This window comes from Carassius auratus, chromosome 6 (assembly GCF_003368295.1).
Source record: "Carassius auratus strain Wakin chromosome 6, ASM336829v1, whole genome shotgun sequence".
NCBI lineage: Eukaryota > Metazoa > Chordata > Actinopteri > Cypriniformes > Cyprinidae > Carassius > Carassius auratus.
The window spans coordinates 27,540,652-27,666,366 of NC_039248.1; the positions used below are offsets into that span (position 1 = coordinate 27,540,652).

At 35.4% G+C, this 125,715-nt stretch overlaps 8 protein-coding genes across 11 annotated transcripts; 4 read left to right on the forward strand and 4 right to left on the reverse strand.

The window, feature by feature from the left end:
- Positions 1-7,952: 7,952 nt before the first annotated feature.
- Positions 7,953-41,108, forward strand: ngfb (nerve growth factor b (beta polypeptide)). 3 transcript variants are annotated; one of them, XM_026266241.1, is made up of 7 exons: positions 7,953-8,738; positions 9,079-9,175; positions 12,032-12,182; positions 15,236-15,268; positions 15,893-16,123; positions 38,680-38,792; positions 39,821-41,108. In XM_026266241.1, the coding sequence occupies exons 5-7, from the start codon at positions 16,119-16,121 to the stop codon at positions 40,432-40,434; spliced, it is 732 nt and encodes a 243-aa protein (XP_026122026.1). In that variant the 5' UTR covers positions 7,953-8,738; positions 9,079-9,175; positions 12,032-12,182; positions 15,236-15,268; positions 15,893-16,118; the 3' UTR covers positions 40,435-41,108. The 3 variants fall into 3 exon arrangements, with proteins under 3 accessions (XP_026122026.1, XP_026122027.1, XP_026122028.1); XM_026266242.1 differs by lacking the exon at positions 7,953-8,738 and having other exon boundaries at positions 8,774-9,175; XM_026266243.1 differs by lacking the exons at positions 7,953-8,738; positions 9,079-9,175; positions 12,032-12,182; positions 15,236-15,268; positions 15,893-16,123 and adding an exon at positions 22,557-22,746.
- A 3,143-nt stretch (positions 41,109-44,251) lies between these two features.
- Positions 44,252-61,713, forward strand: LOC113105117 (tetraspanin-2-like). Its single transcript, XM_026266245.1, has 8 exons — positions 44,252-44,479; positions 49,391-49,493; positions 55,345-55,442; positions 55,900-55,974; positions 56,074-56,157; positions 56,237-56,284; positions 60,050-60,133; positions 60,297-61,713. Exons 1-8 carry the CDS (start codon positions 44,411-44,413, stop codon positions 60,360-60,362), a joined length of 627 nt encoding a protein of 208 aa, XP_026122030.1. The 5' UTR covers positions 44,252-44,410; the 3' UTR covers positions 60,363-61,713.
- A 13-nt stretch (positions 61,714-61,726) lies between these two features.
- LOC113105116 (mitochondrial glutamate carrier 1-like) lies at positions 61,727-68,330 on the reverse strand. The gene is made up of 10 exons (XM_026266244.1): positions 68,201-68,330; positions 66,893-67,006; positions 66,511-66,636; positions 66,069-66,124; positions 63,991-64,081; positions 63,787-63,905; positions 63,416-63,608; positions 63,167-63,321; positions 62,988-63,063; positions 61,727-62,872 (listed from the first exon to the last, which is right to left on the reverse strand). Exons 2-10 carry the CDS (start codon positions 66,907-66,909, stop codon positions 62,713-62,715), a joined length of 993 nt encoding a protein of 330 aa, XP_026122029.1. The 5' UTR covers positions 66,910-67,006; positions 68,201-68,330; the 3' UTR covers positions 61,727-62,712.
- Positions 68,331-71,865: 3,535 nt separating this feature from the next.
- Positions 71,866-73,346, reverse strand: tshba (thyroid stimulating hormone subunit beta a). The gene is made up of 2 exons (XM_026255864.1): positions 72,808-73,346; positions 71,866-72,508 (listed from the first exon to the last, which is right to left on the reverse strand). Exons 1-2 carry the CDS (start codon positions 72,964-72,966, stop codon positions 72,218-72,220), a joined length of 450 nt encoding a protein of 149 aa, XP_026111649.1. The 5' UTR covers positions 72,967-73,346; the 3' UTR covers positions 71,866-72,217.
- Positions 73,347-75,631: 2,285 nt separating this feature from the next.
- Positions 75,632-83,094, forward strand: slc5a8l (solute carrier family 5 member 8, like). Its single transcript, XM_026266248.1, has 15 exons — positions 75,632-76,151; positions 76,874-76,939; positions 77,150-77,201; positions 77,843-77,910; positions 78,090-78,244; positions 79,248-79,388; positions 79,482-79,611; positions 79,689-79,777; positions 80,593-80,705; positions 80,809-80,876; positions 81,019-81,105; positions 81,748-81,938; positions 82,267-82,376; positions 82,462-82,550; positions 82,720-83,094. The coding sequence occupies exons 1-15, from the start codon at positions 75,798-75,800 to the stop codon at positions 82,837-82,839; spliced, it is 1,833 nt and encodes a 610-aa protein (XP_026122033.1). The 5' UTR covers positions 75,632-75,797; the 3' UTR covers positions 82,840-83,094.
- Positions 83,095-83,190: 96 nt separating this feature from the next.
- LOC113105121 (uncharacterized) lies at positions 83,191-86,040 on the forward strand. Its single transcript, XM_026266249.1, has 4 exons — positions 83,191-83,398; positions 84,085-84,595; positions 84,688-84,849; positions 85,153-86,040. Exons 2-4 carry the CDS (start codon positions 84,106-84,108, stop codon positions 85,389-85,391), a joined length of 891 nt encoding a protein of 296 aa, XP_026122034.1. The 5' UTR covers positions 83,191-83,398; positions 84,085-84,105; the 3' UTR covers positions 85,392-86,040.
- On the reverse strand, positions 85,791-93,126 carry sycp1 (synaptonemal complex protein 1). Of its 2 annotated transcripts, none has more exons than XM_026266247.1 (32): positions 93,018-93,126; positions 92,639-92,765; positions 92,441-92,522; positions 92,295-92,338; positions 91,962-92,126; positions 91,806-91,873; positions 91,661-91,734; positions 91,484-91,542; positions 91,308-91,374; positions 91,115-91,188; positions 90,833-90,941; positions 90,655-90,749; positions 90,365-90,549; positions 90,151-90,218; positions 90,000-90,061; positions 89,787-89,903; positions 89,591-89,695; positions 89,388-89,491; positions 88,557-88,674; positions 88,398-88,468; positions 88,232-88,307; positions 88,078-88,140; positions 87,934-87,996; positions 87,678-87,794; positions 87,483-87,593; positions 87,290-87,382; positions 86,855-86,980; positions 86,645-86,782; positions 86,449-86,517; positions 86,261-86,368; positions 86,060-86,143; positions 85,791-85,978 (listed from the first exon to the last, which is right to left on the reverse strand). In XM_026266247.1, the coding sequence occupies exons 2-32, from the start codon at positions 92,762-92,764 to the stop codon at positions 85,832-85,834; spliced, it is 2,988 nt and encodes a 995-aa protein (XP_026122032.1). In that variant the 5' UTR covers position 92,765; positions 93,018-93,126; the 3' UTR covers positions 85,791-85,831. The 2 variants fall into 2 exon arrangements, with proteins under 2 accessions (XP_026122032.1, XP_026122031.1); XM_026266246.1 differs by having other exon boundaries at positions 88,226-88,307.
- Positions 93,127-93,446: 320 nt separating this feature from the next.
- On the reverse strand, positions 93,447-102,801 carry slc16a1a (solute carrier family 16 member 1a). The gene is made up of 5 exons (XM_026266250.1): positions 102,154-102,801; positions 99,658-99,900; positions 95,709-95,852; positions 94,750-95,544; positions 93,447-94,349 (listed from the first exon to the last, which is right to left on the reverse strand). The coding sequence occupies exons 2-5, from the start codon at positions 99,872-99,874 to the stop codon at positions 94,120-94,122; spliced, it is 1,386 nt and encodes a 461-aa protein (XP_026122035.1). The 5' UTR covers positions 99,875-99,900; positions 102,154-102,801; the 3' UTR covers positions 93,447-94,119.
- Positions 102,802-125,715: the final 22,914 nt, after the last annotated feature.

Sequence of the window (125,715 nt, forward strand, 5' to 3'; positions counted from 1 at the left end):
AGATAGCAAGGCGTAAACAACTGCCTCCTGTTTTTATACAACAATATGGTTATTGCTTAAGCAAGGCATTAATTATTTTCCTGTGACTTTGTCTGAGAAAAGCGTTGATTGGCTCAGCGTTCCTATGAAGAAAACGGAGCTCTCCATGGTACTGAAGCGGTGGCGCGCTTGAGCGAGCGCGGGAGGGAGCAAAACATGAAGAGACTGACCTGTATCTGCTGAACAGAATCACATCTTCGCTTACAAACTTAGCCGTTTGTTCCTGCATCTTCTATCAAATTATGAAAGCTATCAGTCGTGCAGTGATTGAAAATCTTTTCAATTTGTATCTATTTATTTTTTGTAAAGATATCCCTTAACTATTAAAACAGAAACAAAGAAACACAAAATATTTGCGCAATGAAATCACGGTGCACTATGAATAATACAGTATAAACATTAACCAAATTGAAACTTTCTCAAAAGGCTCTTCAACACTGCTCCCTATGGTGTTCAATAGAAGAACCTTCACCACTACAGAAGCAATAAAAGCACATTTATTCAGTTATGAATGAAGCACATTTATTCAGTTATGAATAATGCTATTGCAAGGACACAGATAAATCCTTCAAACACTACTAGAATTGCGTTTTTACCCCCAGATTTGAAAAGACTGATGTAGTGTGAGCCTTGATGTGTCCCTTGCACTCAATCTTTTCTTCAATAAATGAGTGCTTTGACACACTGGGAGGAGGGGGTGAGTACTACAGATACTCTCTTCATATTCAGTCTTCACCATCGTCATCACAAAGCTGTTAAGATGGCAGCACTCTCCTACGCCAATCTCGCCCTCTCTCTTCATCTTAGTCAAGCATGCACCGGTCCTCGACTCAAGAGGGAACTTGTGTCCGTAATTATGTTTGTGTATGTGTGTCCTCATTCCTGAGCTCATGTTAAGCAGTCCCCCTTTCTGATAATGGTATGTGATCTGTTGCTGATGTCTGTCATGATTGTATAAGCGGCGATTGGCTAGCCACAGGTTAAACTGGTTATTTGAACAACAGCAGCCGTAAAGAGAGCACAGGGGTGATTCATCTTTGTAAATGAAGAGCTCAGGGTAATTAAATATTCATGAGCATTTTTGGTCACATCCTCTGTATGAGCCTGCAAATAGTAATCCATTATTTATCAGAATTTAAATTAAGTGAAGCTATTCTTTCGATGGCTGGCTTTGGTGATGAGTTCTTGCATTCTGAGTGCAGCTGAAAATACGATAGACCGCAACTGTGAGGGAAATAAAATACAGATTAAGTACTTTGACACACAGGGTCTGCAGTCCAGCAAATATTAGTTTAGTGACTGCATGGCCTCTGTGCCACTATAATGTACTATTCGCTGGTGAGCAAAAGCAGAAATCAATGGGGTTTGGGGTCACTGATCAGGAAGCCACCGCCAGTGAACGTGTACACTGGAGATCATTACGTGTTTACATTTGTCAAAGAGGTCAGTGCAGGATAGTAGAAATATTTCCTATCCAGGCTGGTCTAGTGCTAACAAAAGAATGGCAGTTCATCTCTGTGTGAAACTGATATCTGTTGAATGCCTGTTTTTGGAAACTTCTGCATTATGATTGTGATGCTCAGTGGCTGGTCAGCTATCATCAGCTGGTCAGCGTTATTTACTTATTAATTTTCTTATTTCTTCTTCTTCTTATTATTATTATTGGCTGAGATTCTCATAAAAAATGTATGATTTCTTACAATACAAAAAAAAAAAAAAAAAAAAAAAAAAAAAAATATATATATATATATATATATATATATATATATATAATTTTTTATTTTTTTTATTTAAGTCAATTACATATTGATGACAGAACAAACACTGCCATAATATTTAGATACTTTAAAATGTATATATTTATATACACACACACATGGATTTTTATGGTTTATGGGGACTCTAGATAGGCATACTAGTTATTATACTCTACAAACAATATTTTCTATTTCACTACACCAACCCTACACCTAAACTTACCCCATCACAGGAAACGTTAAAGCAATTGTAGGTTTGTATATTTTTGCAACTTTAGATCCCCTTCAGTTAAGTGAGTGAAACTTACTATCGTAGAAATACCACTGTTGTAATGAAAGTCGATAGCTGTGCATGTGCATTTGTTGCTGCCATAAAGCAATTTGCCCTTTAATTTTGGAGCTTTGGGAAGCAACACAAGCAATTCGCCTTATTAGAACTAAGTGTATCATCAAAATGATTTTAAAACTAATATTTCAAGATAAAAGCTTAGATACAGTTGCTTGAAGAACGAAGTTAGAGATATAATGATAATGGCCTAATGGTAATGTGACAATGGAAACACAATTTTAATTATTGTAAAAATACACTTTAATTTCCTTAAGCAAATGTACATTTCCTTTTTACCCCCCCCCCTTTTGGTTAAAATGACTTTTCATTTGAGTCTGTTTTTAAAAGCTTCAATACCTCAATTTGAAAACTCATTCCAAACTCATCTTCTCTTTTTATATAGAATAAACCCACTTGTTTTGGCAATATTAAATGCATGGCATCTTGATCATCTTCTTTTCTATCCCCTGCTAATTAGGCAGTGCTACCAATCAGAACAGCTGCTGCCATGGTAATTAGAAAAACAAACACACAGCACTGACTTGGACACCTATCTCCATGGGAGTAATCGCTGACACTTCCTCTACCCTGCCAACCATTTCAACCATGGGGAAAAATGACGTACACACGGGTACAGTAACTCCCACATATCTACATATCAAGCACATACATACAGACAAACAGTTGCTTTAAAAAAGATTGTAACTTCTCATGAAGAAATATTGCAATTAGAAGAGAATGAAGAAACACAAATTAGTGCATTGTCCCGTGTAATTATGGCATTCATTTTTATCCTTGGGAAAAGCAAATCAAAACTTTTATACATCACCAGTCTGGCAGTGATTTGCATAAGCACTTCAATCAATAGCCAAATTGTGGGATTTATTGTCAAGGTGTCACAGTAGGATCATGACAAAATTTCAGTGAAATTTTAGCAAATTTAAACACAACTTTCCCTTGCTTGTGCATTTCTTAAATGCCAAAATATAGTTACTTAAAATAAAATAATATATATAAAACATTTAAAACAAATGTTGTTGTTTTAAACAGTCTGTTGCTTTTAAATATTAAGCAGCATACCTGTTTTCAGCATTGATTATAATAAGAAATGCTACTTGAGCAGCAAATCAGCATATTAGAATGATCTCTGAAAGATTTCTGAAGGATCATGTGACACTGAAGACTGGAGTAATTATGCTGCAAATTCAGCTTGGCTTTAAATATGTTCAAATAAAAAACTATTCTTTTGAATTGTAATATTATTTTACATTTAAAATTAGTTTTGAGCAAATAAATGCAGTCTTTGTGAGCAAAAGATACCCTTTTTGGAGATGAAGGGTGAAGGTCATAGGAAAGAGAAGCACTGGAGAACTTTCTTTATTTCTCTCTCTTCACCTCTCTTCTTTAGGGCTCTGTCAGTGTAATGAATGGACTGAGATTGGTTAATCCCCCTCCTAGTTATTAGGTTATATCCTGACATGCCCTTGAGGGGCCATGTGTGTATGTGACATGAATGCACCTCCCGTAACGTTATCCTGTCAGCGGGGTGCTGTGTGAGACACACTCCACAGTCTGTCTGCATCATCCATTCTTCCATCACTGAGAGTTCTCTACATGCTGCTGCTGCCAGAGGACATCAACTGTTTCAATTCATCAACTGCAGATGGTTTCGAAGAAAGCTTGACGTGGAGTTCACATCAGTTAACATACTGAACACGCAGGGAACATGGGCCTATGCAGATGAGATGCAGTTGAACGTCTGGCATTAGGCATGTCGATGAGATTCATTCTGCGGTTAGTAGTATGAAAACAAACATAAGGATGACATTACCTTTATTCTCTGGCTCCAATAAATATTTATTGGCTGCTGTTTCCCAGAGAGATACTTTGTAGTGACTCATCATGATTGACGCTGAGTTTTTCTTCCAGCAGTAAACGAAAGATTCATTCAATTGTGTAACATTTTGACTGCTGTGTAATAAACAGCAATTATGTGCTAATATACAGTAGTTTCTACAGCAGAACCAAATGATGGTGCTTTCCATGCTTTTTAGCATAACAAATGACAGAATTTGTTTTAACGAATCTTGCATAAACAGTAGATTTTAGTTAGAGTAGATGGTTCATTTGATTATTTAATGTTTTTGAATGAAGCCTCTTATGCTCACCAGGGATGCATTTATTTGATCATACATCAAAAACAGTAATATTGTGAATGGTTGTCATAATATAAAATTGCAAAGTTTTAATTTTCAACATCATTACTCCAGTCTTCAGTGTCACATGACCCTTCAGAAATCATTGTAATATGCTGATTTGATGCTCAAAAAACATTTCTGATCATGATCAATGTTGAAAACAATTGTGCATCTTATCAATTACAAACTTTTGATAGTGTAACGAAGACTAGGGCTGGCAAAATCTAAAAATGTCCAGAAGTCAGAAAAAAATATACCAGGTCTGAGGTCAAATGTCAGTGGTTTTTGAGTGTATCATCATTGACATCAGTTTGTATTAAATACGGAAAATAGCCTTCTCAGAGAAGAAGCACTGTATGGCTTTAGAATGTTTCCAATACAGTGCAGAAGTTGTGTGGTTTACTTTTACTTTTATGTTTTAGGACAATAATAAAAAGAACAAAAAAAAAGCAGAACAAAAGACATTATCAACTTAATAATACAATAGATAGATAAATAAATAAAGTAAAAAAAAAATACATCAAAATAAAAATGAGAAAATCCAAGTGTGGCTTAGGAAAACAATGAAAATGCACAATCAGTATAATATAATATAGTTACTGCATATTATGTATTATTTTTCTATCTCTACAGCTACAGTCACCATCATCAACAAGAGTACCCTGGACATTCTGTGAAATATCATCTACTATGTTCCACCAAAAAAAAAAACAAGGTCATACAGGTTTGGAATGACATGAGGGTGAGTAAATGATGACATAATTACATTTTTTGGGTTGAACTTCCTTTAAAACTATATAACATTTTGAACATATGACATAAACAGCAGTATAAAGTAGATATAAAGCCAACAAGCAAACCTGTTTGCTGGTGTAAAACACCTAAAGTGCTTTAATCAATGTGCTGTATGCTTCAAAACAACTGGATTTCTGCCCCTCCCCCAATACCCCAATGCATTCTATAGAAGCTGTTAAAGACAGGCAAGCCTAGACACACATGCAATCTGCTCCACATGGGGGGGAAAGGATCCCCTACCTTGTGTTTCATTTATCACACCAGGCACCCAATAAACACACACACACAGATGCACAGGTAGACAACTTGCCCTCCAAACAAACAGTGCAAGCCTATGGAAAAACAAACACTCATGGCTATTCGCAGTTGACATACATACTCTAACATCCACTTGAGTGCAAAAAAAGCCATGCACACACACACACATGCACGCTCCTGCATAATACATGCGCGCACGCTCGCACACTTATAACCCATAATCCACCCACACAGAAATCGAGAAGGGTTTTCCCCTGGTGCAGAATTAAAGAGCTCACGCTTCCCAGCCCCCACTTCCTCTTCACCTCGGAGCTGGGAAACACTGGCAGCAGAGCGCCTCGCAGAGCCAGACCACGTGCTTGTATTCATTATGTGGACCGAGATTACCCTGGACACTCTCTACAGGCGTTAAGCCACAAGATAACAAATACATGCATTGTTTATATGCATACTCTATGTGTGAGGTTATTACCTTACCCAATAAACCATTTCCTGCAAAATCCTCCACTTTTAGTTCAACGTCAATACTTGGTTACATAACGTAGGGACTGCCATAAGAAGAACACATGCCCTATACAACAGTTATGGTATATAACAGTGAATTATGCAAAAAGAGCAAGATGGGTTTATAGGAAGCTAAATGATGAGTTAGAGTGAAAAATGCATGAAATATTTCCTTATATCCAGCGAACATTCAGGTTTGTGCATACCAAATGCTACTTTACAGATTCACGATATCATCCTCTACAGATAAACACGCCGCCAAAAGCTTTACATGTCAATCAGACAGTCTCTTCCTGTCTGAGTGGGTGAACTGTGTTCAGAGTAAGCTAAAATAACGACCAATTGTATCCTGGTAGTCAAAAATGGGGTTATGTGCGTCTTTAGCAATACCCTGAACTAATGAAACAAGAGCGCTCACAGCTGGCATCAGTTAGGTAACGTGCTAAAATTGGTAATTGAGGTGAACTGTGTGAAATGTTATCAGAATTGACTTTCTCCATAAAGAAAAGATTGCATGGAGAACATCAGGACTCCCACTGGCTTCGGTTTCTGAACTAAAGCACTTAAAAAACAATCTCTAATCAGTCTTCAGGTTTCTGGTAATATAATGACGCACTTGAGATATGTTGTGCAACTTGGATTGAGCTGTGCATTCTTGCTGTAACATATCGAACTGCATTGACTAACAGAGATTCTATTGCATAATTCGTAGCATCTGTGTGTATATTATATTGATCAAATGTCTCTTCATATCTTCTTCTATGGACGTCTGTGTGTATATGAATTTCAAAGTGATGTTTGAATAAGAGCTTTAAATGTACATGATGTTATCACTGGCTCAAGTTAAGTAGATTCACCTGAATTTCTGATTACATTGAAGTCAATCAGTTTATGATATTAATAGCAGCGGAAATTGCCTTTGAAAGGAAGGTAAGAATTATAATTTAAATGATCCAAGCCTTCACATCCTAACTAGGTCAGGCAGATGACATCAAATATAGACATAGGTTCACTATTTCTATTTGTGCCTGTGGGTGACATGTTTCAATGCTGTGGTGTTTCCTGATTTACTGCATGAAAGCCCATGTTGCAAGACAAACCCTTTATTTATTACTTTATTTTCTAGTTGTGTACACTACTGTGCAAACATATGTGTATTTTTTTTAAGATATTTTTTTTTCTATTCAGCAAGGATGCATTAAATTGATCAAAAGTGACAGTAAAGACATTTTTATTATTAAAATTTGTAAAAATTGCTTTTTAAATAAATGTTGTCTTTTATAACACAATCCTTAAAAACGTACAGTCATCTACAAAAACATCTAGTGCATGTATGTCACTGCAGAAATTCACAGCATTTAATCGCCTTTGTGCCTTCATTACTTCATTTTAAATGGTCCTGTGGTGTAACAAACTATTCCATGCGACCTCAATTATTATTTTTAAGAGCAGTTTTAGTGACTTATAGCATTTCACACCACAGGATACTTCAGAAACTGCATCTGCAGCTTCATATAAAGGAGGCTCTTGGATTTGGTGCTTTAGGGGAATGAAGAATGAGACAATTAGAATGATGTGAGAGATTATGTGTAGTCAGTGTCCAACCCATTAAACCCAAACCAAATTCCTTGAATTGACTGTAGTGAAAAGCATAAACCTTCTCAAAAAGGAATACAAATCCATCTTTTTCATCTTGCAAGAAAGGCACAATTGATACAAGCAGCACAAATGATTTTGATTCCATCTCAATGATTTTAATCCAGTTCACATCAGCGTCTCTTAAGTGGAGGAAAAAGTGGGTTAGATCTCATGAGTCGACTCTATTTTTCTAGAAGCAACATGGATCTTTTTCTGCTGTACGAGTCTTGCGAGATGTTTAACTTCCGGTGGAAATAAAACCATGATTTAATGAAGTTCTGCACTAAAAATGACGAAACCGGCATGAAGCTTTTGAAACTGCATGGCTTTTAAATAATTCCAGCTTTGCTATTTAATTTACAATAGAAATGTGTCTGTATAATGCATCAAGAAATGTTGCTGTGCACTAAAACATAGACAAGACAGCAGCAGAAAATCTATATCCTGTAGAATGATGCATTCCTTCCAATGTAAGGTGCATCATAAATAGTTTGTAACAAATGGGTTTTATAAACCCATAGCTCCAAGAGGATCTATATCACATGTTAATGCATCTGTTTTTAACTTTTATGTGGACTTTGAAGTGCATTTCAAATGCATGCGTTATATCATCAAAATGTAATATAAATATAAAGTATTAGCCTACCAGGAGACATGACTTGTCTTTTCCATTCTAAAGATATAAACACCTTTAAATGATGTTTAATTTCTTAACAGCTTCGGCATTTATTATTGTAGAACAGTCAGACTTGTCAGGCTATGTCCTTAAAGCACCAAATGAATACAGCAATCGCTTCTTAAGTTTAACTAGAAATTCAAAGAGGACAAACACTGAAGAAATTTACTAACAGTAACTGACAGCTTGGGCACAGTGACACAAATACTTAGTTTAGTGCTTTTGAGGTCAGTGCATGTTACCGTAAGCCCAAAACATTGAGGTGAACATGGTTTCATTTGGGAAAAGTTGGGTTTTGCTATCCTAGTCTTCATTCGAGTTACAGAAGCCATAGGCTACTTGGTGACTATTGCAGTCATCTCACTTTCCACCCATGCTTGAGCTAACCAAAGGCCAGTGGGCTTGGGGCTGGATGAGGACAGTTAATTTTTGGGCTGTGTTCCATTTACTGTTTTGTTTCTGCAGCTAATATGCAGCATAAGAAGATTTATTAAATGTAGGAGCAGAGCCATCATCTGACACCTAGAGTCATCAGGCACCCAAAGGTCAGCTCTGTCTGTCTGTTAAATGCCACAGAAATGTCATAAACATAAAAATGGATGGGAAGTAACTGACTGGGATTTAGAATGCCATTCAGAATTTCTGAACAGCTCAAATCCCTCAAGAAAGGAAACATTAAATCATTTAAGAAGTCTGTGTTAATAGATTCTTCTACAGCATTCTTTTCTCATCAAAAACACAATTTTTAGTTGGCAGTCAATTACATGGTCTTATCACTTTGTAATTATGTAGTAAATAGTTTTTTCAAAAGCAGGCAAGCATTTCCTTATTTGTCATTGACCCAGCACGATATTTGCTTGTGAACCTTGCTTCACTTTTTTTCAGGTTACATGTTGACTGCTGTTAAGATGCTAGATTTGAAGGTCTGGAATAGTATTCTTTTAATCGCAAAGGAGCAGAGTGAAGAATTGAGGAGAGGAAGGTAGGAAAGCCCGGTCAGGGAATCCTAATGACTTTATTGATTGTGACACAGACATGTATAAATGCCTGACAACACAGCACGCCATCAGAGTTCATCACCGAAACAGAAGGAAAAACTGCCCACAAATCTCATCTAAACGACTTTGACAAATGACTCTTTACATACAAGCAGGAAGGAGCTCTAGAAGCTCACAGCACGCTGCGAGATGCAGTTATCCAAATTACTGAAGGAGGCATTAACATTGCAGGCATAAATTACTGTCTTTAAAAATGTAGTCTGTTGATCTGTAAAGCAAATCTGCACATTCTGTTGCTGTGAGAAAAGTCTCAAACCTAAATTTCCTTGATTTTTAACATGCTCGTTTTTGAGAAGCAAACGAGCGCTCTCATTTCTGCTCCATCCCCCAATACGATCCCCCTCCCAGCAGTAAAATCCCATTCCAGTCTGCCTGTGTGCAATTGCCTCAACCCAGTGATTTATGAAAAGGAGGAAAAATCTCTGTGCAGATGGGACTGAGAGGTTAGAAAGAGGTATAAATATTCCTAATCATGTATTCAGCTGCCCCCGAGGTCCCTCCGTAATAGACAGTATATCTTCTAGTGCCATTAACCCGTGAGATCAGCCGTGGTTGCGTGTTACGGGGACATGAGAAGCAAATTACGCGGAACCACTCGCGATCACACCTGTGTCCTATTCTCTAGCGTAACCCGAGTGTTGTTATCGTCACCTTCACCGTTAGAATATTGACAGTGGGATTGTTTTCTGAGAGAAAAGCGCAATCTGAAAGCACCGCTTGTCCTTTGTAGTGTGAATTAGGTCTTTGTTAGTGATTCTGTTTGATCATCTCTAATTAAAAAGCACATCCGTAACATATCCCAGTGTTTTTTTAATGGTTTATGAACAGTCCTTGCTGTAAAAAGCAATAAAAAACGTTTTTTGGCAGCAATTAATTACAAATTTCAATCTAAAGTATATTGTCTTTATATTCAGTAATCTAGATAGATGGTTTGATAGTTTGCTGTCTCTATAAATTGTGTGTATATGCATTTAAACTTAACATTCACTGAAGAAAATGGGTGTAGAAACAATTTTCAGTCAGAAATTGCACAGTTAGAAAAACAGGAGCGAAACATTGAATTCACCTTAAACTTTGAGGGTTAAAACACTCTCAAATATTTTGAATTTGGACTGCAATACCTAGTTCAACCACTCGGTGTCAATCCTAAATACAGCAGTTTTGCTCTAGCAATTCTGTAACTTGGAAAAATCTTCAGTGTTTGTGAAATGACTTTTTGCGTTTTAGAAGGTTTCAGTCTAATACATTTAATCGATAGCAACATGTTAATGAAAGCCTATTTTCTCTCGTATAACTGCGACTGTCACAGCATGTTTGCTGAAAAGTGGATATGGGTTTACCATATCACACTATACACTGACCTGTAGAAGGGCTGCAAGTGGAAGTCAAGCTTAATTAACTAATTAACTGAAACTTCCAGCTGCTGGTTGCAGCATCTGTTGTTGGAATCTTCTGCGAGTGTCTCCAGTGAGAATTAATTTAGTCCCTCTGCTAACGAGCCATGGTGGGTCAAATCTGCTCCCTTCAGAGGACTTCAAAAACAAGATATATGCATAATTAATCTTTGCAAAGTATGTTTGGAAATACAGTAGCTAATCTGTTCAAATGAAACGTGCATCAGGGTAGTTGCGTTCACAGCATTATCTAATTTATGCATGTATTGCTGCCCTGGTAAACACTGAAATGGGGACAGTCGTGTGTTTAAAAAGCGCCCTCTTGTGGTTGTACATGGAGCCTGCAGCGGTAATAAATGAAAGGGGAGGATTGGCAGCAGCACAACTATTAGGTTGAAAAAAAAATTTTTAAACACTCCAGCTGGGAGGTTTGAAGAAAAAAAATTGATCTTGTATAAACATCTTTACACCACCCGTTAGTGTATTTCCACATGAACATTTGTTGCTGAGTTTCAGACACAAGAGAATGTTTGATGGACACCACAAGGAGGCAGCAAATGTGTTTCACCAATATGATGCTTCTGTGCAGAGTTTGCCATCCATCAGTGCTCTCTCTGTTGGTTGTAGTTAATTAGAGGGTCTTGCCAAAGCGAGCATCAATAATCACTTGTTTGGGTTTGAATAATCCATTCAACAACTACAGTACCTTGCAATGCCATATCTACATGCTAACAACCGCTTAAATAACTTTGCAACCGAATACCAATTTGGCAACCACATGCAATTTTGAAATAGCTTACTGAATATTTCTCAATAAAGAGCAATCAATGTGTATGTACAAGAAAATCTAAAGTTATGTGTGTGTGTGTGTGTGTGTGTGTGTGTGTTCTGTTTAAATTTTAGTTAAGGTTTTATTTTATTTTTTGAATAATTTTTTTTAATATGTATATTCATTTTTATTTCAGTTTTAGTTATATTAATACATTAAGTTTTGTACATTAACTAAAATAAAATGAGAAATATTGCTTTGGAAACTGGCCGAAATATGTATATTTTATTTGATCATTGATAAAAACAATTTTTAGGTCTTAGTTAACCATAATAATCCTGACACTAAAAAAGCATATATTTGCATTTTTTGAAGCTGCTGTCCATAAATGCGTTTCAATCATATCTGATTTCTAAAGTCAAATGCCAAGACTAACAATGCGTTAGTCTTATAATCTGTAAATCATTTGATCGTATGATTGATAAAGTATTAGAGCAAAAGATAAAAAAAAACATCGCTTCATTTATCCAGCCAAGCGGCCTTAGTTTTACTCCAAAATCCCTGACTCATGTTGTAAGATTAATTACAAAGGAATTTTCCCTTCCTTTTCTCCCCAGTGACGGAGGAGAACAATGAACAGAGAGGGCTGGATGGACAGATGGGAGAGGAGTGTATATGACAGTGGGAGGTAAACCCAAGAGATGACATGGGTCACCACACGTGCAAAAGAAACCTGCTGGATTTCCCATTGTCTATACTCAACCCAAAGTAAATGGACAAACAATTGACTTTGTGAACAAAATAACAATTATGTATTCATTTTTTAGTATTATTTTTGACTCATTTAGTCAGAACATTATCAGCTTAATCAATCGAGGCAGTGCCTGGGGGTCATTGTATTCTTCAGGAGCCATACGTGTTCATTTGGAGAGGGTCTTTGTGCTAATTTCTTAAAAGATGGTAGCTTTTTGGATCGCTTCTTAGATTTCAAAGGTGAGAGGGTCACTTGATCTGCTGGGGCTTATTAGGAGGGGCTTCATGACATGCAATAGCTTAGGATCTCTTCAATAGTGATCTCTGTATAGTGTTTGTGTGTGTACACATATGCCGTGCGTGGGAATAGTACCTTGGCAAACCTAATCCTCTAACTGGCCATTCGTCTTACAACTTGGAATTTCAGCTGGTTTCCAAATGATAAGCTTTAGACAAATCAGCGTGCTTTTAAGTTGCCTAAGAATTCTCGCACACTAGTTGACATTATGCATTAGTCAGTCTGATTGAAAATAATTATAAGCATTACTGTGATGCAAGTTTATTCCATGAACATTCCTATTGATATTTATTGAAGGCCTGACCCATATGAGAGAATATTTTGGATCCAACTATCTTAACAAATTTTAATAGAAATAATGAGGTCAAATGCTTGGTAGTTAAAATCATAAAACAATACATAGAGTCTGCTTTAGAAGTTTAGACTTTTATCTAGTATAAACTATTCAAATCCAAAGTAAACTAGACTGTAAGTTAAATTGTATTTTTTTGTAAAAGTTCAGAGCCAATGATGTACAGCTAGTTTTTTTTTTAATTAATTTTTTATTTAATTTATTTGTCTGTGATATTGTACACAAATATTTTGTTCCTTTTCCTATTCTAAACTGTTACTTCATTGGCAGCGGTGCTTAAACCAGACAGTATTTTTCACCGCTGTTCGAATACAGTTTGTTTTACGCCCTTCAATCATGTTTCACTTATCATGTCGTGTTGACAACTCTTAAGTACTGCGTGATATGAGCATGTGATGCGGACAGACAGGCCTCATCAAAGTGTTTCCTGTAAAAGCTAATGATGTGTGGGCAGATGTTTGTAACGTGGCTGTGTTATGGAGGTCACCGGAAATCTCTAGAACATCTGGAAAAACACAATTATCTAAACTGACAAAGCAGGTGGAGATATTATCTTTTTATTCCCTAGAAACATCTCCCATACAATACTTTCCCCACTTGTTTTCTTTCTCAAGATTCTCTGAGCATCCAGAGGGGAATCATGTTAATTTACCATTTCTGTAACTTTGAGGCTAAATATCAGTGGGTCCATAGGAGATTCTGCACTGTATGAGAAAGTCTTAATTGTTCAGATGATCAGTACAAAAGAGCTGATGCATTCAGGCAGTTGACTGTCTTTTTGAATGAGTCATTGAATCATTTGTTCAACCGATTTGTTCAAAAATCATTCAGGAATGAAACTTCACTATTGAGTGTTCTGCTTTTTCAGTATCTATTTTCCATGATGCATTAAAAACAGAGTATTGTAATATTGTATTTAAAATGTAAGTTACTCAACATTAACCTTTTATTTGTTGATCTGTTGTATAAAGGCAGTATCATGTTAATCCAACGTCTTCTCAGAAGCTTGTTCTTTTGATGTTCAAAGTGTGATATTAATGTTTACAAACAAAACTGTTGACACAGAATGCATTGTACTAGTTTTGTAAACATGCGTTTACCCAAGTGAAAAAAATACTTTTTAAAATACATTTATTTTTTGCTTAGTATACTACAAATACATTTAGATATTTATTTGCTTAATAAAATACCCTGCACTTATACTTTTAGTGTACTAAACTGGTATACTTAGAGTCTGCTAAACTGGAACAGCTAATGTTCTCTAACTAAAGATATGATTATAAATGTTTGATTGTGCTGAAGTGAAACTATTGCAAGCATTCTGATAATATACAGAGATCATACAATCCCGATTAATAGTGATATAAAAAAAACATTTAGGCATAATGTTTAGAAATATAAAAGAAATATAACTTTATCAAATAAAGTTGAATTATAATTTTATATCAGTAGGTTTTAAGTGGTGTGTCAATAATGTTAATCGATTTAAAAGTATACTGAATATGAAATATATTTATTTCAAATACATTATAGCATAGGTTTTTTTTAGTAGGGCAGATGGACATTTATCAGTTGTGCTCGAGTCTAGGCTCTTTTACATTTTCTTTCAAAAGTTGAAAATTTAAACTTTCAAGAAGCGTGTTTTTATGCATTCTGTGTAAAATGCTTCAGGATATGGTGATATGACACTTCGTATGATATGACCTTCCCTTTCAATAAACAGGAACAACAGCTTCAGGGAACAGTTTATTGAGAAATAATAACCCTCATTTAAGTCTGATTTTAGCCTACAGTAGTTAAAAAAATCGGACAAAAGATAAGATAAAACAATCAACACTTAACTAGCACTTGTTCAAATGTTTTTCACATGGTGTATAATAAAGGATATAACATGACCTATGTTATGCCATAAACTGAAATACAACCGATTATATTTAATTCTTTTAAAAACTCTCATGGATTTGTAAGGCGTTCATATGAAAGATGAAGAAATTTTTGTCTGAGAATGTGCACTTGAACTCGACAGGAAATAATGCCTACATTGAAGAAAACGAACAAAGGGGCGCCATGTGCAGACAGCGAGAGTGTGAATTAACCCTTCTATTATTGTGGCATAAAAATACTGTTCCCCCTCAGGATAAAAATGCTAATTTTGTTAAAACCTCAAACTATGCCACTATGCCATTCATATAGAGAAACAGTATAGCTAACGGTTTTGTTCATATTAAAGGCACTATTCATATTAAAGGTCATTGAGCACTTAATGTGGTGGAAAAAAAATGCATTTTAAAGCGCGTATTTGTCATAATAACAAGAACATCCATTTCTAACAGCTTTGAAAAATAGATTTCGGTTGTTCTGTTGAAATATGAAATATGTGCAATATGTTTTCTAAATATTTTCTTTTGTATTCCACAGAAGAAAGAAAGTCGGTTTTGGAGCAACATGAGGGTGAGTAAATGATAACAAATCTTATTTTTTTTTAATGAACTGTCCCTTTGAACTTGAAGTGTGTAAACACTCATCTGTTTTCCATTGCTTGACAAAGTTGGCCTCAAAAACAGCAATGAAAAATTACACACTTCAGCTTTAATACTGTAATGTCATACTGTAAATTCTAAGATTAATTAAAAGATTCCTTTGACTTAATGACTAAAGATAAATTCTTCAACACTCTCCAGAAAAGTATATGGGTATTAAAAAGCTTTTAATAGTGGTTAAGGTAAAATATTGGTAGCATTTGAACAAAAAGAGTTTGATTGGTCAAAGAAGTATGCTCTCTTTTGTGGTCTTTTAATAATATATGTCAGCAAGAAGAGTTTTCTTTCTACCAAGTAGTTCACATGGATTTCCAGTAATTATCACAATCCCTGTGCTAAAGCTCTGTTTCTCATTGACGTAATCAACCGAACACGTTCAAAGTCAATATTTTCAAAGAGGCGGTTGTCTGTTCCAAAGACAACAAAATGGCGGGATTTTGTGAATATCTGTCTATGTTGTCAGGAAACTGAAATCCAGCATGGAAATCGACCTTTACATCTGACACAACACAGATACTGTCTTTCCATGTGTCAGGAGCGAATGATGTCCGTCCTGATGGCTCAAGGAGAAGGTCAAAGGGTCTTTTGGCAGCAGATTCTTGGTCTTCGGAGGCTGAATTCCTTCATTCTGACTGTATGGCAGAGTCTTGAGAATCTGCAGAGCGGAGGAGACTTTCTTCTCATCTAATGAACAACACTTGGCTCATTCTCGCATTAAGAGGAAATGACTTTTCCTAGCCACTCTTCATCTCAAGTGCAGAATGGGGTGAGTGCATAAGTTCAGCTTTCGAGTGCATAACTTCTTTATTGTTCACGCTGCTGTGTTTGAGTCACATAAATGGTATTGTTGAGATCAGGATGCTACTGCAGTACATCTGTGTGATTTTGCAAATGTGGATATATATTACTATTTTTAATGTTTTTGAAAGAAGTTTCTTCTACTCATCAAGCCTGCATTTATTTGATCAAAAATACAGAAAAAAAATAATAATGTGATATATTATTACAATTTAAAATAATTGTTTTTAAATTTATTATACTTTAAATTATCATTTATTTCTGTGATGCAAAGCTGAATTTTTAGGATCATTATCACATGATCCTTTAGAAATCATTCTAATATGATGATTCATTATCAAAGTTGGAAACAGTTCTGCTGCTTAATATTTTTTTCAGAACATGTGATACTTTTTAGGATACTTTGATAAAAAAAAAAAAAAAAAAAGCTATGTTTTAAAAATTTCAATATTTTGTAACAACAATATACACTACTGGCCAGTAATGTGGGGTCAGTAATTTTTTTCTTTCTTTTTTTTAAAAAGTGATAGTAAAGAAAATATATTATTAGAATATATATTATTAGAATTTTTATTTTTATTTTGAATAAATGAAGTTATTTTTAACCTTTTATTCATCAAATATATTAGACAGCAGAACTGTTTCCAACACTCATAATAAATCAGAATATTAGAATGATTTCTAAATGATCATGTGATAGACTGGATGTTACATGTGACACTGAAGGCTGGAGTAATGATGCTGAAAATTCAGCTTTGCATCACAGGAATAAATTATTTATTTTAAGTATATTTAAATAGAAAACTATTATTTTAAGTTGTTATAATATTTCACAATATTACTGTTTTTTTTGTATTTTTGATCAAATAAATGCAGGCTTGATGAGCAGAAGAAACTTCTTTCAAAAACATTAAAAATAGTAATGTTTCCAAACTTTTGGTCTGTACTGTATATATATATATATATATATATATATATATATATATATATATATATATATATATATATACAAAACGTAAAATCTGAGTCAAAATTAGAAAAAAATACATAATATTGACACTGTAGAATTAATATAGAAAGTATGGAAATTATATATGTATATTATAGATAGATAGATGGATCAGAAAAAATATTTATAGCTAAAAAAGTTAAATAAGAATAAATAAAAAGTAAAAAAAAAAATATATATATATATATAATATTGACAATAAAAATATAGAAAAAATATTTAAATCTTCATGATTTTTTTTCTCGATTTTATTCATTTCCATGGATTTTCCATGTTTGGAAAAATAAATCCCTCTTATTTCCAGATTTTCTTGGAGCTTTTACTTGTAGACTGTATTTGTTAAGACTTGAATTTAAATCCCGGTTTTAGTGGTTCTCTTATCCATCTCACAGTCTGCCCTGTTCACGCCAGCGCTTTTACATTATTTTACTCCTTCCTCCTTTTTTCTTTGCACTGTGCTACTGTACTGCCTTTGAAGTCTTTTGAAGATATTAATCCTGCTTTTCATGCTTGATTCAAAATCCTTACTGATTATTTTCATGAAAGAATTTCAAACGACCAAGGAATTTATTTTTCATCCACTCTGGGTGTATTTTTGAGGGGGAAATTAATAGGAAATGATCCTGTAATACTTTTCATCTGACTGCAAGTCAGAGGTGGATGATAAATGCAAACAGATTGTGTCCATGCAAAAGGTCTGTTTGCATTCATTCCTCAAAACTGTGAAAGTTGAGCCACTTCCTACATATCACATAATACATGCACAAGACAGACATGTCGATATGGAGATCGGAGTACACGATGCGATTTGGCTTTGTTAGAGATATGTTCAGTATGTTCCTATCCAATTACTTATTTCACACTCCTCAAAAGACATCTCATGATATTTACAGATCACATGGCAGTAGCTGGAATTAATAGATGGATCTGACAAAAAACCTAAAAATTTCTTAAACATAATAGTGTGTACAACAGTCTTGATCCCTGATACATATAAATACATTTTTACCTCCACCCATATATTTCTCAAGTCTGTTTACATGTGTTTGTAACAGTTCCATTTAATTACGAAGAAATGAATAGTTAGTTCCTGGCCTGAACAGGATATTACAAAAGATGAATACACTTTGTTCAGTGCTTGCCTTGACTCAGGTTTGCCAAGGTTGAACATCCCCACAAAATAAGCAGGGATATTTTATCCAAAAATGAAAATCCTGTCATCATTTACTCACCTTCATATCGTTCCATGTGTATTTTTTATCTCTGCTGAACACAAAAGATGATATTTTAAAGAATATTTCAGCTTTTTTGTCTAAACCAACGCTATCTCACGGCCAATTTGTACGTATTTTACGAGGTGGCTTATTCGTACGAATTTGTACGACCTCACTCGTACGATTTTATACGATTTGTCTAAACCCCAGTGATGGTTAGGTTTAGGGGCGGGGTTTGGTGTAGGTCATTCGTACAAATTCATACGAAATGTGCAACTCGTAAAATATGTACGATTTGGCAACAATCATATGAATTTGTACGAGTGTGGTCGTACGAATTCGTACGTATAAGCCACCTTGTGAAAAATGTACGAATTGCCGTGAGATCGTGTTGTCTAAACCGTAAAAGTCAATAGGATCCAAAAGAAAGTCATATAGAAGACAGAAGGTCACACAGTACATGTTTGGAACAACTAATTTTTCACTTTTCGGTTAACTATTGTTCTAAACCAGCCTTAACTTGTTTGCTGGCCTTAACTGGTCTGACTGGTCTTTTGGTACGTTTTAGAAGGATTCTGCTTCAGCTAAGCCCAGCAAACCAGCTGGAATACATCTAGTTTCATTTTTGTTGCTTGCTTTACTATAAATGTTGGTCAGATCTTGTGGATGGATCTTGGCCAGAATGAGCTTCTAGGTCGACCAGATGTTACCAGAAAGTCTAGCACAGGAGTATTATGATTAGATGTTAAAACCTTCACACAGTTTCCTTAAGAGTGGTCACTTCAGTTTTGTTATTTTAGTCAGCCCTGATTTTTGTACCTGTGTCTGTGCTTATTGAAACTATGCCGATCACTCAAAACCTTCCTCCAGACTCATAGTTTTCTGAGAGTCCTGATCCCATGCCAATACCAACAAGAAACAATACTGTTTGGAATGCCACGGCCTGCAAACCTCAAAATCACATTTACATGGTTACATATGACCTCAAGTCTTTTACTTCATTGTGTGTCTGCAAACATGACAATTTGCTATCATGTATGTGGTTAAATCTTTTTTATGCTGCAAGAAACATCAATCACCCTTGGAGGAAATTTGTATAGATTGCAATGTGCTTTGATTTTGACATCATTATACATCACCTTATTTGACCTTGCACATCTGTGCAGTTGCGAGAATGCATTACTTCGTCTCCAGCACTGAAAAGTGAGACCTTTATAACAGCCTGAGGAAAAAAGGAAGCAGAAGTGTCATGTATTTGTTTGACAGTGACCTCCATCCTGCAGTGTAAAACTGATCCAGAGCTGAATTCAGTATCTGTTGCAGGAAGCTCTGTTCTTTGAGGTTCTCTTATATCTATTATTGTAGTACTTGCCAAGACAAGCATCGTTATTATTTCTGATGAATAATTGTGAAACATTTTGTTAACTGACAAGGTTGTTTAACAGGCAAATTGGTTTCTGTACCTCCATTTCTATTGCTTTGAAATGCAGTGTTTTAGAAAATGTTGCAATTCAGTCATCGGATGGAAAAACACATGTTTATGAGTCTATGATTGGCCCCAAAATGTAAACAAACCGGTGTTGCTGGGAAGCTTCATCGCTGTGCAAATGAGCCTTGACGAATCTGGATGTTGCAAAATGGCACTGAATTAACAAGGTCCGACTTGCACTGGAATGCTTCATTTCATGTGCAATTGTTATAGAAATCCCATTATAATTATGTTTCATTTTTGTAATGACCTCAGGATGTAGAAAAGACTTCGGAAATCCTGAGCAAGTACCTCTCTGAATCTGCACGTCAGAAGAGCAGTTTTAATTTAAGCAATGTTGCAGGAGTTACGTTTGTACAACAGTTCTGTAAACAACCAAATAATATCAACCATATGCTATTTTGTAGGCTACTTTTGCTATTTAGGATTTTTTTGCACTAACAAAAAATAGTTCAGTTGCAATGTGGAAAGCCGTGTAAATGGAATTTTACTTATTGAACTATTTTGTTATTTATTCAGAGACAAGGAACCTCAATGATTCAGATGTGAAGATCTGTTCAGTTATTTGGAAAATGGATTGCGGTTGTATTTATAGATTTTTCTTTCTGTTTTATGCTGTAGTGATGTTGAGGTGACATCTCTGAGGTCATGCGCACTATCACCAGATTTGTGACTGCTGGTGTCAAATGTGAAATTCCAGTGATTACTTGTGTGTCTTTTCGATGTTTTGGTCTTCAGCTTGCTATTTTAAGAGGTTGACATATGCACTCTTAACAATCCTTCAACAAACACAAATCAAAGAGTTACGACTGGTTGAGTCACTTTTAACTCAGCCTGATGCAGACCACATAAGTCCACAGTGTGAGATTGTCTAGAAGTTTTAAGCCTTAGTCACTAGCTGCCGTGTGCTGTGAAGACATAAAAACACTATGAACTTTCATACTTGAAATTGTTTCATGTGTTGAGTTAAATTCTATTTGTTACTGAGACACCTTTCTGTAAAATAATACTAACTTCAAAATGTGGAGACCCTTCATCTGCCAATTCATGATGCATTCATTGCTCGTTCTGATACAGCGTTCCTTTTTAGCTGATATTACCAAACATTTTTCATCAAATGTCAAAGCCCTAAACTTTTTCTCCTTGAATATTTTTTTTTTCATTTAGGAATTGATAATACTTAAAGTGTTCATTGCACTTTTAATGGCTAGAAGAGGCGACTTAAAAAATAGTTTTTTCATAACTTGATTTCCCTTTTTATAATGTTTCAATGATATCCATACTGCTGAAGTCTCTAGGAAAATGTTCTTTTTCCCCTAATATTTAGTCTAACCATAACCTAACTATAGCAATACAACGTTACAGTATAATTGAGAGCCATCAATTTGTACATTTATTAGACTTTAAAAAACCACAATTTATAATTCAATTGAACGTAAAACAGTCTTCACATAAACCCTTTATCATAAATGTCATATTTGCCTGTACTCTTCAGCAAGTAGGAAACATAAAGAAAAAAATTGTTAAAACTTAATTAAATATAGATGAATCCTTAAAGCTACAAAAGTCACTGATTTCCTCTTTCTTCTTTTGTTCTTTGATTAACAGACATCACAACAGCTGGGATATCAGCTTATTTGACTGCTATTAATTTAAGAGCTGCCGCTGCTGAAAGTGACGTGGAATTGATACACATGCCGCACATGCACATATAGTTTCACTCGCATTTTAATATGTTACACGCTACAGAGTGCGTGCAGCTGAAGGGCACACACTACTAGCACAGTATATTGGCAGACAGGACAGGAACATTTATTTTTACTGACATATGACCTGACAACATCTCATCTAACCACAGTTCACTGTTGTTCTACTGAAGCTCCTCGTCACCTGTATCGTTTCAGCGCTCGTTTGACACGCGCCTGGTGCTGAAGTGAAATTGGATCTGAAAAGTCTCCTGTTTAATGTGGTCGTAAAGAAGTTCTGCGTCTGAATTAATGCAATTCTTGCTTAGAAAAAGAGACAGAACTTTATCTCCACCCAAAAATATTTTGAACACCGTTAAACTGGAAAATTAATCGCCTGCATTAACGCGCTAATTTTGACAGCTACAGTTTTTTGAAAATTGCATATTTTAAATGTCAAAAATTTTGATTAAATTGTTTTTATTATTATTATTTTTTTTTTTTTTTGAATTTAAGAAGCTAAAAAACATTGTTTCTTGCAATTCTAAGAAAAAAACAGATTTATGAGATATAAATTTAGAATTATGAAATATAAACTCTTCGATTCTTGGAATTCTAAGTCTACATCTTGCAATTCTGACTTTTTCCTCAGAACTAGCAGTTTAAATCTCAAAGATCTTGTTTTCTCTGAACTCTGTAGTTACATCTTTTTTATTCCTTTTGGGTTTCCACAATATAATAAAAAACATGTGCAAGTTTGTATCTTGCCATTCTGAATGTATATCTCACAATTCAGTGATTCCATTCTCAGAAATGAGAAAAAGTCAGAATTTAGAGATAAAAAGTTTCTTTTACCTTTTTATTTGTTTATTTTGTAGCAGAAATAGACACTCATACCTTTAAGAATCGAAAATGACTTTATTCCCATTGTAAAAAGCTTGAACATGACAGGTTTTAGGACCCGTGGCTTTCCAGTCCACAGAGGAGGCACTAAGACAAGGGACTTCTGGCTCTAACTACCACAGCAATCAATTTCTCAACAACAGGAGCTGCTTCGGACTGGGTGACAAGAGCATTCTGTTTCCCCAATCAGGATTAAGCATCGGAACAAAAGTGGAATATTGAAACATAAACATAAGGAATCATTTGATAAACTTTCTGAAGTGATAGAGAGTGAAGAAGAGGAGGAGAGAGGTAGGACAGTTTGATAACACATGCATGCATTTAATACTTTACAAGAGAAGTTGTGTGCAAAAATGCTGAAGTACTTTGTGCCCATAAAAATGCTAAAACAAACTTGATTTTTAGTTGAACCTTAAGTTTTAGACTTAAACCCTAACCTGGACCGTGTTTTTTTTTTTTTTTTCATTCTTTTGCGTAATCTTCTCTCTCTCTTTTTTATTTTTATAAAATTTTTTATTCCTCTCTATACTTCATACAGAATTTTTTTGATTGTATGCATGTAATTGTATGCAGGAGAGTTTATGACAATACCTATAGGAGTTACTTAATTCACAGTCTTCAGGGGCAACCAACAATCCCATTTGTCCCATCTTTGGGGGGCTTAAAGTGTCTCCCCTCCCTTCAAACATGAGGATCATCAGGTTACCATTGCGATACGGACTAGAGCAGGGCTTTCAGCTGCAGCACACATGCACAAACCTCTACTCACACATGACTCATATTACCTCCAGTCATACACTGCTGAGGATGTAGCATCAGGTCAGACATACCTTCCATATTTTTCATATCATGAAAGTGAACAAACTTTCAGCGCTCTCCTATTTTTTGTTTTATCTTCCTTTTTCTCTGTGTTGTAAGGCAGACATGACTGTAGCCATCTCAGTTACCTACATCACTCATTACTGATTCATGAGTACCAGTCATTACAAGGCATTATATGTGTGGTACAGCATACACATGGAAGCCAAGAAACATTAGCATTCTTGTGAGGCACGCTTTGACGTTTTGTAAGGATGGTGCAGTTGTATATATATATGGCAAAAAATAAAAATGGCATAAAAATGCTAAATTATTTTAAATTGTAAAATTTTAGTTTTCTGTGTTTTTTAAAGACAATATGAAAATGAATATTCTGTCTTCATTTATTCACCCTCACATCATCCCAAGCTCTTTATAACTTTTCCTTCTTCCATAGAACACAAAGGTACTTATAAATGCTATTTTATTCCATGAGAAATGGGGTTTGTGAGCTTCTAAAAGGAAAAGCACCATAAAAGTATCATAAAAATATCATAAAAGTAATGACTTACGTCCTTTTGAAAGCTTTAAGTGAGAAAGACTAAAATTCAAGCCATTATTGACTTATATTTAGATATTAAGTGAATTATTTGAAATTTCTGTCTGTTCTTCACTCATAACTATCATATAACTTCAGAAGGCTTGTTGGTGTAGTGCATTAGTCATATAGTAGGGACTACATGCGTGGTACTTTTTTTTTATAATTTTGGAGCTTGACAGCTCCTCACTTTCATTATATTGAATAGAGTGACCTGGATATTCTTCAGATAATTAATTTTTGTGTTCCAGAGTTTAGAACAACATAAGTATCCTGTTTGAGTGTACTATCCCTTTAAATATTTACTGTTAGTCTCTAAACCAACTTACATTTCTCACTGTTTAGCCAGATGTTTATTCAGGTCAGCTGCCACATAGAAAGCCAGGTTCATGCACCATGATGTTCTCCAGACACCTGACACACTTTCAGCTTCATATTTTGAACACAACAGGTTGTCTTTTGCCCTTTAATGATGATCCAAGTTCTTGTGCCATTTCTCTTTTAGAAAGGACAGTGTTTGGGTAGGAGAAGCTGATCCTCTCATCTGTACTAATGGCCTACTCAACAGGCTTTTTAGCGCTATCAGGCCACGTACACACATGCTTTGGGAGTGAGAACATTATTTAAAAGCAATTAAAAATAAACTATTGTTCTGTGTGTTTACAAAATACAGGTGTTACATCTTAAATTACCATAGAAACGCTTTTGTGTTTCTGAGTTGTAAACAAGAAACATGGATGCCAAATACTTAATATTGCCGTTAACTATGTTTTAAGCAGTATTAGCTATAAGAGACACTACTACAAAAAATTGGGGTAATTTTTTTTTTTTAAAGAAATTCATAATTTTATTCATCAAGTATGCCCTGAATACATCAAAACTAAATAATTTAATTGTAAATAAAGAAAGTAAATAAATTAAATGGTTACAAAAAAAATTCTGTCAAAAAATGCGGTTGTTTTGAACTTTCATTAAAAAAAATCTCAGTTTCCTCAAAAATGTGAAGCAGCACTACTGTTTTTATCATTGGTAATAATAAAAAATGTTTTTGTGAGCAGCAAATTAGCATATTAGAATGATTTCTGAAGGATAGTGTGACACTGAAGCCTGTTGTAATAATGTTAAATATTCAATTTTTTTTTAAATCACAGAATTAACTTAGAAATAGAAAATAATTATTTTCAATTGTAGTAATTACAGTTTTGTGTGTGTGTGTGTGCGCATGTTTTTGTGACATATCAGGACACAACTCTGTATAATGACATGGGTATGACACAGGTATTACAAGGAGAGGGTGACTTATGAGGACATAAGCCATGCCCCCATTTTTCAAAACGCTTATAAATCATACAGAATGAGTTTTTTTGAGAAAGTAAAAATGCACAAAGTTTCCTGTGAGGGTTAGGGTTAGGTGTAGGGTTGGTGAATGGCGATAGAATATACAGTTTCTACATTATAAAAACCATTACGCCTATGGGATGTCCCCATTTTTCACAAAAACAAACATGTGTGTGTGTGTGTGTGCGTGTGTGTGTTTTGACACACACACACACACACATAACATAAACACACACACACACACATAAATGCACATAAATGCAACCTTGGTGAACACATGATAAATCTTACCGACCCTAAACTTTTGAACTTTACGTCCTACATTTTTTTATTTTTTTTTATTTTAGCAAACCTAGTTTATTTATGCATGTTTCATGCATTTGTATTACTCAAGATATCTATATGCTTTGTGTTGTAAAAATATTTTCATAATTTTTCAGAATTTATTGATTTTTTTAAAGGATCAAATTAGGTTGTAAAATGTGGCTGCTGGTTTTGTAAAGGGAACTCTGAGTAATTCAGAATGAAAGTAAATACTCTAAAGACAAGTGACGATTGTAATTAGTTGTGTGTATGAGGACATTGTAAAATCAAAAGCTGCTTCCCAACTTCTGTCCTTATGCTTTGAAATATTTATCGAGGCCCGTCAGGTTCTTTAAAACTGGTCATAACTTTCAAATTTTAACATCTGCCAACACGTTCTCACAAAAGGAAAAAATTTCCATTTGGCCTGAAATTCAAGAACTAAACAAAGGGGGAAAACTTGACTTGCTGTCTTGCCACAAACCCTCACAAGATATCACTCTCTTTGGGATTTTAGTCCACCTGCCCCCTTTCCCACAACCATCCGAGTCTTTTCAGAGGGGTTTATGGTATCAGCCTTGAGGGGCTTATTGGTGATGACCCTGGGCCTTCCTCCTTTGAGCCAGGGATTACCTGAAGAATAACAAGAGAAATGGGTGAGAAAATCTGTGAAAGCAAACACCCAGAGAGCGAGAGGTGAAGGGGGACTGAGAGGTGATTATCAAGGCTCAGGCTAAATAGAAATTAACAGCTGGATTTGCAATGTCAAAATGGTTTCAAGAGGTTTTTGAAAGAAGGACTGAAGGGGCACAGAAGGAAAAAAAACTTTGTTTACCGTATGATAAATTTCAGGCATGTGCTAAATGGGATTTGTGTGTTCTTGGGAGTTTTAAGCGAGTGTAAAAGGCAAGGGTAATTGCTGTCTCGTTTCCCTTTGAAGAACACAGAGACAGAGTTTTAAAGTGTCCTAACATGTGGTTTCAATTCAAAGGCACTCCAATAAATAGCACTCTAAATGTATGCCGTCAGTTCCCATACCATTCTAAATCTGATTTTCGATGTAAACTATCCAGCATATTTACCATTTCTCCTCCAAATAGTTTCCAGAGATGCAGGTGTTTGCTTGTGAAATATTCTCTGACACATCCTTTTATGCCGCGCTCTGTAAACTATAGGGACGTGTTGGAGACCTTTATCTCAGACTTGGATCGCCGCCAGCATCGTTCGCTCTTTCCAACCTGGTGGATTCTGTTGCTTCAGGATGCTGTTTTCAAGGACTTGAACTTCTAATTCCCTTGCAGCTTAGTTCTCAAACCTGACATAACAAGTTGGTACTGTAGTTTCTGTAATTGTGGTGTCATGTCTTGTTCTGTGGTAATGATGTCAGTGGAATGCACCTGTAGGGAAAGAATTAAAAGGATCATTATATCTGAGGAAGACGAACCATTCACTCCCGGTAGTGGTGGGCGGTATGATCAAATGACTACGTTTTTAGAACACAGTAATTATATATATCAACTTACAGTGATTTTTTTTAGTATAGTTTTTTTTTAGTAAAAGTGTTTTAGAAAATAAATAATTTCTTTTATTCAGAAAGGATGAATTAAATTGACTGGAAGTGACAGCAGCACTTTTACATTGTTCTACTTGTCAAAGAATCCTTATAAAATTATGTCAGTGTGTATAAATATATTTAGCAGCACAACTGCTTTCAACATTAATGGTAATAAAAGCAGCAAATCAGCTTATTAGAATGATTTCTGAAAGATCACGTGACTGGAGTAATGATGCTGAAAATTCAGATTTGCATCACATACATACATTTACTTTTTTTTAAATATATTCAAAAAGAAAACAGTTATTTTAAATGTCAAAATATTCACCTTTTAACTGTATTTTTTGATCAATTAAATGCATTCTTGTTAAGCATAAGACTTTTTTTTTTTACTTTAGATTATACATATTTGTATAATCTAATTAACTAAAGCATTTATTTGACTTATTTTCTGTTTTTTTTTTTTTATAGGCAATTAAAAAAAAAATCACATTACATTTTACTCCCTACAGTTAAATCTGATAGAATGAGTAAAATTTGGAAGCATCATAAGATAAACTGTATGAAACAAAGTCATAAGTATTTAAATATTTAAGATTTATTTCTAGCCACTTATTCACTCAGATCAATTTTAATGTAGTCAGCACAATTCTGAGAAAATGATCATATGACCCTTTGTTCATAAATTTAGATGTTATTGCTTCCACTGAGCAAAATATGCTCTAGGGAACATTCTTAAATCATACTAGAGAATATAATTTAACATTTTATTATTTTATGGAGTAAAGGTTTCAACTCGAATTGCTCAATTGTTGTTTGGCACTTATCTACAGTATCTATATCAATATTTTTACAATCAAGTGTATAGAGTCACACCGCCCAGTCATCACACTTCCACTTTAAGAGTAATTTGATCAGACTCTTCTCGGAGAATGTGGTTTAACAACGATACCACTTTATAACAAGATAAGTATGTTGTTTATTGCAGGAAGACAGCGTTTTATAACCTTTTGCACACTTAAAATGCTTTTACATTGAGGTTTTTCAGTTCCTATGAACAGGTCTTACATTTCCTACTTTATCTTTAGATACTGTAAGCGGCTTCCTTGGAACACTAGGAAGAACGTGACCCTTTTATCTGAGAAATCACATTTGTCTTAGCACGTGTTCTTGCCATCAATCAATCAACATTGCCTGCCTTCATTTCCTGTAGCTCCAGAGTGATTAGCCACATGGCATTCAGCCCATGAGCAAAGATGGCAAATTTAAATCACGCATGCAGCAGCCATTTAAATGAATGGGATTGCTAACAAATAGCTTTCTCCAGGTATTACAGACCACCTTTCATTTAGTTTGCTGTCATGTTTGTGGAGAGAGGGAACGTGGTTGAAGTTCGCAAGATGACGGAAGTTAGCAAGACAGCTGAAATCACTTACAGCACCTTTTAAGCCCTGTTTATTTTACTTGTGGAAGAATGATCTTTTCCAATGTGACAAGGATTTATTTTCACCATCCTAACATTGGAACAAATTTCAATATTTAGAGCGGCTGAGGACAGTTGTATACATCCACCATGAAGCCCAGTGTAAATCAGAACATCTGGGAGGAACGGGGCTGTGAAGAAAACGGCTCGAGCAGGGATTGGCCAGAGGAGCACTAACTTCAGCACGCAGCCCCGGGCTCAGGGCAAAGCCGGGCTGTTTGATCATGACAGATTCACAACATGCTCAGCCCTTTTTTTTCAAACTCGTTTTCACTCGTGACTTGTTGATAGATGATTTAACTTCACTCTGTTGTCAGGGGTGAAGAAACTTCACTTAGATGTTAAAGGCAGCATAAGCATGTATTATTTTTCATATTTAATTAATTGTGTGTGTGTTTTCTAAATATATGAGCCTTTACTAGCATTTTTTATGCATCCAGAATAAAAGTAATAATTTATTTTAAAGAAGAAAGAAAAAATATACTGACACCAAACATTTGAATTGTGGTATTGTTACAAAAGGTTTCTATTTTGGATAAATGCTGTTCTTTTTAACTATTTAATCATAAAATAATCCTGAAAAAAGTATCACATGTTCCAAAAAATATTAAGAAGCACACCTGTTAATAAATCAGCATATTAGAATGATTTCTGAAGGACACGTGACACTGCAGACTGGAGTAATAAGGTTAGAAATTCAGCTTTGCATCAAAGGAATACATTTAATTTTAAAGTATATTAAAATAGAAAAACATTATTTTAAATTTGAATAATATTTCACAACTTAATTTTACAATTTTCCCAGTATTTTTTGTATCAAATAACTACATAATTAGGGACAATGATTTTAGTATTTTTGTATTACTTTTACAATTTCTTTTTTTGTTTTTTATTTGTACAATGAAAAAATTATATATAACATTTTTATTGTTATTTTTATTTGTAAAATTCCATTATTTTAGGTAATATTTAAATTAAAAAGTTTAATCAAACTCTCTCAGTGAAAGATGGGCAAAAGGCCAAAATGATGTGTTCTTAAACAGTTTGACAGCTTAGAGATGATACAGAAATGTTATTTAGTTCACGTGCAGTGGAATTGGCTTCCGAGACAGTAACTTTGTCTGTTTCTGAGGTTTATTTCGAGTGTAGCCATAAACAAGTCTGAGGCCAAATCTCACAAATCCCTACGACCAGAGGTATCAAGTCTACATTCCAAAACAGTTGCTGTTCTCCACCCATAATAATTAGTCTAAAGAAGCATCAGTCCGTCTGTACGCTGTCACAGCAGATACCAAACATGGTTTAAAGCCAGTGATGAGACTGTCCAGGTGAAACCCATGTGCTGCAGCAGTTTCTTTAAATACCATTCGTGTCTGTGTTCTCCAGCCATGGAGAGAGATGTTTTCGTGACTGCAAGGGTTAGAATGTTGAAGTGTTTATTTCAGGACCATTAACAATTCATACTTAACTGTTCCTGATGTCATTTAGCTCTTTTACTGGCATCCAGAGCCTTATTCAGACTTGCTTGTAAAGTTGTCCTCACCTGCCAAAAGTGTTGAAACAATGTAAATACAGTATGTCTTTTGTCCTGGCAAAGGTCTTCTGCACTGCTTTCAAAGACGAGACACTGAACTATTTGGGCTAAAACATTCCGATTCAGAAAATGCAATCATTGTTCACGTGTATTTTTGCATTAATTTGCAAGTTGTTTTGGATAAATATGGAACCCTTTTTCCACTATGGAAATAATTTGACAGTTGATTTTTTTAATGTCAAAATCTGTTTTCAAAAGTTTTCATATCAGAATTCTGAGAATTAGTATATTACATCTTGCTATTCTGACTTTTTTTTCTTTCAGAATTGTTTGTTTACATCTTGCAATTCTTACTTTATAACTTCTCGGAAATCTGAATTTACATCATGGAATTCTGGCTTCTTCCCCCCTCAGAATTCTGAGTTTACATCTTGGAATTCTGGCTTTTTTCCCACCTCAGAATTCTGAATTTACGTCTTGGAATTCTGGCTTATTTCGCCCTTCAGAATTCTGAATCTACGTCTTGGAATTCTGTTTTTTTTTCCTCCTCAGAATTCTGAATTTACGTCTTTGAATTCTGGCTTTTTTCGCCCTTCAGAATTCTGAATATACGTCTTGGAATTCTGTTTTTTTTTCCTCCTCAGAATTCTGAATTTACGTCTTTGAATTCTGGCTTTTTTCGCCCTTCAGAATTCTGAATATACGTCTTGGAATTCTGTTTTTTTTTCCTCCTCAGAATTCTGAATTTACGTCTTTGAATTCTGGCTTTTTTCGCCCTTCAGAATTCTGAATTTACGTCTTGGAATTCAGACTTTTTTCTCAGAATCCTGTTCCACCATGGAACAAAAAACAAAGTAACTGTGATTTTATCACACAATTCTGCCTTTTTTGCTCACAGTTGCAACTTACAAGTTGATATTTCACAATTGTGAGATAAAAAGTCACAGTTACTTTAATGTTTATTTCATGGTGGAAACATAAAGAATTGTGAGATGTAAATTCAGATGGTGAACTAGGGTGAACTATTCCTGTAAGTGATTGCATGTTTTTAACAGACAGAAAAAAGCCTGAAATGTATACTAACAAGAACATTGTGCATTTATACATTAACGCTTGGGTTAATTAAGTATAACCTACTTTAGTCACGTATATGTTGACATGTATAAAAAATAAGGTCTTGAAATTATGTGAAGAGCCTTTTTAGTCTCTAGTTCTGCTACTCAAAGGGAAATATTTCAGCTTGTTCTTAAACCTACCAAGACCTCCTGATTCTGGTCAGAAGATCCAGCACATCTGTTTTAGATTGAAATAGCCTGACAGAAGTGGTCAGATTTAGGTATCTTTGCCTTCATGCCTGTGATTTCTCCATAGTTACTCAACAGCAGTAATTCAGTAATTGGCAAGCTTACACCTCTACACAGAGAAACAGGAAGGGTGTCGAGAAAATTGGACCATTGACAGTTGGTTTAAATTGCCTGCTATTATGTTTTTAAAGCATGGCTTCTACAAAATAATGTCCAGAGGCCAAACAAGAGAAAATCTCAGGCTCTGGATTCCAAGCAAGCCGGAGCTAGCCGACAGCATGCAATTCTACAGAAGCATTCACATGGCCAGAAGCATCAATACAATTTTTTTTTCTCAATTAGTTGTCGGTTAGATAGCTGACTCTTAGTTTGTGCAAGCAAATTTACTAAAACAACATAATTTATAAGACTTAAGGCATTGGTGATGTATTTGAATGGATTCCCTCACAAAAGCATTTCCTGTTTAGTTATTTTGCTTTTGAGTTAAAACCTTGTTCTACTCCATGTTTTTGACAGCTCCTACTAACATTATAATTGGCCACGCCCATATGAAGTGACATCACGCATGACAATCAGGTCTCATGTTTAAAATCTGATGGAATTTAAATAATGTAAATTATAATAATGTAAAATAAAAAATATTTTAATAAAACAGTTTTTAATTAATTAATTTTAATTAATTAAATAAAAAATTATGTCTAAATAAAAATATTTAACTTAATTTGTTAAAAATGTCTAAAAAAAATATTTAACGCAGGGTTATCATGGAGTTTTGTAAATCATAAATCGTGAATTTTAAATATTTTATAATTTTTTATGTTTTTTATTCATATAATGGTTCATAATGTTAAATTAAAAATAGTTTTTATAATACTACTACTTCTAATAATAATAATAATAACAGCATAATCTATCTATAAAAATGTCAATTTTATATAATTAAATTTTTTTTTAAATAAGTAATACGTTTTTAAATAAGTAATAAGGTGTAAATATTTTTAGTATTTTGTCATTTTAAATTGTTTCTTATATAGTAAACAATTATAATGATAAAAAAAATTTAAGACCTTTTTCATTAAAGAAAATGTTTTATAAATATATTAATAAACAGGAGTCTCAAAAATGAGAATTTGTCTCTGGTGTAAAAATAGTGTGTGATGTAATGTGTTTCTTATATGTTACAGAAAATTACTGTAAATGAAAAATAGAATAATTAATTAATTATAAAAATAAATAAACAAGATCATCATGTAGTCTTGGGTTAAGTATCTGATAGTAACACACCTGAGTGATTGCTGAATTTCAATGAATGCTGAGATATTGGAAATCCAAACAACAAAAATAATTTTGTGAAAAACAGTTCTTTAACTTCCTTTTTATTTTTGTACTCAAGCTCAGTTCAAAACACATATTACAATTAGACAAATCATGTCAAAGAATCATGTGAGAAGAAAAGAAATATGCTTAATATAAATTACTTACATAACTTAATAATGAACCTTTTTAATGGTCTCAAAGTTTCACAAATGTAGTCCATACTCTTACATGATATGATTTCAGTGCAATTTGGCAGTTTTTAAAAATGCGTTCTCATACTTTTTATGCACTGAAATGTTTTTCAGGTTTTTTTAATTTTGGAAAGTGCAAATCTGGCAAGCTTGACAGGAACATCTTGTCTGCCTGTTGTGCATGTAAATAAACATTAGAGCACAGTTATATATTTTTCTATCCTGCAGTCCTTGTTACTTAGATTTAGCTTCTACACAGAGTAAAAATCAGTAAATTTAGCCAGAAGTCATAACACAGCGAGGGGGGCCCAAACAGGGCTGTCCCAAACGCTAACACTCCCATTGTGGTCCAAGTAACTGATGTAACTTCTGTTTCTCATTGAGAGAATTTGTTGAAATAGTTTAATTACACAGCTGGTGGTTTGGAGAAGTGCAGAGGAGATCTGGCGTTTTACGCCTGGGAGATGTGAGTAATAATATTTTAACATTGATGTCTTCACATTTGAGCGCTCAGACTCTTTCTCTTGTGGGAAAAGTCAACCTGTTTTCTTTACTCTGAAAACAAAAGAGAGTCTCAGTGGTGTTTTTGGAAAGGAAACAGAAGATATTCATTATGAGACCATTGATGCTGTTCACACACATCTTAATTTTATGCACAGAAAACCTCTACCAATCCAGCAGCTGTTAATGAGTGGCCAATATTTTAATTGATGCCATTTACTGAATGTCTGCTTTCATTGTTTTTGACATTATTTATACTATATTTTTCTTTGAGACTGTTCTTAAGTGAACTTAACGGGATCAACAAGATGGATATCTTGAGAGAGTTTCGGGTCAGTAGACACCCTATCACTCCAGGGCTGTGTTCTGCTATTTATCTTCTCAGTCTGTAAAAATAGGGCACAAGGTAGGCCTATTGTATTAATATGAAGGAATGATTTTTCACAGGGTGTTTTGCATATATTTTGAATTATGCACAGCATTATCTGCATTTAGGGTTTAAGGAAATAACTTAACTTGTAGCACCTTTTCTATTTTCATTTTTTTAAACCCCATTGCATTCAAATGCAATCATACACATTTGGTTTTCTGTGATGTATTGAATAGTGTTGTGGTGCATTTACAACATCTCCACAGTAACGTTATCTGGTTTGCTGATTTGGATTAGGTTCTATCTAAATGATTTGTGATAGTGTTGGAAGCATCATATAGCATTGGTCAAAAGTTATAAACAAATGGGTAATGGTTTGGAATGTATGCCCTCATTTTCCAGCATTTAGAAATTTACAGCTGCGATGGAGTTACATTACAGCCAATGTTGCAATAGTTTTCATTATATGTTAATTAAAATGTAAATTCTAATAAATATTTTAATAAATTGTTAGTTGTAAATGGTTTCTGTTAATATTCAATGAAAAATATACATATATTTTTAGAAATATATTTTATATGGAATAATTCATTCATAATTACACCACCATTCAAAAATTTCGATCCGTACAATTTCTATTTTTATTTTCAAAAGTATCCTATGCTCATTAAGGTTGCATAAATATAGTAAAAGCAATAATATTATTAAATAATATTACAGTTTACAATAACCGTTAATGTAATTACAAATTGTAGTTTATTTCTGTAATGCAAAGCTGTATTTTCAGCATCATTACTCCAGTCTTCAGTGTCACACGATCCTTCAGAAATCATTCTCATATGCTGATTTGGTGATCAAGAAACATTTCTTATTATCTTTGATGAACAGAAAGTTTAAAACATAGAAATAGAAATGTCTTCTAACATTATAAATGTCTTTCAATCAACAAATTGCTGAATAAAAGTATTACAAAAATAATAAAAAATAATAATAAATTAATGATAAATAAATTTGAATGATTGTGTATGTAATTAAATAATAATTTTCAAAAATTGTTAAAAAGAATTGTTAGGGCATGCACTGTGTCAGTGAACAAAAAAAAAAAATTCATTGTTGAGCCATACTTCTTTTGATTCTCTCTCTAAATGTGATTCTCTGGAGCTTGTATAAACTTGATAAATAGATTTGGACTTGACTAAACTTTAACTGTCATATCAATTCATCATTGCAAAGAGACAAAATGTAAGCATTTTAGGCGGTTCTGGGAGAGGCCTGAGCACCTGTCTGATACAATAGCCTGAGCATTACACTGTGTACCGCACACATACAGCCTCTGGCTACTCGCTCTGACAGAGGAAGTGATGTGTGTGCATTCCGCTGTGATGACCTGTCCTCACAGGAAGAGCTACTTCATCTTGATCATGTTGACCTGCTGGGTGGCTGTTTGCAGAACACTATGCACTGCTGTGTGCATTCAACTGTACGACTTGTGCTCAGAGTATGTTATTCAGTTTTTACATGACATATTCTTTTTATCCTTTTGACACATATTCAAGGATTCGAGGTTATTTCACTGTTAATTTAGGGTCTTTATACTCGTAGATCTTGTATATCAAGGAATAGTTCACCCAAAAGGAAAATTTGAATGGGTGTCATCAGAATTAGTCCAAACACAAGAAATCTACACCACTCCTGACCATCAGTTAATGTCTTACAAAGTGGAAATCTGCATTTGTTTGTAAGAAACAAAACCATCATTAAGATGTTTTTCTAACTTCAAACCGCCACTTCCGGCTAAAATTAGTTCCCTATCCATAATATTGCTTTCTCCAGTGAAAAAGTCATACTGCTCAAGTACTGCTTGCAAGTGAAAACAGTCCATAACAGTTTTAAATTAATAGACTGGTGGACTTTGATGTGAAGAGACCGTTTAAGATAAAACGTCTTAGTGATGAATTTGTTTCTTACAAACGTTCAGCTTTTCACTTTAAAATACGTTAATTGACAGTGATGTGGATTACTTGTGGATTATTGTGACGTTCTTATCAGTTGTTTGGACTCTTGCTCTGACGGCACCCATTCACTGCAGAGGATACATTGGTGAGCAAGTGATGCTACATTTCACCAAATCTGTTCCCATGAATAAACAAACTTACATATTGGATGTCCTGATGGTGAGTAAATTCAAATCAAATTATTATTTTATGGTGAACTATTCATTTAATTATGTATGTACAATTATGATAAATATTTGTTATAAATTATATATAATATATAATAAATATAATATTAGTTTCTGATAACCCTAACACTAACTTGGGCATGGATTTTAAGCCTGGATTTCTTTCATTAGAAAAGTATTAGCACACCTCGTCAGTGAGCAGCTTGATATCTGATATGTCTGGAGCACAAATTATGTTACTTACAAAAGTTTCAAACATAGGGTCAGGGGTTTGATCATGTTTCACATGTAAGGCATGCATGTATGTTTATGTCTAGTGAGATGAGATATGGAAATCTTTGTATAATTGCTAACAGGGTGTTTATGTGATGGTACAATAATGTCCAGTTCTATATCCAGAGCTGAATATATGGCCCCATCTGGATTCATCATCATCTGTTGTCAATAACACCGGCGATAATTCTTTCACACCATCTCATAACAGACCTCATACAGCCAGCCATCTGGATGTGTGTATGTGAGTGTGCTTGTGTGCATTATGTCCATGGTTGCTTGTATTAACAATCATAAATTTGTCAGGGAAACATTGATAAACTATATTGGTGGCATTGAAATACTTCAGTCATTAATTTTAATTGCTGTCATTGTGGCCAAGCGGTTTAAATAAATGTTCTTTATATCCTATCAAGTTTCCTTCTGTAATTATACAACTCATACTTATCCTGTATATGATTTATGATTTTCTCTTGGCAGATGATTAAACGAGTGGAAATTGTTGTAAACTTAAATTGAAGAAAGAGTTGGGGCCATTAAATAATAGAGACTAGGGCTATTTGTACAAAGCTACTTGGTGTGTGTGTGTGTGTGTGTGTGTGTGTGTGTGTGTGAGAGAGAGAGAAATTGTAAAAAAAGTAAATATAATATATATGAAAAAAAGATCAAATTAATAATTTATACTCATTTTAATTATATATTTAAAACTGTAAGATAAATTATAATACAACTTATTACAATTTATTTTATTCAGACATTCATTTTATATTTTTTAAAGAATATAACATTTGTAGAAAATAATTTGAAATGGTAAAACTAATGTCAGTGTGTGAAAGACACACACACACACACACACACACACACGCACACACACACACACAAATTAGTTTTACCATTTCAAATTATTTTCTACAAATATTATTATATATATGTGTGTGTGTGTGTGTGTGTGTGTGTGTGTGTGTGTGTTTGAGAAAATCGCCTTTAAAGTCGTCCAAATGAAGTCCTTAGCAATGCATATTACTAATCAAAAATTAGGTTTTTATATATGTATAGTAGAACAAAATATTTTTACAAAATATCTTCATGGAACATGAACTTTACTTAATATCAATGATTTTGGCATAAAAGAAAATTCTATAATTTTGACCCATACAGTGTATTGTGTGACTAAAGACCAAGTCCAGGGTCACCCTTATAACTGGTTTTGTGGTCCAGACACACACACACACACACACACACACACACACTATACTGTTTTGTGTAAAATATATATATTGGAATATGAGAAAATAATAATACATCTTTACTGTCATTCGTATACAGTTAGGTTGAGTTCATTTTATTGCCACTGTGAATTGAACCCATGCTTTTTCATATAGGTATTTTTCATCTGATAAGTTTCATCTGACCGGACTCTTTTTGGCAGGAAGGTCCGAATATGCCCATCGTTTCACCTCATCCTCGATGGCGATGATTCTCATTTTATGTAATGCCATGTGACAGCTTCCAGTGAAGCTATGTAGACTGTAGCACAAGTCTTCAGTGTGCACTAAAGGGGATGCTCCCTGTGCATGCACTACCAGTCCACAGGCCCAGGGCCAGCACAAAGCCACGCTTCATCCCTGAGCTCTGCCACACATGAGTGCTTAAAGAAAGCTGCCCTCCAGGAATCCATAGCCCTGTGGAGGCTGCAGATAAGGCCGTGCGTATGTGTGCTTCGAAAGAGCTCACATTACACACTGAAACCCTTGCCACCCAGGAACTGTTACCATATGAAAGCAGACTGTTTTGAAAGGAGAACACCGCCTGGCTCGGCTCTTTGTGTCAGCGCGATAACATCGGCTATGCCAGACGGAATGTGTTAAATTGTCTCTATAACAGCTAATGAGTTTGAGGTCAGTGGCTGAGGATTTCTTAGACCACCTCCGCACACAGAAAGGCTGCGATCCAAAGCTATTTTCTGGAGGTTTGTGTATGTTGTGGCAGTCGGATGGTTTGGGTGTGGGGTGTAAGTTGATGTGTGTCACATTTGGGTTTTGGTCTGTCTTGTTTGTCTGCGCGTGTCACGCTCAAGCAGTAATTTGACAGTGATTACAACATCACTAATGGAAGATGCTATTTATCCGCTGAAACATAGTCTGAAATGTGCATTTTTCTCCCAGCATTTCACCAATGGAAGGAATGTATTTGGGCGGATGAGGTGTTTCTCCCTGTAGGAAAGAAACAGGAGATCTTTTTAATATGACAAATGTTTTTCCTTGACGGCAGCGAGATGTCAATTTGAGATGTTTGTCTTCAGAAAAAAAGGCCTAATCTAACATATCTCCCCTCCTGGGTCTGGTGAATATTTTTTGTAAATCTGTCTGAATGAATTGATTCAATAGAGTCCAATGCTGCATGAGTGATACACATGTGGTAAATGGTAATTATATGAAATTACAGCTTGCTTCATGCTTTTCTGTACCTCTCTGCAGAGGAGCTGGAAGCAGAAGATGCCACGCTGGTCGATACATGTACCATGAGGAGCACAGGAGAGCTACGCTAAAGACAGACGGGAGAAAACAGTTCGCCTGGACACATTTCACAGGTAAACATACTCTTTTTCCTCTTTAGCACAAGATTACCTGTGGAAAGCACAGATATAAACCTATTTTCAGTTTTAAAAAGTCAAAGCTATGCCATGCTATAGTTTGTGGATGTTCAGGTTGTGCTGATACACATGTATGAGGGATTGCTACTGCTTGAATAGCTGTCAGTTAATGCCATATAGTCCTGGCTCCCAGATTCAATAAAAGTACCAAAAAGTCCATCGGACTGTAATTTGGATACGGTTCCATGGTACTACAGTAATTTTGGAGTGTACAGCTAATGCTAAAGAATTACAGTGAAATTTGTACATACCAAATATATTACCAATCTGATATCACTGTACTACAATAATGTCAAAATATCCAGTTGAAGAGACTATAAATCATTCTCTTGTTCAGTATTTTTGTTAAAATATTTATTACATTTGATAATCGATTCACAAAACTGTCTAACTAGGTTTTATATATCCACTAACACAGAAGATAAAAAATAATGTTAACAGAAAGTAGATTAGGTTTGACCATATGACCAATGGTATCTGAAAATATTTGGTATATACATATATAATATTAAATATTTATATTAAAAAGATTTTCAGCTACAGATGTATGTCTATATACGTATGTGTGTGTGTGCGTGTGTAAAATATAAGTATTTTAATATAAATATGATTATTTTAAATATACGAATCAGCTGGTATTACAAGTAGATAATACTCTTCTTTTACAGAATGAAACTGTAAACCTTTGACTATGCAGTAAGAAAAAATACTAACACTTAATCTGTTGTATATTATGTTTTGATGCCTGATTACACTACTTTAAAAGAAAAACATTTTTTTTTTGCAGCTTTATTGAGCTTTTTTAAAATTGTGTAAATCTACAGATTCAGCTATCATGTTGTTTATCTACCATTTTTTCACTGTATACATATCTGTATATATATCAGCCAAAGAAATCTGGCATCATATTTGTTTGCAAGTTATTCTGTGTGATGAAGGCTAACGTTAATCTATGCCGTACTCAGGTCACGTTGAGCCCATGCGGTGGTCCATGCTAGCCCTGCTGCTCTTGTCCTGCAGCCAGATGTTTGCCCAGCACCCAGGTGACATCTGTCCACAAAAAACCGACCACGGACAGCATGATGTCACGACAAACCCTGTGCCGACCGTGGATCCTAAACTCTTCAACAAGAGACGGTACCGCTCACCCCGCGTTCTGTTCAGCGAACAACCCCCCGACTCAGAGCCCGCTGGACACCAGACGAGGAGCAGGACAAAGAGGAAAGCAGGAGCACCTCAACACCGCGGAGTTTACTCTGTCTGCGAGAGCATTAGCACTTGGGAGGGAAATAAAACCAAAGCTACGGACATCTCGGGCAATGAGGTCACCGTCTTGCCTGATGTAATCATCAACAACTCCAAGAAAAAGCAGTACTTTTTTGAGACGACGTGCAACAGCGGGCGGACGGGAGGATCCGGGTGTTTGGGAATCGATGCACGCCATTGGAACTCGTACTGCACCAATTCACACACATTTGTGCGTGCGCTGACTTCATTCAAGAACCTGGTGGCCTGGAGACACATAAGAATCAATGTAGCTTGTGTATGTGTGCTGAGCCGAAAGTCTTGGAGACAATAACAAACTGGCTGCTTTTCAACACTCCAGTGAGTCTGTGATATCAGACTCATATTCCTCTATGTGATGGTGGACATTTTCCTTGTGCAAACCATTAATGACAACTTCTGACATAAAACAGACCATCTAAGGAGGATAAATGTGATGTGTTTTCGTCATAGGACACTACAATGGACTTTTTTCAGTTCTTTTTTAAGTCTTGTTAAGATAATTGTTTTCGATTGTAGCATTACAAGAACATGTACATTGTTGTGTGTGGTAACTGTTATTTATTAAACCGCATCATTATTGTCTAGTTGATTTTGTGCATATGAGGAGGTGAGGTCAATTTAAAGGAACATTTTGAGTTAAATAGATTTTTCGGTTCTGTAGAAGAAATAAAGTTGTATGGGTTTGGAACGACATGAGAGTGAGTAAACGATGACAGAAATTTCACTTTTGGATGAACTTATTGCCAATGTGACTTTAAAAGTAACCTAATTTACTAACTAACACATGTTCTTCCTGGTATTATTGATTGGTGCGCATTATTCCAAAGAAAATGAAAATGACTGAATGACTTTTATTTTTGGCTGATGTCACTAAGCCCCTCCAACCACTTGTCACCCTGTTAGCTCTTAATAGAGCATTTGTGTTGTTGGTTACCACAGAAGATAATTTGACATGAAAAATAAATATGAAGAAAAGAGTTGTTGTTTTTTTCCAGAGTGCACTTAATGAAGTCTTGTAGACAAGCATGAATAAATACTTACAAGGATAGTTCACCCAAAAAATGTATTTAGATACTTTAGATTTATTTTAATGCTGTATGACCTTTTTTTGGAGAGGTAAAAACACCCAAACATTGCATGTTAGCATGAAACACTAAATGGTTTAATAGAATTGTTTATCAACCAACTAAAAAAGTTAAACCCAGTTAACTTCACTTTGTGTTTGCTCAAGAATACCAGTTAAAAACATGGAAGGAAACCAGAATAACCAGAGGTTTACTGAGGTTACTGATTTAGAAAAATAGATCAATTTTACAGGTCAAATAAACTTAAGTTATAAGATAAATGACCTTTTTTTTCTTTTAAATGCTTGCCCACTAGGCGTCCAATGTAACTGCATTGTTATGAATATTTCACATTGTTCAGATTATTTTCTGTGGCCATCAACGGCATGCCATACTGTAGACAGAGCCAAATCAAGAATATTCCTTTAAATATTTTCCATTGTGCTGTAAGCCCAAAAAAGCAGTTGAGCTTTACAGGACAGCCTCAATTTAAGCTTTCGGGAATTAGTTGGGTTTTTTTTTCTGGATTTGATGTTAAAAAAAGCTGTGACTCAGACACGACCTCCAGCCATGTGGTAGAAAAACTAAATGGTCAGGGCAAATTTTGTCAGACACTTTAAGTAAGCCGGAAAGTTTGTTGAAACTGTTGGTGGGACCGACCTCACATCTCAACAGATGTGCCTCACACACATGGAAACGGGACCTACGCTGGAATGCATTAAACGTTCCCCTTCCAGACTAGAGGCTTCTACGCGATGCCTAAAGAAATGGCCTTCACAGTGAAAATCGTTAAAAAGCAATTCTAAAATCCACAAACAGGTGTGTCACTCCAATCAGACTTTGAATACATTTGTTTAGGCAGCATGTGGAAGTCTTAAAAAAACAGATGGAGAGCAGCCTGTGAGACCCACCTCAGGTTTGATTGTGTAAACAGAGGGAGACCACATGCCAAAGGTCAGGTGCACGGCCAAATGATGAGGTCATGTCTGGAAGCCTGAAAGCCACAGGTCTGCAAGGTCAGACGTCAAAGTTTGGGTGGAATAATCAACAGGATTGTTAGGTTTATGTCACATAACCCATGAGGTCCTTCATCAGCACTTGTTTGTTTAGCGATATAGTGCGGGTCAAGTAAAAGGGTCATCATTTCAAACAAAGTCACTTTCACACAACCATTTGCTCTCATTAGAAGAGGATGTTTTGTGATCAAAAGTTATTTTCAAACAGCTCTGTGTACTCTGTGAAGAATGAGAGAGAATTTTCCTCACGCTCATGTTAATGGAACAAACAAGCTTGTCTATAATTGTTTGTAGGACAGCTCCCTATGGAGAATCTGTTGTGACAAATCCAAGAGAGCCCCTTTTGTTTAATTCACAAAGAATATTAACGAGATTAATGAAATGTGGATGGTAGATACTGACACACTGTGGAGATTTCAAACAAGGCTACGGCCACCCCTCCGTGTGCGTACTACACGGATTTATAATCTTCAGAAAGGCTTAAGATTCATTAATTACATTCACATAAAAATATCAAAGTATTAATCGAGAGATAACAGTGAAATAATTTATCTTAAGCAATAAGTTGTACAGTAAACAACGTGGACGGACCAATTAAAAAACAAACAATAGTCGCCCTCTAGTGGTTCATTCCCAAATCTACAATGGATGAGGATATTAGGCCTATTTAATGTTGCTATTCTCTTCTGTTATAGTATGAATGAGTGCCTTTTTTCTTTTTGTGTAAAAATAAGATTCCAGATGTTATGTCACGCAATGTTACTTGCCATTTGGCCCGTTGTTGAACAATATTGACAGAACACGTGTTTTTAGTATACATATTTTTTCACTAGAGGGAGCACTGCTATTACAATCTTACACTATGTTGTTTAAATTAACGTAATATAATTAATCATATACTAAGTACCTATATTAAATATCACATGTCCTGATTTCATTGCAGCTTTATAGAAGGCCGTTTATTCAAGGGTTTACTTGATTCATAGGGAAAAAAACCTGAGATAACATTTGAATTATTTTTTTAAATATATTATTTCCGCTTTGATATTAATCAGAGATGACCACAATAAATCCCTTAATAAAACTAAAACAATTATAAAATAAAGAAATATATAAAACAAAGAAATATAAAACATTACTAATATGTTGGGGTAATTTTAAAATATGTTATTCTTTTTAGATTCATATCAGTGTCATAAAGTCTACACTGTGTCCTGGATGTATTTGAAAACCATACTTAGATTTTGCTGGCTGTATAATCATGAACTCAGATGATGGTCAAAGCCAAGAGTGTTACTCAGACATTATGTTTTATAAACCTAGCTGGCCATTGTACTTTGAGAGATGGGTTGTGTTTTGACATCATGTATTAAAGTATTTTAAAGTTTATACAAAAAAGGTTAAGGTCAAAGACTATCACCAAAGTAAATATAACCTAGTTATATAATTTATGTATAATGTAGAGGCTGGGTTTTACATGTAAAAATACATGAACCCTCATGGGTTTGAATAAATACAGTAAAACGACAGCCTCTCCTGAAAATGTGGGAAAGATTTTAAGATCATCAGCTAAGTGAGTCGAATTTGACCTCGAACTTGCAGACAATGGCATCCTCTCACCAATGAGATGACAGTGATTGTGACTGATGTGTTGTGCAGTGAGACAAACCTTATGAAAGAGACTCAATAATGAATACCCTGAATGTCTGACCACATCATGAAGGCGTTGTAAATTACACCATAGGTTCAACATAATGCCTGAAAGCAATTCTGAAAACAATGTATTTTGTGTGTACATGCAGATCCCATCTTTTAAAAAAAGTTTTTATTGCGATTTATATATAGTCTATGTATCTATCTATCTATCTATCTATCTATCTATCTATCTATCTATCTATCTATCTATCTATCTATCTATCTATCTATCTATCTATCTATCTATCTATCTATCTATCTATCTATAACCATAGCTGGACCACTGGGCGGTGCTGATCCGCGTGCGCGCTCTAGCTCTCTCTCTCTCTCTCTCTCTCTCACACACACACACACACACACACACACAGACGAAGTGCAGCGATAGTGTTGACGGTCTGTGAGTAGATTCTGCTTAAATAATATTCCTGACCTACATATCTTTGCAAACATTTTGGTCCAAACGGCGAGCGCGCGGAACGAAACGGCAGGCAGGATGAGTAAAGTCCAGGGCTGCATGAAATGTGTCAAATACCTGCTGTTCGTCTTCAACTTAATATTCTGGGTGAGTGCTGGTGGTATCTGAGATGATGTCACGCATGCATGCTTTGATTTAGAGTGAAATGCACGAAAGCAAATGTACGTGCATTTGTTGTCACCTGTTTGTCGTGGAGTTGCTCAACATGCGTATGATGCTCTTTCTGTTTTAACGCGAACTTGTGACAGCTCTCTGTGGACTCTGGGATGCAGATGATTTTGTAAAGTACAAGTTGGTGACAGATGTCAGTAGTGTCTCAAATTCAGTGAGCTGCCTACCTGGACAACACGTCTGAGCATCATGGGCACGTGCAGATATGTTGAGCATCGTATGTGCATCAAGCGCCTCAGATGCTCAATATCTACTAGATAGACAGCCACCATTTACCTTTGTTTTAGAGGAAATCTGCATTTTTATTAGTATACTTTCCATTGGTTATGGAAAATGTATTATAGTTGCGTGGATTGGAGACAGTCGCCGGGCACAATTGGAAGTTTAAAATGGAAAAAGATGGAGAAAAAACACCTACAAACAAACACATATACAGTATATATATATATATATATATATATATATATATATATATATATATATATATATGTATGTATGTATGTGTGTGTGTGTGTGTGTGTGTGTGTGTGTGTGTGTGTGTGTGTGTGTGTGTGTGTATATATATATATATATATATATATATATATATATTCTTTCTGCTGTTCTCTTTCTCTCTATAATTTAATGCTGTCAAACGATTAATCGCGATTAATTGAATCCAAAATAAATGTGTTTGTTTACATAATATATGTACGTGTACTGTGTATATTTATTATTTATATCTAAATATACATAATATACATATGTATACATAATAAATATACAGTACACACACATATATTATGTAAACAAAAACTTTTATTTTGGATATATATACACACATACATTATTGGCTTTTTTTTTTCAAAATGCTAGTAAAAAAGTGAAACCTCAATTAATATAAAAACATTATTCATTAGTTTACTCTTGATTGAATGGACTTTAGCGCAGTTTTATTGTGTTCACTAAGGCTGAACTACAGAGCTCTTGCAAACATCCACATCTCTGTAATCAGATGCGTTTTAAACTGCTGCCTTCTCACCTCTGTCAGTTTTTGATGTGTTTATTTTGTTTTTGAGAGGAAAGCGCATAGTATATGTTAACATATATTACGTCGCTAACTTTTGCTGCTTTTGCTCTGAAGCCCTCCCCTGTGTCTTCTTCTCTTGAGTTGCATCTTCTGGAGAGCTTAATTACAGTCTTGCGGTACAGCGCCACACTGGTCAAACTGCGTTATTGCAGGTTCTTACATTAGGTCATATGACATAAAACGACTACTCGACAACAAAAATATTTGTTGACAATTTTTTATTATCGACGTTGTCAATAATTTCGAATAATCGTTTCAGCCATAATATCAACCATGTTCGATATTAACGGGCTGCCTCTGACGTGATATCCGCGGTAGCCAATGAGAGCAACAAGCGCAGAGAACATCCATATTCTTTGTTTTACTTTGTTTTTCACTGTGAAACAGAATGCATGTCAGGAGAGCCAGCTAACAACATTGATTGTCCTCTGTTTGTTTTTCTTCTCAAGTCATGTTTAGGGATGGGTACCGAAACCCGGTATTAAACTGGCCCCGGGGCTACATTATGAAAGACCGTAATATCAGTAAGATCTGGAGGGGAAAAAAAATAATTTACTATGTATTTTTGCTTAATAATGTTATCGTGCACATTTTATCTCAACAAACATTTCTAATTTGCGATCATATTAAGACTTTTGTCTGTGAGATCTGCGCACGCACACATAACAATACGAAAACTCCCGCTTAATAAAAAGAGTGACGATGGCGGAGATAGCAAAACATTCCAAACTGTGGTTATACTTAACTAGAGTTGATGCGGACAACATAAGGGCAAAAAAAGTTTTTTTGCATGTAAGGGTGGAAACACAAGCAATTTGTCAAAGCATCTTTCAAAAGTGCATTATGTGCAGACAGATAAATGCAAAGTTTTCGACTGCCTAGCTAGCTCGTCTCTGGTTGTTGCCACATCTAATGTCACCATTCTGAATCATAGGAAAAACTGTTGCTTGGACCTATTGTTTATTGGCTGTCTGTTCACTAACTTACAGTTAGATACTCTCCCAGTTTGTTTTATTTGGCTCCTAGAGTCCTTTTCTAGTACTCCCCACCAGCTGAGAGTGACAAATGTTTCACAGACTGTCAGTTTGTTGTGATATTTTTTACAAATCTCAGGCAGTGCCAGATACACAGAATTACTCTTATTTACTGAGAAATCATTTGAGATTGGGATGTGATTTCCTTTGGGCAAGTATTAGAAAATTTCTGTAGATCCATATTGTGATTCAAGTGGAAAGCATATGTCTGAAGCTGATTATGTAAGTTTGATAATCATACTTCCACATTAATGTGACAATTTACTAACAGGATTCTTATAGCTTGAGTATGTAATAAGCAAACAACATGCATAATTTAACGTAAGTGTCTTTGAAATTCCTCTGTGGCTTTGTGAATGGTTTTTAAGATTCATGCTGCACACGCTGAATGAGCAAGCCTTCAAAGCTTGTCTTCAGTCAGTAAAGGATCGGCTTTCTGTGGAAAGTTATTGAAAGTGCCACTCTTTTGTGCTGTATTCAGCACTCCTTTATTCACTGAACCACAGTAAATTCTGAAGGGTGCATTGAACTCTGGATAATAGTCTTATCATTTCTTCAAAGACGAGGCCACAGTGGCGGTCACTTTTTTGTCACATGCATGCTAAGCGGAGAGATAACTCATATACTATGATAATAATGTTACAAAATCTCCCGTGAGGTGGAACTAAGGTTGCTTTTTAATATTTTATAGTCTCGGTTTCTTGTAATGCTCACTTTTATCATTTGTTTTATGAAAGTGCAATCCTAGTGCTATAAACATAAATCCACAGTGTCTAAATGAAAGATAACCTATGCTGCTGCTTCTTAAAGTGATCTTCTTATCATGTGACCAGTTGTGATGCCTCATGTTATGAATACACTCAAAGTCTATTATTGAACAATACTTGATGATGACTGTTTTTATCTTTTTCTAGTTTATTTGTTTCTATTTAAAATTTAAAATCTCTTTGTCTTGAATTTTTTTTTTTTACATTTTTATCATAGCTTCATTTCTGTTTTAGTTTACAAAATCACTGTATCAGATAAAGCATAATTTCCTGCATTTATTATTATTATTTTATTAAATTTGAAGCTGATGTGAAATAAGTTCTTTTAAAATCTTTCTCCAGTCTTTAGTCTTGGTTATTTGAATCCATTCAAAAGTCATAGGAACTGTTGAAAGAGCACACGTAACTCCTCCTACTTTTCATCACACTGATTTTTTACCGCGCTAATGGTCACATAAGACTGGCTTAAACTGTTAGTGTAAGATGTAATGTAGGGCAGTGGCGTCAGTCATTGGTCATCTGTAGAGTGTTCTCAGTGTGCTGGACAGCACGGCCTTTGTTTTTGAGAGGGCAGGCAATAAAAGAAGTGGGTCGTTGTCCTGTGCAGTTTTATGTTGTGTCGGGTGGGCATGAGGGGGCAGGGGATGGCATCAGGGCAAGCTTGTCAGACTGGCACAGCCTGTCTGTTGATCATAGAGATGGGCACCACAGTAGACCTACAGTGGCCCTAAAACTATTTAGATGCTCACATTACACTAAAACAACATGCTTGAAGCTAAACCCTTAAAAAACTTTTCTGATTGTCTTTACAATTATCACCTGCTCTATTTAATTCCATTTCCACCAAATAAGAAAAATATGCTTTTTAAATCAGAATTATTACATAAAAAGACAAAACTGAGATACTAAGACATAGTTATGAGATAAAACTCCAAATTCTAATTTAAAAAGTCATTGGATATAAAAGAATTGACATAAAAACACAAAATTATAACAAGATGCAGAATCAACTCTTAAAAAGTCAGTTATGACATTACAAGTAAAAAGTATTAGAAAGTCATAACATAAAAGACATTTTTTAACATTGTGATGCTTTTTTCATTCTAAAAATTTAATGTAAAAATAGATTATAATAAAAGTGTAGTCTTTTTAATGTCATAAATGCGACTTTATCACATAGTTTTAAGTTTTTGTCATAATTTCAACTTATCATAATTATAACTTTGTATTTTTTTATATGTTTACATATTATTAAACGCCATTTCACAAAACAAGACAAGAAATGATGAGATACAAGTCAGTTTTGGTATTAAAAACCAAAATTATGAGACTTTTTATGCTTTTTATTGATTTTGACTTTTAATAGGCTATAAATTTCTATCTCATAATTTTTACATCAAAAGTTAAAACTATGAGATCAAGACAATTATGTCATAAAATTCAGATGTTTCTCTGAATATTATTTTCAGTTTTTGTCATGAATTCAACTTTCTATCGTAAATTGTGAATACACAAATTTAACATTGATTTAACCGAGCTAACATGAAATGTAGTCTTACTGGAAAGGATATATATTTGTAAATGTATGGTTCCCTTTGACTTGATAACTAGGAGGCAAAAGGACTTTAGTTTCTGCTGTCCTTTCAGATGGACAAATGATTGTTTCCAGTATCACAATAAAGCACTTTACCTTACAGAATTACAATCAATGCTCTATTTTAGTCAAGGTTATCTCTAAAGTTACGGTGGTGGGCAAAATACTAAGTATCCTGTTCTCAAAGTCAAACCCAGCATTCATGTGTTTGTACTTAAATAGACCTTTGCAGAATGTGAAACCAGTGACATGGAGTAAACCAGCAAATCTCACACAAACAGTTTTTTCCACTTGTTAACAGTGATCTAATGAAGTGGTGATGTTTCCGTACATGTTTCTGATCTGTTTCACTCTTGTTTGCAGCTGTCGGGGTCACTGGTGTTGGCTGTGGGATTATGGTTGAGGTTCGACCCAGAAACGGCCGACCTCTTAAAAGAAAATGATGCCCCTGAGCACTTCTTCATTGGTGAGTTGGAAAAGAATGTTAAAGCCCATGTCAAATGTTTACATAATAGTTTTTGTAGGTTTCATAAATCTGTATAAACCTAAGCCATAATAAAGTGTCAGGAATGCAGAGTTGCAGGGGTTATTAGGAGAGGAAACGGGCATGTGTATATCTGTGAATGAGAGAAACTGTAAAAAAAAATGTGACCAACATATAAAATCACCAACCAAAGTTTCCTTTCATTTTCTTCATCATTTAGGAACGGGTTTATTTAAAACAGTTTATACCACAATGATAGACTGACATAGAGAAAAAAAGTAATTTTTCTTTTTTATGTGCATTTGTCATTTTTATAATTATAGCTATTTTTTCTATTTTTATTTCAGTGTATGTCCTAGTTATTTTATTTTATTTATTCAGTAATTTTTTTTTTTTTTTTTTTTGTACATAGTTTTAGTTAACAATAACAATTGAAAAACAGAACAAAATACTTTGTAAACTTGTAACCTTTCTACCCTGCCTTCTGGATTTTGCATAAAGCCATCCAAGAGCTCCCAAGGTTGAGGAAAAACTTGTCTTTTTGTGTGTGCAATATATCAGACAGACGTTGAATAATCATTAAATAAATACTTCCACTTTTTCTGTGCTTGAATATGCTAAATTTGCCATTATGCACTACATAATGTGACAGGTGTTGTTATGATCATGCGGCATTTATTTGTTTATAACTATATCATCAATCACAAAGCACAGAAACCGTCATAAGGAAACCCATACATTGCAGTTTCATTCATACAAGCACAACACCAACACACTATTAACAACGCACCGGGCTTCAATGGCAGTTTCAGGCTGAAATTTCCCATCTGCCTCATGAAGCCCTAATGGCCTCTGTAATGGCGTATCTGATATTGGTGTTAGGTGTGATAAATGAGCAGGGATGCTGATAGTTCTTGCTAATGGCTAAAGCTGATTTCTCATAGGAGAGGCTGTTAAACTGGTGGGGTGAATTATAAAAACATTATTTCCCCTTTAGCTCTGGTTTAGTTCAGCATCCTGATGTTTTTTCTGCATGTGATAGCAGTTAGATGATGTTTATTGGCCTCTGGTGACTAGACTGCGGTCCTGAGCTGCGTTTAAGGGCTCATAATGGACAAACTACTACTTTGCAAGTGCTAACCATAATGATTCTGAAACAAAATGCAGTACTGGTTTATTAAGTGTTGACATCATATGCTCGGATACCCAGAAACTGAGCGGTGAGGTTAATCATCACTGCTCAAATCTTAAGCAGAAATGTTTCAATAATTTCTCAGCGACAGAGCAAATATAAAAAAGGAGAAGTGAGAGAAGCTCTGTGGATCTGTTGCTGACACACAAGATAACAAGCATTTCTTGGCAACATGCTTATAAGTGGAACAAACAGTTTTTACCCAGAAACGGAAGATATATCACTTGGCAAACAACTATGTGTTATGAAGCTAATGGAGCAGATGCATAGAGACAAAAACAGGAAGAAAGATTGAGAATTCAACAAAACACAGCAAAGTAATACACTTATATGTGTGTCTGCTTTTTAAATTATACATTTAATTTTTATAACACATTATTATTTACATTTGATGTTTGAATAGTTAACACTGGGATCTTTTATTTCCATATTAAACACTGCTCAACTCAGACTTCTTATTTAACCAAAGACATTTCAGATGTAGATTTGGGTATCATGTGAACAGCAATATACAAATTGCACTTATTTTAGCCACAGAAGTGGTGTTAGAGTGTGATACTTCTATAAACAGATGATTGCGATTAAGTGATTTTTTTTAAAAAGTAGATTAGAATGTTAAAAACTAAGTGTTGCTGGTGCAACAGTTTAATCTGTATTCGTGAAGATTTACTAAATTTATATATGCACGTGTCAGTACTTAAATTTAGATTTATTTTTATTAATGTACTTGAAACCAGTCCCAACAAAATTCATTTGGGTCAAATTCTGTTTAATCAATAAGATACCAATGCATCACAGACATTAAAATATTAATTAAATAAGTGTCATATAGTCAAACAAGTCATATATTTCTAGTGCTAAAGTTAATAGTTTGCGTCTGTGTTTTTTTTTTTTTTTTTTTTTATGTAGCAGCATTGCATCGTATCTGTTGCTATATTGTGCATTTGAGCAACAATGACTGGAACAATCGCTTTTACAATAACAGTGCAGAAGTTAACTTCCAGTAAACATCTTCGCAGATGAGTCAAAGCTTTCCATGTGCTCATCTTTTTGCTTTTCTTGTCTGGGGTCATTGCTAAACAACAAATGCACATATTCCATGCCCTGAAGTCAGGAGCAATTGAATTGCCTGATTCCTGGCATGTTTAAGAGAGATCTCTCTGCCCATTTAGAGATGTTCAGTGTTTGTGTTAGAAGAAGGGCAGGAGGCCCTGTTTATATGAAATGCCAGTGTGTTTTCCATCCATTTGGAAATTAGGAAGTCAAGAGTAGTAAGGGCTTGGTGTTTTTAGCTTGCTGAACTCACAGAGGAGTCGTGTCAAATCTCCTATGTCCTGTCCTCAAAAACAACATTATTTTCTCCCTCGGCGATTAATTATTGTGTGTTGGGATGATTGTCTTCCCTCAGCGTTTTTGCTTTTTGGCAAGTCTTTTGGTCTTCTTGACTCCTTGGGGAATGGAAATGTCATATCTGAATTTATTTAAACCAGTGTTTAATGGTAGAAAAATGTTTGAAAAGCTGTACTGCTGGTTGTTAAACGACTGGGATTGTAGTATATTTATTTAGGCCTTCTGATTTTGCTCTAGTTTATCTTTTTCCATTAATTAGTTTGGCCCTATCTTGTCTAAAGTGGCTCTCAGTTGGCAATGAGGGAAAGCAGTTGCTCGCGAGGGAGATTGCGGCATCCTTAACGACGGTGTCTCGAGTGACTGTGCTAGTGCCATGCGCCTGGGGGGACTGAGTTGTTGCTATGGTGAGTTACTTGGCAAGAAGAGGAGAATGACAACAAGATCAGGAAGATCCTGTAATCATGATTGTCCACAATAGATCTGAACTGTTATGTCTTTAACTACAGCTTTACATTTTCTGAAGAAAATGACTAAAGTGTTGTGCCAGGGCATGACTAGGATGTTTTTAGGTGGTTGTTTGTTGGTTTTCAGGTCTAAAGATATATGACACATTTGGTGGGTCTCTAAAGAAAAGCAACCAGTAACTTCTATAATGTTTTCTTATTATAGTTAAAGGGATAGTTCATCCAAAATGAAAATCTGATGTTTATCTGCTCACTCCCAGGACATCCAAGATGTAGGTCACTTTGTTTCTTCAGTAGAACACAAGCTGAGATTTTTAAGTCAAACTGTTGCAGTCCACGAGTCTTATAATGTAAGTGGATGGGGATCACGGCTAAGACATACAATAAAACTAAACAAAAACATACACAAACAAAACCAAATTAAACCCTGCGTTTCATGACGATACTGGACGATACATAGACTGCAACAGTTTGACTTAGAAATCTCAGTTTGTGTTCTACTGAAGAAACAAAGTCACCTACATCTAGGATGTCCCGGGGGTAAGCAGATAAACATCACATTTTTATTTTTGGGTGAACTATCCCTTTAATTAACATATAACAGCCATTCAGTCTCAAGTGAAAAATGTGTAGCTTAACAATTACCAAGCCCAAAACAAAAATGTATATATTTTTAACTATTAGCCTATACAACAACTTTGCATAACGTATTTTTCGGACTATAAGTCGCATCAGTCCAAAAATACGTCATGATGAGGGAAAAAACATATATAAGTCGCACTGGACTATAAGTCGCATTTATTTAGAACCAAGAACCAAGAGAAAACATTACCGTCTACAGCCGCGAGAGGGCACTCTATGCTGCTTAGTGTAGACTACAGGAGCACTGAGGAGCATCTCTGGCAGCATAGAGCGCCCTCTCGTGGCTGTAGACGGTAATGTTTTCTATTGGTTCATTTCTCTTGGTTCATGACAAATTAATTTTGATAAGTCGCACCTGACTATAAGTCACAGGACCAGCCAAACTATGAAAAAAAGTGCGACTTAAAGTCCGGAAAATACGGTACATACAATGGAATACTAATAATGATGATTACCATGATGATGGATTATTAATACATTATATCTGTGCTGCATTTAGCACAGATATGATTACATTTTTGCATCCTTACTAATAAATAATTAAATTACTATTTTGCAAAACAATTTTTGCATAAAAATAACAATATTTACTTAAATATATAATTATTATTTATATAATTATATTTATGTAAAGTTGTTTTATGATTTAAATTGTCTGCTTTTGACTAAATGATCAGTTATAAAACATAACATGCATTAGCAACAAAAGCAAGAAAATTAAGTAGCAACAACAAACTGGTCTTTTGTTCCTGGGATGTTGTATAGCTGCATAATTCATCATTTCTTAGAGCATCAAGTAGATGTTCACAGTGAATTGAGACTGTTAACAGACTGTGGGATAGAGATGAACAATGAAATGTGTGCTTAACTGGTTTGGGGGGAAAAAATCTCGCCGGTAAATACGATTATAGTCTCAGGGCACTGGTTGAGTTTGAGGAGTCTGAGTGTGTTGTGCACACAAAGACTGTTTGTTTCTGTTGAGCCGAGGCCTTTGACACTCTGCTTGTTGGAGATACGTGAGGAGACACATTTCACACAGTCTCAAACTTCCCTGCATACAAGATGTAAAAACAGAAGAATTGCAGTGCGCTTTTATGCCTTGTGCTTTTGCGTGGGATTGTAGTTTGCATTGCATGGGAAAGTACCACAACATCTGTCAGGAAATGCCCACAGAACCTTTATAAAATTAGAATCAGCTGCTTTCATTCTCAATCATCTAAAAGTACACCTGGGTCCACATTGATAAACCACCATGAAGTGAGAATAATGAGAGAGACTGGTTTTACATCAGTGATCCTAGAACACTGTAAAGTGACAGAGAGAACTAGATTGCACATCGAAGTTTAATAATAAAGCTTTGTCTTTTGCATAATAGTACTCTATATCAGCCATTTTCTCATCCTTTAAGGTAATAAATAAGCTGCTTATTTAAATGTTTTTAAATATATTAAAATCATTAAATATCATTATTGTACATAATTAAAATTAATATTATTACATCAAGTACTCTTTATGACCAATGAATGTAGGACTGTTAAAGTTAAAATTTTAATATTATCAACATTTTTGTGAAGTGAAATTAGGCTGAAATAAAATAAAATATAAATATTAGATGGAAAACCTAAAAAAAATTAGCCTCGGAATCGCTAAAATAAATAACTGTAAATAAATGAAAACTAAAAATCAACTAAATGAACCCTGAAAAGTAATACTTAAAAGCCCAGAAAAAAATGTCAAAAGTACATAACTGAAACTTACTAAAAAATTTATTTTATTTGAAATCTGAAAATCTGAAAAGAAATAATAATGCAATTATTGTTATATTATATAAATAATACTAACGCTGAAATAATTTTGACTCACAAACAATTTTCTCAGCAGTTTTTACGTAATAATAAAATATTTATTTATTTAGATAGATAGTTAGATAGATAGATAGATGCTAATTTGCATCTTAGAGATAAATAGAAATAGAAAATATTATTTTCATTTATTATATCCAGTTTTTAACATCCACATACTCAAATTGTACAGTTGAAAATGAACAGATGATTTCATTACACGGTTCTATTCATGTTCTGCCATCATCTGGTCATACAGTGAACTGCATGCTGGGATTTTTGTGGACTTCAACTTTCAGTAGACCAACTCTAAACATTACACTATACTCCTGGCTTCTCCTCAGCGGTGTACATCCTGATCGGAGCGGGAGGCCTCATGATGTTGGTGGGGTTCTTTGGCTGCTTCGGGGCCGTGAGGGAGTCACAGTGTCTTCTGGGATTGGTGGGTAAGAACCGCGCAACCATCCCCATCTACAGCCTACATGCACACTGAATGTTGAGACTGCTTTAAAGCACCACTTCTGTGATTTCTGCCTTAAGTTTGTTTAAATGAAGATTTATTTATTGATTATTCTTGAATTGTGATTAATTTATGTTCTGGAATCCTTTTAATTTATTATTGGTATTAAATCTAATTTGGTAAAAAAAATGGATCGTGAATCCTATCGCATTGTGAGTTGAGTGAGTTGAGTGAGTTACATCCCTAAAATGGACCCTGTTTACTTTCTTAATACATGTTTCTGGTCTGATTATGCACAGCCCATCAGTTCAAATTATAAAATAAAATAAGTAATAACCCTCCTATTAGAAGTAAAAAACTATATTTATATCCTGTGAAATAATACTGTTTATTTGTAATTAGTATTGACAAACTAAAGTGAAGTTTCTTTGTTGTCTAGTTCTTTGCTTGCCTTCTTGTCATTTTTGGGGCAGAGGTTGCTGCTGGAGTCTTTGGCTTTCTTAATAAAGATAAGGTATGTCACACACTGTATCAGTCATTTTATTGAACATAAAAATGAACATCTGTCATTTAATGATGTGATATGATCAGATACTCTCAAATGTTTTTCTAGATCATTGGCGATGTCCAATACTATTACAATTCTTCTGTGGAAAATGGCAATAGGACTGCCGTTGTAAACATGTATCACAAAGTGGTAAGTCAAGCTTTTGTTTTACAGAGAGTTAGTAAATGGTCTGTGGCTATCTTCTGACATTTCTGTTCTTCTTTCACAGCTTTCATGCTGCGACGCTAAGTCCTCTACCCCTTCTGAACTGTGCAAGGTATGTTTAAATTCACCATCTGTTTTTGAAATATGTATTTGAACACAGATCTGAAGGAATCTCTTGAGTTAGTTGAAGGGAGTCATAATTCAGAGGCTTAAATTTACTTTATGATGCATGATAAAGATGTTATATTTACATTTTATTTACTTAAAAAAGCATATGTTACCCTGTAGATAAAAAAATTTATAACCTTTATTTTACTTTATTATGTGGCACTTATGAATCAGAGCTTTTTAGTGCTTTTTTGTCTCACAGGCAGGGCATGTTTCAGACTGAAGTGATGAGTAGTTCTGACTTAGGCCTTTAGATGGTGGCCATGTTTTTCTGTACGGTGTATAAAGAAGGGAAGGAGGGGTGCGACACAGACCAGTGGACTGTGGCGGTAACAGGGGCTTAGAGAGAGAAATGAAGCAGACAGTGGCAAGACATCCCATGAGTCACTTGATCCGATAAGCCCTTAGGGGCACAAAGGCGACAGTTTTTTTTATTTATAGCAGGCGGGAAGACACATTGATTGGCTGATAAACATGAAACACATTGTGCTTCAGTTGTCAAGTTCATGCTGTCAGTTGATCCCAATCAGTAATGCACATTAGAGAAAAGCAAACTGCAACAGCATGTTTACATAGTGTTTACAGTGGCTAAAGAGCACGGAAATGAAATATTAAAATATATTTTGTGCACTAGAACTATTAGCTGCAGCCCTGTTTTTGTGTAATATAAAATGTTGCAATCTTGTGAAATAATTTTACATTTTACTATTTAAAATATGTGCTTTCTGTTTTAAAATGTAGTTTATTCTTATGATGCAGTCTTTGGTGTCACAGTAATTTCCAGAAATCATTCTACTATACTGGTTTGCTGTTTAAGAAATTTTGAAAACATTTGGTGCTGCTTAATATTTTTATGGAAACCATAAAACATTTTCTTTCAGGATTAGTTGATGAATGGAAAGTTTAAAAGAACAGCATTTATTTGAAACAGAAATATTTTGTGACGATGTAAAGTCTCACTGACTGCTTGCAAAAATGAACTTAAAGACAAGGTTATTTGTTATTTGGTTTGTAGTCAAATTTTCTTTCAATTTAAACTATCATAAAATAAATAGGCACTGCACATACCTGCATAATCTGGTAAGAAACACAGTTGTGCATAACAGTGTTTTGTACATAGTTTGATTACTTTATAGGCAATTACAATTGTTGGTTATAAAACATGCATATCTGCTATTTTATAACTTTGATAGTGGTTCATCCAGTCAGATTTCAGAGCCAGAGCTATTCATTGTATAATCTGTAGAAGAGGGGGGTGCGAGGCCCTGTGCAAAGTTGACGTGCGAGGCCCTCTATAATTTTGTGTGTGTGTGTGTGTGTGTGTGGCTGGGGGTTGCTATAGTAATGAACACAACTTTTACACACATCTGATCGATTGTGATGCAATGCTCACTGCCATACTTGCGCACAATTCACGGTCACACACACACTCTGCTTAATCTACTTCTACTTAATAATAATAATAATAATAATAATAAAGTAATTAAATAAGTAAATAAGTATGCTAAAATGAGTTATATGAAGCGTTCAAATGCAAAAGCCTTTAAGTGCAATCCAACATTTTCTTCTAAAATGATTATTTTATCATTATGTTATTATTTTTTGATTATGTTTATGTTCTGTTATTTTACTTATATGGGAAAGAAAAGAAACTATTCATTGCCATTAAAGTGAAATTACTGAACCTACACATGGGAGCTTGATAAAAATGCTAATTTTAGAAGAAAATTTCAAACGCCACTTCATATGAAGTAGTAATCAATTTACACTATTTGAAAATAATATTTTATTTTAACATGTGCACACTCACTCTTATTTGTATATCTAATAGTCGAAAAATTCAAACATCTGTTGTCACATTTATTTACGATTTATATGAATCATTAGCTTATCGTATATTTTAAATTCAAAATGGAAATTTCAAAATTAAAATTTCATAAAATGTTGAGTGGGCTAGTTTGCATCACTAGATAGTCCATTACAGTCGGTTGCTAAACATTTGTATCGTAAAACAGTTTTCTAATACAGTAGGCTACTGTTTCCATCTTTCCACAAACTCTAGCTGCGTTGTGACAGTTACAGTAAGGCCCTCAATCTTTGTTTTGACTGGCCATCTCGATCATTTTGACATTGATGAGTGCTGTTGGACCACTGAGGCAGACCAGCCTAGAGCCCTGCACAGGCCTCAAATTTAAGCCCTACCCCGAGACGCTCAGGCCCTAGCACAGACTGTGTCTGACAGCTTATCAGAATTACCGGCTCAAGCTCGTCTTTTTTTACCCCTTCTCCCAAAACAGCTAATACTACTCTTTCAGCTATTAAAATAATTACGTTTTGTATGTAATGCCAAAGTGATTATATTTAGTTTAGTTTTTTTTTATTATTAATTTAATTTAGAAAAATGTATGGACCATTTATTTTTTTTGTTCGTGAAATATAAGTTGTTGTTTTTTTAACAACCAAGCAGCCAGCGCCAGACAGTGGTTTGATCAATTTAACCTTCTCAAATCATCATGACTTGCCTAAAATAAAATCTATAGATAAAAAACAGTTCAAGCACTAAACCTATAAATGTGCGCTATATCCAATAGTTTGTGCAGAGAGTGCAACTAAAGAGCGCTCTCCAGGACATGGAGACGGCAGCGCAATTACTTTTTTATTTTTTTTTTAGTGGATAGGCCGTAATTTTTGCTCATAAATGTAAGAGTAATGCATAATTCGTAACTGTAAATGGTCTACTTTTATTTGTGTGCACTCACAATATCAACAAAATGTTGTGCTTTTATAAAATACAGTGCTTAGTGCAAAATGTTTTAAAAATAATCATGATGTGCTTTCTGCTGTCTCTTCTTGAACAGGAGCGCTTCACAAAAATAAACCAAAACTCAGTGAATGCATGCCTCATAGACATGACAAATATATCTATGAAAGCTTTAAATGACTCCTTAATGAAATAATAGAAAAAAAAAAAACTTCCTTTATATTCATAATCCATAAAGATTTTTCAGAAGCGTGTCTAAAGAAGAGGTGGCGAGTCAGAATCGGCAACTTCATCCTTGCGATACCGACTCACAAAACACTATTTATTAGTAAATCATTCAAATATCTCCTTCCTATTTCTCCCTGACTCATTTATGGTAATTACTTTTGCCGGTGCTTTGCGGCAAGCTTAAGCCTATGGCGTGAATTTGAATGCAGAACTCTTTAGCTGCTCTGACGACGCGCTCTCTGCTGCAGGACACTAAGCACTGTTGAACCACTCTTGACAGTCACGGTAACTTGTGTTGTTTCCACCAGCGTGCCAATTTTTGTATGTCTAAAATATAAAAATAAGGAGAAGCCTAAAATAGGCCCAAGTCAGGGTGAAATGCAGGGCTCTAGACCAGCCTAAAAGTTAAACTTTTAAAACTTTTTGTCATCCGAACAAACACTTTTACTGATTCTCAAACAGAATATTAAACTGTCTATCAGCCATTTTTTTTTAGTCTTTCAAAGGACAAAATTGGTGGAAAAGCAGACATAGACATAAATGACATAAATTTCAGGCCAGGAGTGAGGCCCTCTAGAGGTGCGAGGCCCTGTGCGGTCACACCCTTGGCACAGCCCTTGTGACGGTACTGCATGTGGTGTATGTATGCTGTTGTTGTAACATTATCACACTGCACCAGTTTGCCACACTCAACTAATGTTCTTTTGAAATATTTTCAAGGATTGTAAAAAGGCTATAGAAGAATTCTTCATCGAAAAACTCTTCATAATCGGATGTGTGGGCATCGGCATCGCTGGAATTATGGTAAAATTCTATAAATAATAATATAAGTAATATACAAAATGTGTTATAATTATTATTAATGAGACTTGATTTTATATTTTGTAATGCAGTGACCTTCATATGTACGTATGTAGCTTATAATTGTCATATTAAACATTTGAACATTCCCTCTCTGTTTTGGCAGATAATTGGCATGATCTTCAGCATGGTTGTATGCTGCGCCATTCGGAACAGCAGAGAAGTTATTTAGGTTAATCGTAGGTCCCCTCTCATCCAGTTAGACTGTTTCAAAGCCCTCCAACTTTGACTTCATTCGATCATAACATTCAGGCTCGGGAAGCGGGTGGAGGAGTTCCCATGAGGCAGCGAGGGTCTTGTGGTACTGTTTTGTGAACAGTGTTCTGTCTTTGATTGTTTCTGTCTTTTTTGTTACTTGCATTGTTTGATGATGACCTCCACTGCATGGACTTCTACTGTAACAGCATTAACCTTTACATTTATTTTGTCTTTTTTTATTACTGAGTCAGCATCATCACATTGGGGAAACATCAGTGTAAATCTTACTTTTTTCCAACTTGATCTCCTTTAATAGAGAGTATTCAGTTTAGACTTTCACAGTGAACTGGACATTTACTTAAATAAGCTCTCTGCTGCCTCACTGATCAACTACTTTTCAACTTTTTTAATGTTATTTATTGTGTGAACAAGACCAGGTTTTTGTGCTAACAGATGATGGGTCATATGTTTATTGTTTTTTTTTTTTACTATTAATATTTGGTTATTGTAATTTTGCCACATCATTAAGATCCTGAATGAAGCTGAGAAGTGGATCGAGTCAACATGAACTTTTCATAATATTTAAAGTTTTATAATGAAAGGTTTGTCCGTGCATGGTTTTCCCAACGAAACAATTAGCTTTATAATTTTATTAAAACTTAACTTGCCGTCTCTGAAACAACTTTTTGACCCCACATTAATGTGCTAATGTTAACCAAAAAACATCAGTTTAGGCTATTGTCGTAGACCACAAATTTTTAAAAGATATTGCCAGTACTAATTTAATGTTGATTTATAGGAATATAATAACAATTACAGCAATAATAGCAAATAAAAGTTGGAAAAACTTACTGCAGAGATGAAACTTAACTTTCCACATCCATGTTCCAGACAATAAAAACCTTAAAATTGTTTGATTTATGTTGACGTTTTCAAGCATTACACTGGTTTAATTTTTTTTTTCCGTCTCGTTAATGCGTATTACTTTCCTTACTTGGCTGATTTTGGATCTGTAATGTTCAAACCCCAATTTTTAGAAAAACTAGGCAAATATAATTTGCAAAACCACTATTAAAATGGCAAAAACGGGCCTGAAGTAAAACTTCAACCATTTCCTGTTTTTTAACTTTTGGACATCTGTTCAGGAATGTGACCCACTAGTCCTGTGCCTTTATAACAGATAAAGCTGCATCATAAACATGTTTGCAATTACAATATGCATTTTTGTAGTTTTTTTTTTTTACTGTTTCATAGCATCGTGTTGCATGTAAATGGCTTTGAAATAAACTATGGTCACAAGGCATGAGCAACATACATTTAAAACACCACTCACAAATATTTTTTTTAACTCATTTTTGTAATGTTGAATTAGACCATTGCATTAAACAATTTAATACATGTTGCATTGAGGCGTCATTGTAAGAAAATGTTAATACTTTCAAACATCACAGCAATTAAACACAGCCTTTTGCTCAAGGCCAGGTTTATCAAACTTTGTGAACAGTTTGTCTTTCATGTTAATTCAAGGCAAACACATGACCTGAAAATAATGACCTACGCTCTGGGATCAGAAATCCCTGAAAACTAGTTGTAACATGCTGGTCCATGTAACAAAAGAAAAATAAATGCCCATTTTAAATATTGCATGAATACAATATGCATCATATGTTATGCTGTTTTAGGTTGCCACTGCATACTTCATTTTAGACTGCACCTTCTCCAAAATCAGCTCAGAAACTTCAATGGACCATGATGTGCATCTGATGGAATGAAACTGAATGAATGTCAATGACATTCCCTAAAACTATGAACAATTTAGAGTTACAAAGTCTGAAAGCTTCAATAGCATTAAAGTAACCCAATTGTTTAGACACTGAAAACAGTGACAGGAACAAAAATACACAGAAATAAGTGAATTCTGAGCAGGATTAAAAAAAAGAAAAAAAAAAAAGAAAAAGACAAATTGGGCCAAAGGATTATACAAAAAGAGTTGTAGCTAGATGAACAAAAGTCAAGAAAAACAGTGTCATTACAGTGACACCAGTCTCCCTCATTGAGGGGAAACCTTTACATATGCTTCAAGAAAACATAAGCACCTCAAGCGCTCTCCTCCATATCCTTACCAACAAGTGCAAAATGCTGGCCACAGCCCATCAAAAAAGCCCATAAACCAGAGGAAGTGTGGTAAGGCTGGAAAAAACTCAGGAACTTAACCAGAGTAGAAGTTGTCACTCGACAACTCTACCATCTTGATTAACGTTTATCTTCTCTTGTAAAATGTAGTTGGTTGTGTAGCTGCCACAGTCTGAGGTACTGGGGTCTGTTCAGCCAGAGATTAGCTTTAGGGAGGACTGGCTCATGATAAACTCTCCTACGCCAATGAAGTACATGACCTGTACGATACCGAACAGTGGTGCCATAACTATAGCCCTGCAGCCAGCTCCCTTAAGAAAAGCTGATGGCCCTTCTCGCTTCATGATCTTGCTGTAAGAGGAAGAAAAAAAAAAGTGTCACACACTGTAGATGATATACTCACTTTCCAAAAATGCAAATTGGTTAAACCATAACATTAAAACCCATTATAGGACTGATGCATTACCCAAAGCAGTCAATTATGCCACTGTAGCTTTCCTCGTTGGCTCCTTTGCTTAGAGATTGCAGCCTGGTCTTAACCACTGTCAAATAAGATTTAAAATAAAAATGGTGAGCATGTGCATTTTTTTTTTTTTAAAGGTGTAAAAGATAAAAGGGCTGGGGGGGGACCAAAACAATGCTTACCATCACATGGGTTAACGGCAACAGCAGCGGTGGAGCCTGCGACACATCCAGAGATGAATGACCAATAAAATGGTGCAGCCTCATCAGGGGAGGGCTTACCCAGCTTGTTCAAATTTGCAAAGAGAGGGAAGTAGACGATCGAGAAAGGTACATCTCTAAGAAAGCAAAAAAAATAAATGACTTTAATTTATAGTCTCATTACTGTGAATGTTTACATTTAGCGCTACAGTAGATTTTCTGGCACATTACCTCAATAGAGTTGCACCAAGGCCTTTGTAGAGCCCCTGGATGCCTTGAGTGTGCAGTAACTCTCTTGCGATCTGGGTGGCAGATACGGCCCTGAGTGAGGTGTTGGGCACTACGTTGTAGGAGCGACTCAACACTGCATTTGTGGTCGCCAGTCTATTGGGAGGAATGATGCATGGTTTTCTCTGCTGAGCGGCTGTGAAGAAGATTGGAAAGTTGTTACATTTAAATGAATGAGTAACACAACTACACTGTACTCACAATATTGGAAAATAACCCCAACAAACACTGATGCCAAATGACACAACTGACCAATAAAAAAAAAAACTCAACAGGCTAGATTTTGCTACTTTACGCGCAAAAAGGAAACCTACCTAGTCTCCCAGCATCCTGTAGTTGAATTTTCAGCATCTCCATTGGAGTAGTGACAATAACTTGGCACATGCCAGCAGCACATCCAGACAACATCTCTCTAAATACAGTCAGCCCTCTCCTGTAACAAACAATTACATGATTATAAGTGTTTTAAAAGACCTGCATTTGAACAACACTAATAAGTGCAGCAGTAGCTAGCGTACCCATCTCTGGAAAGGTGGCACCGGAAGTAGTCATTGGCAGCCAGTTTGATGGCCTTCTCAGGAGTGACCAGGGTAAGATTGACCGCAGCGCCTAAAGACAAACAAACACAGGGTTAAAGAAAACTACATCACAACTGATCACAGATCAGCAAACATACATTCCCCACCACCATCAAACCAGAGATAAGTCTATACCTTATCAAATTACATTTAAACAGATAAAAATGCTCCTGCTAACAGACTGTAACAATATAAGCATTAAACTTATGAGCTGATGATGGAGGGGGATTTTACATAATGTGAACAAAACCAAAAAAAAAAAATTAAACTAGTATATAAACAGAGAGAGGACAGAAAAACAGGATAGAATATTCAGATAAAATGTAAAACAAAAATGAATGCAGGCACATTCCAGAAAGAGACCGACATTAGGGTTGTGCAGTATCACTGTATATAGTAGTAGAGAAACGTGTCAGCAGGTGATTAACCTGCAAACAACAGAGAAATACAGCCTATTCTCCAAACTTCTACAAACAGCCGCTTATAATGAAGAATGCTTTGTGTAGTTTCGATGTGTTGCACACACTAGCTTTAGTTTTATCAGTAGTCATCTGATGGGAGGTCACAATAGCTCCAAATTTTATTTAGAATGTACTGTATTGAGCCTGGTTTAAAACGAGTTAAATGTTAAATGAAGTGAAATCTGTTTAAGAGAGATGTATGGATTTGTCGTGCATTCCTCAAGTTCACATACTAAAGAAAATCAATTTAAAAGTTAAATTATTAAATAAAAATGTATTTAAATTATTAATTATGTTATGAAATATAAAACATTTTGGGATGAATTGGGTCATACTGCTCAGCCCTAATTGAAACCAGTTATTTTAAGATGCCACTGTCTTTAAAGATAAAAGCATAGCAGTTGTTCACATGATCGAATAAAAAAAAAAAAAAAAGACCTTTAAAAAAGACAAAGAAGATTATGAGCATAAGTGATGATGATGAATATCCAACAAAACTTTCTAGATGTTAACAGAACATGGCAAGATGGGTTAGTACTGAATGAGACAAGAGCAAGGACAGTGAAGAAAGTGGAGGAGGGAAAAAAAAAAAAAAAAAAAAAAAAAACTACAAAGAAACAAGAAGCAAAAGATTAAATATCAAAATTTAACAATTATGTATAAATAAAACAAAAATTGGTGCCTAATTGTAATAGAGCAGAGGGAGTAAGAACCATGATAAATGATTTGCCTCCAGCGTGGCTGCGCCTTATCGGCTAGCCTTCACTATCCCAGCGGGGACCCATGTCTGTAACATGAAAAACACAGATGCAAACAACAGCATTCCTCACAGAAATGGAGACCCGGCACAAAACACCGACTCCAATCTCCTCCAAACCCTTCAATACTTATATTGGCCTACTGAATAACTGAAGCCAAACCACCAAATGTAATAATTACAACATGTTTGATTTGCTTCATTTAAAATTAACCCTCTGATGAATTCTTTATTCAATCTCAGAATGGTAAAGTTTCTTCATACTTCAAACCACCATAAAACCATGACATCCTACTCATGGGTACATTCTTTTATTAAATAATTTGAGATTGATCCATTAACATAAGGTAATTGTTAAATATAATGGGTAAATATTATAGCTACTTATGCAAGATGTGCTGTCAAGAATAAGCATGTAGAATTATGGATGAGGGTTAAATAAAAATAACCCCAAGGTGGTTTGGACAAATGGACTAAGCACAGACCATGCATCAGAGGGTTATGTACTACTCTAGGCTGTCAGTGTGGCCATTTAACAACCCAATTGTACACTGAACAGTAAAAAAAAAAAGCTGAACTAAAAATGTATTCTTTATACATTCAGAAAGTGCTTAATTATTGCCATTTCAGTGCTACAAATAGCAAAAATAAAATGTATTGGTTTGAATTTAGCTACCACCAGCCAAGCTACACTAGTTTATTCTCCAAAGTCATATGGACTGGATTCCTCAAGTCTATTCAAGGTGTACCCATCATGTCATGTAACAGGCTATGCTAATCTAAATAAGAGTGAATCTTACCTCTATACATGCCAAAGTATCCCTCAGATCGCACTGTTTTGATGAGGCAGTCAATCCTAAAGGACAGACAGAGTGGTGTTAACATTTCACAGACTACTTCGGCTTTATCAATTTACCTGTGTTAGCAACAAAAGCCACGTGTGGTATTTTAAGTACGTGTTTACATCAGGTACGTGACATGGTCTGGACTCAATCCTTATAAAGCTTTGCAGTGACCATAGCAGCTGAAACGTCAGGCAGAAACGAATGCCTGACCATGCATCACACATTCCAATAGGATTAACTACCAATCCATGGCTAATCAAATCAAAGTGAGGAAAGATACACAGCCATGAAACAAGCAGGAGTATCTAATAATAGTGTGTGTGAATTAAAATAGAATGTAAACGTCACAGGAATGAAGCACGGAGACGTTTTAAGGAAAGCAGTGGAGAGCCCTTACATGCTCTTGTAGACTTGCTGGCCTGGTCTCTGGTTCTGGAGTCTGGTCTTGGCCAAATCTATGGGAAACACGCAAGTGACCCCAACGATGCCAGCAACGCCACCATTAATCAGTTTGGCAGGGAGGCTAGAGGGGAGGAAGAAAAGTAAAAAATTAATCAACTAGTTAAAAAAATAAATGCATATACAATTAAAGGGGACTTTTGCCAGCTTAATATCAAAAAGACCTTAATTCCAAAGAAGTGTGCAAGTGAAAGAGTATACTTTTTTGAACACTTAACTATTTACAAAAAGTCAAAAGTACAAGGACATTCAACAAAAAAATAAAAATAAAATAAAAATATTAATTTTATTTATTTATTATGACTTATAATATCCTTTACCTGATTTGCTGAGACATTTTGAAGTGAGGAATTCAGGAATGAGATGAAGGTTGAGTTTGATGAGAGCTTCTTGCAGTGATCAGTAAAGGAAGTTCAGACCTTGAGCGCAGAGACCTGGAGTAAAGACAGTGATCATTGTTAACTGACCGATATAAACCGGTCTACACGTACTCTACAACCGGAATAAATAACTTGCCCCTCACTGCCATTAAGCTCTTCCTACGCATCACATGACGTTTTAATTCACCGGCAAAAACACTGAGCCACAAGGTCAAACGAGACTGACTCACTTCCGGCTAGTGTGTAAGACTACGCCTGTACGCATGTGTTCAGCCCATAGACTGTCGTTCATCCACGGGGTTTGACTTCCTGTGTTCTGCGGAGTAGAGATTACTATAAGATTCATTTCCGCGAATCGACTCAGTTTCAAAACGCGGCTAATGCTTCCACGTGGTCTCTGTCATCTTACATATTAAACGCTTTAAAATGTTTCGGTAAAGACATATTTATGCACATTATGTAATTTATTAATAAGGGTGTTTGTTGTTGACTCGGCAACTGCAATGAATGTTTAAGTGAATTCGTGAACGAATCTTTCAAACTGGTTTCGTGGACCAGCTCAACGTGTTCATCAGAGAGTCGACTCAAAAGAAATGATTCATTCACGAGCTTGAAACCTTACTCACGAGCTTATTCGCTTCACAGGAATTTAACAAGATAACTCAAGACCTGACATGTTTCAGTGACTTTCCTCTTACAGACGCCCATTAGTTCAGACTTGCAAACAAACTTAAGTCTCTGCAAGTTATTTCTTCTGTAATTTTACAACCATTTTCACAAATATCGTTCCTAATTCCCAAGATTTGTGGCTGTTGCATTAAAGATGCAGATAATACAGTATTAACGGGAGTTCATAATGCAATTTAAAAAAATTATAAAAAAACATTCTCAAAAGCAACCCTTTAAATACGGTTAAGGAAATTCAGTCAGCATTTTTATAAAACCGGAAATGAATTAACGTTAACTTACTCGATTTCGCCTAACGGTCTAAACTGAAAGTTAGTTACACGGCCAACAATAACTGGTTAACATAAATTAAAATAATTAAAAGAACGTAACATTAACTCCAATCCAGAATATATAACATTTTATGAGTAACGTTAATTCTTTGTTAAGTTAACCGTTTGGGCGGTGAAGAGCTTGTTGCATAACAATTATATTTCTGCTATGTTTCTACTATTTAAATTATATATTAATACTAGAACATAAATCTGCTTTACGCTTTTCAATAAAAAACAAAACACTTACCGCAAATATATTTAACGAGGATCCGTATTCTAGAACCTTCCACGACGAGGAACTTTGAATGAATGTTTGAATGGAAATTTCCTTTCGACTTTAAAATAGAAGGCGGGGTGTTAGTACCGGAAGAACATTTACTTGTCCAATCATTTGCCAGTCAGTTCTAAGGTCCGCTTACGAGTCAAAGCCGAGGGGGCACGGTGTCAAATTACAGCGGAAAGAACGGGTATTTAGTTCTGTGATGTTTCTAGAATAATAGCTCCGTTTGTTCAAAACACAATATGTATGAATAATAAAATGATTTATGGTAATAATTTATATTATTTTTTATAATACATTAAGCATTAGATGACAAAGGTATACCCCCAGAGAATACACAGATATAGTGGGTGTGGTCTTTAGCAGTCACAGGAACTACTACAAGGGCACTTTCACAGACAGTAATTCTTTGATTGCCCTGATTAACATTAGAAAGCTTATGTAGAAATTGTAAACACTGGGAAAAGCCCAACAAGAAAACAAGCTTTTTTCACACTTTCCCCCTGAAACCCTAATATAGTTGTGAGACACAATGTTTACTTGTTTTGTGTAGCCTTACTGTGATATAAAAGATGTAACACACTGACACCGTCTTCCTAGAGCATGATGAAAGTAAATACCTAGAATCTTCTTCTCGGTTAAACTCCAGAAAGATCAGCAATCTACGTGCTAATCTTTGTTTCTCTGGCTGACAGATCTAGTAATAAAGTTCTAAATTTAGTGAATTAAGCAAACAGTTGACTGATATGCTTAAAATAACGGAGAATGAAAGTACATGTGTTCTAATAAAACTATCAGGCCTGCAGCTGGTGTTTATCAGTCAGAGTAACATTCTTTAGCTCATTGACTCATAACACGTGAACTACTGACCAGATTTAAAATAAAGAGGATGATGCTGTAGTCATGCTGTTATTTTATCTTAAAAACTGTTCTTTGACACATTTTTACAGGAACTGACTTGTTGAGACCTGTATGAAAGTTATTTAGGTCATCTTAAAAGACCCGCTTGGAATGTACCTTAAAGACTCAAATTTGAATGCAACACTGATGAACATGTAACAACAGCCCCATTGAAATTCAGCCTTGGGCTTCTCAACCTTTGGTTTATGTTTCAAGTCTAGCCAGTTTTAGCTAGAGGAATGCGACACAAAAATTCCACTGGACCCTGAACACATGGGGAAGGTATGCTTGTCCCACCAACCCTGCAAAAGACTGCTGAGCAGCCAGATTCCACCAGCTTTATTGTTTGATGTATTATTATATCAGGGCATTGGATTATCACAACACAGACTCATGCACTATTGTCAAGAAAGCCTCTGCGCTATTCTCATTTGATTGGCTAGATTGTGACCAAGCTGACAGGAATCCTTGAATAATATGAAGGGGATCACGTTGGAATGGCCGTCTCTGCATGTGAATGAGCATGGTTAAAGAAAAACAAACAAGGAGAAATAATGAAATAGCAACCAAAAGATGGAAAACAACCTGAATGCTATTACATAATCCATGCATGACAACTTAAAATGTATTGATTTGAACATGTCTGGACAGGGAACAAACAGAACATACAGTATGTTCTCTCTATATCATGCATAGTAGTTTTCCATAGTTAGGGAGGAGTGGGTCATGTTTGTACTGGTTGGCAGGACACTGACTGAGAGGCAGGACCTAATATATTTCATTTGTTGTCCTGCCATGAACCCCAAGCATGTGATCATGGTGTCAGTTCTTCACCCACCTCTAGGCAACACTCTTCTATAACTCTTCTCTATTTTCTACCACATAAAAAAGAAAAATATATTATTGCATGACAGCCATAAAAGAAAGACGTAGTAACACTGGTTACAATTTCCCATAAAACACAATATGGCCTATAAAGGCAGTAACAAAAGAACTAGAATGAATGCAAGCTTGGGTTAACCATCCTCTGAGCTCGTAATATAAATAACCCACAGCTGTTTGTCTCTCTAAATATGCATTATCTAGCAATGAGTGCTCATTTACTACACACAAACACACCGCAATGACGGCAACTTCTCAGATGATTAAATGTTAATGACACTGTATACAACACATAATAAAAAGCAGTTCTTTTAATGAACAACATTTACACAAAACAATGCTTTACTAAGTGGCACAGTTTTAGAATTAGTATTTAAAAGTCCCTTTCAGCCTCCCAATCATGCTTAGTTTAACAACATTAGTTCTACCAATGGAATGCGTCTTGAGGCGGGATCTGTTTGATGACTAATGGCAGACAGGTTGAATATTTTTCACATTAGTTTTGCATTTCTGGCCAACCCGATCACATAAGGTGGAGATTTTGTATGAATTAGTACAATTTGATTAATTCAGAAACATTTCATTAAAAAAAAGTAAGCATGAAGGACCATTAATGGGACTTTTTTTTGAAAATTGTATGAATATGGGACAACAGAAATCATAAAAATTCATATGAATTATAGCCACCAATTCACCAAAATGACAAATTGATCGTCACGAGAGTGTGATGCTTCTGGGTCAGAGATTGTTCACCTCTTGTTTTGCTTAGTCCTTATAACCAACTGGAAACCACAATGGAGTATGAATTAATATATTTTTTAAATGCAATTTACTGAAATTACCAGAAAAGTATGTATAAAGTTCCACTCATAACTACACCCATAAACCTAACCATCAAAAGGACATGAGATCATATGAAAATATACAAAGGAGATTATACAAATTTGTGAATTAGACACCATTTTCAACAATAGATAGGGATGTCCATCAGATCATGTTTCTGGGTCTGAAATTATTCACTTCATCTCTTGTTTTGGTTAAAGGATTAGTTCACTTCCAGAATGGAAATTTACTCACCCCCATGTCATCCAAGATATGCCTTTCTTTCTTTCTTTCTTTCTTTCTTTCTTTCTTTCTTTCTTTCTTTCTTTCTTTCTTTCTTTCTTTCTTTCTTTCTTTCTTTCTTTCTTTCTTTCTTCAGTTGTAAATACATTTTCCAACATGACTACGTAATATTTGAAACTGAGCTAGTGCAAGATGAGAATTTGTTGTTAAAAAGTATATATATTTAACCCACTGGCTTTTATTGAAGTCTAATATATGTCAAAAAATCCTGGAATGTTTTCCTAAAATTAGTTTTCTTGGATGACACGGGTGTTAGTAAATTATCCGGAAGTGCTTTTTATTCTGGAAGTGAAGTAATCCTTTAAATCCATGCTTGACTAGTCATTGTCCTACAACCAATTGGAAACCACAAAAGAGTATGAATGAATGATTTAATTTGTACAATGTGATTCATACGGAAATGTACATTAAAAAAATTAATACAAATAAAATAAATCACGAAAGTACACCCCTAACCCCACCATAAAACTTACCATTATGGGACTTAAGCAAATCATATGAAAATGTACGAAAGGAATAAAAAAAATTCATATGAATTAGCTACCAATTTGGCAAAATGTAAAAATAAATACATATTGCCATGAAAGTTTGTTGGTTCTGGGACTTCACCTCTCGTTTTGCTTCTATTGCACGACAAGCTTTGTCTTTACAGTTTACTGTAAAACCTCACTAGAGTATGAATAGTTACACAGACGCAAACTGTTAAACCATAAACGCTAAACAATAATGATAAAAATGTATTTTAATAGAAGGATTGTCACTGTATATTTTTTATAGAAGCACTGCCAATCAAACACTAAAACATCACTAAAGTTTACAGAATAGATATTATCCATAAAAGCATAAGTATTTGAAACCCCATTAAAACCAAACCTTTTTTTTAACCACTTTTGGCCTCATTAAAGACATCATGCGCTTGATATAAAATGCAGCAAACATAATGTGTTAAGTAACTTTGTGTCATAAGGTTTACTCAACGATTACATAAAAAACAAAAAACAACAACAACTGTACACACTAAGCTGCTACAAACACTTTGTTTAATTTAAGTTTTAGTTAAGGACTAATCAAACATTACTAATACTGTTCCCAATACGCCTGGTTGTAGCTGTTCTCTTCAGGGTCAGGGTACAAATGACGGACAGGTTTGGAGCACTTCATGCCAGCGTTGTTGGTTTTGTGGGCACATTCATCACTGTTGGTATTACATGTGCTGCAGTGACAGCTAAGTGCCACCGGATAGATGAAGTGAGGATCTGCATGTGAAGGGCAGCCGGGCAAGATGGCCATCCGGTACTCTACTTCATGATACGTGCAGCCCCTTTGAACCAGGAAACGAGCACCCACCAACTCCTTCACATTACTGTCCTATAGAAGGGATATTATGGTGCAGATTTATCCACACTAAATCAACCATCCCAAATGTAAATAAATTGCATTACTCATGCTCATATATTTCCAAGCCCATTCGACCTTTGTTTTTCTGTGGAACCCAAGATAAGGTTACAATCAGTGGGTTTGTGTTCCACAGAAGTCAGTCATACAGGTTTGGCGAACAATAAGAGAGTTATCATTTGGAAATGTGCATGTCGTGCGGAAAACTGGGACATCTCTCCTCGGATCAATTTCCCTATACATCTTCACTTTTCCTCACCATGTTCGCTTACCCTGGAGAAACAGAAGCCCATGCAGATGGTGGTGTTGACAGCCACACAGTAATTGCACTCCTGTCTCTCGATGTAAATAGTGTACTCGGTGGGTGCACACATAGGCATGGCTACCTTCATCAAAATACCCAGCATGCCAACAACATACACAGGAGACATAGCTGGCTGTATTGCAGGATGTCTATTAAAGAGATACAGAGAACTACAGTGAATATAAGGAAAAATAAACACTAAAATCACAAAAGTAGACAATTAACCAGGCAACATGATTTAAAAGTCCTCTTAAACTAGAAAAATGTGAGTAGTGCTGGCAATTGCTATGTGTGGTTGCTAGTGCATTGTTATGTGGTTACCAATGAAGCCTTCCAGTACCTTCGAGTTGGGCGTTTATTATTGCAACATGACACGCATTCAAATTGGAAACATAACATGGAAGCAGCACAAACAAAGAAATACATTGCTAACAACAAACCCACATAACTACAGAATGAAAACACATCTCTTTTCACACTTATTTCACACTTATTTTTTTCATGGAATCACAATAAAATGTAAAGTTAACTGTAAGAGTTTAGAAATTAAAACCATTTGCTAAAGACTTGCTTTCTGATTTCCCTTTATATAACTTATACACATTATCTATATTATACATCAGTGCTTTCGCCCATGTTTTAAATTGATGCCTCTTCTAATGTCACGGCTACTCAGTTTGTCTATCAAAGAATTCCGAGTTTTTCACTTGTATATGTGACTTTGCTTTGTAATTACAATATTTCAGACCCCCCTTGAAGGGTACAGTGAAGGCGAATTCCAAACGGCATTTTTGTATCCTTGAAGAGCACTTTTGGGAAGGAACCATTCATTAAGGGCCCTTCCACAAGTCCGTTTAGCAATTTTATTATTGTTTCTTATTACCATTATTATAATTATTATTATTTTGTGACAGCATGCAGTGACGCAGTGCTAGAAAAAAAAAAAAAAAAACAGGATTGAATGTGTATTTCTGAGCTTTCCTAAACTTTTTGACTGTCAAACGGCAGTATTATAGTAGAAATCAAAAGACCTCTTACCTGGAGGGCATCTGGTTAAGCCTGTTTGTGTTGAAAGGCTGCTGTTCTTATATAGACACTGAACATGACCTCCATCTGTCTCCATCATCATCTATTGTGCAGCATGCATAAAACTAATGCTTTCTAACCAAATCAGCCACATGCTGTATATGCTTACCTTTCAGGGCACACTAAATATTCACCTCGCATATATAGTTGTTACTGCTTTTCATGCAGGTCTGTTACATTTGAATATCAACTAAAGTTTCAAGTGTTCTCTTGAAATGACTTGCAAAATAAAAATATAATTGAAAAAAGAAATTCAATTAACAACAACAAAAAAAAACATTTATTTTTAGGTATTTGGTTTTGGTAGCATCCCATCTCTTGTTCTTTGAGGAAATTTATGAGAATTTGATTGTAAAGTCTGTGACCTTTGTTTGCAGGCTACGAGGACAGTTGGAGACATCGTTGAGGTCTCAGTTAATCTCATGAATAGAAAATCTACTTTCTATTAGTAAAGTCAAAAAAAACCAACTCAGATACTAGAGAGATCTCATTTGGGATTTTCCTTTCCTACAGTAGCTTTTTGGGTCTGATCCAAAATCAATGATATCTTTAGTATGATATTACAGCTTTGGAATAAACATATTTAATGTCACTTTTCTACAATAATTACAGGATTCATTTAATACTTTCCTAGTGTTCCTAAGATACTCAGTGTTGAAATATATCCTATGTCGGTTATGTACACAAATTAAGCAGTATTATATCATGGCAACAAATGGCTTTCATTCACTCATCTAGCTTGACAGATCGCACACCTGACCATTAATAAAGCCACACACTATCAGGCCAGTCAATTAACCGAGCTCTCATGATAGAAATCTTTCATGTCTTATCTGGTGTGCAAAGTTCACAGTATAGAAAATGGAAAAATAAAAGCATGCACAGTTTGCATGCAATTCTTTCCAGCTGAGTGCTTCGCATCTTCAGCGCTCAAACAGGAGAAAGAATGCCATTAAAAATTGTTTTGCAGCTTGGAGAACCTGTAACAGCTTCCCAACCACAAGATGTTTTGACAGTGTCACAGATTAACTTCCTCAACCATTACTAATGTTGATTTACTGGAGTGGAGTGAACTATAGGTTCATGTTCACAGTACACAAGTGCCACTGAATATCATCTATATGTGATTTTACAGCTATCTTTTATGTACTCATACCTGACGACGTCCTATAGAACCCTTGTTTCACATGTTGTTAATAATTGCTACATCTTATCACCTGTAATGTTTCTGTCAAGCTGTAAATGAATGGAAAACGGCACACTGTTTCTGATTTACCTGGAACCGTCAGTAGATACTGATTCAACAGGACCCACAGGAAACATTTTAAGCTAAAAACTAAAGTCTTATTTCAAGTGAACTTCAAAAGAGTACCAGGAACTGAAGAATTTGACATGACCTGCCACGGGCACGTGATGAAATGGTACGTTGGTCCTGTTCTGGACGTTCTCTGATCTTCTAAAAAGATTCTAGAGCTTCTTGTGGTTTACCTTATTAGCTTATCAATGGAGGGTGAATTAGTTGACTGACTAAGAATGGTTAAAGTCAGTACAAAGCGTCCTACTGAATTCATTAAGCAACTTTGATAAAACTGTTCCTTCAAGATTAGGAATAAAAAACATTCACGTCCTTTTACAATGTAACTTGATATGTCTTCTGGCCTTGAGGGATCATTAACCCAAGTTTTTTTGTGGTTGGTCCAAGATTACAGAAGACCTGACTTCTTATCAGTTATTGGCACTGACAGGAGCTACTTGGTTTCGTCCTCCTGTTGGCAAAAGCTTTAGAGGAATTTCCAGCAGAACATTACTTCTGACTGGCGTGACAAGGGCTATATAGCTTTTGAAGGTCTCTCTGAGCACACTTTCTGAATCATGGCGGGCAGCGGAGGTCCAGTTGCAACGTTCTCGGTATGGGACTATGTGGTGTTCGCCGGTTTGATTCTTTTTGCTGCGGGCATCGGCTTGTTCCAAGCCATCCGTGGACGCAAGAAGGCCAGCAGTGATGAGTTTCTCCTGGGTGGTCGTCAGATGACCGCAGTGCCTGTGGCTTTGTCCCTCACGGCTAGCTTTATGTCAGGTATCACTGTTATTGGCACTCCTGCAGAGGCGTATATGTATGGCACACCATTCTGGCTCTTCGTCTTCTCCTACACCATCATGTCCACATTCAGTGCTGAACTCTTCGTGCCTCTGTTTTACCGGCTGAGCATCACCAGCACATACGAGGTAAGAGGGGACACTGGACACGAGGGGTTTGCATGAGGACAGAGAACAGAGACAGAGAACACCATTTGTGCCTGCACTTGCTAAAGAATCAATTGATGGAAATAGAACAAGGGCCAGAGAGAGAGACAGTGAAATAAGGTTTAAGGAAAGTGGTTATTTGTATAGATTTATCACTTCTAGACATATTCAAAGTGAGGAGTTTTACTGTATAATCCAAAGTGCAAAGCAATTCTTGGTCACTGTCCATGACCCCATAAGTGCAATATTTCCAGTTAGTTCAACTTAAAAATTAAATTTCTGTTGCTGCATAAAATGTTATGTATAATCAAACTGGCTGTACAAGCTATTTCAGGTAAAATTATTTTGAATTAAATTGATAGAAAAGACTAAGTCTAACTGATTACATAATTCTGTGCAGTTTGGAAAAACAACAACAACTGAATTCCAAATATTTTAAAACGTAAAATGAATGTAAATTAAAACAAAAAGATATATATTAAGAGTTAAAATAAATCAACGTCTTCATCTACTTCGGTAAAAGGTTTAGATGATGTGATGTTTCAACACAAGATTTTTATCATTAACCTTTAAAACAACAGATGTTAACTGTATGTAATGGTTGATAGTACAAACCGAGTTTTGTGTAATTATGTAAATTATATAAAGCAAATTTGTTTTTTTGTTTGCTAATAATTAATTGAATTGGTCACTTGTTTTTGCAGTACTTGGAGATGCGTTTCAACAAGCTGATACGAGTGATTGGAACCAGCATGTATATTGTTCAAACCGTGAGTTGGCTTTTAGCTTCTTGCGTGACTTTATACATAACTAAACATGCATTGGGATTGCATCGTCGTATTTCACTTTGGAAAAACAATGTCTGTTGGGTCTATGCTTCTTTCACGTCATAATGGTGCATAAGTGTTGAATATATTGAAGAATTTGAAGCAAAAGAGATTTATGTCCAATTATCTAATGGGTATTGTTATCTTTCATAGGCTTTATACACAGGCATGGTTATCTATGCTCCTGCACTCGCACTTAATCAGAGTAAGTAAAGAATCATTTCCATTTGGATAATAGAAGTCTCTCAAGCTCATCAAGGCTGCATTTATTTAATCCTATTTAATTCTTATTTTAATGTTGTGAAATATTATTGCAAGTTTGATCTTTCAGAAATCATTGTAATATGCCGATTTTTCACTCAGGAAACATTCCTTATTATTATCAATGTTGAAAACAGTCGTAATGTTTAACATTTTATGGAAAGCATGATTTTTGCAGGATTCTTTGATTGATTGGAATACATTTTATTTTAAAATATATTCAAATAGAAAACAGTTATTTTAAATCATAACCATATTTGGCAACACTTTATTTTGATAGTGCATTTTAGAAATTCTACTAACAGTAAGTAACTTTGCAACTAAATGTCAACTAGCAGTTATTAGAGAATTAGAATTGTCTGTTTATAGGAATACACCACTTTTTTTTTTTTTTTGAAAATGTCATTTTCCTTTGGTCTTAGTAAATAATGTAACTACAGGAGAGTCAAGTTTTAAATACGAAAAATATAGAAACTCATTGCTCATTTTTGAGTGAGATGCTAACTGTCTAATCAGATTCTGTCCCAAAGGATGATATTAACAAATCAAAACATAAATATCTATAAATAAACTGTTGTGTTGCAGTCACCGGTCTGGATTTGTGGGGAGTGCTAGTGGCAACAGGGGTCGTCTGCATCATCTACTGCACCCTGGTCAGTAACTTAATTCAATTTAATTGCAATTTCGCACAGTGTCCCATACACTCCTGCCGGTTTTGTACTTTTACATGAAAGATAAAATCAGTAAAAGTTGTGAAAAAAGAGAAATTTGCAGGAAATGACAAAATGTTCATCCATTTGTGTGTTTTACGTGAATATGCTTTTGTTAACAGGGAGGGCTGAAGGCAGTTATATGGACAGATGTGTTCCAGATGATCATCATGTTGAGTGGGTTTGTGGCGGTCATCGCTCGCGGAGCTGTGCTCCAGGGGGGATTTGCAAGGATCTGGAATGACAGCTACCATGGAGGACGATTGGAAACGTTCAGGTAGAGTATACAGTACTGTTCAAAAGATTGGGGTCACTTTTTGAAGAAATGTATACTTTTATTTAGCAAGAGAGCATTCAAGTCATGTGAAGTAAAGACATTTATGATGTAAATTTTTTTTTTCAAATAAATTTTTTTTTTAACTTTCTGCTCATTGAATAATAAAAAAAATGAATGTAGCAGTTTTTACAAAAATATTAAGCTGCACAACTTTTTTCTAAATTAATAGTGATAAGAAATGTTTCTTGAGCAGCAAATCAGCATATTCGAATAGAATGATTTCTGAAGAATCATGTTACACTGAAGACTGGAGTAATGATGCTGAAAATTCAGCTGCGCATCACAGGTGTAAATGTGACCCTGGTCTTAAGTGTCAGTTGTTCGACAGAATGCATAAGCTTACCATTGATGTATGTGTTGTTAGGATCGGATAATATTTGGCCTGGATACAACTATTTGAAAATCTGGAATCTGACGGTGCAAAAAAAAAAAATTAAAAAAAAAAAAAAAAAAATTCACAATTTTGAGAAAATTGCCATGAAAATTGCCCAAATGAAATTCTTAGCAATGCATATCACTAATCAAAAATTAAGTTTTTATATATTTAGGTTAGAACATTTACAAAATATGTCCATGGAACATGATCTTTACTTAATATCCTAATGATTTTTGCCATAAAAGAAAGATCTACAATTTTGACCCATACAACGTATTATTGGCTATTGCAACAATATACCCCAGCGAGTTAAGACTGGTTTTGCGGTCCAGGGTCACAAATTACATTTTAAAACATACTACAATAAAAATGAGTTGTTCTAAATCGGAATAATGTTTACTGTATTATTACTGTATTTTTGATCAGTCAAACAGCCTTGGTAAGAACAAAAATATATGAACAATTTGTACTGACCACAAACTTCTGAACAGTTATGTAAAGTTAAATACAGACTACTTCAGATGGACAAACAGACAGATATTCTAACAAATCTCTCAAATTCTTCAGTTTTGATCCTGATCCTTTGAGACGTCATAGTTTTTGGACAATCGTTGTTGGCGGCAGTCTGATGTGGGCATCCATGTACTCGATCAACCAATCACAGGTCCAGCGCTACATCTCCTGTAAGACAATGACTCATGCCAAGCTGTGAGTATGTTCACTCAAGACATGATATTATAAAACTTCACTCGTACCAATGTGGTGCAAACACTAGTGTCCTGTCAACATTTGCCCACACAGATCTCTGTATTTGAATATGGTGGGATTATGGGTCACTGTGAGTTTAGCCATGCTCTCGGGTCTCACAATGTACTCCATCTATAAAGACTGTGATCCTTTTACCAACAAAGATGTAGGAGCTTCAGACCAGGTAATACAAGTCCCAATAGTGGCGGCTTAATCTCACAAATGCTTACGTTTGTTCTGACCAAATCTAATGTTCGCCAGCTCCTTCCTTATCTGGTGATGGACATACTAGCAGAGTTCCCAGGACTGCCTGGACTGTTTGTGGCTGCAGCTTACAGTGGAACATTAAGGTGAACAATAAATAAACGTCCGTCAGATGAGTCCATCCTCATCGTTTTGGGAAAGGTTTTTAACCAGGACCATTAGAAAGATTTGTATTAATTTTTTTTCTGACCAAGGGCAGCTGTTATAGCAGTGCCAAGCCAAATACATATAAATATACATTAAATGCACATATACAATAAATACACCAAACTATCATAAAATAATATTTTTAAATATTTTAAAATGTATATATATATATATATATATATATATGGGAAAAACTGTAACAAATAAGTGTAATGTCAAATAATTATTTATACTATATATAAATATAGTATAGCTTAGTTGTTTTTATTTTTAATTATTCATTTGATAAATATATAAAATTTATATATGTGACCCTGGACCACAAAACTGTTTAGGATAGGACAATATTTGGCAGAGATACATTTATTTGAAAATCTGTAATCTGAGGGTTCAGAAAAATAGCAATGGAAATTACTAACCAAAAATGAAGGTCTGACATATTTACAGTAAAAATGTGATCTTTGTTTAATATCCTAATAATTTTGGCCATAAAAGAAAAATCTGTAATTCTGACCAGTAAGTCGTTGGCTTTTGCTACAAATATACCTGTGTGATGTAAGACGTACGTTTTGTGGTCCAGGGTCACATAAAACAATAAATTATGATTATATTATATTATATATATATATATATATATATATGAGAATTAAACCGACTAAAAGTGTGGGATCCTCTAAATTTTCAGGTCATGATGTAACACTACATGTGAATTTTGTTGCTGGTTAGTTTTAGCTTATGTGTCTGGTTTCAACAGTACGGTGTCGTCGAGCATCAACGCTCTGGTGGCTGTCACAGTGGAGGACTTCATGAAGCCAGCATGGCCCTGGCTGACAGAGAGACAGCTGTCCTGGATCAACATGGGGATGAGTAAGTTTCAGTGCAACAGCTGTATATACACCAACAACTGAAGCAGGACATGGTGGAGGGGGATGATGGACTGACGTGTTCATGCTGTGCTGCTTTTCTCTAGGTGTATTCTATGGAGGCGTTTGCATCGGTATGGCTGGAGTGGCATCTATGATGGGCAATATACTGCAGGTAAATCTATTCTATACACAAAGCCAACATTTTAAATGCAAAACTGCACTACTGTCCCTTTACAGTGCTTTTTCACTGTATCAAAGGCACCCTCTGCTGATAACAGACTGTAATGACATGCTACAAAACCCTTCCTCAACAGGCAGCTCTGTCTATATTTGGTATGATCAGTGGACCTCTCTTGGGCCTCTATATGCTGGGCATGTTCTTCCGCTGTGTGAACTCCACGGTAAGAACGTGCATCTCAATGTACTCATTACTACATTTCAAGTGTCATTTTGTGCATCTTTTCCAACAAATAAGAGTGCACCAAGTACAGTTTTTTTTTACGGTATTTCTGCAGTAGCTTCAGTAACTAAAATCTTTTACTTTTTACACCATTCTACATCCACACTTATAGGGTTTCAAGACCACTGTCATATTATCAAAAATACTTAATGCACTTTTAACACTTATTCAGGGGTATGCAAGTTTGGTCCTATAAAAGCCCTCACCTGCCTGTAGTAATGCCTAAGTAAGCCTAAAGACACCGATGAGCTTGTTCAGGTGTGTTTGATCAGGGTTGAAGCTGAACTCTCTAGGACCGAACTTGCCTAACCCCGCATTAAACCAAACTAAACTCTTTCCCCTAGTTTCACAGACATGGCTCAAGGCTGGTCCCAGATGAAAATGCATGTTTGAGCTGTCTGAACTGAAAATATATTTCTCTGACATATCTTAAAATATGTCAGTTCCATTTTTCTGTCTCAAGATGCACACATGCAATGCTTTCTTTTAAGGCATTTTGATAAAAGCTGCTTAAACAAAATTTTAACTAAGGCCTAGTGCTGGCTAATGGTAGTTCATATGGATTAACTGTGTGTTCCTACAGGGAGGCTTAGTTGGTTTGATTCTCGGCCTGGCTATAACGTTATGGGTGGGAATTGGAGCTCAGGTGTACCCTCCTTTACCTGAAAAGACCCTTCGGCTTTCCTTGAGTGTGGTAGGATGCAATGCACCAGATATGAATGAAACCACCACTATGACACCATTCAGCACAGTCCTACAAACCACAACTCCAAAGTAAGCATCCCATATTTTGATATATTTACAAAACAATTCAAAAGGATGGGGTCAGGGTCTCTTATGCTCATCAAGCCTGCATTTCTTTTATTAAAACACACATATGCCAGTAATTTAAAAATGTAATTTATTTCTGTGATGTTAAAGCTGAATTTTCAGCAGACATTAATCCAGTCTTTAACCTCCATTAAATACAAAATAAAAATAATACTTTGTTTTAAATAGAAATCTTTTGTAACATTATACATTTCTTTATTGTCATTTTTGATCAACTGAATGCAACAAAGAAATCAAAGTTAACTGTAACTTGTCTCATGACATACTTCAGGCCAAGACCAGCTTTGGCAGACAACTGGTATTCATTGTCCTACCTGTACTTCTGCCCTGTGGGAATAATAGTGACCATGGTCACAGGACTAATAGTTAGTGCAATCACAGGTAAGGTGACTCTTTCTCATCTTCTTGTAGGTGTGGCAAAGAGAGTCAGAGATTGAACCTAAACTCTTATTAATCTTTACTTTAGGTGGCTGTAAGCAGGAAAAAACTCGACCTGAGCTCTTTATTGGAAAAGCAGATCTCTTCTGCTTTGGATGCAAAAACTCAGACTCAGAGGTGAGAGATTTCATTACCAGTGTGACAGGCATAAAATTCGAATTAACTCTCATAGAAACTTTTTTTTAAAGGTCTGAAATAATATTTTTCAGTTAAAAAATGAAACAATAACAACAACATGCAGTTAACTGACTTTGTATTTAATTGCATGTCATTCTTTTCTTGTTAGGTGTCAGACTTAATTGAAAAAGATCCCACAAATATCCAAGGGCTGGAGAGTCCAGTTTTCTCTGACAATGAAATTGCACTGAAAGAGAAAGACTTCAAGGAGAAGATCACTAAGTTTTGATGTGAAAAACAAATAGTTTTTGGATATAATGTAAATAGTAAATTATGACTGTATTTTTGTATGTTGAAATTAAATAATGATGATGCATTCAATCTTTTCACTGAGAGAAGCAAGAAATAGGCTACATTATACTGTATATATAGGCTTTTCTCATAAACTATATCAAAATTCTGTGATTTTAATGATCAAGTTTTGAATACTGTAAAAGGTTTTGTAATAAATCTGAATGGTTTTGAAATAAAATTTGACAAATTATTACGTGTTGATCTCACTGAGAAATAAAGTAACACTCAGGAAGGAACCACTCAAATCAAACGAAGGGTTAAAAACACTTGGGTTACACGAGTGTTACACAATGGCCGAACACCTGCCTCCTCGATGCCGGTAAAGGAAGTCAGTCAGTAAAGGCCAGCCCACTCTACCTGTTTGTTTGACGTGGAGCCGAGCTGTTTTTCTTCAGGGAGTGGAAAAAGAGCGGAGCCTGCAGCAGGTGGGGGAGTGTAATAACTGCTGCCAGCCACTTCCTGCTTTCACTACCACTGTTTCTTTCAGCTTACAGGTAAGTTTTGCTCTTGCTGTCTGATATTAATTCTGTTTTTATATAAACTACAACAGTTACACAAATAAGAAGGCGTAGAAGAATAAAAGCATGATGAGAGAAAGAAATGAGAGCAAATTTAGTTTCTTTTAAGAAGAACCACACTGCTTTGTAACAAAGTATACTGGATGTAAATTCAACAGAACTGTCTGCAAAACAATTAAATAATGGGAAGACACTTTATTAGGGTAAATCTGTGATGGGTGGCATTAATAAATGGGTTGCCCATGGCTGTTTGTTTAGCCTATGCAAAACCATGTGGCTCTTTGTTGTCTTCAGTTTCATGTCAGCGCCATTTTAGTCATAATGCCTAATGCTCTTGTAACTTCCTGTATGCATTCTTTTAAAGTATACATTTCATTTTTTTTTATCAATATATAAATAATTCTAATGGCTAGTACAAAGAATGTATTTTGGTAAAGAAGAGAAACAGTTTAAATAATAAAATACAATGAAAGTCATGATGCTACAAAATTACCAGAAATAAAAGTACTAGATAAATGGAAACTCTGCAAGTGCACAACAGGAAACCACACATCAACACCACATACAGATAAAACACACTAAATTAGGTCATGCGCTGTATGAAAATGTATGTCTTAACTCTTGACCTGTTGTTGAGTATATGATTTTTTTTTTTTTTAAAGGATCAAGCTCTTGCAACAGTTATGGGTGTGTTAACTCTTCAGCTTTTGGTATGTGGCCAGCTAATATTGTTGTCGTTTGTCTTGAATAATAAAACCGATGCACAAACGACCAGTGTGTCACCATCAAGCTTGGCAACTACAATAGCTCCACCTCTGAATGCAACAGGAAACCACACAGAAAATGGCTCAAACTTATCAACCTATTCACCATACAATGATAGCGCAACAACTCAAAACAACTTGACAACCCCCACCACTACTTTGGGAGCCAACCAAAGCAATGTAACAGGATCAGCAGGGAAGCCAAACACAACAGAACATGCTCAGACACCACAATCAGCAACATCCTCAACATTCAACATCAGTTCAACAGCTGTCACTTCTACAGACAACACCACTCGCAGCAGCAATGGAAGTCTTACATCAAGCACTACAGCAGTGACCCAATCGACAGCGATTACTTCTACTGCTGTGACTCAAAACAACTCAGCTTCCTTCAATGGATCTCAAGGTAGGTCTGAACATAACCTCACATTTAGAATGGAAACCAACTAATGAAATATGTTTACCCTACCTAACTACTCCTACCTCTATCTTAAACAGACGGTGGCCTGAATCATTCAGAGAAATCTCTGACCATTTTATTCAGCATTCTGCTTGGTGTAATAGTTCTGGTAGTTCTGGGACATTTTGTGTACAAGTTCGGCAGGAACAAAGAGAGAAGTGTCCAATACACTCACCGCCGTCTCCAGAATGAAGATACAGGTTAGGAAAACCTATCTGTTAAAACTAATATGACCTTGTAATATGATCAATGATCTTATTGGTAGTGTTTTGCTAAGGTAACATTTTTTTATATATATAATTTTTAAAGGACCTAGCAACCACTCATTACACCTTGGAAATAGGTTAAAGTCTGATAAAGTTGTCAGGCCAATTCCAACATAATTCCGTCAAGTTATGGGTGATGGGAAAGCACATTTAATCTAGTATTTAGTTCACAGTAATCCTATTTTAATCAAATATTAAATATTCACTATGAATTATGTCTGTAATTCCCTTTCATAGGTGAGCCGTTTGCACTGCCAGATGACACGCTGGTCATTTCAGGAGGACTCTATGATGGTCCTCAGATTTACAACCCCACCATGACAGTACAGAATGAAGAATTCCAGACAGACGCATCTGGATTTGCTTCCAGACCCACTCAGTTCCGCTTGGAGTTTCTGAGAGAGGATCAAGACAGAGCATTCGACCATGAGAGCTCCACCTTTCAGACATTCCATGAACATGACCAAGAGTCTTAAGATCTCATCAACAAACCTCTTTTTATTAGGAAAAAAAAAAATCTTTCTGATCTGAAAAGTTACTTTTACTTGAGTCTATGGGAAAAGACTGTTTTTAAACCTACGTTTTTTTACTTTGAAACTGAACATTTGAAGAAATTAAATTAGTTAACACATCAGATTAACACAAATGTAAATACAAATATGTAAAAAACACCACCAACAATACCAGGAACCAGCATTTTTTTGATAAACATGTTAAGGTACTGTATTTTAACTGAACATATATATATAGAAACTGTGTAATAAGAGTTTAGAATAAATACTATAAATATACTTCAACTTACTCAAAATTCCATACTAATTGCAAGCAATCAAAAGCTATTGTCTTAAGAGTATACGTGCTCTAATTTTAAAAAAAAAGATTTTCACACTTCTTTCTTTTTAATGCTTTGATACTTTTAAGCAAAAATTTTGTCTGTTACTTTTTTTTTCTTCTTATCTGAATTGCTAACGGTGGTCCATCCAGCATCTCGCATTCTTTTTATTGCAGCCAGTTTCAGCACTGTTCCTGGAGACTTACATGGAAAAGAACTCTGCACCTGTACCTAATTTGTACATAATGACAGTCAAAACAAGAACATAAAGGAATAAAATTGGGACAAAACTAGTCAAATGCTATTTTTTACCTTCTTGAACATGTCCAAACTCCCTCTGTCTGCCTCTTTTGGTTGCATAGGTTTCTTTGATTTCACAGGTCTTGGAGAGAAACTCTAAGAGAATTACAAAAGAGTAACACAAATTAAATAAAACTGACTGCAAATAAAAATGCAGATCACTGAAAATGTATATAGCACGATACCAATGTTATGTAAATTGATAAAATGTACCAGTATGTCATTGCTGTCTGAGTTGTCTGATTTTGGATCCAGCTTAAGAATGTTTTCCTTCCAAGACCCTGTAATCTCAGGTGTGGGTGGTGTGCGAATTCTGAATGACTGAAGTGGAAACCAAACTGGCTCATATAAATGTTCAAGATGAATGATAATAGTGCAAAGAGTTCAGGTTGTCCCCATACCTTTATTTGAGGTGTTGTTTTAGTCGTTTTGCTCCATAATGGGGTATGACGGTCTTTATTCACCGTTCCCTTGCATCAGTAAAACAACAACAACAAAAAAACAAACATACAAAACACACACACACACACACAAATGTTGATAGATGTGAAGTATAAGAATGGACAAAATTGACAAAGATAATGGGAAACAACCTACAGCAGGAGTGTAAGATGCATTTCTCGATGCTTCACTTTCATCTTCATTTAAAAGTTCATACACAGACTTCTTTGTGATGTCAGCTTTTTGAGTTTTAGAGATCTTGTTTCTCCTTTTCTTTGGTTTGATTTCATTTGCCTAAAAACAGTATTTTCATATTGCACTGTCCATTTTAACTTGCCATGTATTTCAAATGACAAGATACAACACCTGTTGAAGTGTGTCTTTTTCAAGAGATGAGACTGGTGTACTCAAGGCCATCTTCTCTCCTTTGAGCTTTTCAAGTTGTTCTCTAAGCTCTTCATTTTCCACTTGCAGGTGAGACAGCTCTAGTTCCTAAATGTATTGGTTATTCGGTTTTTAAGTAACATAGACAAAAAATTTAATTCCCAAACATAAATCCCCAAAATGTACATTATCTACTAAAATAACAATAGTGCTGCTACAACAACCTTGGATTATATGTCTCAAGGATACAACTCAGCATCAAAGATTCCAACGAATTTATAAATCCATATTTTGGACCTAGAACTCTATAATTCACATCTCAGGGATCTAATGACTATGTTATTTTGAGGATGACAATCATTTCAAGCTTTGGATTGCAAGATGTAAAGGTAAGCCATAAAAAGGTCAAATAATTACCAGAGATGCTTTGCTTGCACTGACTTCAGCCTCTCTCATCCGTTTTTCACTGAGCTCTGCATCTTTTTCTTCTACCATTTTGTCATACTCATGCTACAAAGAAAATAACAATATTTAAGTGACTAAAAAGTGTTCAAAAATTAATAAAATATTATATAATTTCAGAGGGCAATTATTAAGAAAAAATAATGACCTTGTGTCTCTCCATCAAAGCAACCATGTCTGATATCTTCTGCTGGCATTTGATTTCTGTGTCATCTTTACTCTTCAGTGCCTCCATGGCTGTTTGCTTTAGTTTCTGTACCTACAAAAACAAAACAAAAAACTATTATTTGCATCAAGTTGAATTAATTCTTCAATTATAGCATTTGATGAAAAAATAATTCACCTCAAGGTTGAGTTGTGCCTCCGATGTCAATTTGTCTTTGAAGTCTGAGCTTATTTTCTGAAGCTCCTCCTTGTGACACTTCTCTATTCTTTCCGAATCTTCTTTCAGTTGAACAATCTGCAAGACATATGTGAAAACACTGTAACATGACCACTGTTTCACTTCAGCACTGTTTTACTACGAATTTATGAGAAAGCAGTGTAAACTTCTTTCAACATTGTTTGATCATTCAGAAAAATAATAGTAAATGATCTACCTCTTTTAGACATTCCTCGTGAGCTTTCATTTTGGTCTCTAGTTTTGTTTTAGTGTTTGTTAGCTAAAAAAAAAGATATTTAAAAATGTATTTAATGAGTACAGAGAACAACAGTGTAACGTATGTCACAATATGATTTTTTACTTTTGACTCCAGTGCTTTGATTTGTTTGTTTTTTAACAGAAGTTCCCGTTTTGCGGTTTTGCCCTGTTGTTGTAATTAAACATGAATTATTGTAAGATAGATGAAGATACTCAACTAAAATGATATAATATTAAAAAAGATAACGCACACTCTCCTTCAACTGCTGCTGAACATTCTTACTGTCTTCATCCTTCCCAGCAATTTTTGCAGTTAAAATATCCACCTGCTCCCTGGAATTTTAAATTGTATATGTAAGACATAATATAACAGATAAAACCAAATTAGAAATGTTACAAGACAAAAGTTTCTTCTAATCTTACTGAAGCTGTTGTTTCTGACTCTCAAGTCTCTCTATTTCTGTCTTCTCTCTTTCTGCATTTGCATTGCTTTTCTGTAAAAAAAAAAAAAACACAAAATACAGCATTTGAGGATCTCTTGTCATATTTACAAAATACAGAGACTTGATTTAATTTACAAACCATGACATGAGACTGAAGGACTTTCTTCTCTAAAGCACCACTATCAGCCTGTTGTTGAATGGTGTCCTTCTGTATCTGCAGGTTATTGTACTTCAATATCAGCTCCTCATATATCTCCCTTTAAGAAAAAAAAAAAAAAAAAAAAAAAAAAAAAAAAAAAAAATATATATATATATATATATATATATATATATATATATATATATATATATATAATATTGAATTAATTTCAATGGAACAATAGCAGAATGGACAACATAGTTCAATAAAGGAGATTTATTTATTTATATTAACATGTTTATAATAATAATAGCTTATTTTCTTATAATAAATTTAGATCACACTTTAGTTTGGGGACCAGTTCTTACTATTAACTAATAACTGACTATAAATTTTGCCTCAGTAAACTCTTATTTGCAGTTTATCAATAGTTAGTAAGATTAAGTTGCATGTTAAGATTATTGAGTAGGATTAAGAGATGTGCAATATGGTAATTCAGAATAAACCATTAATATATACTTTATAAGTACAAATAAACCACTAATATGCTAGTGATATTCTGGTTAATAAGCAACTAGTTAAAAGTGAGAATTGGACCCAATCGAAAGTGTTAGTGTACATTCTTGTTTACAAAACGTTCCACATATAATAACTCTAAACACACATCCACCTATCTATTTACACTGTCTGTATAGTATATGTAACAGTAAGCAATAAATCAGAGGAGCAAATGGCTAAACAAATTTACATTTATTGTTTTTAACGTGAGGGGCTCAATATGACATATAAAGATTAATGATATAAAACCAAACAGGTCATGGATGCACTTACTTCTGCTGCATTATGTCCCTCTCCAATCTGTCTACCTCTTTTGATGCTTGAAAACTGCTCTCCAAAGCACTCGACAACTGTTCCTTCACCTCTTTTAATTTAGCCTGGATGAAAGATGTACAGATGCGAGTATTTAAGTTGTTGGACCGTCCTCAAATAAATACACATGCTTTTTAATATAATGAAAATATAAACCTACTGACCTCTTTTAAAACTACAACTTCTTGCAGCTCTTCATTGTCAAGTCTTGCTTTTGTCAGGGCTTCCTTCATGTTTTTATTTTCTGTGTTGACACTTTCCATTTCATCCTGAGAGGGGTGATGGTTAGATATGAAGCACATGTAGCACTTAAATTACTATGTTGCTATGTCAATCAGTGCTTAATGACCTTTTCATTACCTTTAAATTATTTGCCTCACTTTGCTGATCTTCAAGTGAGGCCATAAGCTGGAATACCTGAACCTCGCTTGTCTTTAATTCCTCCTTTGTAGACAAGAGTGAGTTTGACTTCTCATCCTGTTACAGAATCATTATGGTTCCATGATTATGGAATATTGTTTCTATGATTGCAATTCAAAAAATTTGAATGCTCAAACAGAAGAAAATACAAACCAGCTCATCTCTGAGTCTCTGTATTTGCTTGCTATGGTCTTCTTTCTGCCCCTTAATAACTTCTGCATGAAGAAAGTGTAACCAATGATTTTAGAATTGTACTAAGCATGAAAAATATCATTATTCATTACCATCGACCGTTTCAACACACCTAACTCCGTGTTTTTGTCACTGAGATCATTCACCAAGGAGCTTATCTTTGTCTCAAGGTCTTGCGCCCTGTGAAAACAAAGAAAGCATTTAATAACAGATTAAATAAGTTTTTAAAGTTCTTGATTAAATATTTTATTGTATTTTTTATCTGTGATAATGGTTTGAGATTTACAAAACATTAGGCTAGGTCTTGTGCTGTCTCTTTAACATACCTCTGTATCTCAGAAGTTAGTGAGGACTGCAAAGAATTCACTGTCAGCTCCATCTCTGAAAGTTGGTTTGACTGTTGCTCTTTGATGTTGTTTAGTTCCTGTAGATCACTGTCTTTCTTTTGAAGAACTTTCTCATGGTTTTCCTTGCTTTGTTCTAGTTTGTAATTTAGGGCTCTCTGGTTTTCCTGTGAACAGCAATACAATGCATAACATGAATTATTTTCAGATTTATGTAGTATCCTTATAAGTAAGTAGGTACATTTGTATTTAGACCTTGTAAAAGGACAAACCTCCAACTCCCATCTGAGTTGCTCTGTCATCCTGAGTTTCTCCTCAAGTGCCTCCCGTTCCTGTGTAATGCTTTGAAGTAATTTCTGATGTTTCCCTAAAAACAACAAAAGTGAAGATGAAAAAAAAAAAAAAAAAAAATCAAGAAAAGACTGAAGGAAATGTTTCATGCATTCTTACTTGCTGACTCCTCCATCACACTGGAGCTTTGGTGTGCCTCTTTGAGTTTTAGTGAAACATCTTTAAGATTGTTTTCTTTTTCTTGGAGTTCTTCTTGAAGCATAGCAACCTCAACAAGTCAAAGTAAAGCAACATAAAATACACGTGTTTTAGTCACAACAAGAATACAAAGACAGGTGTATGTTACTGTAGGCAAGGTTTTTCATTAAGATTATTCAAGCAAGTGCTGCCCCCTTCAGGCTGAATTAGTTAATTGTAAGGCTCATGAGCAAAGGCACTAACCTCCTTCTCCCTCACATGGCATTCACGCTCCAACTTCACTTTAAGGTCCTCAAACTGTGTAAGGCATTCTCTAACTGTAGGTAGGATGTTAACAAAACAATGTTTTAATTATTAATTGTGTCAAATACATATGCTTCAAATGACTTCACATAATTAGTTAAAAATAATTATAAAAATTTATAAAAATTAGCACATTTCAACATATCCTGCTGATCAGCTTCTGCTTGCTTCCGAAGAGCTTCAAATGCTGCCACCATCCTCTGCAAATGAACAAATTACAATGTCATGAATAGTACTTTCCTAATCTAGGGTTCTGCCTATTGTCAACTCTGCATCCATCTTAAATAAATACATATTTAAAATAGTTACCTGAACATTCTCATTGTTCTGTAAGAACAGATCATGAGTTTCTTCCCGTTCAGCCTCAACTATACAGGCAAAATAAAAAACACATTATTTTCCTCTAATAACTGTCAATGAATTGACATATTTAGTGTTAGGCTACAGTATATTACATATTATAGTATAATATGCTCTCACACTTACACAAATTAATTTTCTCAGCAGATCTCTCAAATGTGTCCTTTAGTATGTTACACAAATTTCTGGTTGCATTGTTTCTGCATAATAAAGGATATAAATTATAACATAATATATGTGCTTTTATGAAAATTATCCATGCTGTACATACGTATTTCTAAGATCTTCATTCTCATTCAGTTGATCTTCTAATTTCATGCTCAGACTTTCATTTGCAAACTGCAAAAGACATAAGTCATAATTTTGTCTTTAGTGAAGCAGATGAAAAATAATAAACATAAATCTACTAACTGCAAATCTGATCTACCTGAAGCTCTTGAATGGCTTTGCGCTGCGTCTCAATGGTTTTTCTGTTCTCCTGAAGCTTCCTGTCTTTTTGTGAAATCTCAGAATCTATTTTGAACTTCCAGAGTTTGATTTTCTCAGCTTCATCAAGCAATCTGGAGTACAGCTGACTGGATCTTAATGATGTCTGTAATGCAAAAGCAAAACAGCTATTAAACTGCTTAGATTTACTGACATTATGCATTTCACTGAATTCCTAATGTGGACCTTAAATCATTATAGATTATAAAAAATAAATGAATAATCATTTAAGCAGTAAACTACAATACAAAATGAAATAAGCATTTAACCTGACCTCCTCCTTTTCCATTGGCATGACTGCAGCCTTCTTCATGCCCTCTGAAAGAACAAAGTATCAGGATTAATGGATTTAACGTTACTTTATTAAATCATATTCATTACAGTAACTTACACCTTTTTTATTTAGATTATAAATGTTACCAGTTCTTGATGCCTTCGTAGGAAGCACCATTTTGGATGGAAATGGCAGGCTTGTCTCCATATCTGAACACTTGTTATAATTCTAGAAACAAAATGCACGAATCCCAAGTTACATTTAAATGTTCATACAGCAGTTTAGCAGCCAGAGGTCAAATAGAAACATAATAGCACAAACAGAGAATTTACAAGTTTGCCAACCTGGTTTGAAGGAGAAAAAACAGAGTTTTCTTCAAACAAGCCTGTTTCCTGAGGCTTCACTGCAGAAACTTGATTCAAATGAGCTCTTGGGGGCACCAGCAGTTTGAAGTTGAATGGTTTCTGCATGCTGTGGAGTCAAACGAAATATATCGCTTCAAAAATCCTCAGAACAGTATACTTAATAGTTTTATATTTGAGTTTTTCCCTCTTCCCTTTTGAGGCACTAACGTAGCTAGCTAAGAAACGTAAAGTCAAAAGTTGAGGCAATTGAGCAAAGGTAATTTCCGTTGATATTCCTCATAAATGATTTGATATCCGTTACTTTTCCTCTTTTATAAACTACGTTTAATTAAACTTAATTTTAGAAACATTTAATTACCTTTAAGCAAATCACTCTAGCACTTTATGAATGTTTTATAATTATTACGACTCCGTTGACCAACGGTTTTTACTTGACGTCAGTTTGTCTCACGCGACTCAGATTTTAAATGTTTTGCGCGGCTGATTCAAGTCAACAACAGCAGTAGCAACTTAAATGACAGCATGTCAGTCGGAACTCGCCAAATGTCATAATTTATATGCCACATTGTTTTTTTTTTATTTTTATTTTGTTATTATTTTTTTATTATTATTTCCTAAAGCATTGTTTAACACACTTGTCACATTTATGAAAGGTGCATCCAACTAAAAGTTAAAGCTTCAATAATATCAAAATGGTTAGAGGTCAGATGAGCATTTTGCAAAAGCCAGAGGTACTTACATCATTGTCATTCTCAAAAGAACACTTGAAAGGAAGTGTGAAGCTTTGTGAAGTTTTTATTAAAATGAGAATCATTTTTATTTGAACAATTTTGCAACAGAAAAATGACAAACATTTAAACTGACTCTGATATTAACTTACTTGGCATTTAACAAACTATTTCCCATTATGCTATACACAAATTGCTTTTGTGTTTACACAGTTTCAAACGAGTAAATCATCTTTTATCCATAAATTGCTAGACTACATGCATAGACATACAAAAATACACAAAATAACAGATGCCGACACTGAAAATGTATACTGACAAAACAATGACAAAATATTTTTGCATATATTTAACAAGAGACTGTATTTTCCTATCTACTGCTTTAACTTTACTCCAGTATCTTTTTAGTCAGAAGGCAACATTTGTTTCTTCAAGATTAATTCTTAATATATTTACTGGTTTAATCTTTCTCTCAGTCTCAGCTTGCATAAAATGCCCTAATATAATAGTCACAGGCAGCTCTTGCCCTACAGTAAATGCACAAGTTTTAAACTAATGTTAAATTCTACAAATATCAACTGCATGACCATGTGCTGGTGCAAGGCATTGAAAAGTTTATATCACTGCCTCAGTAACCTGAATAGTCCAAGATGGATGTCTGTAATCAAACCCTCGACGTAGAGAGTGCAGAAATGTAAGAATCACCCAGAATAAAACCATGATCAGCTATTGTCACACAGTATCCTCTGCAGTATTGTCATCGGGTATTTTCAGTGCTTCTACAACTTCTTTGCCAGGCTCCTCATGCAGATTGGCTTTCTTGGATTCTTCTTTTGCTTCTTTATCCAGTAGCCTGTAGTTGATGCCCATTCCGATGGAAAGAAACAAACTGCCAACCAGCAGGACAATTCCACAGCCCATGTATGTATATTTGTAGTCATGGTAGATGTCATTGAACTTTCCTGTGAGTGCAGACAATTATAAAAAAATAAAAAATAATCAGTGATCCAAGTGGAATCCATGAATGCTTTTTTTTTCAACAAAAAGTGATGCAAATGTTGGTCATGCTTTTGCTTTCACTCACAAAGGTTTTGCAATAAAATAATGCACAATGCCATAATCTATTCCTCATTCTGCATTCCTCATTTTGTAAAGGCATGCAGAAGTCTTTTCTTCTGGGACTGCATGGTTAATGCGGTTTCATAGATTTTTTTTTTTATTATTAAAATTTATCTGAATGCATGAAGGAAAGTTAATTTAAAATCATGTGACTGGTCATTTAACTACAATTTGCCTTCACTAATTTCAGACGAATACCTTTTTTTTTCTTTTTTTTCTGGTATGCTTTTTAAAACTACTCACCTAGTAAAGGAGGCCCCAGTAACACTGGCCCACATTCTACAATCGTCACCAGTCCCACAGCACTGGAGAAACGTTGAGATCCCACAAGATCCATGAGGGTCTCAAACAGCACAGAGCTCAGCCAGCCGAAGGCAAACCCAAAGAAGATGGCGTAAATCACGAACCCTGTGTAGTCTGTGGACAGAGGTGCAAGCAGGTGGCACACACCATTAAGGAGAATGGATGCGGCGAAGAAGTATTGCACCCTTGGCCTGACCCATTTCGTGCTGGCAACTATTCCCATTGAAGGTCGTGCAACCATATCTACAAAGGCTAGGATAGAGAGCAGAAAAGCCGCCTTCTCCTTGGGAATTTCCTTACTCTTGGCGTAATTACTGAGGAACACAAGAGGAGAGAAGAGGCCGAAGAACATGACCACATTACCCAGAAGGTACAGCAAAAAGCCACGATGCTTGAAGAGCGTCAGATCGATAAAACCATTGATGATTTCAATCACGCTCTTTTGCTCTCTGGCTTCGCTATTACTGTTAGCAGCTTTAACAGCAGGTTGGGGTTTTGGCCCAATGGGCCTCATCAGTGAACCAGCTACACAGCAATTCAGCAAAAGTCCACCCAGGATCAAGAAGCTCCCTCTCCAGCCGAATTGGTCGAAGAACCAGGTGTTCAGGGGAGCCAGAGTAGACAAAAAGACTGGGCTACCAGCCATAGCAATACCATTAGCTATTGGGCGCTTCTTGTAGAAATATTTGCCAATCATTGTGAGAGCTGGGTTGAGATTGAATGCCAGTCCCAGACCTGGAAAATATCATAACACAGAGTTCAAAATGAAAACAGGTCCCCTGTGTGATATTAAAATATGTCACAAGAGTGTAACATCACTAGGAGTGCTATTACTGTAAAGTACATGGGATAAGAGCAATGGTGTGTGTTTAAAAGTTCTTATTTGTTTTTAATTATACCTCCCACTACACCGACACAGAAGTACAAGCCTTCGACGGTATTGCAAAAAGAGGCAGCGATGAGTCCTGCTCCTGAGAGACAGCCTCCTAAAATCATAATAGGCCGACTTCCATACTTATTGACCAGGATACTGCTGACAGGACCTGGGAATGAAAATAAAAATTTAAAATCTAGCAGAATTTGCACAAAGCAGAGGATTTTTTTTTTATTTCTGTAATCTGAAGCCATTTTTAAAAATCATTTTATATGCTAATTCTGAATCAAATGCAATTTCTTGAAACAAATGCAGATTTTAAATCTTAAAATATGAAAATCTATTATAAGAATATCATATTGCTTAAAAAAAGTGTGACACACACACACACACACACATATAAATATATAAAATAAATTATGAGTTAGTGTACTTGTATACGAAGGAGTGCTACCAAAAGTGTTGTTGAAAAGCATGCTTGAGATTAATTACAACACATGTGGCTTGTGAAGAAAAATCAAGGTAATAGTAAAAGAGAACAATGGTTCAAGCAACACCCAATTCCAGGTTACCAGGAAGTTTAATACAGGACTTGATTTTATCCGTTGGGAATTGATGGAATTGAAAACAGTGGGGTTGAAAAAAGGCTGGACTGGCCTATCACCAGAACACTGTTTCAGAGTGGAAGCATGTTATTACATTATGAAAAAAGATTACAAAGACAAATGTCTGTCTGAAATAATATGCACATATGAACTGTTCACAATAACATCAGGAATGTATACTAAAACAATAAACAGGATCAATCTTCTTTTTCCAATGACGTAAGGTAATAGTCTCTGTTCGGACCACTAGAGGGCATTGCAGCTCTGTGGGGAAGAACAATAGCATTTGACATTGCATATTAATACAGTAATCATCAAAGTATTTCAAACTGTGAGCCAGCTAACTGAGCAAAATATGTTACCTGTGAAATGCAGAGGCTGAAAGATCAATCTTAAAGTGCTCTACTAAATCATATTTTAGATACGTTTTGCACTATGGCAAACTTTAGTTCACCAAACAAACTAATGTGTTCTGATACTGCCCTACAGTAGGAAACACAAGGATCCCAAAGGTATTGCCAGTTACATACGTGTTTTTAATGCTTCCCTGTATGGAGTCCAAATCCTATCACGAATGTAGGAAGGAAGCCTAGCTAATCATGTGAAAACCGGGGAGGGATGCGTACAATAGGCTGCCTTGTTTGCCCCATACAGCGAGTCACTGTGAACATGTACGAAAGAACATTTAGCCTACACATTTAGAAATGCGGAAATTCATTAGTATCACGTACAAGCCATGGTTTACGTCACAACAACTAAGCTACTAATACCAGCACTTTAATCAGATTTGAGTTTTAAGGTTCTATTTAAAATGTTGAAGTAGATACATTTTGTGTGTGTGTTTGTGTGTGTGTGTGTGGGGGGGGTCATTATTATTATTAGTACATGTATATTATACTGTGAAAATATAAATTACATAACATGATAATTTATTTGACATTACAACTGTAGAATTAAAATACTAATATGTTTGGCTTATTTTGTTCTAAATAGTCTTCCATTTATACATGTAAATAAATGCTCCTTACAAATCAGCTTGAATACCAGATAAGTATTACAAAAACTTTCACAGCCAATCGTGGCAGGCTAGGGCGGGGCTATCTGTTTAAACAACCAATGGCAGATGAGTGAAGTACTCCGGGAAACCTGTATGAAAACAGTCAGTATGTGACATTTAAGTGATGCAGAAATGACACAATTAAGCTTAAACTATTTAACTTCCAGGATAATTAGGAGAATCACTACATTTCGAGCACTTTATTTTGTGCAGCCTGTATTCACATTAGAGTGAATGAAATTAAAGTGGCTGTACTGTATATGTGGTACAAGAATAATCAAGAATTAGACTAAGCCTTTGGGTGACATTTAACAAAAACTCACTCCTGACATATCAGATAAGTCCACATTCATATAAATATCCTCACATCTGGACATCTGTAGCCCCAGGGAAACTACCTCTGGGTTCCCTGGGTCACCAAAAACATGCGTACATGCAATGGAGGTCTATGTAGGAAGATGTCTTGGCCTAGAATGCCAAAACAACACATCTCAGGAAAATAAACGAACACCTTCTGACAGTATTTAGCTTAGAGGGGATTCAGACTTCGCTGCAAACTGTGGGTGAGACAGTGGCTGTATTCAGAGAAATGAGAGCAAAAGGGGAACCACAACACATGTCAGTCATGGCCAGCATCAAACTACATGCTAAACAATGGCATTCTGATCTACCTTTGAGCAAATTGTGAATTATTATGAATATGACATATATTGCTACACAGATGTCTGATGTGCATAAGTGAGCATAAAATATTCACACAATTATGTCTTGCCTGCAAATATTGTATTACAAACCAGTATCACTACATGAAGAGGTTCTGTTTATCATTGTCATCAGAACAAATTGCTGGATTGTTTCCACGCGTGGTTGGTTCTGTGATCATCTGGGTCATGTGCTATGTATTGCCCCCTGCATTACAGTAGGGAATTAGCTCTGCTGGGCCAGAAGGGGCATGTGAGTATAAGGTCAAATGTAAAGTCATGTGCCTCTCACATGTCACGAGTTCTCATGGCCATAATGTTAACCCCACCAGCATAAATTGAAAGGTCTATCTTTCAGAAACTTATAGAGCGCCTTGTTCTTGTTCATGACAAATGTAAGGGCAAAAGCTCAAGTTTGACAGAAGTATGTGGGTCAATGACGAGTAAAAGAAAAAAAAAAAAATCACATTGTTCAAAATGAACTAACAAAAATATATTATATTTTATAAAATGTATACACTTTATGTTTTATATTCAAGTAATATAAAATATATTTTTGAATAAATCAATATTTAGGACAAAAAAAAAGCATGTGGAAAACTGAATAAAAGTCAAAGATTTGATCCATATTCTAAAACTTTTTTGTCCTTTTTGGAGCTTTACAAATCCTAGTTGCTATATTCTTGGAAAATAAGAGCATTAACATTCTAGAAAATTTCTTTTTGTGTTACATGGAAGACAGAAAGTCACACAGGATTGGAATGACATGAGGATAACGTAAAAATCTGTTTAGGAGTAAGAGTTTTATTTTTGTGAACTAAATCTTTAACTCAAACTGCAGGCTGGTTTATTTTTGCCTGTTTTAAAGGTTACGTATAAGCACACAAGCAAACCATACTGACAGACTAGAACACTAATTGGCTTCTGCGTTGTAACCAAAAAGTAGCACCATACTGTCAGAAACATTCAAACCTTTATTTTTTTATATCCGTAATGGTTTATATTTTTTAACTTGAGTTTGATTTGATCAGTAGCGTGAGAAGGCGAACGTGCAATTTAGTCTGTCTGTGTGAGTGTGCTGACATCATTCGCTGGTGCTCCACTTCCTGAGACAAGTTTGCTATTGACGCTAGTCATCACAAGTCTGTGCGACTCCTGAGTTAGGCGTCTCATCTCCTCATCTCTCTCCAAGGAAAACATCTGACACTTGCAGAATAAAGGGCTGACTGAGAAGAAAGACTCCAGAGGGAGATAGAGTTGCCCATTCAGAGCTCAATGTCTCAGCAAAGCAGCCAGTGGCTGATGTGTAAGCCTTGTCTAGCATGCCTCTCGTTTCTACAATTCAAATGAATAAGGGCCTTTCACTTGCACCACATCCATTGATAAACTGTGTCGGGATCTTCATTAATTGCGCCATGAACTCACCACTGGCTTGAATGGTTGAAAAAACAGCCTGATTTAAAAGTTACCCAAGGACAAAATTATTCTATTAAACAACTCCAGTTATGAATCAAATGCAAATTCGGAAAGAACATTTTATAATATGTGTAAAGAGACCTTGAGAGTTTTAAGGAGAGGAAAAAGAGGAAAATGCAGGAAGAGACTGCTTACCTCCTCCATACATGACAGCGAGCATGATGGAAGAGATCCAGGACACTTGACTGCTGGTGACGTGGAAGATCACTTCAATTTCCTTGAAGAACACAGTGATGGACTTTGGGAAGGCGTAGGAGAAACCAATAGAAATGAAGGCTCCAAACACTATGGCCCAACCCCAGCCACCTTCAGGAGGGGTGTATCCCACAGGACCTCCGACAGCAGGTGCCATGGCTCCAGGTGTTTACAAAGATCTTTCTGTTAAGAAACAGGGAAAGTTTTGTTTTGAGTTCAAAATCTCAACATCTCCAAGGCTGCTTATAAAAATACTGTTGACTGCATATTTGAATGATGTCACCTAATATAAACTGTAGAAGAAATTCACAATAGAAAACATTCAAGAAACATACATTAGCATTCAAAGGTTTGGGGTTAAGATTTACTAAAATGTTTTTGTAAGTGGTCTCTTAGGCTCAATAAGGCTGCATTTATTTAATAAATATACAGTGAAAACAGTAGTATTGCTATATCATATAATATAATTTTTTATCAATTTAACACATCCTTGCTGAATAAAAGTATTTATTTATTTCAAATAATAATACAAATATCATACTGGCCTGGGCCAAAACTTTTTTTTTTTTTTTTACTTTTGTTGAGTGTTCTTAGTTGCTTTCAGTGTGTTGCTATCTGTTTGCTGACTCTTTACAATACTCTGGTCTCATGGTCCATGCCACTCATTCAGTGTAATTCTATTGGATATTCTAGTCCATTTATCCAGAAGGTGAGAGATGTCTAAAGTCAGAAAAGCTCCTCAATTTAAACATATGAGGCAACATTCTTGTCCGAAGCACAAGTGGTTTGGGATGTGGGATGAGTTACGCACTGAAATTTAATACCAAGGGTTTGTTCAGATCCTTATCCCTAAGTATGAGCAATAGTAATAGTGATGCTAGCATCTCTAATGCCTCGATTCATGGCCAGGAAATACAAGATTTTCTGCACAACTAATCCTCTAAAGGTAAACCTAAAACTTCAAAGAACCACACATCAATAAACATGAATCATATCAAACAGCTGCAAGAAATCATTGTGCACATGTGGCAGAAAAGTGTTCAAAGGAAACATAGATGGTACATAAAGAGTCATGGTGCTTTTACATATTAAAGCCTCATAGCCGAATTGAACACATAGAGTATTTGTAAAGCCACAGCAGGAGGCTTTTAAAGTGAACATGCCCTCCAAAATGGAAATATGACTTACATTATTTCAGGAGGATCAGAGGTTTATGTCAGAGAGAGGCACCTTATACCAATATCAGGTTATTTCCTCTGCTGGCATTTAAGTCTCTCTACATGTGCTCTTGGACTTGTTATGCCAGCCCAGACAGCGTGATCTTGAGGCATCAGGGCGCCTTGCCATTAGCTGCTAGATCGTTTTTAAGAACAACTTTCTCATTAAAAAAACAATGTGCAGTCATTATCACAAAACTAATTCAGACAAGGCGATCAGGACAAAGAGGGTCTTGCATCACCCCGAAGAGGTTTATTTTGTGATAATGACTGGCTCCCTGTATGCTGTCTTCCATATTACACAACAACAACCAAACAAATGAATAAACAGACATTCAATCATTTTAATACACTACTGTTAAAAAGTTTTGGTTCTATAAAATGTTTGCGCTTTTGCACCTCTTATGCTCACCAAGGTTGCATTTATTGGATCAAAAATACAGTAAAACTGTAATATTGTGATTTTTTTTTTTTTTTTTTTTTACAAAAACTGAATTTATTCCTGTGATACAAAGCTGAATTTTCAGCATCATTATTCCAGTTTAAGATGCTGATTTAATGCCCAATAAATATTTCTTACCATTATCAGAAATTGTTGTGCTGTTTAATTTTTTTGTTTATTGTCTTGTCCATGAGTTTTTTAATGAAAAGAAAGTTCAAGAGAACATCCTTTAATTGAATAATACATCTTTTGTAACATTAAAAATTTCTCACCTTTGCTCAATTTAATGCATCCTTGCTAAACAAAAGTATTCATTTCATTCTACCTCCAAGCTGGCAACAATAAAGCCATGGAGTGATTGGTTAACTAATACAATTATACAAAAATACTTAACTGCATGAAGACTGACTAATCAAAATCAAACATTCCAGAATGGAGTATAGTATTTTTAAGGTACTGTCAATCAGTTTCAAATGCATAATTCATTCAATTCTCTTAACATACATCGTCATTGATACAATTTTGTATTAAAGATGTATTTTGATTTAGCCAGTATTGCATCACTGGGCTGTTCACTTTGAATTTGAACAATCTGACAGTTTGACCATGTTGGCAGAGCATATCATTCCTTTCAACTAGAGTGCTGTATGGTTTAAAAAGAAGTGAGAATGAAATGGATCACTTTACAGGTAAAATGGGTCCTTTACACGGCGTCAAGCTAGACTTTTTAGCGCATTCAAGCTCAGAATAACACATTCCACACAGAAGCGCTCCTACCTTTCTGGCACACTCTATAAATTCTCTGCATAAAATAGTCCAAAGTACTCTTCTATTCCATAGTGATGGCAAGCAGCATTTTAAGGGACCGGTCTGGATCAAGGCAATTCTCTAGTTATTTAAATAATCCTGAGCAAAAAAAAAAAAAAAAAAAAAAAAAAAAAACTCTGTTGTAACTCAGCCTTTTCAAACTGTGTTCAGCTGAGTTCAGGGCAGACCTTATTGGCCCCCAGTGTCTACAGAATTGTTCAAGATAGGTTTCTATTGGCTCCTTGATGTCTGCCACCATGCCCATTGTGTCCCTGCTCTCCTCCTCCTTGTTCTTTCTCTAAGCCACCCCTTCAGGACTCTGTTCAGGTCTCCTTTGGAGGATACAGGTCTCAATATGGGGTCTTTGAGATAGGGTGTACATTGCTTTTTGATTGTGTCAATGCATCCAATGTCAACAAACACCCATTATATTAAAATACACTGACATTATTATACTTCCTGCAGCATGTACATGCTAATTTATAATTAGCTCTGATTCACGTTACTAATCTTTCAGTCAGATGAAAGAACAAAAAACGAGGACTGACAATAAGGATGAGCTTTGCAACTGTGCATGAGATGTGAGAGATTCTGCTAATGTCAGAATAATATGCAATTTCTTAGAATCACTTACAATACTATAAGCTATGTTAGACGCAACAACCAGCTGGATCAAATAAATAAGGAAACAAACCGGAATCAAATCGATTTCAGGAGTTACACATACTCACACACACACACACACAAACACACATATATACGTATAGTATATACTTCTCTAATCTGCAAAGTTTAACTGTACCCATATGTATAAATGTCTATCTATCCATCCATCTTAAATCCACTTCCTTAAAGGGGGGGTGAAATGCTATTTCATGCATACTGAGTTTTTTACACTGTTAAAGAGTTGGATTCCCATGCTAAACATGGACAAAGTTTCAAAAATTAAGTTGTACGTTTGAAGGAGTATTTCTGTTCCAAAAATACTCCTTCCGGTTTGTCACAAGTTTCGGAAAGTTTTTTCCGAGTATGGCTCTGAATGACGTTAGATGGAGCGGAATTTCCTTATATGGGTCCTAAGGCACTTCTGCCGGAAGAGCGCGCACTCCTGTATAGCAGAGCACTGAGAGGCTGAGCACAAACAATCACTTATCAGAAATGTCACAAAAGGAGTGTGTTTTTGGTTGCCAGGGCAAGACAACCCTGCACAGATTACCAAAGAAAAAACAGCATTAAGGGACCAGTGGATGGAGTTTATTTTTACAGAGCATCAACGGAGTTGTGCAAGTGTTTTTGTTTGTTCCCTGCATTTCGAAAATGCTTGTTCACAAGGCCCAGTTTGACGACGGATTTGCGTATCGTTTATTTCTGAAGGATGATGCAATCCCAACGAAAAAGGGTCACGATTGTGTGTTGGAACCACAGGCTGTGAGTAAAACTGCTTCAAATATCTCTGCCTCCTTGTTAGTGCGTCCGCCTCCCATCGGAGACTCGGGTTCGAGCCCCGCTCGGAGCGAGTCATTGCTGTTGTTGCTCTCGTTCAGTTTCAGCCTTCACAACTGTCACAGCTTCCAAACGCTCTCAACGCAAAAGCCTACTCGCGCTCGTGATTCTTTAGCTCCGCCCACACGTCACGCCTCCAGGCGCTCGTGTTTTTCCGGGAAAAATCGGTACAGACTATCTTTTTCTTATGAATATAATAAAACTAAATACTTTTTGGAGTTATGAAGGATGCAGTACTACTCTATAGGTACTCAAGATTAACAGGATATTGAGTGAAAATGAGCATTTCACCCTCCCCCCCTTTAAATTCAAAATACATTTCTACATCCTGTTTGCTGCCAGAATTCTAATTCAAATTAAACTGGAATTTAAAAGGAATTTTAAGTTCAGTTTGGAATGTTTGGAACCCCAAAACACAATGTCTTCATGCTCACTAATTCCAACCAAAGCATCCAAATTATAACCAGTAATCTACAGAATTAATGAATCAACATTAAATTGCAGAGCCATCATTGTCTCTATTACTAAACGAGTAGGCCAGGGACCAAACAACCAAGGTGACAATGTTTTAAGCCATATTTCCCAAGCGAGAATAAACTGAAGCAATAATTACACTCCACTTTTTTAATGAAACTAGAAAATGCTCAGCTCAGTGTGTCAGCAGAGTCAAACCGTAAAACATGTTCTTTCCATTTCCCTTCTGTGACTTTCAAAGACCTCTTTCATTTCAGAGCGACTGTGTCCTGGACGTGACACCAAGCCAAAATATTTACTTTCTCCGCTTTGCATAGTAAGACCTTCACAAATCTGACATCAATAGATTTCCTCTTCAATTTAGGAAGCTTTGCACTCAGGCCAACTGCAGGAGGAGCAATTGTGGCCTTTTTTGAGGTGTGTGCAGCCTCACTCCCAAGCAACACAAGATCTGATGGCCATACATTTATGCTGAAATATACACGTTGCGTGTAGAAAAACGGCTGTCATAATAAACATGCAAGAAAAGAAAGGCAGGAAAGAATAGAGTAGGCAGTGCTCTCCCGTCGAGCTCTCTATTGTTCAACACATCAAGGTTTACTGTGAAAGGAAGCGTTGCGTGACACATATGGAGTTTATAGGAAAGAGGAGGTTCAAAAGACTGCCAGTCTGATTGTCTCTTTCAATCTATTTTCTACATGTCATATTTTTGCTGATGTGTCCGCCAGAAGTGTGACACTTCATGGTTAGAGGGTATGATAAAGTAGAGGAGACTTTGACCTTCACAGCTTCTATTTAGCTTTGGTGCACACTGAGGATAAATGTCACACTTGAGAAACACATTTGGCTAAAATAGTGACAGTTTAAGAAGCATTAAGGATTTTATATTACACACCTGCATCAGTACCATCTCAGAGTTGGAGTCTTGCAGCCTTTGCATCTTGGTCTATGTCTTGGCTTACAGGTCCCCATCAACTACGTTTTCACAACTCCTGATATCTTTCACATTATTTACACCTGGTATTTACAGTACACGCATCTCCTGTTACTACTTGTCTATCTGATTTTGTGACTACCTACATCACTTACTACACAAATTTATCATTGCATTTCAATAAAGTGAAAAAGGGTGTATAATATTAATTTATACTATACCTACATATTGTAATTTTGTGGCAAACATGAAAATTCCAGCAGAAAGCTTTTTGTTATTTTAGTTGTGCGCCAGTATTAAACTTTGAACGTGTGTTACTACATGTTACTTTAAGGTCTAAGAAACACATTTGGTGCTTGCTTATATTTCAACAGTTTCACACTTATAAGTTGGATTTTCTTTCATAGTAACCAACAAATGTTTTTTGTACAGTGGCTGAATGACATGGCGAGTAGAGGGCTCTTCTGTGTTGCATCAGGACTGATTAGTGTCTACACTACAAACATGATGTGAGAGCGTGCATTTCTGATCATTTCTGAATGTGGTTTTACTTTTTTAGGGTTATAGTATAACAAGGCGAAAACCTGTTCAGCATGCCACTATTTGAAAGGAAGGCTGCAATAAATTCCTTTAGCTTAGTTTATAAATCATCAAGTCTTGGTCTGAGATGTGGAGTCTGGTATTGATCTGTTTGGGGGTCTCGCAGTCAAATGCACAACATTTAAGCATGCATCAGTAATTGCAAGCAATGAAATGTATTTTCTGCAAGCTCTCAAGAAGAAAACAAAATAGCATCACAGATATAAGCCAAGGTTTAAAAGCTAAGAAAAAAGTATGAGAGCACTTAGAATACAGAAGAAAAAGTAAAGAAAAAAAAACAGGAAAATACAACGCAGGCTAACTGGATAGTATAATGCATGTATATGGACATAAGAGTATAAAGGTAAAGACGAATCTGAAACTAAAACGATTTGATTTGAATTTCCTTCTTACTTTCTTTTATGTAAGGCCATGATTAGGGCAAAACAGGAATCAAGGATAATTTGAGGAAATTAAGGAAAGTCTTGTTAGAACACATTAAATCAAATATCAAATAAGTCCTTTCATGTATTTTGCAAGCAACACTGACAATAGTAAGCTCTCTGATTTGTCCGGCAGAAGAGGGCGGCTGACCTTGAAAGCAATGGAGAGAACTGACAGAAGGGAACACTGTTAACAAGGACTGGCCATATATCAAACAGCCAATTTGGATCTCTTAATCCATCGGTGGTCAATTCTGGCCACGTGGACATAGATCACAGCGGTTCAGGACATATGCCACATGGCTAATGTCTTTCTGCTCAAGTCTCCATCCAGCCTAGCTTTGTATTTACACAGAATGAGAAATAAAGCAGAAGGAAATGAACCGCACAGAACTGAATGCACATGGACATAAATGTTTGATTGCAGAGCTAAGATTGCTTATTGTACATCTAAATGCACTGGGATAATTGCACATTCATCCACAAACAGACTGCGTACATGCTGATCCAATCTGTATATTCACACACAAGCTACATGCAATAATTAAACACCAATGAGCTGAAGAAGATGTTACATTAGGGAAGTCTGATGTGTGATGCCATCTTTCTTTTTTTGCAGTTTTGATGGTTTAGATAACATTGTATTATTTGGAGTAGGGCAGTTACATTAATGGACAGGCAGATCTTCAGAAATATATTTTTGCAATACTCTTAAAGTGCACCAGTGCTCTAGCAGGCAGTAATGTCACCGCTAATGGCTCTCACAGTGGAGCTGTGGCATTACCTCTATTTACTCATCGCACATTCCATCTTATGCCTTAGAAAGTGCTCTTGTCCAGCTACAATCTGCTCATATCATATAAAACCTTAGTATAACCACACACACACTAAAAATTATATATATATATATATATATATATATATATATATATATATATATATATATATATATATATACACACACATATATACACCACCATTTAGACGTTTTTAACGTCATACCATTGCTTCCAGCTAAAATAACTTCACAAAATCGAACGTTGTATAATCCATCAATGCATATTAACCAAAAATATCTCTTTGCCTAATATTTAAACAAAATAACTACATGTTTTGCCTCTGGAATAAGGTTCCTTTGACATGACTTAGGCCGTTCAGGCTATCAGTAAATGTTAAAAACAGCCAAATGGCAATTTAGGCATTTAAGAAATGCAGCCTTTCTGAAATTTTGCCAACAGTTAATTCAGCAGTTTCATGGCAGATTTTATATAAAAATATGATGGCAAAAAATCCAGTAATATATTTGAATGTGAAAAATAAGTGTGTGCACTGGGATACAAAAAGATTCTCGCAAGGGTGAACTTCGGTTAAAAACCATCTTCAAACTAAGTCCTTCACAATTCCTTGCAAACTCACATTCTGGCTCAATCCCAATACAGAACAGCCACTTTTTCCAATCCAATAAATTCCTGATGGGTTAAAATTTATAATTTATTAATATATTTAATTTTTTTATATATATATTTACTCAAAAAATACAATCACATTACAGTAAATAGATTATGAAAGTAGTTCATAGCAAAAGTCTATGTTTATTCTCCATGTAATATTTTTAATCACTATAAAAAAGAAAATATATTAAAAAGTGGTTAAATAGTTTCCACCGCTCACAGTTGTTCAAAATCTCAACATGTAGACATGTCAACCATCAAAGGAATTCTAAGATGATTTAAATCAAGAAGAAAAAACCTAAAAGCAAACAAAGTACACTGCACAATTAATACCGCTTCCACAACAGTGAATCTATACATGACAATACTTATAATTTATATTGACAAAACAGTCACTGGCAGCTGCATCGTCTGATGTTAAATGTTCTGTAACACACAAAAGGCCCAAGGCCCCTTGAAAAGACACAAAATTGATGCTCCTATACTTCCATATAGTGCCCTCATTGTGTCAACACGGCAGCGAGTACATTCCCCTGCGTTATGTTGGATGAGGCCTGTCTCTGTGTAGTTCAGAACCTGCACTCAGCAGATAGACTGAACAATTCTAGGATCCATCTAAGTCCCCATATGGCTAGGAGTTGCAGCGCTCTAGAGAGTTTACGTCAGAACTTTAGTTTTTTTCTTTTTTGTGAATGTGTAACCTCTGCAATAGCTGTGGCTAGGTATGATTTGTCTTCTGTCGTATTGTAAAGTCATGCCAGATGGCCAGCCTGCTGAGTGGGTACAATCTGTGAGACAAGTGATGTGTCACCACCATGAGGCCTCTGGCGGTGGCCCTGTAGACCAACTTTTTTACTATCAACTTTTTTATGTAATTTGATAATTAATTTTTATAATCCAGCTTTGTCGATATACTAAAGAGAGATTATTTTCAAGTGGTCTTGCTTTAGACTTAACATTGGGCATTAAATTGCAATCCTAAAATATGAACACAATGAAAAAGTGCTTAAAATCAAACACTGAAATAAAATACTATTTCATGTTCACAACAGCATATAAAAGTATGAGAAGTATATGAGAAGTAAAATTATCAAAAGTATCAAAGTATCAAAAGGTCAGTTATGTGTTTAAAAGAAGTGTCTTGTGCAAATCAAGGCTGCATTTATTTGATTAAAAATACAGTAATATCAGTAATACTGTAAAATAATATTAGAATGTTAAATAACTGATTTCTTTTTTAAATATATTTTAAAATGTAGTTTATTCCTGTCATACAAAGCTGAATTTTCAGCAGCCACTTCTCCAGTCTTCAGTGTCAAATGATTTGGATGCTGATTAGCTGGTCAAGAAACATCTTTTTTATTTTATTGTTTTTTTATATATTTTTGTGTTGTTGTTTTGGATTTGATGTTACATAAAGTATTTGACCATGGAGCACAAAACCAGTCATAAAGGTCAATTTTTCAAAATTGAGATTTATACTGTGCATCACACGCTAGCTAAATAAATAAGCTTTTGATGCATGATTCATTATGATAGGGCAATATTTAGCTGAGATGCAACTATTTTTAAAAAATCTGGAATTTGAGGAATTTGTGCAAAAAAATCAAAATATTGAAAAATAAAAATCGCCTTTAAAGTTGTCCAAATTAAGTTCTTAGCAATACATATTATTAATCAAAAATTACGTTTTGATATAATTACCATAGGAAATGTACAAAATATCTTCATGGAAAGTATCTTTACTTAATGTCCAAATGATTTTTGGCATAAAAGAAAAATCTATAATTTTGACCCATACATTGTATTATTGGCTATTGCTACAAATATAGCCCAGAGACTTAAGACACACACAAACACATCCAAAATGTATATACCAGAAATATATACCAGAACAGTGTCAGAGTAGGATGTGTTGCTAGATCCACAAGCTTCACAACCAATTAGTTTGTAAAGTTAGGTTTAGGTTTAAATGTTAGAGCAGAAGTCAGAACCTGACAACATTTGATTAGTCTATTATTTCCAGTTTATGTTGTTTTGACAAGAATGCTGTTCTAATACCAATGAAACATCAACGCATCATCACCACAGCCTCTTGTAGCTTTTTAATTGTTCTAAAGTACTTAGAATGACATTACAGCGCCACCTAATGGAAATGGCTAAGATGGTTCTATGACTTTATAAGGTTAATTTGCATTATTGTAGATGTCCGCTGTTGTTTTCAACAAATAACCTTTAAGGTTACCTAACAGTAATCAAATCCTTACCTCAAACATAGGCACAAGACAATAAATGTACTGTTTCTACTCAATAAAATATGCCTTAGAGAAACTATGGATTACAACCTATGATTGGCAGTGTTTGTCTATTAAACCGCATGAAACTTTGTCTCTCACCCGGTGGGTCTACTTGAAAGAGCGGGACTAAATTACAATCCTTGCAGGTCATATTTAAAGATTCATGCGTTGTGCCACATTTAAACTGATGTTGTTTTTTTCACGTAGACATCAAAATGGGTGTAAACAAGCAAATTATATTAATTTTTAACAAAGCCAACGAGTGCCACGAGCCAACTGCAGTGCTATGGAAGGAAGCAGCCTGGATCTCCCTTGAATTTGAAAAATACCAGGGCATCTGTAGAGTAAAATGTACTAAATAAAAGTAAGATCTTATCCCACGGTTTCACAGACAAGGCTAAAGCCTAGTCCCAGTCTAAACTGCATGTCTGGGCTGTTTTAACTTAAAGAAACTTGCACTGACCAATCTTAAAATATGTTAGTGCCATTGTTTTGTCTCAGGATGCACTTCAGTAATAATGTTATTTTCTAAGCCACGTTTACAAAAGGTACTGAAATGGAACTGAACGATGACCTAATCCTGGTTTAACCTAAGCGCCGTCTGTGAAACCAGGCCTTTAAATGATAAATAATACTTTTGCTACACCATTTAAGATATTTTCATAACCCTAAATTAAATCACTGAATTAAAGACATTTAAAGACCCATAGTCGAAGAGGATGTTCGCATAGAATACATCTTTGTGTCTCAATCAAGAAATTCAGCACTCAGGAATGGTTTTAGAAAAAAAGTATTTATTCTTTTAACTTGTCATGGTGTCTTAAAAATGTGATGCAAGCACAGTGGTCATACACCTTCGTCTAACGTGTTTACATAGAAAAACATTGAAAAGTAGCGCAATGAAATGGAAAAATGCACTGTGTGTAAACGCTCCCTTAGGCCTACTCACACATGCATTATACCAATTGCCCAGTTAATTAAAAATAAGTGTATTGTCACTCTTCTAATAGGTCAGACTTACAATTTTACTAGCGAAAATTAAAACCCATGGTAAAAAATCCCATATCAAAAGATATCTAGACATCGCAACCACCTCAGAACACCTTAGCAATGCCCTGGCATCCATCCACAACCCTCCATTGTGGCTTTAAATTTTGCATGGGTAAGCACAGGTCACATTTTTTTCATAAAATGCAAAAATATAGTTAATAGATGCTGCTGTTGAGGAAAGAAGCTATTCAGACTGCATTTGCCCCCCAACTCTATTCCTAACCTCGAGTTTCCACCGAATCTGCAACATACTTATTCATGTATTCAGTCGTTCTAATATACCCCTGCCTTGGCACAGCAATTACCAGTCCATCTTCTCCACTGCCAGCCTCAAATCGTGCCTCTATTCGGGGATAAGTATTCACCCCAGGGTCAGGGCATTTAAAAATACTCCGGAGAACTCATTTAACCACTGCACTGCTCCTCTCTATTGGGACCGATTCTGTACCATGGCCCAGAAACCCTGACTAATTCCTAAATATTGGAACTTAGTAATTCCTGAATGAATTTATGCATGACTGGCATTTAAGTTCAGGCCAAGGTCTAAAGGATCAGGTTTAAATAGGGTGACAAACACAATTTTGATATGATTCTGAGCTTCTCTGACCCAAAACAAGCTTGATGTGAGAAATCTTTTATGTGATATTTAGCAGCACATTGACATTAATCATAAGGAAAGAGCATTTGCAACACACCCTCATTAGGCAACGTCTCTCTAGTGGCTTTTAAACAAAACATAACACTGTAACAAATTAGGTGTTCATAGAAGCAAAAAAACAAAACAAAAACAAAATTGATAATTTGCATGGCTTTTAAGCTGAATTAATTAAAGTAAATGTCTTGAGTAAATTTAAAATGTCAGAATGCCATGACTGCCATCATTATAACAATTACCTGTATGCATGGGATAAATTGTTTTCTTAATTTAAACAAAAATGATTCAGTATCATTATTTTATGATGTACATGTCATGGCATGTCTAATGACATCACAAACATTAATCAGAAAATACCATAATTTACCACACACAGATCTCAAAATTGTAACAATCATCTAACTCATTACTTTAACTGTTAATGCAATCTGACATCACAAGGCGAGTTACTAAATAAAAACAACAACAAACTACATACACTCTACACTGTATATACCAAAGTCCAAAATCTAGGGCTCAGTATTTTTTATTCAAAGAAACCGATACTTGCATTTAGCAAGGATGCATTAAATAGATCAAGTAACAGTAAAGGCATTTATAATTCTTTTGAACTTTCTATTCATCAAAGAATTTTGAAAAACAATACCCCAGCTTGCACAAAAATATTAAGAAATGTTTCTTGAGCAAATCAGCATATCATAATGTTTTCTGAAGGATCATGTGACACTGAAGACTGGAGTAATGATGCTGGAAATTCAGCTTTGCCATCACACACATACATATCCTGAGGCTTTGATAGAACTGGGGTGAAAATGTCACAGGAGAAACATTTTGGTGGTGCAGTACTGTATAAAATTTCTACAGCAACATTTCCCTTGTGAGACTGCCCTGGCATTTGAGTCATGTGTGACTTTTAAGGTGTGAAAATGTTCTGGAAGTTTCAGAGGGGGAAAAAAAATTGGATGCGTCTGTGGATTTTTAAGTACCGCACAAGTGCAGGATTTTGCAGGTACTCAAATCAAAAGCCTCCCATATGTTCGCTGATTGATTGCCATGTCTGTCTCAAGTGTCCCTGCTGAAGCTTTTAACATATTTCCCCTATAGGGAAAGCCTATATTCTTGTTCTAAAGTAAAAAAAAACAAAAAACAACAACAACAAAGAAAACCTACCAATTTGTAATGGAATAATTCATGCATCAGAGGATTAAATTAATGGAATTAATCCATCTTGACCAGATACATGTGACTGGTAAAGAAGCAACTGTTATATGATTTGATTTACAGCTTAAATCACATCCTACACACATTATCTCAGAATATGTGCACAAAGCAATATCTGAGGGTCACGTGTCTCATATTCTGTATTCCTTCTATTTTCCGCATGGCGAGGCCTGGAAAATTGACTCAGCCGATGTTTTCCATGCAAAGCGGGTTTACTTTTACATTAACATAATGTCTCGGGTCATCAAAGCGGGACGCAGGTGTAGCCTCAGTGTTAACATTGCAGTGATTGTCAACCCTCGGAAAAGACACAGAAGTATCTCTGATGCAAATAAACGGCACGCTGCCATTCGCCCCGCCGTTTGCCTCCCTCTGTCACACACATGCAAACACACCGTGTGATATGCCACGACGTTTATGCTAATATGGGCTTATTGTGCAGCAGTCAGTCTGCGTTTGTTGAGTATGTGATGAATCTGGTGTCAAAACTGCTTGGAACCACTGTCAAAACATGTAACCTGACCCTGAGGCAGTAACTCATACAGAAAGGAAGCAAGAGTTTTAGCTAAAATATAGTAGTAAATAAAGTAAGTTGCAACAGTAATCTGGAAATAGATAAATAGTCACTAGTCTCATTACAGAAGGTATGTTTAATTGTTGGTTATAAATTATTAGAAGACTCTCTCGAATACTTGATTCTGGTCAAATTGCAGCATTTGCTATTATCATGTGTTATTATCAAAGGGATAGCTCACCCAAAAACGCTTACCCAAATTCTGTTATCATTTACTCGCCCTCATGTCATTTAAAACCCACAAGACTTTCATTCATCTTCAGAACACAAATTAAGAATTTTTTAAATCAAATCTGAGAGATTCATGTCCCTCTATTGACAGTAACCACTCATTTGACGGCAGCCATAGACTTCAAGTAAGTGGAAATTGTTTGATTACTAACTTTCTTGAGGGTAAGTAAATATTTGGCAATTATCCTTGAGACTAAAATACAGTCAGTCGAAAATTATTGCAAAATCCCTTACATAACAGTAGCGCCAGGAAATATAGTAACTAGTTGAGTAACTGTGGTCATCGTGGAAACCTTTGTAAAGTTAGGCTACATGCAAATAAATGCAATTCATTTGCATAATATAATTAATGATTAATCCATCAGAAGGTTAAATTAATAAAATCCTTCCATTTAGACCTGATACAAACTTTAAAACTTCCATATACTTTCTCATTAACAATATTTCAATTTATTTTTCAATATTTTTAAGTGCATATATTTCGCATTTGCTTATTTCAAAACCACAGATGATTTATTTGACTCTGGTATCTTATGACAGTATATACCATATAATAAATCATAAGACTAGATATTATTTGACCAGATAATGCCTTAAGAAATCAATTCATCTTCTTAAGACTCCTAATCTCCACCATTCCCACTTCACCCTGTCTCTTTTCACCTTCTCATAAAAGAATAAAGCAGTTCCCCCTGGGGACAAAGGGCTGCACTCACAACCAAACAAAATGAAGAGTGCAGAGCAATAATCATTTGCATTTCCAACATCTGCTTTCTTGACGGAGACCAATAATTTGTTTTTTTGCCACCTGGAGGCCCGTCTTCATATTCAGGTCCCCTATCGAGGTGTTTTGTCACAAGAGTGCATTTTTACGACACCTGAAAAACTCCTGTTGGGTGATTTATTTAATCTACTTCCTTTATTTGTGCATTTATTTATTTATTTTATTAGTGGTTAGGGGCTGGCTGGGTAATTTACCCTACACATTTCAGCTTACATTAGACACTGCTCTAGCTGGCCGGTCAAACTGAAAGCCATGTAAAATTCAAAGTGCATGATACATGGGGCGATTTTCTAGCCTCAGGATTTGTAAGGTGCAAGAAAAAAAAAAAAAAAAAGAAAAAAAAAGAAAGAAAGCTCGAGCTGCAACAACAATAACAACAGATCCTTCCTAGTTGTAAAGAGCCATCAGGACTAAGTCCCTGGGGCGGATTTGTGACAGGGTTTTTTCCTGGAAGGTCAAATGCCCCGAGAGCTCTAATAGTAATGCCACTTTGAGCGGGGTCGCAGGGGCAGAAGTATACTGAAGGCTGGTAGAGGGGAAGATTGAGCAAGTTCTCACTTTCATGCTCCTTCACTTCATTTTCCATTTTACTAATGCTGCCATATATCTCCCCGTAGGGAGGGAGGTGGTTTAAACCCCTGGGAAGAAAGCGATGATCTAATATAACGTGCGTTTTTTTGAGAGAGATGCTGTGCAAGAGAACTGTTTCTCGACTGTTGGGCTGCGAACCAGAAATGGATCTCAGTTCAGTTCTGATCATAGCAGTGAAAAACTGTTCAAATTACAGACAAAATTTAATAAACATAATAAAATAAATAGAAATTATTTTTTGTGTGTTTTTTGACGTCAAAGCCCAGTCATTCAATCAAACTTCAGAATGTATCAGCATACATTTTTTATTGTTAAAAAATAAAAATTAAAAAATTAATAAAATTTATGCATTTATCAGACGCTTTTATCCAAAGCGACTTACATTGCATCAGGCTAGCATTTTTTACCTAACATGTGTTCCCTGGGAATCAAACCCACAAACTTGCGCTAACGCAATGCTTTACCACTTGAGTCACAGGAATGATAAATATAAATATATTAACCAGAATTACAGCTGCATGATATATTGAAATAAAGCCATTACCGTGATATGGCTTAATGCATTTATCAAATCATGCAGACTGCAATTTAAATAACTATATAGGCTACATTACTGGATTAAAGCGTGCATGGCATTTACACGTGTAGTTCAAGTCATCCCACTAACTCTAGAAATGATTCCCTCGTTTTAAATACAGCTACTGAAATAATATGGTGAGAATTCCTGTATTTGTTTTTCACATCTATATACATATATTTTATTGCAGAAATATTGTAATGTCAGGTTTTAATTCCAAATTCATTTGATTTATATCAAAACATATGTTTTATGTATTAAACGGTTTTGGTTCTTTGTTTGGTTGCCACTTGATGTCCAATGTAAAATCTGAATCCAGAAGCAAAACCAGCATCACACAAATGATGCATTAAAAGATTACACCACCCAAGCATCAAAACACCTTTTCTGTTGAATTGGTATGTGCCTAACGGATATGGAACAGAGACTGAGGAATAATAGAGGTCTGCACCATTCATTGGCATGTTGATCCTGAAGCTCTGGGAGTGAACAGCCCGATATATGACCAAGATTTTCATGTATCAAAAACAGAACAGCTGTTCTTTTTCCTCAGTCTCATCTGCACTGCAATACATAAATAAATAAAAATTAAAAAACCATAAAATCATATTCCTAATCAATATTTTGTTTGTGTTAAAATAATGAATATATATATATTTTTTTTTATCCTGAAAACTTCCAAAATTGCATTAGAAGAAAAACTGCATTAAGACTTATTTTCAAAGAATACATCAAAATATAGCCTATTAGTAATTGTGAATTTTATTTACTCACCCTCAAGTCATTCCAAAAATAAAATTACTTTTTTTTTTTCTACTGCGGGCTACAAGAGATGATGTTAGGCAAGATGTTGATGCTGTCAAACTCCAAAAATGACAAAAACCCCATAAAAGTCCGCATTAGTGTATTTCAATCATGAAATTGTAATTGTAACAATTAATTATGAGAGACGTAAACAAGGACATTTGGCATAATTGATGTCAAATCTGGCATGAATTTTCTTCCTGCACCACATTAAGTCAAAGTCATACGTACTGTAAAGGAATTAGACTTGCAGCAGAGAAGTTTATTTTGAATAACTGAAAGTCTTTTTATACAAAGTTATTGCATGACTTCAGAAGACCTGGAATATAAAACACAATAGCTCCAAACTGGCAGTCAAGCCCCCAAAAAAGACAAAAACACAATCAAAGTAGTTAATTGCGGTGCTTTTTATCATTTTTGGTGCCATTGTCTTGTTCCATTGGAAGATTATTTCTCTTGTTGTAAGCATAATCCTCATTAAATTTTCTCATTAAGTTTCTAACAGTTTTTTTTTTTTTTTACATTGTGAGGTTGATATAGCAAAACTCTCGTTTAAAAGTAACTGCAACATTGATGGATTCTGCACATTTTCATCATAAATTAGAATAATTTTAGTCATTTTTCGTCACTGCCACTTGGAATGTGACAAATATACATTTTGCAAATTGTCAAGCTGGCAAAGCACAAATAAAGAGCAATACTATAACAATACAGAAAGTAATTCAGTAATTCTACTTAACCAATACTTTCTCATACTAAAAATCTGTAGGCAGACAGAATACTGGTGAGAAGAAGCAAAATGAATGAAATATTCATAAAATACTCATTATGGCAATGAGCTGACATGACAATGGCATCATTTTCAAACTGGGTGAGGTGCTCCGAGCCAAGAGAGAACTTTACCTGACATAATTTCTGCTTCTGTTAAACACATCTGTGCCATGGCAGCATATGCTTGATTTCATAACAGGGCTTAACAATTAAAAAGAGGGCAAGCACTGATGGGCCTGCTGTGAAAGAATGCATTCAGAGGGCTGGGAAAGAGAGCTTACCTGGTAAACAACATGTAAATTGCAGGGTACAGCAATGCATCCATCTCTGATTAGAGCAGTGCCTACTGGTAACCTGAACAGGACGAGAGAGGTTAGTCTTTATGTGAAGCCACCTTTCCTCATTCTGCTTTAAACGCTATTCCATGTTATCAGATTTTGGCCACCCATGTAAGGCACGACATTTCTCCCAGATTACAGCATCTTTTATTTAAATGTCAGGGTCCTCTAAAGCTCTCCGGTGGAGTACGGTCTAGCACAGATGTTCAAAGCTGTTCTGAGGTCAGTACTGGATGTACGGAGAGCCAAGGGATTGAGACTCAATCTGTACCTGCGGCTAGAAAGGTCACGGGGGAAACTCATTCGAAAAGCACAAGTCTTTAATATAACCACATGCGGGTTAAACAAGCCAAGCAAAAAGGTACTTTGATTTAAACAAGGTTTCTGAATAATTACCATATTAAAATACTAAGGTATTTACATAGCACACAAAGGTACTTCAAAGAATGCCATTACTAAAATACATGTCCTACCTATGGTACTTTTTTTGTTACATGTATAAGAAATATATTTAATGAATAAATAAATAAATAAGTATTATGATTACATATACACTCACATAAATATTTATTGTGTGTGTGTGTATATAAACGTTTTGTTTATATTACATGTGTGTGTCCTGTGTATATTTATTATTATTTATATATATATATATATATATATATATATATATATATATATATATATATATATATATATATATATATATATATATATATATATATATGTGTGTGTGTGTGTGTGTGTGTGTGTGTGTGTGTGTGTGTGTGTGTGTGTGTGTGTGTGTGTAAATACACACACATGTATGTATATATTTAATACAATTTTAACATATATGTATTAAATATATTTATATAAATATATTTTCTAAATATATGCTGTCTGTGTGTTTTATATATACACAGTCCACACACAGTCCAATATATATTATGTAAACACAAATTTTATTTTGGATTAATCGTTAGATTTGGAGCAAGGATGCATTAAATTGATCAAAAGTGGCAGAACAGACATATATCATTTTTAATATTAATTTAATGTTATATATTTTTCTCAAAGAATCATCAAGGAAAAAAGGTTTCTACACAAATATAGAAGAATTTTGTTTGTAAGATATAATTGCAAGTAAACAAGAGGTCTGCAAAACTATCACTTTTTTTTGCACAACTGCATGCCTCCTAAAGTCAGCCAAGCACTTCCTAAACTCCAGTAAGAAGCATCAGTTAATTATATACACTGCACATTTGATTCATTCACTGAAAACAATGATTTACTCCTCAGTGTTAACAATAAGCCACGGGACACCTGAGTCACTGTGGTTATCACCATCATTGCTGTAATTCCTTCCTCTGACTTAAGCGTAACTCAAGTAAAGGTGGAATAAAGGCTTGCACTTGCCTTTGGCTGAAGGGTGTCCAGAAACTTTGTCACATTAATTGATGGCTTCATTAGATCGCAATCAGAGCACTTCAGTTTGCCTCCAGGGCCCGGCTAACCCATTCCTATGCATTTGAGAATAAACCTGGGAAAATAGGGTTTTACTGCAGTGGATATTGCACCTGTCACACCACGACAACCGAGAAAAAGCCTCTGTCTGCTACGAGCATAATGTAGATAAAGTAGAAGCAAGGTCGAGTTACGTGGAGACTGATTGTGGCACGATAACATTGCGGCCAAAAAATTCAATGACAAAGAAGTTTAGCCAGATATGGACTTTTGAGACATGGCGAGAGACTTTTTGGGGGGAGGGATAAATAATAACTTTCAGATATGGAGGCCAAATTGTTGTGTGATTATTTCTCTCTGAAGTTTTTTTTTTTTGACTACTGAATTACAGACAATAGGAAAGTTACATTGTGCTTGAGCCATAAGAGATAACAGACAAGCTGCAGAAAAGTAACTACAATAACTGCAGACCTATTACTGAATTACAGCCACAGCGAGTGGTTTTGAAAGAGGACTATTTCATCTAATGCAGGAGAGCAGAAAGCCCTTTTTTTTTAAAACAATTGATCGCCTCAACTATACACTTTGCTACAATTATGTAATCTTCTCCAGTAATAGTGTGCCGTTAAAGCGAAGCATTGACATCCTTTTTGGTGGTGGTAATTTGGTGGTAATGATGCTTTGTCTAGAAATTCCTGGTCAACAACAAGTGTCAAAAAACAACAGGCACCTGCCCATATGAGAGGCTGGTGTGGCCTTTGGTTAACCAGTTAAAGCAACAAGATTTAAAAGTAGTCATAGGAGCTTGACCCAGCTGCATAAACACAGTCATTATGTCAAGACTGTGTATTAAAAGGAGTCATATGATGACATATGATACATTTTTCCCTGCTCTTTTGAGTGTGACAAGCTCTTGGTGCATGAAGAAGATCTGTAAAGTTGCAAAAACTAAAAAGATATTCTTTATCAAAGTTAAGACTATTTAAACACTCCCCCACACGTCTACTTCACTATGTGGAAATATTTGTGTAATGCTGCCCAAATGTTCACGCAAAGAAAGAAGAAGTGGTTTCAGTAACCACAGTTAGTGTTGAAGCAGCCATGTCAGAGAGATGCTGTGTGTATCAAGGCGAAAGCAAAAGCACATTTATTGGCATGGAGATGAGGAAATTCTGACTTTGCTATGACATTCTGGCACTTCTGAATCAGCTACTTTAAGTATGTTTTGTTATTAGTTTAAGTATTTGCTATTGAATGTTCAACTGCAGAGTTTTGCGTGTCTTGTGTGTGTGTGTGTGTGTGTGTGTGTGTGTGTGTGAGAGAGAGAGACAAGATTGTATGTGGGAGTCAGCTGTCTTAACCGTCCATGGCTTTGGTACTGCAAACACATAGGAGCTTCATCACTGTGTCTATCACGCGACTCTGTTCCCCTTTCGGGCTTGAACTTATGGTTAAACTAAGGACATTGTTAACTGTCTTTAAGAAATGGTCTGGCTAACTAAATCCCAGATACCTTAACTAAAAAATACTTACAATTAATGAGTCTACATTTATTATTATTATTAAAAATAATATACATATTTTAACAACATTAATTCAGATGTTCAAAACACACAATGTTAATATAGAAAATCTTACATTTTATACACAGTTGGGTAGTTTCTCTGAGTGTGAGTTGCTCTGTGAGTTCAAGATGGAGAAAAAGCAGCAACAACTGTCTCCTCTCAACACATGGTAGCGGCTTTCAGTGTGTTTTAATCAATAGGTTGATTCATTGACTCACTCATAAAGACAGTTTTGCTCTTGAATGAGGCATTGATACTGAATGAATCGATGTGGTAAATTATACTCGCAGATAAGTATCGTTCCTTACTGAATCAGTGCTTTTGACTCACTCAAAATGTTCTATTAATTATTCGCTCTTGTCACCATCTATAGGCATTTCGTGCATATGTAATTATCAATGAAGATTCGGGAGGAGCATCTCAGATACTTAGCCTAATCATCACAGGTGGACCACAATCAAGTAATCAATCCCACAGTATAAATATCGCTGACTTACCTCTATCCATTGACGGTTTATCAGCATCCCTCCTCCACCCCATCTCCTCACTTCAAGTTCACTTTACAATATATGGGGAAGGGGGGGTACTCTAGTTATGGGCAATTCCCGAGCTCGGAGCCCTTCCCCGGACAGCACGCCAAATACGCATACCATACCTCAGCTAATTATATGTAAGCGTGAACTAGTGAAATAGTACCTAATCCACAATTTACAATCCAAACAATTTTGAAGATTATATTTTATACAAAGTTAAATAGTTTTTATTGTGGTAAATAATATGTAATGGTCTATGGTATGTTATTTTATTTAACTCTGTATAAAATATTACATAGGCCTGCATTGTAGTAATATTCTTTCTCAGTGATTTGTCAAATGAGGTTATATGTTTTCTGTTCATTTAATTTACATAGGCATGAAATCTTTCTGTCTGATGACTTAAGAAAGTAAAGTGGCATTAGACTGGTAGTTTTAGCTAGTTTCACTGAACTATGAAATAGTATTTGACAGATAGTCCATTATTCTCTCTCCAGTGTCTATGAACACCTGAGAAATATTTAATCTTGTGTGATCTCTGACAGCAAATGCCTCCAAAGGCATCTTAGAATCAAGGATTTGTAGTTTGATCCTTGTCGCTGAGATCAGCGACAGATCCTTGAGAGGTCAGTAACACCTGTGTGCATTGCCACTTTTTTGGTAATGACAGCCTTGGCACATCTCTGAGCGTCTGCACAGAACTGTGGGTAAACACAGCTTGCGGCTGATTGCTGAGTGTGTGGTTGCTAATCTGCAGATGTGATGTGCTACGAGTGATAATTCGGGGTTGTTTGTTACTTTGTTGAGGCTTTAAAAAGAAAAGGAAAAACTCAAGCTGAGATGATCGCATGGGGAGCCAGGGAGAGGACAACAACTGATGGATTATACCTTGCATTTGTTATAGAAACAGCCCGAGTGTTTCTGCATATGAGATAGAAAGGTTGCATGGGTTGTTTGAGAGAGTTTTACCTTCTCTCTAAATCCATTTAGAAAATCTTCCAAGAATATTAACAGTCTTTTCCAAAGTTATTATTTGACTTCTGTGCAAAAGCTGTGCTTTTGGTTTAACAATATACAAAAGGCTTTCAAAAAACCATAGATAGAAAGAAAAATAAAGAAAAAGGTGGAGGAGGGGTTTAAGATTTCTGCAAGTAAAAGGGGATTAAGGCTGATTCGATGCCAAACAGTTCTTGGAAGATGCGACCTGGTGCTTTTAGGATGCCAAAAAGAGTCAATAAGTCATCAGTGCATTCAATCCTGGAGATAATACATTTAGGAGAGGGGATTAACGGACACAATAAAAACAGGCCTTTTCATTCTCTTTGCACAATGAGGACATATTCAAGGAGATATTTGCTCCTCGTCACTCTGATACAATTCCCTACTTTCTTTCAGTGCAATTTGACTGTTCCGGCTCCAGCCGCTTTACACTGAACAGGTTCCAGTTGTACAGTATGCCATCGGCAAATGAGCAATGGACCAAGAAGCATATTGGAGACCAGAGGTGTGCAAAATGCTCATTTATAATCGCCTCCATTCAAGGCTTTGACAGTCAGAGTGAATGTGAAAGCATCCCTTGAGTGTTTTAGCATCTATAAGCAGTGACACAGCATTTTACTCTTCTCAATCAAATTTTACAGTCCTGTTTCAACCGAATGCTGCAAAGCCATTTATCAATATATCTCTGTTATCCTGTGATTAGGTCAGGAATGTGTCTGACTCATATTTCAATCTGAAATTTAATGAAATAAAAAAATATATTTTATATATGCATGTAATTATCAAGTCTCTCTCTCTCTCTCTCTCTCTCTCTCTCTCTCTATCTATCTATCTATCTTGTAAAGTATTTTTACATGGGTTAGGGAAATTCTAAATATTTTTATTGCTAACTATTAATTTTAATATTTTTATTCATCAAAGAATCCAGAAAAATGTTCCAATATTGATGATAAATCAGCAGTGATTTCTGATGGATCATACAATGAAGACTGGATGAAAATAAATGAATTATAAAACTTACAATTTACTGATCCCTTTTAAATGCCAGTGTGTACATATACATACTGTACGTATACATAAACAGCATATATATGCTGGAGTATATTGCAGTGTTCATTTGGCAGGTCTTCCAGCCAGTTCTATCAAACCTTTATTATTAATCCAGAACGTGATTTTTAAGATAATTTTTTTATGAGCCAAAAAGAATGCACTTCACACCTCTGTTTGCACTGGCTACCAATATCTGCTCACATAAAATTCAATGCATTAATGTTTACCTATAAAACCACCACTGGCTCTGCACACCTAAATTCATTACTTCAGATTTATGTGCCCTCTAGAAGCTTGCATTCTTCAAGTGAACATCGCTTTATAGTGCCATCTCAAAAAGGCACAAAATCACTTTCACTGACTTTTAAGTTAAATGTTCCCTCCTGGTGGAATGACCTTCCAAACTCAATCAAAAATTGACTAAAAACACACATCTTCCATCTTTATTTGACCTCCTTACTCTAGCGCTCTATATTCTAAATCTATTCTTTAAAAAAAAAACTTTCCCCTTTAAGACTTGCACTCTATTCATTTTCTGACTGTTTTCTTTATAATAAAAAGAAGAAAAAAATGTCTAAACCTGTAATCCTGGTTTCTCGAAGGAACGAGACGTTGCGTCAATGACGCTTTGGGGAACGCCTCCAGCGTGACGTCTCTGAATAAAGTGTGTAATCAGTCCAATGGATGGGCGAGATGTCATAGGCGGGTGACGTCAGAGACCAGGAAGCATAAAAGCACGAGGAGGTGTTCCCCAAAGCGTCATTGACGCAGCTTGAGTACGCGGATTGCATTAGGCTAACTGAGACTTGCTCTTGCTGTGTGTGCGTGTGTGTGTGTGTAATATATATATATATATATATATATATATATATATATATATATATATATATATATATATATATATATATATATATTAGGGCTGTGAAGCAAGCGATTCGATTACGATTCATAGGTTTTCGATTCGATTCAAGAATGATTTTTGCAATTTAGAATGATTCAATTCGATTCGATTTACAATTCAATTCGATTCGATTATAACGATTCGATTCTGCATTCTTTAAGTGCATTCACGGGATTATTTAAATGCTTCTACTAAATTCTTTAAATGCTTAGTCAGGGGGCAAATTACAGTAGCATTTATGGTTAAAAAAAAAACTTTTGTCCATTGTTAAATGCTAGTTTAATGATGTGACATGGCATACGTAAAAATGTATGTAAGCCAAGTTTTTAAAAAAAGAGCTTAAAGAGTATTATGTATAAGCTAACATTTTGTCACACCAGGGGCGTAGCCATAATTTCAGATGTGACAGAAATGTCAAATACAGTCATTTTATGTATGTAGCCTATATAATAATAATTTTAATTATAATTATAATTATTATTATTTATTTTTTTAACAAGGAAATATCTTCTTTTTTAATTGCAATGCTGTGGTTAATTTTAAAAGTTTCCTTCGTATATTCGGTTCATCCTCATTGTTTAAAAACATTTATCATTCAATGGATCTGTGTGTATGATTTAGACACTTACATTTCTGCTCCGTCCATGCAATAAATACAGCTGTCGACGGCTCCGGTAATTCCATCGGTAATATGCAGAGAGCCATTGACAAACTACAGAAAAATAAAACTACTTCACGTTAGCATTACTGGCCAAGAATCCTATAGATCACACGTCAGCTCAGCTGCGTCAGAGACGAACGGAGCGCGAGCGCAATCCTGTGACAGTCTCAGGCGGTAAACGGTGGAGCACGTGAAGGACAGATAAGAGGCAATAGTCTGTGCCGATTTTTTTCGGAAAAACACGAGCGTCTGGAGGCGTGACGTGTGGGCGGAGCTCAAGAATCACGAGCGCGAGTAGGCTTTTGCGTTGAGAGCGTTTGGAAGTTGTGACATTACCGTGAGGAAAATAACATGACATTACCGTAAGGAAAAAACATCATCCAAAACAAACCATGGCTAACAGTCAGATTCAGACGTTTATTTATGATCCAGAATCAGATCCAGAGTCTGAAACTGAACGAGAGCAGCAGCAGCAATGACTACAGCAGGACATCTCTATGTGGTATGTATTGAAACTGTATATATTTGCTTAGCAGTTTTGGAAAATGACTAAGTTCTAAGTCTTTTTTTTTCTTTAAAGGTGTACAAGGTTTACCTTATGTGCTTACGCGACGATAACTAAGTTAACAACACATAGATATTTGAAGCGGTTTTACTCACCGCCTGCGGTTCCAAAACACGATCGTGACCCTTTTTCTTTGGGATTGCATCATCCTTAAGAAATAAACGATACGCAAATCCGTCGTCAAACTGGGCCTTGTTTGTAAAACAAGCATCTTCGAAATGCAGGGAACAAACACAAACACTTGCACAACTCCGTTGATGCTCTGCAAAAATAAACTCCGTCCACTGGTCCCTTAATGTTTTTTTTTTTGTTTTTTTTGTAATCTGTGCAGGGTTGTCTTGACCTGGCAACCAAAAACACACTTCTTTTGTGACTTTTCGCGACGCTCTCGCTCTGATCACTGAATGCCTCTGCTCTCAGTGCTCTGCTAGACGGGAGCGTACGCTGAGCCATACTCGAAAAAAACTTTCCGAAACTTGTGACAAACCGGAAGGAGTATTTTTGGAACAAAAATACTCCTTCAAACGTACAACTT

Bases quoted from the DNA above. Each gene is read 5' to 3' on its own strand.
- LOC113105116 (XM_026266244.1), bottom strand. The intron at 63,609-63,786 runs GTAGGTTTCCTT...TCTTCTTCACAG, and splicing joins ACAGGATGCTGGGAGACTAG to CCGCTCAGCAGAGAAAACCA. The intron at 63,322-63,415 runs GTAATGTGCCAG...TTGCTTTCTTAG, and splicing joins CTTGGTGCAACTCTATTGAG to AGATGTACCTTTCTCGATCG.
- ngfb (XM_026266241.1), top strand. The intron at 38,793-39,820 runs GTAAACATACTC...TGCCGTACTCAG, and splicing joins CGCCTGGACACATTTCACAG to GTCACGTTGAGCCCATGCGG.
- LOC113105117 (XM_026266245.1), top strand. From the start codon at position 44,411: ATGAGTAAAGTCCAGGGCTGCATGAAATGTGTCAAATACCTGCTGTTC. The intron at 49,494-55,344 runs GTGAGTTGGAAA...GCTTCTCCTCAG, and splicing joins CCCTGAGCACTTCTTCATTG to CGGTGTACATCCTGATCGGA. The intron at 55,443-55,899 runs GTGGGTAAGAAC...TTTGTTGTCTAG, and splicing joins CACAGTGTCTTCTGGGATTG to TTCTTTGCTTGCCTTCTTGT.
- slc5a8l (XM_026266248.1), top strand. From the start codon at position 75,798: ATGGCGGGCAGCGGAGGTCCAGTTGCAACGTTCTCGGTATGGGACTAT. The intron at 77,911-78,089 runs GTCAGTAACTTA...TTTTGTTAACAG, and splicing joins GCATCATCTACTGCACCCTG to GGAGGGCTGAAGGCAGTTAT. The intron at 79,389-79,481 runs GTGAGTATGTTC...TTGCCCACACAG, and splicing joins ACAATGACTCATGCCAAGCT to ATCTCTGTATTTGAATATGG.
- LOC113105121 (XM_026266249.1), top strand. From the start codon at position 84,106: ATGGGTGTGTTAACTCTTCAGCTTTTGGTATGTGGCCAGCTAATATTG. The intron at 84,596-84,687 runs GTAGGTCTGAAC...TATCTTAAACAG, and splicing joins TTCCTTCAATGGATCTCAAG to ACGGTGGCCTGAATCATTCA. The intron at 84,850-85,152 runs GTTAGGAAAACC...TCCCTTTCATAG, and splicing joins TCTCCAGAATGAAGATACAG to GTGAGCCGTTTGCACTGCCA.
- tshba (XM_026255864.1), bottom strand. From the start codon at position 72,966: ATGTCTCCTGTGTATGTTGTTGGCATGCTGGGTATTTTGATGAAGGTA. The intron at 72,509-72,807 runs GTAAGCGAACAT...TCCCTTCTATAG, and splicing joins TGGGCTTCTGTTTCTCCAGG to GACAGTAATGTGAAGGAGTT.
- sycp1 (XM_026266246.1), bottom strand. From the start codon at position 92,764: ATGCAGAAACCATTCAACTTCAAACTGCTGGTGCCCCCAAGAGCTCAT. The intron at 91,189-91,307 runs GTGCTAATTTTT...TCCTACCTACAG, and splicing joins TCAGCAGGATATGTTGAAAT to TTAGAGAATGCCTTACACAG. The intron at 90,942-91,114 runs GTTAGTGCCTTT...TGACTTGTTGAG, and splicing joins GCCATGTGAGGGAGAAGGAG to GTTGCTATGCTTCAAGAAGA.
- slc16a1a (XM_026266250.1), bottom strand. From the start codon at position 99,874: ATGGCACCTGCTGTCGGAGGTCCTGTGGGATACACCCCTCCTGAAGGT. The intron at 95,853-99,657 runs GTAAGCAGTCTC...TTTCATTCCCAG, and splicing joins CGCTGTCATGTATGGAGGAG to GTCCTGTCAGCAGTATCCTG. The intron at 95,545-95,708 runs GTATAATTAAAA...GATATTTTCCAG, and splicing joins CTGTGTCGGTGTAGTGGGAG to GTCTGGGACTGGCATTCAAT.